This window comes from Mytilus galloprovincialis, chromosome 1 (assembly GCF_965363235.1).
Source record: "Mytilus galloprovincialis chromosome 1, xbMytGall1.hap1.1, whole genome shotgun sequence".
Classification (NCBI taxonomy): domain Eukaryota; kingdom Metazoa; phylum Mollusca; class Bivalvia; order Mytilida; family Mytilidae; genus Mytilus; species Mytilus galloprovincialis.
Window position 1 is genome coordinate 32229781 of NC_134838.1, and position 140573 is coordinate 32370353.

Consider the following 140573-nt stretch of genomic DNA (forward strand, 5'->3'; position numbering starts at 1 on the left):
CTGAAGAACATTTAAAGTTTCTGGTTATTCTAATGTGTTTAACATTCAAAGATAAAGACAGAGTTAATGTATTTTCTGGTCAGTTTTAAGGTTGTTGCTCGATGTGAAAAGTTGGATACATGTTTGCAATATATAAATATTGTATAAGAACTCGATGTTGTCTTTTTAATTCATATTGAGGTGTAACATAAATGGTGGCAGCGGTAATGGTGGCAGCGGAAATGGGATTAATTAATTTAAGTTATTAATTATTCTGTGGTGGGATTATAAGCGTAATTTTCCTAAAAGATATATGTGCTATCGTAGGACTATTGCTTATGTAGCTAATGTGATTAGTCAGTGTTTTATTTTTTGCCATTAACCTGGCGTATATCCAGCTCTGTGTTCAGCGATTAATTGGATAAAGTATATCCAGCTGTGTGATTCATCGATTGATTGGATATAGTTACTTTATTGGACATGTGTATTTGTGACATGTCCGGCTGTTGATTCAGCGTTGACTTTTGAACTATCGAGCGTAGCCTTAAACTCACTTTTGTTATATTTTCGTTAATCATAAGATTAATTGCATTTTGTGTTGAGGTCCGTAATGGCAGTTGGAAGATGTACAATGTCTCCATTCAGACAGCAGTCGAATGGGAGATATGAGCGATTTAATGATACTTTAAAGTCCATGCTCAAGAAGTTGTGCGCTGAATCTGTCAATGAATGGGAATTGGTTCCTTGTGCCGTATTCGCTTATTGTGAAGTTCTGCATGACGAAACAGTCTTTTCGTCGTTTGAGATGTTGTATGGTAGGCCTGTGAGAGGTCTGATGGTCATACTTCGTGGATTATTGACTGCAGAGGATGAGAAACACAGTTCCGTTATTGGACATGTTACAACTATACGTAATCGTTTGGCAGCTATGCCAGAAATGGTTAAAGAAAAAAGCATGGCTTGGTACGACAAGTGTTTGAGGTTCAGAGAATTTGAACCCGGGGGTGAAGTGAAATTACTGTTACCGTTCGAGTCATCAAATAACAATGCCAATGCTTTATCAAGAATATAACAAAGATTGACTGTAAGCTTTATGTTTTACTGTTTTTATTACATCTATGTAAATTGGAGCAACGCCTTTTATTTTATTTTAAAGTGAATTTTCGAAAACAGTGTTTTCTCTTGAAAAGGGAGATGTTAAAAGGCTAATTTTAGTATTATTTGTGTAATAGACAATACAAGAACTTTAACTGTGACACCTGTTAACCGTTAAATAGTAATATTTTCTTAGCATCTGAATGAACTCTCTAGAACTGTCACAATTAATTAGTGCTATTTATCTATGGTCATAAAGTTGCCCCTGAAGAACATTTAAAGTTTCTGGTTATTCTACTGTGTTTAACATTCAAAGATAAAGACAGAGTTAATGTATTTTCTGGTCAGTTTTAAGGTTGTTGCTCGATGTGAAAAGTTGGTTACATGTTTGCAATATATAAATATTGTATAAGAACTCGATGTTGTCTTTTTAATTCATATTGAGGTGTAACAGACACTTTATTTTAGTTTGGTACCATTGATTGATTGATTGTTTGATGCTTAACGTCCAGTGGCAAACGTTTCATGCATGTTCAGGACGAATTTTTGTACCGTGATAGAAGGTTATTAAGGGACGACTTCAAAATATCAATGTAGGATATAAAACTTAATTCACATAGTTTTTTCACTGAACCCCCCCCCCCCCCTGTCCATTGTATCTCCCACGTACTGAGTGCCACAGGTGTTTTATGATAATACATTGATTGAGTACTGGGCTGGTGATAATCTTGGGGACTTTTAAAATCCACATGATATGGACAAAGTGTAAATAATTTAATAACGATGACTGTTTTACTGAACAAAAGGCGCATGTCTTTTCGTTGATTTTCGAGGCCAAAATATTCAAAATAAAAAAATAAGTACTATCGTTGAAGAGCTTATTAAACTTGAAAAATATCAAAGCAAGGTTAAACCCCGACAAGGAGTTATAGTTATGCACGAGGGAGATACATTCATTGAGTTAATTTCTGAATGTTCATGTCAGTACGGAAGTATTGGATTCTGGTCTAAGGGTTGTTTAGACAGTTCTCTTGAAAAAATCTTTTGGTGTGGCTTGGTATTTATATATCCCGCCATCGGGTTATTATACTATGGTCATTTTTTGTAATCTTGTTTTTCGATGATTTTGCTTAATATGTGCTTTGTCTATCGAGTGTCTCTATGCCGTTTTGTTTTTCTATGCTGAAATAGTTGTTTGTTTTGATACTAAATAAGATTATAACACATTGTTGACTGCTGTACCCCAATTTTTTTATAGTTTTACTTATTATGTCTGTTTGTGTTGCTCACATATATTGTTGTCAATATAATAGAACTATATGATATGCAACTGTCCTAAAAGTGATAGGTTCGCTAGCGATACAACTAGGTTTAGTCGACCATTTTCTACACGAGGTAATGTCTGAAAAAAGTCAGGAATATGACAGTTTTTTTTTTCAATCGATTGATGTGTTTGCATTTTAAGCTTATTTTGTCATTTGAAAAAATAAAGAATTTTCCGTTCTGTATTTCCCTTGAAGTTCGGTATTTTTGCCGTTTCCTTTTTTATGATACCCTGAGGGACTAACAGAGTATTAATCTTGTGGTATTAAAAACGGTAAGAGTACTAAATAATTTCTGAATTTTATAACAGTAAATCTAAACAAAAATAAAACAATATCCACCAAGAGAGGTATTAATCTAGTGGTAGTAATTACACAAACGGTACCGTTTTAACAACATCAGATGTAAATATTTCGTATAGTATAGCATATAAGGGTATCCAATCGGGCTTCATTAATGGCACATTAGCTGTCAAATTAATGTTCAAGCATTTGACTCAAATTCTCATATTTGATTTATAACATATGTAGACATACATCCAAATTACAATAAGTATAAATAGTTATCAAAAGTACCAGGATTATAATTTAATACGCCAGACGCGCGTTTCGTCTACATAAGACTCATCAGTGACGCTTATATCAAAACAGTTAAAAGGCCAAACATATACAAATACAATGATATGCTATGTAGTATTTATTGTTTAATTGCTGCATCATTACTATTAGTATACTAGTTGTATGGGCCGTTGCCAATTATTGTAATTGAGTTTGTGCCAATAAAATATTTGTATTTGTATTTGTACAAAGTTGAAGAGCATTGAGGACCCAAAATTCTAAAATGTTGTGCCAAATACGGCTAAGGTAATCTAATCCTGGGGTAAGGCAATCCTTAGTTTTTCGGGACGAAACGTCCACCAGCAGTGGCATCGACCCAGTGGTGTAAATAGTTATCAAAAGTATAAAATATACAATGATCAACTAATTGAATCTGTAATATGTATCAGCACTTCGTGAGTATTTTAGTCTTAACCATATGATTTAAAAAGAGGGACGAAAGATACCAGAGGGACAGTCAAACTCATAAATCGAAAATAAACTGACAACGCCATGGCTAAAAATGAAAAAGACAAACAGACAAACAATAGTACACATGACACATCATAGAAACTAAATAATAAGCAACACGAACCCCGCCGAAAACTAGGGGTGATCTCATGTGCTCCGGAAGGGTAAGCAGATCCTGCTCCACATGTGGCACCCGTCGTGTTGCTTATGTGATAACAAATCCGGTAAATAGTCTAATTCGGTAGGTTACATTCATGAAAGGGAAGGGGATTGTAGTTACGACGTAAGGAACATATCCGATATCATTAACCGTCGAAAGACCCCTGATGACTTTGTAATATAACCAGATAGAAACATGCATATACATAAAATTGAGAATGGAAATGGGGAATGTGTCAAAGAGACAACAACCCGCCCAAATAAAAAACAACAGCAGAGGGTCACCAACAGGTCTTCAATGTAGCGAGAAATATACATTAAATAGACATCGAACACTTGCAATTGGATTTTTCATGGCTGTTTTATTTGATATTCTTGTAAAAGGTTAAACATCAGTTTAATATAGTGTTTAGCTAAAGGAAGATATGGTATGAGTGTCAATGAGACAACTCTCCATCCAAGTCACAATTTGTAAAAGTCAATCATTATAAGTCAAATACGGTCTTCAACAATAAGCCTTGACTCACACCGAACAGCAAGCTTTAAAGGGTCCCAAAAATGACTACTGTAAAACCATATAAAACAGGAAAACCAAAGGTCAAATCTATATAAAAACGATTAGAAACGAGAAACGAGAAGCACTTATGAACCATATCAACAAACGACAACTACTGAACATCAGATGCCTGACTTAAGACTAAAGACTTGACCTATATGAGAATGATTTCTTTTGTGGGTCGAATCAGTCAACCGATAGGTTTAACTTGATTTTACTTTCAATGTTGGCAAGATGTGCCTTTTAAAAATGAACACGACTTTTATATGCGTAACCCAACCCTAGAGAAGGCTTTAAATCTTTTAAATTGAAGGTTACATAAATACGAATTCAACGCAATTAAGTTATTGACTTGCAAGTAAATAAAACATGAGCAATGGTTTTCAGCTTATTTTGACAAATTGAATGCTTAATACTAATTATGGTTTAAAAATGCAGCTTATATAAATATTTGAAACAAAAAGAATTGTATTTAAATGTTTTTCTAATTCGTATACATATATATATATAGTTGTATTTACATAATGTACACAGCCATGTATCACCATCATTGCTGGTGATCTGATGGATAAATCTGTTGTAGAGTTGTCACTGACTCAGACGTACTTATATATATATATATATATATATATATATATATATATATATATATATATATATATATATATATATATATATATATATATATATATATATATATATATATATATAGCGTATGCATGCCCTTATAACAGACTTTAAACTGATGTTGCTTTTTAGTAAAATTCACACCTTAGTTCTAGTTTCTTATGAATGATTATATTTTAAGCAACTGTATTACCAAAAATAGAAGACAAACATTCATTACAATACTTGCATGCAACTTTACAATTGACACCAGTACCAACATCAAAGTAACATCTTTGTCCAGCTGCACAGTTGTGATCAACGCACTCTCCATACAATTTCTTTAATGGACAAGACAAGATGTTAGTAACAAGTTATTAAATCAAGCTTTAATTTTAATGTATGCTTGCAATTGCTATTAATAGCTTATATAAATATGGTTTCTTTGAAACATGGGTATACTAGTAATTCTTATAACTTGTCGCTAACTTTTTTTAAATTTTACCATACCATTATTAAACCAAAGATGGTAATTTCTTTGTACAATCGGAAATAACAATGCCGATACACTTGTTTTGACATCGAATTTGAAATATGTACATAAAATTGCATGCAAGGAAGACTATGATATGGGCTACCTAAGAGCCCTACATATGAAATACATAACTACCTCTTCGAAACTACTTATAGCTTGAATGACTCAAGGGAAAATCGTGAACAATCCTGTTTGCAATCCATTTATATAATCCATTAATATTGTGCATGGAAAAGGATACAGTTGTACTTCAAACTTTTGACTGCCTTTATAATTATTTGTCCTTTAGCTTACAATCATAGTATTTAAAATGTTGCTGTTTCATTGATTATCGTAAATCTAATGGAACATAAAAATGGGAAAATCACCAATAACAAACATTTTAAACTAATACAGGAGATCAATTCATTGAAACATTATATAATCTTTACCTTTGGCCATGTTGATATGTTACTATGAATACACCCTTCGCCATGAAGAAAATTATTACAGTTAGACTCTCCATTCTGATGCCGTTCTAGCAATTCACACACATGCCAATTATGTCTGTAATTTAACGAAAAACATCCAGTTGTAAGAAAACATTCCTTTGCACATTCCAAAAGACTGATACTCACAATCCTTCGCAGCACTCCTAGAGAACAACAACGACCCCATAGCAGGTTACCAAGACCACGAATACTAGGTCTAAGACACCTTTTGTCTTCAGGGTGACATACGTCTTCAAATGTGGAACACAACGTCGAAGCAATGGTAAAGTTGATAACGAATAGTTTACTGATAAATGTTAAATCCATCTCATGTTAATAGCGATAACATGTACTTTTTTCTTCAATTTTGTTAAAAGGTAGTTTAATTGATATGTTTAAAAATGTATTTTTATATATTGTTTTTTAATCACTATAAGGTGTGCAGCATTCACTATATTGAAATAATGCAAAAAAAGTTCACAGCGAATCCATCGTATTTATAGCGATTAGAAGTTGAATATTTCATTTTTTTGTTAACAAATAGAAAAACAAATCAATTTGTTAAGTGATATTTTATTGACAGCTTTCAAATCTATAATTTTATAAATGTTTAATATAAAAGCTATATATTAGATTGGATTCTTGAAATAATATTGTTTCATAAATTGCTGTATAGCATAGCGACGTCGTCATCGTCTACCGAAGGCATACCAGTATTGTGTTCAGATAATAACTTTAGTATACATGTATGGATCTATATGAAATTGTACCACAAGGTTCCATACCACAGAAAAAACTTGTGAAAAAAATAGGGCTCACGGCCCAAACCGTTCCATTATTTTTTTCCAAAAAAGGGACCAAAACAAATTAAAAAAAATAATGAAAATAACATCCAAACCACAGTGGGAAATCTAGTGACTAAATATTACCTCTCCTGTAAACACAGAAAACTAGATCTTTTCAATGTCTGTCCCATCTAAATAAGGACGCTATCATTTATAAGTTCGCGGGAAAAGGTTCTGGTAAACAGGCTGGGCTCAAGTCAGGAAAAGTGGGGTATTTCCTGTTTTCAGGGTACATCCCATTTTTCGGGTGTTAAAAAAACAGAATAGAGGGACTTCTTTTTTCCTATTCAATTTATTGGATGAAATCTATAAAAGCTCACCTTCTACAATGTTTTATGACATTTGATTTTTTTTTATAATTGTTCCAAATTTAGTGATACTCTTGAAACTTCTTAGAAACGTCACAAATCATAAAAATACAATGTATGTACCGTTGATATCTTAAAGTTTCAAAATGTCAGGGAACAACTGCTATGGTTTTCAATTAAAAAACCCAGAACGAAAGTTGCAGTTATATTCCTGTTCCTTCGTTTCTCGATGAATATTCTTCTAGGTAACAAGAACACACAAAGACGCCGCACAGTCGTGATGGCAATGAACGGGAAAGGACACATTTGTTATATAAAATCCAATCCATTGGATCGAGAGAAACTTCCAATTCATGTGGAATAAAACCGCCCTCAGAAATAATAGAAAATAAGATCGTCTGTAATATTCCAATGGAAAAACAGCAATTTTTTTATTAGAACTTTTAATTTTTCATAAACAGTTCAGGATTTTTAGGGAAGTTACTCTAGGAGATGATCTCACTAAATATTTGACCTATACAGAAAAATGTTTTTGGAATATGGGTAAGAGGAGTATTTATAGTTTTTATAATGTACCTGTTATGTTATTGATAAAATGGATTATGTTACATTTTTTGTCATTGGATATATCATTAAAACCAAGAAATAATTATCCTTATCTTTAATAAGAAAAAATGATAAACTCATCTCATTGACGGATTCAAGAACCGTTGATTCTAGAAATAGAAACCACGGTAAATGAATAGGCTGACGTCACAGCGGTGATTTACTCACTTATATTAAACTTTAAATTTTGTTATCATACTGATTTTTCTATAATAATTTTAGACCAACACATTTTACAAAATTATTGTACGCAGTAAATATTAATCTTACAGGGATTTATTTGACCTTTACTACACTTTCCTGGACCATAAAATCAATAACAATAAAGTATGTATGATACCCTCAGAAAGAACTTGATACGAAGTCTTTCAATATAAAATTCAAAATCACTAAAGCAGGAAAGACATTTATTTTTTTTCATTTCTAATATTTACCAACGTTGATAAGTATTTAAGATGACGATAAATTGTCACTTCTGTTCTCGTACTATGAACAACAATATTTATTTTGTAAAAGTATTTCCGTACTCCTAGAAACAGATGTTCCTGTGTAATTTATTTATTTAATGTCATTTTGTCCCAGGTTATAGTTGTCTTTTTGACATTGTTGTATATTCATTTGTTTTATTTTTATTACTATTGTATTGCTATAACGGGGCGCCGAATGGGACTCTTGTGGTTTTGTACTCGAAATTCAATTTTGTACGGACAAAAGTGAGTTTTGTTCAACAAAAATGAGTTCAGTTTAACAAAATTTGTAGCATACTACAAATTTAAAATTTTGTCATACAAAATTGTCTTTCAGTGGACAAAAGTTTTTTTGTAACACATACTTCAGTTTTGTTAGCTAATTTGAAAATTGGGCGACAAAAGTCAATTTTGTATGCAAATTAGTTTAGTTTGGATTCTGTGAACTAATTTGCATACAAAACTGAGATTTTGTCACAAAATTCAATGTGTGTTTATTTTTTGTGTAGACAAAATTGAGTTTTGTTAAGCAGAAGTGAAAATTTAACACAAAAGTCAATTTTGTCTACACAAAAATAAACACAAAATTGAATTTTGTAATGACAAAATGACAAAGTTCAATTTTGTGTTAATGTTTGTTTTGACAAAATTGACTTTTGTGACAAAAAATTGAATTTTGTAATGACAAAATTTAATTTTGTGGTTTTTTTTACTTCTGTCTAACAAAACTCAATTTTGTCTACCCAAAAAATAATTTTAATAACAAAATTACAGGATGCTAATTTAATCAACATGTTTATTGCGTACACATTCAATTTTGTCTCACAAAATTGACTTTTGTGTTTAAATTTCCATATCAGGTAACAAAAGTCAATTTTGTATGCAAATAAGTTTATATTTGCATATTTCTCATGGTTTTGTCTACAAAAATGAATTTTGTCATGATTAACATAATTTTGTCTACAAAAATGAATTTTGTCTACAAAAATGAATTTTGTCTACAAAAATGAATTTTGTCTACAAAAATGAATTTTGTCTACAAAAATGAATTTTGTCTACAAAAATGAATTTTGTCTACAAAAATGAATTTTGTCATCACAAAATTGAACTTCTCATAAAAAAGTCTGTATCACATAGTTTTGTAAGACAAAAATGATTTTGTTATGACAAAATTCATTTTTGTAACACATACTTCACTTTTGTTAGCTAATTTGAAAATTGGGCGACAAAAGTCAATTTTGTATGCAAATTAGTTTAATTTGGATTCTGTGAACTAATTTGCTTACAAAACTGAGATTTTGTCACAAAATTCAATTTGTGTTTATTTTTTGTGTAGACAAAATTGAGTTTTGTTAACCAGAAGTGAAAATTTAACACAAAGTAAATTTTGTCTACACAAAAATAAACACAAAATTGAATTTTGTAATGACAAAATGAAAAAGTTCAATTTTGTGTTAATTTTTGTGTTGACAAAATTGACTTTTGTGACAAAAAATTGAATTTTGTCATGACAAAATTCAGTTTTGTCATGACAAAATTCAATTTTGATTTTTTTTTACTACAAAAAATGAATTTTGTCTAACAAAAAATGAATTTTGTCATCACAAAATTGAACTTCTCATAAAAAAAAGTTTGTTTTGTAAGACAAAAAGGATTTTGTTATGACAGAATTGAATTTTGTGTACACAATAATTATCAAAGGTACCAGGATTACAATTCAGTACGCCAGACAAATTGATTTTGATTTCAAAAAGTTCAAGTCCCATTCGGCGCCCCGTACGTAAGACCTAGGGTGTTCTTTGAGATGTGAAGTTTGCTACCCACTTGCGTTATTTTTTTCTCATATCGTGTAAGTCCCATTTCCAATTAGCAACGGTTGCAGGACTTTATCAAAAGCCTTAGAAAAATCAAGGAAAAAAGGTCCATTGCTCACCATTTTTAATTGCTAGTTCCTTGATCGCTATATTATTACACATATTTGTTTAGGGGAAAATTGGGCGACAAAAGTCAATTTTGTATGCAAATTTGTTTAGTTTGGATTCTGTGAACTGATTTGTATACAAAATTTACTTTTGTGAGACAAAATTGACTTTTGTGAGACAAAATTGACTTTTGTGAGACAAAATTGACAAAATTGAATTTTGTCTCACACAATTGAATTTTGTCTCACAAAATTGAGTTTTGTCTCACAAAATTGAGTTTTTTCTTACAAAAGTAAATTTTGTCTCACAAATGTCAATTTTGTCGTCATAAAATTGAAGTTTTCATAAAACAAGTCTGTATCACATAGTTTTGTAAGACAAAAATGATTTTGTTATGACAGAATTGAATTTTGCACAAAACCACAAGAGTCCCATTCGGCGCCCCGTAGCTATTGTGTCGTAGATCAATTTCAAATACACTGAACGAATAAATTTGATCTATGACCTACTATGAGCTACACGACGGGTGCCACATGTGAAGCAGTATTTGCTTAACTCTTCTTGAGCATTTGAGATCACCCCCAGTTTTTGATGGGGTTCGTGTTGCTCAGTCTTTAGTTTTCTATGTGGTTTTTTTGGTACTATTATTTGTCTGTTTGTCTTTTTCGTTTTGAGCCATGACGTTGTCAGTTTAATTTCGAATTATGACTGTCCATCTGGTATCTTTCGCCCCTCATCCATGCTTGCAATTACAAATCTAATCATGTCAACCACAACGGTAGTCGGTGAAATATTGCTTTTCCTTTGTTTCTCGGTTAATATTCTTCTGATTGACAAGTTCACCCAAGATGCAATACAATCGAAATGACAATGAACGGGAAACGGGTAAAGAGTCTTTACTAAAGTCAGGATTTGGATAATCGAGAAAAGCTTTCGATCCATAGGTTGAACAGCAAAAACTCTCAGAGATAAAGGAAAAATATGGTCTGATAGTTTCCAATTGAAAACAACCTTTTTTCAGAGCATTTCAATTTATTTAAACCGTTCATATTTTTTTCACTAGAAGATGATCTCACAAGATAGAAAAATGTTGTTGGAATATGGGTAGGAGCAGTATATATAGTTGTATTTATCACACCTCATATATTATTGATAAATTGGATTTTGTTACATTTTTTTTAATTTGCTATAGTATTAATAACAAAAAAAACAATTATCTTTATCATTAATAAGGGAAAAAAATGATGACCTATTGCTTTGCCGGCGAATACAAGAATCGTTGATTTTAGAAATTAAAACCACGGTACCGTCAGTGAATAGGCAGACGTCACAGCTTTGAATTAATTACTATTAGTAAACGTTAAGTTTTGATATCATATTGTTTTATTGTGCATTGTCTATAATAATGTAAGACTAACACATTTTATAAAATGATTGCAAGAAGCAAATATTCATCTGACCATGATTACACTTTCATAGCTCATTATATATAATTATAGTATTATTTGTGATACCCTCAGAAAGAACTTGACCTCAAAGACTCTCGCCATGAGGCATAAGGCAGGCAAGCATTTTCACTTTTGTATAGTTGTAGAATTGATTGTTTTCTGTAGATAGTGTTCGAATTTATGTCTGATTTTCTAACAGGTGTTGACCTTGACTACAATGTATCGTAGATTGCCAGTCAACACAAAAAAGCAGTTGTTAGAAAGAGTTGGTATTGCTTTGTTTCATAAAAAGGGCAACTTAGAGGCGAGTATTTTGTCCCAAAGAGGAATAACGCCTACTTTGTAAAAAAAAAAAAACACTCTGATGCAAACAAAAAATTCTCTGAAACTGACATTATCAAGATACTTAATTTCTTGATTGACAACATATGTGTTACGTTTGGAGGACGTATTTTTGAAGTTTTAACAAACTATTGACATTCCCATGGGAACTAACTGTTCCACTCTTCTTGTCGGATTGTTCCTTTGTTCTTATAAGGATGACTTTATACGGAGTTTCTAAAGAAGAAAGACAAGAAGTAAGCAGTATTTACTTTACTTTCCGCTATAAAGATGATGTTCTCTCACTAAATAATTTAAAATTTGGTAACTATGTTGAACTTTTCATTTCTATGTAACAACATGGACAGTAATGGAATATCCGTTTCACAGATGATAGCAGATATGTTCCTTATGTCGTAACTATAATACCGTTCACTTTTCAAGAATGTGAACCTACCGTATTAGACTTATAACCGGGTTTGTACTAACATGAGCAACACGACGGTGCCACATGTGCGGCAGGATTTGCTTACCCTTTTGGAGCACCTGAAATCACCCCCAGTTCTTGGTGGGATTCGTGTTGCTTAGTTTTTATTTTCATATGTTGCGTTTTGTATACTTTTGGTTTGTCTGTTTGTCTTTTCATTTTTAGTCAGGGCATTGTCAGTTGCGTTTGAATATCACTCTGGTATCTTTCGCCCCTCTTGTTAGTTTTCCAATGGTGTTGGCGAACGTTGTGAAAAGGAGAGCAAGGTGAAGAGGGAAATTATGGGTACTCATAATTTAACATATTATGATTAGCGCAAGTGTCAGTTTAATGTCTGGTTGAATATGCATGCAGGTATTTCAGTGAACAAATCCTCCAGAAAAACGAGTGATATATATTTTTTTTATTTACTACAATTGAGCTAAACAGACAACACTCTCAAGCTGGACAGGGCAAAAACAATGAACGTTGAACTTCGTTTATTTAAATGATGATTTTTTTTCTAGAATGAATCCTCTGTTTTACAATAGAACCACAATGGAAATAAGTATTTAAGTTTGAAAATGTATGTATCAGCGCTCTTTTATGATGTCATAATTAGCCTAAATCTTAAAGGTGCACAAGCTGTCAAAATCATGTTCACCGATTTGAATTAAATTCTCATTTTTTATTTGTGACATACTTGAACACATGCATATCCAAATTACAATAAGTTTGAAATAAACAGTTAAGAATGCATATATTAGATAATATATATCAGAATTTCGTGTGTATTTTAGTCTAGAAGCAATGTGATTTGTGCGGAGTTCATCTCAAGGTAAGGGGTTAAATTAAAGGTCACGTAAATACGGATTAAACGAGTTTGAATTATTCACTTGCAAGTGAAAAATAATTAATTAGCTATGTTTCTTAGTTTATTTTGGCAAAATTGAACCATACTTGCTGCTAAAAGTGAATTGTCATTTCACTATTTCAATTCCATTAATGGTAGCTAGTGCCCCTATAAGAATATTTTTCCATTGGGTTTTTTTCAAGACATTTATGTTATTGAGCAATTCCATTTTTAGCTCACCTGGCCCACAGGGCCAAGTGAGATTTTCTCATCACTTGGCGTCCGTCGTCCGTCGTCGTTCGTCGTCGTTAACTTTTGCAACAATCTTCTCCTCTGAAACTACTGGGCCAAATTTATAATATTGTTCGTTTCTCTTTGTGTTGCATTTTAACGTTGAGTCGTTTGTGTTTTCTCTTATTTTTGAGATATTGAGATAAGACGTGGCACGGTACTTGTCTATCCCAAATTCATGTATTTGGTTTTCATGTTACATTTGTTATTCTCGTGGTGTTTTGTCTGATGATTGGTCTGTTTCTGTGTGTGTTGCGTTTCGGTGTTGTGTCGTTGTTCTCCTCTTATATTTAATGCGTTTCGCTCGGTTTTGGTTTGTTACCCCGATTTTGTTTTTTGTCCATGGATTTATGAGTTTTGAACAGCGGTATACTACTGTTGCCTTTATTTATTAACCAAACTTGGCCACCATCATTACTAGGGTATCTAGTTTAAAAAATGTGTCCGGTGACCCGGCCAACCCACCAAAATGGCCGCCATGGCTAAAAATAGAACATAGGGGTAAAATGTAGATTTTGGCATATATCTCTGAAACCAAAGTATTTAGATCAAATCTGACATGTGATAAAATTTGTTTATCAGGTCAAGATCTAACTGCCCTCAAATTTTCAGACAAATCAGCCGTTTTTTGTTATTATCTTGAATATTATTATAGATAGAGATAAACTGTAAAAAGCAATAATGTTCAACAAAGTAAGATCTACAAATAGGTCAACATGACCTAAATTGTCAGTTGACCCCTTAAGGAGTTATTGCCCTTTATAGTCATTTTTTAACCATTTTTCTCTGAAACTACTGGGCCAAATTTAACCAAACTTGGCCATAATCATCATTTGGGTATCTAGTTAAAAAAAAGTGTCCGATGACCCCGCCCATGAACCAAGATGGCCGCCATGACTTAAAATAGAACATAGGGTAAAATGCAGTTTTTGGTTCTTATCTCCGGAACCAAAGTATTTAGAGCAAATCTGCTGTGTATTGTTTATTAGGGCAATTTCTATCTGCCCTGAAATTTCAGACCAATCGGACAACATTTTGTTGGGTTGCTGCCCCTGAATTGGTAATTTTAAGAAAATTTTGCAGCTTTTGGTTAATATCTTGAATATTATTATAGATAAAGATTAACTGTAAACAGCAATAATATACAGCAAAGTTAGAACTACAGATAAGCCAACATGACCAAAATGGTCTATAGACCCCTTAAGGAGTTATTGCCCTTTATAGTCATTTTTTAACAATTTTCAAAAATTTTCTTAATTTTTGTAAATTTTTACAAATTATTTTCAACTGTCACTTCTGGTCAAATTAATTATAGATATAGATAATTGTAAGCAGGAAGAATGTCCAGTAAAGTAAGATCTACAAACACATCACAAACACCAAAACACAATTTTGTCATGTGTTCTTTGTTTAAAAGAGGGACGAAAGATACCAAAGGGACAGTCAAACTCATAAATCTAAAACAAACTGACAACGCCATGGCTAAAAATGAAAAGACAAACAAACAACAGCACACACGACACAACATAGAAAACTAAAGAATAAACAACACGAACCCCACCAAAAAACTAGGGGTGATCTCAGGTGCTCCGGAAGGGTAAGCAGATCCTGCTCCACATGCGGCACCCGTCGTGTTGCTTATGTGATAACTCACATTCATGAAAGGGAAGGGGATTGTAGTTACGATGTAAGGAACATATCCGATATCATTTGTGAAACGGTTATTCCATAACGGTCAACCAACTCGTGATGGCGTCCGTAAAATAGCTTCCTTGTGAGCAGCAATCCTCTATCAAGAAAATCATGATAGAAAATGCAAGCACGGGAATATCGTATCAACTGGGAGATATATACCCCGTCTGCAGGTGGAATGTTGCTACTTAGAAATGGAAAGTTCACAATTGGAAAGCTGAAATCATCTCTTTTGTCGTAAAGTTTTGTTTTCAACCGACCCTCATTGTCAATTTCTAGATGTAAGTCAAGATATGAGGCCGACGTAACTGTATCTGTAGTATCCTTTATCTCTAGTTCGATTGGATAGATGCGTTCCACATAGTCACCAAATTTTGAATTATTTAGTGAAAAAACATCATCTATATAGCGAATAGTAGAGTTAAAGGATATTGCTAACTTCTTATCTTTCTTCCTAAGAAGTTCCTGCATGAAGTCAGCCTCATAATAATAAAGAAACAAGTCGGCAAGTAGAGGGGCACAGTTTGTTCCCATTGGAATGCCGACAGTCTGTTGAAAAACACGTCCCCCGAACGTTACAAATATGTTGTCAATCAAGAAATCAAGCATCTTGATAATATCAGTTTCAGAGAATTTTTTGTTCGAATCAGAGTGATCCTTTACAAAGTAGGATTTATCCCTGCCCAAGACAAGATACTTGTATCTACGTTGGCCATTCTTTTTTACGAAGCAAAGCAATACCAACTCTTTCAATTTGTCTTTTAGGTTGGAATGTGGAATACTAGTGTACAGTGTAGAAAAGTCAAATGTTTTAATACTGTTACAAGATGAAAGAGAGTTAGATTGTATGTACTCTAAAAGATCTTTGGAATTTTTAAGTATCCACATCTGATTCACGCCCCCTCTAGAATAGGCAGTTTCACAATAACTCTGAAGCCCGTCTTTGATTGCTGATAAAATAGATGTTAATAATTTAGAAAGAGGTTTCGTGGAGCACTTGGAAGACCCAGCAATATACCGTTGTTTGTAAGGACACTTATGTAGTTTAGATATCCAATACAGTGATGGCAGATCCAGTTCTTCATCTTTGGTTGAAATTCCAAAGGAACACAGGACAGACCTATGATTATCCAGGATTTCCTCTTTGGTAAGTGTCGTGAGGGTATATGTTGAGTTTCCAATTGAATTGTCAATACCTAATTCGTTTATCAAGCAGTTAATGTAATGAGTTTTACATACAAAAACGATGTTGTTTGCAAATTGGGGCTTTATCTGCGGGGACAACAACATATTTGTCATGGAGGTAGGATAGGTGTTTTGCAACATTTGGGTCTTTAAAGATTGACGTAGCATGGGCATTGATAGACCCATTCAGTTTTTTAATTCTGATTTGTATTAACGACCTCACTGCCTTAATCCATTCGGAAAGAGTGTGTACGTCTTCCTTCTCGCGCTTAGCCCATTGCCTGGCATAATCCTCAACTGAATCCATCAAAATTTTAAAGTTGTATTTCCAATTGATGGATTTAGGCTCACGATATTTCGAACCTTTCAATAACACATTTCGTAGAGAAGTGTTATTAACAATGTTGAGGTCACCGGTAATAACGTGGCCAGCAGGATTATATTTGAATTGGGAACTACCACAAGTGCAATCAATATCGAGATCCTGCAAAACGTGTTTGTAATTGAAAATTTTAGTTGCAATAGGTTTGGTATAGGTATAAGAAATGATTGGTACAGACTGGTCTTTGAAATAAGGAGGTATTTTCGATTGAACTAATTTATGATGAAGGATATTGCCTAAGTTGACGCCATCGATACCTTTGTTGGTAAAGGAAAGATTAAGGAAAGATCTTTTCTCTTTTTCATCTTTTCCAATGCGGACTGGCTTGAAAAGTCTGTGACTTGCCATATCCGAAATTATAGCTGTAATTGTGTATTGGTTTGAATGAGGGTTTGTAACAGTGGATTCCAAACATAAATTGAACAGAGAATGAAGTTTTGAAAGGGGTAATGAATAAAGTTTCGTGCGAATGTGATGAATACCTAACGGCTTTTGTATAAATGGCAGCAAGTCATTAATAGATACATCATGCAGAGAAGGTGATGTATAATGACGATGACCATGACTGCGTCTACGTCGAGGAGTCGATTTGAAAATATTCATCACATTCACCGAGTTACACGAAGGACTAGATAGAATACCTATACCATCAATTTTGTCATTGCAACCATAAGGTGTCGCAGTTCCCAATTGTCTAATCCAGTAGTTCTCTTTTTGTCTACGGAGAGTTGTTGAAAGATAAGGATTTAATATGCACAAAGACCAAGGCGAGCGACACAGGCTCTTTAGAGCCTCTTGTTTATTGTTTTGACAACCAAAAAAATTAAATTAGCTAAATCGAAAATAAGCCCGATGCATTTGTTTGACCTGTCCTTGAACAGGAACCGTTCGTTGGTTGTCGTTCTCAAGTTGATGCGGTTCATAAATGATTCTCGTTTCTCTCTTTTTTTCATGTAGATTACATCGTATTCCTGTTTGAATGGTTTTACACGAGCCATTTTTTGGGGCCCTTTATATGTTCGGTGTGAGCCATGGCTCCGTGTTGAATACCGTACTTTGACCTATAATGGTTTACTTTTACAAACTGTGAGTTGGACGAAAAGTTTTCACATTGACAATCGTACCATATCTTCTTATATCGATAGACGTAAAATATATACACTATGTACCATTATCGATGCCAAGTGGGAAATGTGACAATATATTACCTCCCCTCTAAACACTAATATGCATTCTAATATGATGTCCTAATAACGTTTTGTAAATAAAGCCGTGTTCTAAGGAGCACAAATTATGTTTGACACATGGGCACAAGTTTACTGTTTATATTAAAGTTATTTCCATCGTTATCCTATAAAATATATACATTCAAGTAGCTTACCTAAACTTTTATAATATATGTTATATCGAACAACATATATTTACCCTGCTCGTATTTTTTAAACTGATCAAATGTGAAATGTAATGCATGACATGAAGGAATTATTTCTTAAGCAAAGATTTGTTTTGAAATTAAGTTCCTAATTAAGCAAATTCAAACGTACCATATCCTGATGGCCGATGTAACATTAATAGTGAATAGATCGAGAAGACCTCAAATACATGTGACCTTTTCTTAGAATTATGTAAAAATTATTAAAAAGATGCCTACATTATAAGAATAGTTATCTTTATTTTTTTTAACCTTCACAGATAGACTTTTATAATGTTATATTCATGAAAAGACAATATTTCTATATTTAATTATATGTGCCAAGAGCAGACCGGTGTTCTCAATAACTTAGAACTTGAAAATAAGTATATTTTGGGAAATTGTAACATTATTATGACTTTGTGGAACACTCAAAGTCTATACATAATCTCCTTTTTTTTATATTTCCCTCCTGGACTGCAATACATTAATGCTTTGTTTATTGTCGATACAGATAAAGTATGTGAAAAGCAATGTATTTTATAAAGAAAAAAGTCTGCTTTATTCATTTATTTCATATATAAATAACTAAAAGGATGGTATAAACATATATACTACAAAAGTATAACTTATTATGACTCGGCAAATAAAAAAAAATCACATATAATGTTGATAATTGTAAAACACAGCTAAAACATTGCGGTGTAACACAGAAAAACGAGGAAATAACACACTACATTGTCATGTAAATCAACAAACCTTCGGTAAAGACAATATACTGATTTTGCAAGGTCAATTCATATTTTTACATAAACAATTAGGAAGGGATATTTTGGATGTGTAATATGAGCGGTGTAGGAAGACAAATGATATACTATATATATTCTCATCTTACACTAATCCTGCCTGATTAGGATGTGTATTTCTAACTTCTGGAAAATCAAACCAAATCAATTTTCTATTCTACATGTATATATGTTTTCCTTTTTCACAACAGGAAATAAACTTCATTCTATCAATTATTCATGAAATATGCCAATGTGTTTGTTTTTTCATAGCCCAGCATAGTCTTATAACATATGACATCAGGGGCATTATTTTCTATATTTTCTATTTATTTCTATAAAAAAAAAAATATTTTGCTATTTCTTTTTTTTTTTTTTTTTTCTTTTTTTTACTATCAATGTGCCACAAAATAAAATGAAAATATCAGTATATAAACGTTGAAAATCGATTAATACTGTTAAAGGGCTAAGTCTAGCAGGGACAAAAACTACTTATAAATACATGTATGTGTCATATATGTCATAGATTCATTTATAAACACGTCTGAATAAAAAATGTATAAATAATTATCACATAGGCAAAATAAACATCCTCTTTCAATAACCATAGCCAGCAAGGCCACTTTGTCTATTGGCTTGTTCATATGAAGGAGGAGGCGGCTCGTTCTGTGGTGCTGAAGCAGTATTGCTACTACTCTGGTATCCCGTGAAACCTTGGGTAGATGATGGGTGCAAAGAGTAAGGTAGGTTCTGTGGTGGAATAATTGAACCATTCGCACTGTCGCCCATAGTATGGGACGACATAAGTACGGAAGTGTTAGCATCCGTCACTACTGTACTGTAATTGTTACTTTGCTTGCCACATGCCGGGTGGCTTTCGGAGGCCACGTCTCCACTCATATCTTCACATCCACCACATGAGAAAACTGCCAACACTAAGACTACGAGGAAGGCAAGACAAACAGCACCCAATATAATTAAATTTACTCCATTTGAGTCACTTAAATTCGATACATCGTTGTCTGAAATGGGAATGAAAATGTCATTATATCATCAGTTTTTTTGACGTAGGCCTTTTTAAAAAAAAAATTTAAATATTTTTTTTCATTTATAATTAGAACTTCGAAATAACGCTAGAATAGCATATTTGCAAATTAAAATAAAATGTTAGGTCTTTCCATAGTGTAGATGTGAGTACCCTCTGGCTCAATACTTATGTGTCGAGTGTTGAAATGATATATTGCTATAACTATTTCCCCTTTATTCATTTTTTTTTTATTTCATTCATATCTCGAGGCAAAACAAATAAACAAAAGACCATATAAACTATACACTTTTAGCAGTATTTTTTTTTTATTCTGCCAGAGAATGGTACTTACCTTGCACTAAACCACATGATACAAACGTTATACTATATAAGGTTATAAACAGTCTTCTAATACCAACATTATAATGGCACATACCTTGCACTAATCCACATGATACAAACGTTATACTATATAAGGTTATAAACAGTCTTCTGATCTCAACATTATACATCTGCAAAAAAGTAAAGAACCATGTAGATCAATATAAATCTTAAATAACGGAATAGCGATTGCTTGAAGTTAATCCTTAAACCGAAATGAAAATCTGTAACTTTACAGAGGCGGATTGGAGGGAACGGCAATGGGCTATTTTTCACTCCATAGTGTTCGTTATAAGAGAAAGCTCAGGCCATTGTTTTTTTTCCAAGTGGGAATAGGAGGAAGACACTGTTGTGCATTGTGTGAAGTGAAAAAAACAGTGGTTTGCGTTGATGTAAGAAAATACATAATATTCTGTATTTCGGAAGACGACTTCATAGTCCAGGAAGATAGTGGTAAGCTAGTGGTGCTGACATATATCTTTGAGTATAGTCAGTTGTGTATATACTAGTTCGCTCTTGGATGGATATAAACTGCGTACCAGTGGATACATTGCACTGTCAACCATTGCGTGAAATGTGTAAAGTTTGAAAAATAGGCTCGGACAGGAGTAAAAGCTACCTTTACCATACTATAGTTTATGATATCTTCTGTCACTGATGTGTTAGATTCATTTGAGTACTGAAGATTAAAGCAGATTCGTCTGAGCAAGAAAGGGTCACCTTTAGTAGAACGTGCCCAAATACCCTCTATGTTGATTTCATGAATGTTTTTTTTTGTGTTTCAGTTGTACATGTAAATCTTGCAAGATGTGTTTTTGAAAGTTTGTTTTAAAATTATTTAATCTTTCATCAATTTATGTGTTGAAGTTCGGATGACATTTTTTACAAATTCAATGATTTTTAATCTCATATATTCCAGGACTAAATTTTGTAAATACCGCCAGACGCGCGTTTCGTCTACAAAAGACTCATCAGTGACGCTGGAATCCAAAAAAGTTAAAAAAGTTAAAAAGGCCAAATAGAGTACGAGGTTGAAGAGATTGAGGACCAAAATTCCTAAAAGTTGATGAAATAGTTGACACAGAATAGGTAGGTCGAACCCTGAACAGTTGGGGCAAGTATGGACATAGCATTCAAGCTTGATACAGCTCTAAATTTGGATTGTGATTAAATAGTTTACACAAAAAGGTTTCTGACAGAGAATGAATGTGGTCTAAGAACTTAAATTTTTTTTTGGACATTTACCTATTATGGTCCAATATCCAAAACCTAAATACATGGTTAGATTCAGCATTTCAAAGAATCCCAAGAATTAAATTTTTGATGAAATCAAATAAAGTTCGATTTTTGACCGTTAAGCAAAGGCACTTGTCTCAGAAAAAAAAGTTATATTAAGGTATATAGGTAATTTTTTTTTCTGAGACAAGTGCCTGTGCCGTTAAAAACTCGATGTGGACCAATTTGATAAAGGGGCCCAAATATCAAAAATCTAAATACATGGTTAGATTCAGCATATCAAAGAACCCCAAATATTCAATTTTTGTTGAAATCAAACAAACGGTTTAATTTTGGACCCCGATTTGGACCAACTTGAAAACTGGACCCATAATCAAAATTCTAAGTACACACTTAGATTCAGCATATCAAAGAACCCCAAGAACTAATTTTGTGTTAAAATCAAACTAAGCTGAACTTTGGACCCTTTGGACCTTAATGTAGACCAATTTAAAAACGGGACCAATCTAAATACACGGTTAGATTCGGCATCTCAAAGAACCCCAATAATTCAATTTTTGATGAAATCAAACAGAGTTTAATTTTGGACGCTTTTGACTCCTAAACTGGTTGGAACCAAAACTCCCAAAATCAATCCATGACGCAGACGATGACGACGACGATGTGATACCAATATATGACCCAAACATTTTTAGTTTTTGCGGTCTTATAAAAACATTTATAGACAACATATTAATCTGCTAATCAGAGTCGAGTTCCTATGCAAAAAAAAACATCGCCTTGCTCATGCAGCTAGTACAAAACCGGTGATCAGTCTTATTCAGGAATGTCACAATTGTTACGACACATGGAACTTACATATGTGTGGTCATCTGTGACCCAGATATTCCATTAGCAGTCAACTAAATCATGGTGGTGCCCGTGAGACTTAACAAGAGGCTCTCAAGAGCCTGTGTCGCTCAACTGACTCTTCTTCAAGTGAGTACTTGGGTTTTTGAAATCATAAAGATAACCAGATGTTCCGCAGGGCACAGCTTTGTACGACCAGAGAGGTCGAACCCTGAACAGTTGGGGCAAGTATGGACACAACATTCAAGCTTGATACAGCTCTGAATTTGGATTGTGATTAAATAGTTAATACAGCTTTAATAGGTTCGACACAGAATGAATGTGGTCTAATGAACTTAAAAAAAAATTAAATTTACCTATTATGGTCCAATATCCAAAATCTAAATACATGGCCATGGATTGATTCAGCATTACAAAGAATCCCAAGAAATCAAGTTTTGATGAAATCAAACAAAGTTTAATTTTGGACCCTTTTGACCTCAATGTGGACTAATTTGATAACAGGGCCCAAAAACCAAAAATATAGTTACTTGGTTTGATTTGTATACAAAAGAACCCCATACAATCAATTTTTGTTAAAATCAAACAAAGTTAAATTTTGGACCCCAATTTAGACCAACTTGAAAACTGGGCCCATAATCAAAAATCTAAATACATGTTTAGATTCAGCATATCAATCAACCCCAAGAATTAATTTTTTGTTAATATAAAACTAAGTTTTATTTTGGACTCTTTGAACCATTATGTAGACCAATTTGAAAACTGGACCTAAAATTACAAATCTAAATGCACGGTTAGACATATCAAAGAACCTCAATAATTCAAATTTTGATGAAATGAAACAAAGTTTAATTTTGGACACTTGAACCTCATTTTGACCTATTTAAAAACGAGGACCAAATTCCAAAAACCTAATACACGGATAGATTCAGCATATTTAAGAACCCCAAGAATTCAAGAATAAAACCCCATTGAAATTGGTCAAGAAATAAGCAATTTAAACAAAGTATTTGAAAAGTATTGTTTTCTGCCCCTTTTTTGGCCCCTAATTCCTAAACAGTTTGGGCCATAACCCACAAAATCAATCCCAACCTTCCTTTTTTTAAATGAAAACTTATGGTACAATTTCAGAAAGATCCATACACTTAAACACAAGTTATTGTCTCGACACTAGAAAAATACTTATTTTGACCCCTTTTGGGCCCCTTGTTCCTAAACTATTGGGACCAACACCCCAAAAATCTATCCCAACCTCCCTTTAGTGGTTATAAATGTTAAAATTTTATTGATTTCTATTCACTTATACTAAAGTTATTATCCGGAACCATCCGTCTTCGCACGACGACGAACACGAAGTGATACCAATATACGACCAAAAAAAATTAGTTTTTGCGGTCGTATAAAAATCATAACAGATACTTAACAAAATAATGAGGCCAAATTTTGTTTAATATTGGTACCATAATTTAATAATAAATCCTGGTGGCCATCTTGAACAGTAAATCAGCAACAAAGTAGCAACACTTTATCAGCACTTCATAAGGAACATTTACTAGTATCACATGTTTAGTTTTATTCCAAGCAGTGGTTCTCTAAAAGAATACATTTGTATGTATTTCCCATAGGGTACTATTTTAACTAAGTCCCCCGCTGGCGGCCATCTTGGATGATGGATCGACTACAAAGTAACAACACTTGGTTACAACCTCATAAGGAACAGTTATACTATGTTTGGTTTCATTCCATTCAGTGGTTCTCTAAAAGAAGACATTTGTATTTACTAGTATTACTATTTCCCATAGGGTCCTATGTTAAAAGCTAATTCCCCCGCTGGCGTCCATCTTGGATGATGGATGGACTACAAAGTAACACTTCATCAGTACTTCATAAGGAAAATTTATGACATGTTTAGTTTCATTCCAAGCAGTGTTTCTCTGAAAGAAGACATTTGTATGTATTTTTCGTAGAGTCCAATGTTAAACTAAGTCCCCAGTTGGCTGCCATCTTGGATGGTGGATCGACTACAAAGTACCAACACTTGGTAACCACCTCATAATGAACATTTATGCTATATTTGGTTTCATTCCATGCAGTGGTTCTCTTAAGGAAGACATTTGTATGTATTTCCTATAGGGTCCTATATTAAACTCAGTTCCCTGCGGGTGGCCATCTTGGATGACGGATTGGCTTCAAAGTAACAGCACATGGTCAACCCATCATAAAGTACATTCATGCTATGTTTGGTTTCATTCCAAGCAGTGGTTCTCTAAATGAAGACATTTGTATGTATTTCCAATAGGGTCCTCTGTTAAGCTAAGACCCCCACTTGTGGCCATCTTGGATGTTGGATTGGCTTCAAAGTAACAACACTTGGTCAGCACCTAATAAGAAACATTCATGCTATGTCTGGTTTCATTCCAAGCAGTGGTTCTCTAAAAGAAGACATTTGTGTGTATTTCCCATAGGGTCCTATATTAAACTGAGTCCTCTGCCGTTGGCCATCTTGGGTGATGGATCAGCTACAAAGTAACAATAGTTGGTCAGCACCTCTTAAGAAACATTCAGGCCATGTTTGGTTCCATTCCATTCAGTGGTTCTCTAGAAGAAGTTCAAAATGTAAAAAGTTAACGACAACGGACAACAAGTGATGAGAATAGCTCACTTGGCCCTTTGTCTTCTTCTTCTTCTTTAGGTACAGAAAACAATCAACATTTTGAAGATTAATTTCCGGCACATGCCTGATTGAGGTTGCTTTTAAAGTTAATTTCAATTTTTCTTTAATATTCCAATCTTTGATTGTTTGGCTGAAGAATGAGAATTTAAAACTGTCTTTGTTGCATTGGAGTTGTCTGTATGTTTGTTAATGGGTAGATCTTGTTTTGGACTGGCATTTTTATGAGAATCTTCTGAGATGGTATTGCAATTTCGTTATTTATTACTTTGTGGAACATTTGTAGTCTGGTTTTAAGCCTTCGTTCTTGTAGAGTTTGCAAGTTTAGGTTTTGAAGCATTTCAGATACACTGCAGCCCTGGTGATGTGAAATCTGTTGCAAGTATATAGTGCAGCTCTTCTTTGCACTTGTTCCAGTCTGTATATATTTTCTGAAGTGTGAATCCCAAACTGTACAGCAGTATTCAAGTTTTTGTCTTACTAATTAGGCAGCAACCATTTGATTTTCTGGGGAGGGCTATGGTTTTTTTTTCTGGACAAATTTTTTTTTTCGCCTGCGGCGAAAAAACAATCCATTTTTTTCGCGACAAGTCGAAAACAATTTTTTTCTTTCAATTTTAGCATTACATATAGTGGCAGCTGAGGGTGAAACAAACAATTTTTTTTTCTCAGAATCAAAAACAAATTATTTTTTTCTCCAAAAACTGGAAACAAACTTTTTTTTCCAAAAAAAAACCATAAAGCCCCCTCCCCCCCCCCCCCGAAAATCAAATGGTTGCTGCCTTAGCTGTTAGAGAAACCATTTTAAAACCTTAATCACCGGTTATAGAAGCCTTTGGAGTTTCCTTTTAAGAAATAACAATTTAATAAGGAAGTCATGATAGTATTTAGTGTAATGACAATGTAACTGTGCATAAAGTATAAAACTATGAGATGGACTATTACACTTAGTTTTATATAACAGTCAGGACAGTCTTAGCTTTAACTAACAATTAACTAATACTGTTTTCCCTTCGTTACGATTAGGAAAGACGGTTAAGGGACTGTATGACAAACCTAACTTATTTAAAGCTATTGATAATACCTAGCTGAGACTAGTAGTCTCAGATAACATAAAAAAATACAAATAGACACAAAAATTACAATAAGGTCAAACAATTCCTTGGGTCAATATACGGTCTCAGAACAGTTAAAAAGTCTGTAGTGTTTAAACCACAAATGTACTGAGCTCAATAGACATACATGTCAATAGGGGTGGGCACCCTGCCCCTAAATCACACTCTGTAAAATGTACATTAGGACAAGCACTTTATCATGTATATATCATGTATACAAAGGACTAGATTCTTATAGATATGTACATAAATTTAACATAAACTGAAAAGATTGTCAGATCTGCCAACTGCCGATTAATACCAAATCCTCTCAACCAATTTTGGTAACATTTCATTGTATATAAAAAAAAATAAGAACAGTCAGATATAAGCTATAAATTATTGCACATAGGATAGACTAATTAAGAGCACAACATTCCTGGCACACATGATTGCCCAGCATTTAGCCAAAGTGACATGCATAATCATTACATATTTATATAATAATTAAGTTTAAGAATACCAATAGCTTGTTGTATCGTTTTATGATCTTTTATATCTCACTTTACTTGTAAGCTTAGAATCGGTGGAGCCTTGACATACAAATTATCCAAAGGGTCCCGGGCACGATAAAATTTGCCTTTGGTAATGCCTATCAGTTTATTACGACATGCCGGGAAATGATCATAACTGATATATAACGTTTACCAGCATTGACTTATCACTCTTACAATCGTATATATACTGGATAAAAAAGCACATGATAACTTACCATTTCATTTGCATTTCAAACCAAATTACGTTGTTTTTATGATATATTTCGAAATTTAACGAATGACCGAAGTAAACAAATCATTTGAAAGCTATCGGATTTTACCATAAACAATAATCCGAATACTCTAAGTAAAAAAAGCGGTAAATATAAACACTTACATAATACCCGAGAAATAGATCTACCTACATCTATACTTTTCGTGGATGTGTTGTAGACGCTGGTTCGCAATTTTTAGATTTCGTTGTTTTTTCCATTGTCTAAAGCTCGTAACGGTATGTAATAAAAGTATATATGTTGACACTCAGTATGTGCTTGTATTGCTTATAGCTAATACAAGTGTACTTAGTGTGTTTGTCGCATAGTACGCCCTATTCGCCCTCTTTTGTCCCTTTGACGGTTCGTGCGTCAGAAAATAGGCGAAAGATACCATTTACGAAACACGTCCAACTCGGGTTTGTAGAGTCTGTCGAGGATACTCGACTGACAACCGAACACCCTGAGTTTGATCTTTTGAACCTACCCGAGTTAACTCTACATCAACCCTGGGTCGGGGCAGGTTTAGTCGAGTTTCAAGATGGCGTCAAATAAATGCAACAACAAAAAATGATACAAAATAACTCATAACTGGTTTTTGACTAAATACAGCTGGAGAAAAGGGTTGACAAGGGAACTTATGTTTGTCTGCATTATGGAATCAATAAATATAGTTCAAAAAGAGGGACGAAAGATACCAGATGTTCTGGAAGGGTAAGCAGATCCTGCTCCAGACATGGCACCAATCGTGTGGCTTATGTTATTACAAACTTTGTAATATATGTGTAAATCTAATTCGGTTGATCATCACATTCGGGAAAAGGGGGAAAGGGGTTACGACTATTGGAACATATCTGCAGTCATATGTGAAACGGATATTCCATAACAGCTCAATCAGATGATTATGGCGTCTGTAAAATTTACGGAGGGATGATTTCAACTTCACCACTTAGAACTCCTGGTTTAAAGTGGATCATCGGTATATATTTCCTCAGGTAGAATGTTCTTATACTGAGCCAAATGAGCCGGGATTTTACCCTGCTTTTTCAAAAATATAATAAAAAGTATGGGCCATCTTTTCAAGTTAAGCTACAAGACGAGGAAAATAGTATAGATTCAATGTTCAAAAATACATTTGTGTGTCTTAAAAGAAATCTATGAGAATTTTAAAATAAAATATGAGATTATAGGTTCTGTTATAAATATGCTTTAGGAAAATATAAAGAAAAAAGAGTGTCACCTTACAAGCATATTTTTTTCATTTTACTATCATTCCAGTTTTACAACTTTTACTATAAGAGTTATCCACCTTTACCTGGCTAAGTTGAAAAATAATTCTAAATACACAAATATTTGACATTTATTTAAATATTTTGTATTATACGAGAAATGACTTTTTTTTTAATATCACAATAAATATTCTTTCACATAAAGTGCAAATATGTTTCAAAATTTGCAGATTTAGGCAAAGTACTAGACCGATTGTGTATTGCTATTGTCCTATCCAAGATGGCGGTATACAGTTAATGATATAGGGTTATTGCATGAATATTGGGGAATATTGTCCCGAGTAGAATTTTATATTCAATAATTGCACGAGCTTGCGAGTGCACTATATGTTCTACGAGAGACAATATTTCCCAATATTCTACAATAACCCTTTTATTGTATAGCAATATAATATTTGAAAGTAAAAATTGGTTTAAACTAAGATTTTTTCGTTGATGACGTCATTAATTTATAAGATTTATTGCACTAGTGCAATATTGGAATTTATTGCACGCTAACTTTTGGTTACTTTCTGTGGGAAATATTATATTGCTATGCAATAATATACCTTATTAGCTTTTATTGTGATTAACAATCCTCGATCAAGAAAATCATGATAGGATATACAAGCCATGGAATAGTGTATCAACTGGGAGATATATATGCAGGCGATGCTGGAATGTTGCTTCACATTTGGGAATCGGAAATCATCTTCTTTTTTTAACAGACCCTTTATAATGTCAATTCCTATATATATGTAAGTCAGAATATACCTTGGTCAGGCGGAACGCAAAACCCAATGTATGTGAAGTTAGCAGCCGGTTCGTTATTCGTTATTCGATATTCAATATCCAACCAGCTGCTAGCACCCGGTTTGATATTCAAAATCTGGTGAAAAATTATACGAAAATTAAATACTTGATAACATATAAAGCATGATTTTCATAGTTAAAAGGACTGATAAGATATGTAGAAAAATCGTTAAATGACTTATTTGAGCTGTCGTAATTTCTCGTTGTCCTCGCATGTAAACCCTTTTCCATGTTAAATATTTTGACTTTATGTGATATAGAGTTTTGTCAATAAAACGACTTCAAAGATGTACTTTTGTGTATAATGTCTCTAAAGACAAAAAGAAAAACCCATAACTCTAGAAATATTGATAACTATAAATAGAAATATATATGGAAAGCCAAAAATAAAAAAAATTCAGTCAAAAGTTGTCAAAATTTTAGGACAAAGGGCACAGGGTTATGGTGAGAGCCCCCTGATCTCTCAATCCTTCTAATATTTTACAGACATTTAGTCAATAGGTAGATACAAACGTGACTAAAAGGAATTTGTGTACACTTCATGTCTTCTATGTTTACGGTACGCCAAAAGTGCCAGTTGGATATTCAAATTTTATATCAAAAATCGACCCGAGACCGCTTAAATGAGGTTGAGACCCCCCCTGGTCTTTCAATGTCCATAAAATTCAACCAAATCATTGACTCTGTATATATAAAGATTGTATTAGATGGATTTTTGCGAATAACGTCATCTTCAATATCTACGGAGTGCTTAGATTGTCACTTTTCAGTCAAAAAATCTCAAAACTTTAGGACAAAGGGCACAAGGTAATAGTGAGAGCCTCCCTGATCTCTCAATCTGTCTAATATTTTACAGACATTTAGTCAATAGGTAGATACAAACGTGACTAAAAGGAATTTGGGTACACTTTATGTCTTCTATGTTTACGGTACGCCCAAAGTGCCAGTTGGATATTCAAATTTTATATAAAAAATCGACCCGAGACCGCTTAAATGAGGTTGAGACCCCCTGGTCATTCAATATCCCTAAAATTCAACCAAATCATTGACTCTGTATATATAAAGGTTGTATTAGATGAATTTTGAGAATAACGTCATCTTAAGTATCTACGGAGTGCTTAGATTGTCACTTTTCAGTCAAAAAATCTCAAAACTTTAGGACAAAGGGCACAAGGTAATAGTGAGAGCCTCCCTGATCTCTCAATCTGTCTAATATTTTACAGACATTTAGTCAATAGGTAGATACAAACGTGACTAAAAGGAATTTGGGTACACTTTATGTCTTCTATGTTTACGGTACGCCCAAAGTGCCAGTTGGATATTCAAATTTTATATAAAAAATCGACCCGAGACCGCTTAAATGAGGTTGAGACCCCCTGGTCATTCAATATCCCTAAAATTCAACCAAATCATTGACTCTGTATATATAAAGGTTGTATTAGATGAATTTTTGAGAATAACGTCATCTTAAGTATCTACGGAGTGCTTAGATTGTCACTTTTCAGTAAAAAAATGTCAAAACTTTAGGACAAAGGGCACAAGGTAATGGTGAGAGCCCCCTGATCTCTCAATCTTTCTAATATTTTACAGACATTTAGTCAATAGGTAGATACAAACTTGACTAAAAGGAATTTGGGTACACTTCATGTCTTCTATGTTTACGGTACGCCCAAAGTGCCAGTTGGATATTCAAATTTTATACCAAAAATCGACCCGAGACCGCTTAAATGAGGTTTAGACCCCCATGGTCTTTCAATGTCCATAATATTCAACCAAATCATTGACTCTGTATATATAAAGGTTGTATTAGATGGATTTTTGAGAATAACGTCATCTTCAATATCTACGGAGTGCTTAGATTGTCACTTTTCAGTCAAAAAATGCTAAAACTTTAGGACAAAGGGCACAAGGTAATGGTGAGAGCCCCCTGATCTCTCAATCTTTCTAATATTTTACAGACATTTAGTCAATAGGTAGATACAAACGTGACTAAAAGGAATTTGGGTAAACTTCATGTCTTCTATGTTTACGGTACGCCAAAAATGCCAGTTGGATATTCAATTTTTTTTATAAAAAATCGACCCGAGACCGCTTAATTGAGATTGAGACCCCCCTGGTCTGTCAATGTCCATAAAATTCAACCAAATCATTGACTCTGTATATATAAAGGTTGTATTGGATGGATTTTTAGAGAATAACGTCATCTTAAGTATCTACGGAGTGCTTAGATTGTCACTTTTCAGTCAAAAAATGTCAAAACTTTAGGACAAAGGGCACAAGGTAATGGTGAGAGCCCCCTGATCTCTCAATCTTTCTAATATTTTACAGACATTTAGTCAATAGGTAGATACAAACGTGACTAAAAGGAATTTGGGTAAACTTCATGTCTTCTATGTTTACGGTACGCCCAAAGTGCCAGTTGGATATTCAAATTTTATATCAAAAACCTACCCGAGACCTCTTAAATGAGATTGAGACCCCCCTGGTCTTTTAATGTCCATCAAAGTCAAGCAAATCATTGACTCTGTATATATAAAGGTTGTATTAGATGGATGTTTGAGAATAACGGCTTCTTCAATATCCAATGAGGGCTAAGATTGTCACTTTTCAGTCAAAAAATGTCAAAATTTTAGGACAAAGAGCACAGGGTAATGGTGAGAGCCCCCTGATATCTCAATATTTCGAATATTTTACAGACATTTAGTCAATAGGTAGATACAAACTTGACTAAAAGGAATTTGGGTACACTTTATGTCTTCTATGTTTACGGTACGCCCAAAGTGCCAGTTGGATATTCAAATTTTATATCAAAAATCGACCCGAGACCGCTTAAATGAGGTTGAGACCCCCCTGGTCTGTCAATGTCCATAAAATTCAACCAAATCATTGACTCTGTATATATAAAGGTTGTATTAGATGCATTTTTGAGAATAACGTCATCTTAAGTATCTACGGAGTGCTTAGATTGTCACTTTTCAGTCAAAAAATGTCAAAACTTTAGGACAAAGGGTACAAGGTAATGGTGAGAGCCCCCTGATCTCTCAATCTTTCTAATATTTTACAGACATTTAGTCAATAGGTAGTTACAAACGTGACTTAAAGGAATTTGGGTAAACTTTATGTGTTCTTTGTTTACGGTACGCCCAAAGTGCCAGTTGGATATTCAAATTTTATATCAAAAATCGACCCGAGACCGCTTAAATGAGGTTGAGACCCCCCTGGTCTTTCAATGTCTATAAAATTCAACCAAATCATTGACTCTGTATATTTAAAGGTTGTATTAGATGGATTTTTGAGTGTAACGTCATCTTCAATATCTACGGAGTGCTTAGATTGTCACTTTTCAGTCAAAAAATGCTAGAACTTTAGGACAAAGGACACAAGGTAATGGTGAGAGCCCCCTTATCTCTCAATCTTTCTAATATTTTACAGACATTTAGTCAATAGGCAGATACGAACGTGACTAAAAGGAATTGGGATAAACTTCATGTCTTCTATGTTTACGGTACGCCCAAAGTGCCAGTTGGATATTGAAATTTTATATCAAAAATCGACCAGAGACCGCTTAAATGAGGTTGAGACCCCCCTGGTCTTACAATGTCCATAACATTCAACCAAATTATTGACTCTGTATATATAAAGGTTGTATTAGATGAATTTTTGAGAATAACGTCATCTTCAATATCTACGGAGTGCTTAGATTGTCACTTTTCAGTCAAAAAATGTCAAAACTTTAGGACAAAGGGCACAAGGTAATGACGAGAGCCCCCTGATCTCTTAATCTTTCTAATATTTTACAGACATTTAGTCAATAGGTAGATACAAATGTTACTTAAAGCAATTTTGGTACACTTTCTTTCTTTTATGTTTACGGTGCGCCCAAAGTGCCTGTTGGAAATTCAAATTATTTAGCGAAAGCCTACCCGAATCCGCTTAAATCAGGTTGAGACCCACCTAGTTTTTCAATGTCCATTAAATTCAATTAAATCATAGATTCTATATATATATAAATATTGTATGAAAAGGGGAATGCTGTTGAACGGACTGTTCGCTTCTAGGACCAAACCAGAACCCTAGTAGAACCGAGGACCTTGTTTCAAGTACAAACGGGGATGATTTACAGACCTTTACAACGCACCTTCGCACAGCTCACACAAGCACCCCTTTTGATGTAAATTCCAGGTCCAAATGCATTGCTGACGGCTATTTCAACCAGGCAACTTAGGGCTCCAACACCTCATGCTGCCAGAATTGTGTTCGCCAACATAGACTTGCATTGCCCTTCCCGCTTAAATGGGTAGGAATCCACTTTCTTTTTGAATGTTTTTCTTCAATTGTGTAGTGCTTATTTCCATAGTCGTACCACTAGAAACGTTTCTTAGGAGCTTGGTGATATTTTTTAATCTGTTGCTGGGTAAGCACATCTTGTATTTACCTTGCAGGTTTGTGTGGGATAAACGAATGGTGAACAGGCAACCTTTTTTTGCTGCTCCGTGTTATTTATTAGCTTGACCCCTTATCAAATTCAACCCGTATTTTGATAGACTATTTTCTCATACCTCTCGAAGATGAAAACGGATGGTGATATATTTACTGCGGAGATTGATAGGATCACCGTCTTGGTCGGTTAAGTATGTCTGCATGCGATTGAAAAGCTGTAAATATTGGACTGTTGGGTGGAGTTTACGTAGCTTACATTGATGATGCCACTGTTCACCAAGATGCTGTTGATACTGCTGATGCTAACAATGTAATCAATCTCTTCGTAACCGTTTGTTGCCTGATCAAATGTGTAGAGCTGTCGCTAAAATCCCAATACGGTGTTCGATTCCTTAAATTGTAGGGGTGAACCGGGTAAAATGCGGCTATCGTTTCCGGGGACAAGGATGGAAAACCCTTGCTTTTAGTCTGTGTGGTCGACGATTTGCTGCAACAGTGTGGTGTCCATTTACTAGTACATGTATTCATTAAATAACGACGTTCATCTTCTGACCATCCGATTCGAACTGGAGGACTCCTTCGGAGATTGCAAGTACAAATGCTTCGGTGTTGGCGGGAACATTACGCTCGAATTCCGCTCGAATCTGGAAGTCCACTCGGGCGAATGACTTACTTCGATCACAAACAGCGGCTATAGGTAAATAAAATCAGAGGGGTTGACACCACCGTTACTGAGAAGGTTTTCAATGTCGTAGAATTTCTTTCTGAAGTCTACAGCCTCCTTGAACACTCTGGCAACCTTGTTTTGTAAAAACCAGGCATCAAAGTCGACGGCTGAGTCGCGTTCAGCTTTGAGGGTGGCACAGACACTTTGCGAAAGAGGATCCAAGAGATCTTATACAGGATTATTTTTGCCACGTTATTGACGGCGGCAGCCCTCGTAATGGCATTGGCATCTGAATAGCGAACGAGTGGAAGTTCGTGCCTGAACCCGTACACTATTTTATAGTAATAATCCCATAATATGTTTCAGGGGAATGGCAAACGAGTACGATCCTTTGTTGTTGGGCTTAGTGATAATGTATTCATGCCACGCTGTAAATCCAGTATTCTCAGTCTCGGCATCGGTAGAAGAATCCTTATACAACAGTCGGTTGAGACCCTACGTTTTGAAGAAGTCGCCGAGGAAGGTTTACATTCCAAGCATAGTGGTGGCGATGCCGGGGTCGTTAATGTGTTCAATCTGCTGACCGGAGAGTCGATATCATATAGTTTTGAAGAGATACATGATACCATTGTGAATGAGATCAACGTCTGCATATGCAGTGCCGTCGTAATTTTGAAGTCTTCCTTCTACTAAGAAATAACTCTCGATTGTTGAAGGAACAGGTCTTGTGTTTCGATGTTGATTCGGATCTCCGCTTCAGAGTTGGTAAGTAGGGCGCCGGCTTAAGGTACGAATTCGTGAACCTGGTATTAATGTTTTTTAAGATTTCCATCGTAGGTTAATCCTACTATGATTGTAAGGATGTCGGCATTATGGATTTAGTGAAAGCTTTGGACAACATCATGGACGGTAGCGATGCCACGGGAGATGGGATTGTTTAACTGTGTTTGGTTTTGGGGCTTACTGCGTTTAATACTGAGCTGTTAATTGGGCTTGCTGCGCTGGACACTGGGTTTTCGAAGGCGGGTCACTTTTTCAACGACATGGTCGACGACTTTGGCTACCCCCTTTCAACTCCTATCATGGTTGCATTGGTGTAAGCGCTCATAGTCTTACTTTCCAAGGCCTTGGCAGCAGAGGAGGTGAACATGCGACCAGCGATACCGGCGATAGTGTCAAACAAACTACCGCCGTATGCATACTTTCGAACAAAACCTTAAACATTTAGTTAGAGGATACTACGATGGAATTGCTTATTTTCCTTGGTGCTGATGTGTTCACCTTTCTTCATGGCATCGAGGATCGCCACAAGCTCGTTGCGCACACCATTATTTCAAGCACGGTCGACAGCGTTACGCAGATCCAGGCGATATATGGAGGAGCTAGTTAAAGTCAGAGTGTCGAAATACGGTTTGCAGTCCGCTACAATGCTTATCTTGCTTTAGATGTGCGACACAATATTCGTCCACTTGTAACTTTTTCATCGCCTTCGAGTTCTAGAGAGGGTCAATTGCCTTGTCGATTTATGGCACCGAAACTGTTCAGGATCTCTGCATAGTCGACAAGGTTTTAAAGCTTCGGGCTCAAACGATTCTGGTTTCTTTTTCACCATGAGTTCCAAGAGGTCAAGGGTTCCTTTGTACCTCAGAGCATTCCCGAAATATCATCACTGTCAGAAGTAACTGGTTAGCTTCCGATGAAGATACCATCGTTTTCAGATCGCAATCTAAAGGTGTGGTCGGCGGAAGGATTGTTACTGAGCTGCAAATACTGCTGTGCTCGAGGTCCGAGGACGGTGTCTGAAGGTGGTGCAATGGGTAGTGGGTAGGCAAACGTTGGTGGTGGAGGAGGGAGGACTGTCACTGCTGCAGGAAGGTATACAATCGTTTTGGTATTGCTGAAGCTGTCTCTCGCTGAGCCTCAACCACAGGCTTAACACCTTTGAAAGGGCCCGGTTGAGTACAATCTTCTCGAGCGGATGCTGCATGTTACTGGCTTGAATCTTCCGCTTGATCTCTTGCAACTCCCTGGCGAGCGCCTCACACTGTTTAGTGTCTGTAATTTTTATAACGTCATTTATTTATAGCGTTGTCATGACCCCCCTGAGCGATGGTTCGAACACATCTAAGCGTTTGTTTGAACGCTCCTAAGCGTTGGTTTTCTGAAACCATAGGCATACATCTATCAAAAGGTAAAAAAAAATCACATGCATTTCTGCTTGTTTTTTAATAAAATTGAATTGAAAAGATCGATCTTTTTTTAGCTATTGGATCAATGTCTTTATCCTAACAATCCAAGATAAAATCAATTTAGGTCACCCAAAACCACTATCCCCAATTCAATGTTTTTAGACCCTGTTTTTGATCTTACGGTCCCATCGTCAAAAAATATACAATTCATGGTAATCATACCCGGTACGCCTGTTTTTTTTTTCATTCAATAGCTCACAATTTGAAGATCTCAATCGTTCCCTCTCTTTTCCAAATTGGTGGTCAGCGGCTTGTTTAATCTCTCAAAACCCCAAGTGGTGATAGTTGCCCCCTTCCAGAATAAGGTTTTAATTTTTGTCTTCCTATTAACTAAATGTCTGCATAATAAAAGAAAGATTGAGAGCTTGGGGGATTCTTACCATTGCCAAGTGTCCTTTGTCCTACATGTAAAAGTTTGACAATATGTAGCTGAAAAGTGACAATAAAAGGCCTCCATAAATATCAAATATGAATTCTTTCTAGTACAACCTTTATATACACAGCGTCTATAATTTAATTAAATGTTATGGACATTGAACGACCAGGGGGTCTCACACTCATTTGAGCGGTCTCAGGTACGTTTTCACTGTATATTTTGAATATCCAACTGGCACTTTGGGCGTACCGTAAACATAGAAAACAGGAAGTGTACCCAAATTCCTTTTAGCCACGTTTGTATCTACCTATTGACTAAATGTCTGTAAAATATTAGAAAGATTGAGAGATCAGGGGGCTCTCACCATTACTTTGTGCCCTTTGTCCTAAAAATTTGACATTTTTTGACTAAAAAGTGACAATCTTAGCCCTCCGTAGATATTGAAGATGACGTTATTCTCAAAAATCCATCTAATACAACCTTTATATATACAGAGTCAATGATTTGGTTGACTTTTATAGTCATTGAAAGACCAGGGGGGTCTCAACCTCATTTAAGCGGTCTCGGGTCGATTTTTGATATAAAATTTGAATATCCAACTGGCACTTTGAGCGTACCGTAAACATAGAAGACAGGAAGTGTACCCAAATTCCTTTTAGCCACGTTTCTATCTACCTATTGACTAAATGTCTGTAAAATATTAGAAAGATTGAGAGATCAGGGGGCTCTCACCATTACTTTGTGCCCTTTGTCCTAAAAATATGACATTTTTTGACTAAAAAGTGACAATCTTAGCCCTCCGTAGATATTGAAGATGACGTTATTCTCAAAAATCCATCTAATACAACCTTTATATATACAGAGTCAATGATTTGGTTGACTTTTATAGTCATTGAAAGACCAGGGGGGTCTCAACCTCATTTAAGCGGTCTCGGGTCGATTTTTGATATAAAATTTGAATATCCAACTGGCACTTTGGGCGTACCGTAAACATAGAAGACAGGAAGTGTACCCAAATTCCTTTTAGCCACGTTTGTATCTACCTATTGACTAAATGTCTGTAAAATATTAGAAAGATTGAGAGATCAGGGGGCTCTCACCATTACTTTGTGCCCTTTGTCCTAAAAATTTGACATTTTTTGACTAAAAAGTGACAATCTTAGCCCTCCGTAGATATTGAAGATGACGTTATTCTCAAAAATCCATCTAATACAACCTTTATATATACAGAGTCAATGATTTGGTTGACTTTTATAGTCATTGAAAGACCAGGGGGGTCTCAACCTCATTTAAGCGGTCTCGGGTCGATTTTTGATATAAAATTTGAATATCCAACTGGCACTTTGGGCGTACCGTAAACATAGAAGACAGGAAGTGTACCCAAATTCCTTTTAGCCACGTTTGTATCTACCTATTGACTAAATGTCTGTAAAATATTAGAAAGATTGAGAGATCAGGGGGCTCTCACCATTACTTTGTGCCCTTTGTCCTAAAAATTTGACATTTTTTGACTAAAAAGTGACAATCTTAGCCCTCCGTAGATATTGAAGATGACGTTATTCTCAAAAATCCATCTAATACAACCTTTATATATACAGAGTCAATGATTTGGTTGACTTTTATAGTCATTGAAAGACCAGGGGGGTCTCAACCTCATTTAAGCGGTCTCGGGTCGATTTTTGATATAAAATTTGAATATCCAACTGGCACTTTGGGCGTACCGTAAACATAGAAGACAGGAAGTGTACCCAAATTCCTTTTAGCCACGTTTGTATCTACCTATTGACTAAATGTCTGTAAAATATTAGAAAGATTGAGAGATCAGGGGGCTCTCACCATTACTTTGTGCCCTTTGTCCTAAAAATTTGACATTTTTTGACTAAAAAGTGACAATCTTAGCCCTCCGTAGATATTGAAGATGACGTTATTCTCAAAAATCCATCTAATACAACCTTTATATATACAGAGTCAATGATTTGGTTGACTTTTATAGTCATTGAAAGACCAGGGGGGTCTCAACCTCATTTAAGCGGTCTCGGGTCGATTTTTGATATAAAATTTGAATATCCAACTGGCACTTTGGGCGTACCGTAAACATAGAAGACAGGAAGTGTACCCAAATTCCTTTTAGCCACGTTTGTATCTACCTATTGACTAAATGTCTGTAAAATATTAGAAAGATTGAGAGATCAGGGGGCTCTCACCATTACTTTGTGCCCTTTGTCCTAAAAATTTGACATTTTTTGACTAAAAAGTGACAATCTTAGCCCTCCGTAGATATTGAAGATGACGTTATTCTCAAAAATCCATCTAATACAACCTTTATATATACAGAGTCAATGATTTGGTTGACTTTTATAGTCATTGAAAGACCAGGGGGGTCTCAACCTCATTTAAGCGGTCTCGGGTCGATTTTTGATATAAAATTTGAATATCCAACTGGCACTTTGGGCGTACCGTAAACATAGAAGACAGGAAGTGTACCCAAATTCCTTTTAGCCACGTTTGTATCTACCTATTGACTAAATGTCTGTAAAATATTAGAAAGATTGAGAGATCAGGGGGCTCTCACCATTACTTTGTGCCCTTTGTCCTAAAAATTTGACATTTTTTGACTAAAAAGTGACAATCTTAGCCCTCCGTAGATATTGAAGATGACGTTATTCTCAAAAATCCATCTAATACAACCTTTATATATACAGATTCAATGATTTGGTTGACTTTTATAGTCATTGAAAGACCAGGGGGGTCTCAACCTCATTTAAGCGGTCTCGGGTCGATTTTTGATATAAAATTTGAATATCCAACTGGCACTTTGGGCGTACCGTAAACATAGAAGACAGGAAGTGTACCCAAATTCCTTTTAGCCACGTTTGTATCTACCTATTGACTAAATGTCTGTAAAATATTAGAAAGATTGAGAGATCAGGGGGCTCTCACCATTACTTTGTGCCCTTTGTCCTAAAAATTTGACACTTTTTGACTAAAAAGTGACAATCTTAGCCCTCCGTAGATATTGAAGATGACGTTATTCTCAAAAATCCATCTAATACAACCTTTATATATACAGATTCAATGATTTGGTTGACTTTTATAGTCATTGAAAGACCAGGGGGGTCTCAACCTCATTTAAGCGGTCTCGGGTCGATTTTTGATATAAAATTTGAATATCCAACTGGCACTTTGGGCGTACCGTAAACATAGAAGACAGGAAGTGTACCCAAATTCCTTTTAGCCACGTTTGTATCTACCTATTGACTAAATGTCTGTAAAATATTAGAAAGATTGAGAGATCAGGGGGCTCTCACCATTACTTTGTGCCCTTTGTCCTAAAAATTTGACATTTTTTGACTAAAAAGTGACAATCTTAGCCCTCCGTAGATATTGAAGATGACGTTATTCTCAAAAATCCATCTAATACAACCTTTATATATACAGAGTCAATGATTTGGTTGACTTTTATAGTCATTGAAAGACCAGGGGGGTCTCAACCTCATTTAAGCGGTCTCGGGTCGATTTTTGATATAAAATTTGAATATCCAACTGGCACTTTGGGCGTACCGTAAACATAGAAGACAGGAAGTGTACCCAAATTCCTTTTAGCCACGTTTGTATCTACCTATTGACTAAATGTCTGTAAAATATTAGAAAGATTGAGAGATCAGGGGGCTCTCACCATTACTTTGTGCCCTTTGTCCTAAAAATTTGACATTTTTTGACTAAAAAGTGACAATCTTAGCCCTCCGTAGATATTGAAGATGACGTTATTCTCAAAAATCCATCTAATACAACCTTTATATATACAGAGTCAATGATTTGGTTGACTTTTATAGTCATTGAAAGACCAGGGGGTCTCAACCTCATTTAAGCGGTCTCGGGTCGATTTTTGATATAAAATTTGAATATCCAACTGGCACTTTGGGCGTACCGTAAACATAGAAGACAGAAAGTGTACCCAAATTCCTTTTAGCCACGTTTGTATCTACCTATTGACTAAATGTCTGTAAAATATTAGAAAGATTGAGAGATCAGGGGGCTCTCACCATTACTTTGTGCCCTTTGTCCTAAAAATTTGACATTTTTTGACTAAAAAGTGACAATCTTAGCCCTCCGTAGATATTGAAGATGACGTTATTCTCAAAAATCCATCTAATACAACCTTTATATATACAGAGTCAATGATTTGGTTGACTTTTATAGTCATTGAAAGACCAGGGGGGTCTCAACCTCATTTAAGCGGTCTCGGGTCGATTTTTGATATAAAATTTGAATATCCAACTGGCACTTTGGGCGTACCGTAAACATAGAAGACAGGAAGTGTACCCAAATTCCTTTTAGCCACGTTTGTATCTACCTATTGACTAAATGTCTGTAAAATATTAGAAAGATTGAGAGATCAGGGGGCTCTCACCATTACTTTGTGCCCTTTGTCCTAAAAATTTGACATTTTTTGACTAAAAAGTGACAATCTTAGCCCTCCGTAGATATTGAAGATGACGTTATTCTCAAAAATCCATCTAATACAACCTTTATATATACAGAGTCAATGATTTGGTTGACTTTTATAGTCATTGAAAGACCAGGGGGGTCTCAACCTCATTTAAGCGGTCTCGGGTCGGTTTTCACTATATATTTCTTTTTTGGGCGTTCCATAAATATTTCTATTCATATTTCTTAATGTTTTCTAGAGTAAGCGGGTTTTCTTATTGTTTTAAGAATTATCATGTAGAAAATAAATCTTTGCAGTTTTTTTTATTGACACCAATTTATATTATATAAAGACAAATTTGCAACTTAGAAAAGGGTTTATATTCGAGGACAACGAGAACTTACAACAGCTTGAAGAGGTCAATTTGATAAGTTCCTACGTATCTTATCAGTCATCTTAACTATGAAAATCATGTTTTTAATGTTATCAAGTATTTTTTTTTTTATGATTTTCAACAAAATTTTGAATATCCAACCGACTGCTAGCAGCCGGTTGGATATTGAATATCGAATAACGAATAACGAACCGGCTGCTAACTTCACATACATCAAAACCCACATATTTGAATCCCAACGATTTATTTATAAATACAACAAACATAAAAGGCTATATAAACCAAAAGGAACCTGAAAAGTGACCAGGTAAAGCAAAATTTATCATGCTATTAAGGTCAACTCAAGTTATCTATCTACACAATTATCATTCTAGTCATAATAAAAGCATAATGTGCGGTAGAAATGACGTCATTCTAGTATTTCAAACGTCTGAATATCGACACATTATTCAGTATTTTTTTTTTATCTCGGATCGGAAAAGTGAAGTCCTTCTCATCTGAGACTACTATAACCAGAGATATATAATAATAATTGTATTATATGTCTCTGCTATGCTATAACACACTGTGTTAGTAGAGGGGGGGGGCAGGGGGGTTCCAATAACAGTAAAACAGTAAATTGGTTTGGCTTAAAACAGATAACAAGGAATTGAAAAGGGGCAATAACAGATAACAGTAAATGAAATTTTAAAATCAGTCCGGTCCAGCACCAATACAGTACAGTCAGTACATCTTATTATATAACTGGTTGTATGGATTGCTAGGCCTTAACAGAGACATATATATTCACTTATTTTAAGGATATTTTGTCGAGAAATTAAATATTTGAAGCTGTTAAAGACACATCTTTATTTGCAGCAACAGTTTCTGAGCTTCACTTTTCATTATGTGAACCAGTTAAAAAGCTATCGAAAAATTGATAGTCAGGGTTCTCTTTCATGTAAATACAAAGAGGAGGAGTAGCACTTCTAAGTGTGAATGCTAAAGAAAAATATGTCGTGTAATTCCCAAAGGCAACTTTTCATTCACATGCTCAAACAAATGATACATATATTCTATTTTTGTATTTTGTAAATAAGTATAAAAGGAGATGTGGTATGATTGCCAATAAGACAACTCTCCAAAAGAGACAAAAAGACACAGAAATTAACAACTATAGCTCATTATACCACCTTCGACTAGTATGAGCAACAAACCAATACTGCATAGTCAGATATAAAACAATCTAATTAAAAACCGATCTCTCATCGCTCCTGTTTCTGATATGTCGCCCACGCGACATATCAGAAACAGAAGCGCTGAGAGATCGGTTTTTAATTAGATTGGATATAAAAGGCCTTGAAATGACAAACGAAAAAAACCAAAACGAGAAATTTAACAGCTTGATTTATCTAAAAAATAATAAACGAAAACAACCACTGAATTGCAGGCTCCTGACTTGGGACAGACACATACAGAATGTGGCGGGGTTAAACATGTTAGTTGGTGCCTAACCTTGGACAGTGGTGTAATAGTACAACATAACGTTTATTATTTGGTCATTGAATTAAAATTATATATTAAGACAAGACGTAAATATGGATAAGGAAACCAAATGGTGTATCAACTTAAGGGGCTTTTTTTTATAAAAAAAAATCCATATGATAAATTATTGTAAAAGTTATACATTGTTAAAAGTGATTTTTAGTCAAATTTTATAGAATGAAATTCAAAACAGTGTGGCTGTGGCCATTGATTGACACATTAAATTCATTCATTGACTGGGACAATTTAGGTGAACGTTTGTATGTAAAGACCACTGCTCACTATGTACTTTTTAAAGACACTTAAACTATGGGGTCACGAAAGGTTCTCAACACCTTAATAAAGTAATTCGAAAAATTAATCAGAAATAACACGATGTTTTGATTTATATCAATTATATAAATCAAAACATAAAGGTTATTAAATCCTGATTGATTTTTTGAATTATTTTATAATTAAAGGCGTTAAGAAACCTTTGGTGACCCCACAGTTTAAATGTCTATCGCAGGTACGTCGTGAACAGTGGTCGTTAGGAAGCTACCATTTGATTTTTATGGGGGGGGGGGGGCTAGGATGAAAAATTTTGTCCTGCTTTTTTTTTAGCTGTAATCTCTGTCCTGCCTTTTTATTTTTCACTCTAATCGGTCCTGCCTTTTTTTTTTAGTTTATCCTGACTTTTTTTTACCTAAATTGTCGTCCTGACTTTTTTTTTTGCAAGTGTCACATCCTGCCTTTTTTTTTTAACTCAAAACTCCTGTCCTGCCTATTTTTTCAAATTTCATCCTAGCCCCCCCCCCCCCCCCCCCCCATAAAAATCAAATGGTAGCTCCCTTACAGACAAACGTTCACGTAAATTGTCCAGTTAATGGATGAATTTAATGTGTCAATCAATGGCCACAGCCACACTGTTTTGAATTTCATTCTATACAAATTGTCATTTTCACAAATTATAATTTGTACAAAAAATGTGTACAAAGTCAAATTACAAATTAAAGAAAAAACTATAATTTGTACCTATTTTTTGTACAAATTATAATTTGTACAAAATTTTACATCTAAAAACATGTTCACAGACAATGGAATTTATTACAAAAAGTAATAATAATGTATACAGGAATGGTCCTGGACCCGACTGTTTTTAAATATGTTTATGTGATGTTTGTTACTGGAATCCTTCTGCAAATACGTGACCTCCATATCACCAATGGAAAGACCCCAATACTGATAATAAAAAGATGTGATGAGACAACTTTCCATCCAAATCACAATAGATATAGGAAGATGTGGTGTGAGTGCCAATGAGACAACTCCCCATACAAATAACAATTTAAAAAGTAAACCATTATAGGTTAAAGTACGGCCTTCAACACGGAGCCTTAGCTCACACCGAACAACAAGCTATAAAGGGCCCCAAAATTACTAGTGTAAAACCATTCAAACGGGAAAACCAACGGTCTAATCTATATAAACAAAACGAGAAACGAGAAACACGTATATATTACATAAACAAACGACAACTACTGTACATCAGATTCCTGACTTAGGACAGGTGCAAACATTTGCAGCGGGATTAAACGTTTTAATGGATCCAAACCTTCTCCCTTTTTCTGAAACAATAGCATAACATCACAACAAAGAAAAACATACGATAAAATATCAATTGGCAGACTTAACTCAATCAAAAAAGTTCATTTTCTTCAATTTCTACTTAAGATAGGCTGTCAAAATGCTAACATTCAATTTTCAATAACAGTTAACAGCAAAACAATCTCACAATAACAGATAACAACTTAAAAATAATAGTCCTATAACAGATACAAGGAATAAGACAATAACAGCTAACAGTAAATATATTTTCAGAATAACAGATAACAAAGAATTAAATTATCCCATAACAGCATAACAGTTAAACCCCTTGCCCCCCTCTTAGTAGTCTCAGTTCTCATTTTTGAGCATCTTCTTCAGAATCTCGAACACACAAAATATATGGAAAAATTATAATTTCAGAAGATATCCTGCATAGGAAAGAACTGAAGGCTATAAACGCCTTTGGAACTTTCGTTCTTTGTCTTTTTCGGAGAACTCGATCATGCTTCGTAAGTATTAACGTAAATTCGTTTGTTTTAAAAATCTTCAAAATTTACATATTGATTGTTTTGGACTTTGACTTCATTTTTAACGATAACATCAATGACTTCCGAATGTATTAAATGTATTATGTCATGTGATCTTTGTATGTCCAGGAAGATTCTTATTTTGTCCAAATAATTTCGTATACACAATGTTTTCCTTCTTTCAGAGGATATTAGACTGGTTTAAAAGTCTCTTCTGGAAGGAAGAGATGGAATTGACTTTAGTTGGTCTTCAATATTCCGGGAAAACAACGTTTGTAAATGTTATAGCGGTGAGTGACAGTTGACTGTTGAGTCAAATCAGCATTTTTGTTTAAATGACAATTAGTCATGTGTATCGATATGCACATCATATTTGTGAAAATAGTAGTTATGTTTAGATATAAGTTTTGGTGACTAAATGCATCAATTTTAAATAAAATTTAATGAATGTATTTTTTTTATGGGTGTGGGAATAATTTGAAGATAACACATGCATGTCATATCCTCCTATAATTGGTTTTTGTACTATAAAGAATGCATTGTGACAAGTTACGTCCATTGAAAAAGCATGAAACGACTGATAGTACCAATTCATATGATGTGCTAAAACATAATCTGATGATACATTTATATGAACCAATCATTATGAGGCAAGAGTACACATGTACATGTACATTGTGAGCTCCCGACGGCACCTCAAATGACCGAATAACACTGTTAATGTCCGAATAACACTTGTCATGACAAAATAACACTAGGAATTTCAATATTAGCACATATTGGGGACTTTTAAACATCGATTATTAAATAATAGTATATTGTCGATGTATTTTATAACTTATAAATGATTTACAAAAAGCAGATAAGTACATAAAAAACTTTTTAAAATTTAGTGTGTACATCTAACATAGGGGGGGATAGGACCTTTATCGGGACTCCGGGATCGGGTGTTTTTAAGCTCGGGATTTCGGGATTGACCCTTTCGGGATCCGGGAATCCTTTTTTTCGGATTTCGGGATATCGGGATTTGCTTTATTTAAATTCGGGACCTCTGGATTTCGTTTTTTCAAGTCTGGGATTTCGGGATCAAGACCCCTCCTATCCCCCCTCTAACATGGTGACCTCAGAAATCACAATGGCCGCCATGACGATGTACACGCTAAATTTAAAATTATCTTTATGAACTTATCTGCTTTCTGTAAATCATTTTTAAGTTAAAGAAATACATCGATAATATATTATTTTAACATGTTTAAAAGTCACCAACATTATTAAAATTTCAAGTGTTATTCTGTCATTACAAGTGTTATTTGGATAATAATAGTGTTATTCAGCTCCTGAAACCAAGGATATTTTGGCATGTACAAATGTATATTTACGAATTGGTGTGTACATGTATATGTACATATCATTTTAATACCTTTTTGGGTTTGGAGTTTGATAAGATAAAGAAGATGTGTTACATGTATGTCCCAATGAGACAACTCTCCAAAAGAGACCAAATGACACAGAAATTAACAACTAAAGGTCACCCTACGCCTTCAACAATGAGCAAAACCCCGTTCCGCATAGTCAGCTTCAAAAGGCCCCGAAATGACAAATGTAAAACAATTCAAACGAGAAAACTTACGGCCTAATTAAAGAACAAAAAATGACTAAAACCAAAAATGTAACACATCAACAAACGACAACCACTGAACTACAGGCCCCTGACTTGGAACAGGCACATACATACAGAATGTGGTGGGGGTAAACATGTAAGCTGGATCCCAAACCTCCCCTAACCTGGGACAGTTATGTGACAGTACAACATACATGTAAGAATGAACTTTAAAATGTTTAAAAATCAGTTGAAAAAGGCTGAACTCATCAGATGGATACAAATAGAAATACATCTAACAAAAACACACAGTGGACGTGGCCGGGTACTTGTATATTCCAACAACAAAAGGGCACTAAGTTCTGATCTGAGTGACAGCTAGTTCAAAGCCTGTGACTAACAACTTATAAAAAAAATCATGGGACTAAGACTAAATGTATGCTCATGATGCTTGGTCTAATACATTGCAAATCTCGGGTGTATGCATGTTCAGATTCAAAGGGGATAAGAAATAATAATCAAGAGGATCATTAGGTTTTTTCTACATCATTCATGTATGACATTTACACTTTGAACAATGTATGAATGCTTCAGCAAAAATGGTTTAACTTTCAAATACATTTTAAGAAATTTGATCATGCCTTGTTCTTTGTCATTTTGATATGGGTACATATATGTATGCATTATATTTGTCAATATCTTTATACTAAGCTTTTATGAGGTATAAAATGTTACATGTACATGTATATATATTTGTTTTTGTATACCATATACGTCCTGAGCAGTTCGTGATAATATTGTCCGAAAGATCTTATATTTTCTATGTTAAATTTATTTATGACTTTCATGTACATTTTACCTATCTACAGTGTACATGTATAGACAATAGGTAATTGTTCATTGACCATATAAATTACGTTGACCACTAGAATCAATAGATGCATTTTTTGTCACCATGTTGCTGCAGTTATTTCATTGATATACATGTAACATTAACGTTATAAGAGTCCTTTGATTCTTAATTTCCAATTACAATCTACATGTACATCTACATGATCTAAGAGACTGCATCTACACATAATTTTACGAATTTTTTATTTTTCTTTAATACCAATCACACTGCCAATGGTCATGATAGTATACATGTATTTGCCAAATATTTGAAAACCTGTATTAATCATGTTAATAGATGTGTATCTGTTTTGTATTTACAGTCAGGTCAGTTTAGTGAGGACATGATTCCAACAGTAGGGTTTAACATGAGAAAAATTACCAAGGGGAATGTTACAATAAAAGTAAGTAATAGTAGTACACTTTTAGTAGACATAAGAAAACTAGGGATAGGAAAATTTACAACTTGAAATTTTATTAAAAAAAAGTGAAACATTTTGTACACTTGTACATGTTGTAATAAACAAAGTTTCACAAAATACAAAACATAAAAAGTAGAACTTTAATATAATTAATCTAAATACAAGATTTAATCAAACTTGAAAGAGATTTGAAAAAAATATATGTAAAATTGGTTTTTATCATGTTTGTCCGAGACACAATTTAGTGATAAGATTTTATACCAGTGCATGTGTCAGTCCAAATAAATCCAAATGAGACAGACTTATTTCAAGAACTCTGCTGTCTACTTTCCAGCCAAAATGTAATTGATTCAGTTTATACACACCATACTCAACAATCCATCCACATCATCATATACAAATACATGTACCGGTACATGTAATGTATACAAACTTCTGCTTTCTTATTTAACATTATAAGAATCTCATTTTTAGCTCACCTGGCCTAAAAGGCCATGTGAGCTTTTCTCATCACTTGGCGTCCGTCGTCGTCGTCGTCGTCGTCGTCGTCGTCGTCTGTCGTCGTTAACAATTTTTCAAACATCTTCTCCTCTGAAACTACTGAATGGATTTGAATGAAACTTAACATGATTGTTCCTTAGTATATCCTGCACAAAATGTGCGCTTCGATTTTTGATCCGTCAAAAAACATGGCCGCCGTTACTTAAAATAGAACATAGGGGTCAAATGCAGTTTTTGGCTTATATCTCAAAAACGAAAGCATTTAGAGCAAATCTGACATGGGGTAAAAATGTTCATTAGGTCAAGATCTATCAGCCCTGAAATTTTCAGATGAATCAAACAAACCATTGTTGGGTTGCTGCCACTTAATTGGTAATTTTAAGGAAATTTTGCAGTTTTTGGTCATTATCTTGAATATTATTATAGATAAAGATAAACTGTAAACAGCAAAAAAGATCAGCAAAGTAAGATCTACAAATAAGTTAATATGACCAAAATTGTCAATTGACCCCTTAAGGGGTTATTGTCCTTTAATGACAATTTTTCACAATTTGTTCATCATATTTGCCAACTTTAAAAAATCTTCTCCTCTGAAACTACTGAATGGATTTGGTTAAAACTTTGCATGATTGTTCCTTAGATTATCCTGCACAAAGTGTGTGCTTTGATTTTTGATCCGTCAAAAAACATGGCCGCCGTTACTTAAAATAGAACATAGGGGTCAAATGCAGTTTTTGGCTTATATCTCAAAAACAAAAGCATTTAGAGCAAATCTGACATGGAGTAAAAATGTTCATTAGGTCAAGATCTATCAGCCCTGAAATTTTCAGATGAATCAAACAAACCATTGTTGGGTTGCTGCCACTTAATTGGTAATTTTAAGGAAATTTTGCAGTTTTTGGTCATTATCTTGAATATTATTATAGATAAAGATAAACTGTAAACAGCAAAAAAGATCAGCAAAGTAAGATCTACAAATAAGTCAATTTGACCAAAATTGTCAATTGACCCCTGAAGGGGTTATTGTCCTTTAATAACAATTTTTCACAATTTGTTCATCATATTTGCTAACTTTAAAAAATCTTCTCCTCTGAAACTACTGAATGGATTTGGTTAAAACTTAGCATGGTTGTTCCTTAGATTATCCTGCACAAAGTGTGTGCTTTGATTTTTGATCCGTCAAAAAACATGGCCGCCGTTACTTAAAATAGAACATAGGGGTCAAATGCAGTTTTTGGCTTATATCTCAAAAACGAAAGCATTAAGAGCAAATCTGACATGGAGTAAAAATGTTCATTAGGTCAATATCTATCAGCCGTGAAATTTTCAGATGAATCAAACATCCAATTGTTGGGTTGCTGCCACTTAATTGGTAATTTTAAGGAAATTTTGCAGTTTTTGGTCATTATCTTGAATATTATTATAGATAAAGATAAACTGTTAACAGCAAATATGATCAGCAAAGTAAGATCTACAAATAAGTCAATTTGACCAAAATTGTCAATTGACCTCTTTAGGAGTTATTGCCCTTTAAAGACTTTTTTCACAATTTGTTCACCGTGTTGACTTACTTTAAAAAATCTTCTCTTATGAAACTGCTGTATCAATTTCAGCCAAACTTAGGCTAAATGAGTTTCAGAGTTTCAGAGTATCTAGTATAAATTTTATATTTCATTTCCTTGTATGTCAAGAAACATAGCTCCTATGGCTAAAATAGAACATAGGAGAAAATGATTTTTTTTTGCTTTTGAAGAAAATAGGACGATTCAAAGAACATTTAAATAAATTGAAAAGCCAAAATAATCATTGATGAGAGATTAAACCAAAAAAATTCAGGTGAGCGATTCAGGCTCTTGAGAGCCTCTTGTTAACATTAAGAGATTACTTATCTTCAGTGCAAACTATGTTCACAGCATATGAATACTGCAATGTTTCACAATTTTTGGTTAATTTACAGGTATATCATATATATGGTGTCATATTGCTATATTAATATATATAGCTATGACAATTGATCTCATTTCTATTTTCAGTTATGGGATATTGGTGGTCAGCCAAGGTTCAGAACAATGTGGGAGAGATATTGTCGAGGGGTTAATGCAATAGTGTATGTATTTAATAGTAGTTATCTATTATAATTATATTACAATATTGAAGAAGATTTAAATATATGAGGAACTCTATAGAGAATGATTCAGATGCAAGTCTCCTGATTTGACCCTATAGCTACTGCCTACATGTATTATTTCTCATTCTAATCCAAGCAACACGGTATTGAAATTAAACAAATTGAGAATTAAAAGAATAGTTCAATGCTTTCATTTCTTTACACTGATTTCTCATGTATTTTTCTCAAATAAACTGTAAATGGAATTTCCCATAATTCATTGAAATAACCTGAATTGAAAAGTGCTACATGTATATGATGTGAATTCAGTATGATTTATCAAATAAGTTATGCCATTATGAGCTGAATGCCAGTTTAGGGACCAATACACCATCAGCAAAACTATAAATAAACTCATCCTTTATACCAGGATTAAAAAAAATAAAAGAGACCAACAAAAGAAATCAGTACTGTTTCTCTATTCTGTGTTTTGTCAAGGGACTTGTGTCCAGAATAAATGACCCCTTCTTTTCTATTTTACACTCCTCCTCATGTAGATGGGGTATATTGTATTCACCTTGTCCATCTATTCATACAATAGATATTTCTGTCACACTTTTCTATGGTAGAGAGGGGATATGACCTTTGTCAGGACTCCAGGATTGGGTCTTTTTAAGCTCGGGTTTTTGGGATTGACCCTTTCGGGATCCGGGAATTCTTTTTTCGAATTTCAGGATGTCAGGATTTTAATTTATTTAAATTTGGGACCTCAGGATTTTACGTTTTTTAAGCCTGGGATTTCGGGATCAGGACCCCTCCTATCCCCCATGGTACTTATCAACAGAATGACTTAATAAATATTTGATTATCAGCTTGACAGTGGTTAATAGTATAACATATTGTACACCTACTTACTATTTTCCAATGATTTTAATTTTTACATGTAATGGTATGGTATGCTAAGCATGAAAATGTGTGAATTTTTGTATTAATTTTAATAGCTAATGTAATTTTAGATATATGGTAGATGCTGCTGACCCAGATAAGATAGAACCATCACGGAATGAATTACACCATTTATTAGACAAACCACAGCTTCAAGGCATTCCCGTCTTAGTTCTAGGCAATAAGAGAGATTTAGCTGGGGCATTAGATGAAAGACAGCTCATAGAAAGAATGTAAGTTTGAAAACAGTAATGTGTCTTATTTTTATTTAGTATTCAGTTGTACCAGTATACATGATGTTCAAGACTTACATGTACATGTTATATGAAATTTTCATTGTTTGCAAAAACATATTTGGTTTGGAGGGATTTAAAAATAATTGCTTTTGTCTAAAGGTTAATACCTTTGGAATCAATATTTATAGATATGTACTACAAAATGTAGGTACTAAATAATAAGGATAGATAGAGGGAGCAACAGAATTCTTAAAGATTGGTACCCATACACAGCAATAATTTCTCAGTATTTTATGGATACTTACATTTGTAATTTAATTAAAATATATTGTTTTGATTTTTTTTTCTGAACCTATTGGTATATACTAGAAAATTGTGGTAATAAAATGTACTATAATAATATCATCAATAAATTAGATAAATGTGATTTTTTTTTTAGGTAAAAAATAATTTTACAACAGGAAAATTGTTTCCTGAGAAGGAAATAAAATACATTGTACATCATGTACATAAGGCCAATTTCTGTGGTTCTCAAATTCTACCATGTGACCACATGTACCAGCAAAATGGACTATGTTTATTGATGATAAGATAAATTTACAGGTTCTCAAATTCTACCATGTGACCACATGTACCAGCAAAATGGACTATGTTTATTGATGATAAGATAAATTTACAGTCTCAATATCCAGACAGTATTTAGTTTGTTAATATCAACAGTAGTCATGGTAACATAGTTCTTATAACAATTACTTGATTAGAATATGTTTTTACTGTGTTTACCAAAGAGGTTTTGTCCATTCATAATCATCAACCATCTTCCTGCTATTGGTGCAAAATACACATAAATAATTAGAACATGTTTTAGAGATAATATGTTTAGAGCTAAATGTATGAAAAAGTGTACTTTATAAAAAAAAGAATATCGTTTCAGGAACCTCTCAGCGATTCAAGACAGAGAAATATGTTGTTATTCAATATCATGTAAAGAAAAAGAAAATATTGGTAAGTTGACAAAGATACTGTATCTAATACATGTACCACCCTCTAAAGAGGCTAACAAATAAGTTATTGTTTTCTTATGCCTCTGTTGCAGTGGAGAGGACATTGAGTGTTACTCCTGTCTGTCTGTTTGTTCATCAGTATGTCCCAAATTGGTTTCTGTTCTCCATCTTTAGCTTGCCTCAACCAAATGTTTTGAAACTTATACACTGCTTATTACCAAAAAACACAGATCAAGTTCTACTGTATGTGTGTCACTTTTACTTTTCTCAAGTTATGCCCCTTCACAAATTTATATGAAAGCAAGGGCATCATCTGTGTCCCATGGATACATTCTCCATTTATTTTAAAATGATTGACTTACATTGTTAGACAGGATTTATGTCAAGCATTACAGTCTCTATATAAGTGATCAACAAAAGAATATAAGCCAGGGTGAGAGAAGCTTCCTTTATGCATATTATTGATGCCTCAAGAATGAATACTTACTGTACACTTTCATTTCTTTTCAGATATTACATTACAGTGGTTGATACAGCACTCTAAGTCTGGAAGGTAGACATATATGGGTCTAATTTAGTCGGGACTGTGAAGAGTGGATGAATGTTTCGTATGAGGAACAAATGTGATATATATATGAAATAGCACTAACTTTTATGATAAAGTGGAGGTTGCAAAGAAAGATTTTTATTGTATATTTATCAGACGAAATAGTTGACAATGCAAACACATATATGTTGTATTGTATTAAATTTTGTTAATTTTTTTTGAAACTTTGAAAATGTTTTATTTTGTTTATTGAATGAAAGAGAAAAGATTTGTTGGTTGACTGCAGTTTAAGGAATTAGAAATTGACACCATTGTTAAATATCACAGCAGCAAACCATCATTGTACCAGTGAATAAACATTCCAAAAGGAATTACACATATTACAAGGTCAGGTCAAGGTTAAAGAAGGATAAGTCTTGTAGTCAGTCTAATCATCTTTACTTACATATAAGTTAAATAACTTTATAATTATAATTACATGTATATGAATATGTGGTAATGGAAAAAATGTGCTGAAATTAAATTTAAACCATAAACATGTGTAACCGTTATGTTTACATTTTTTTTACAATACATGCAAATTCACAAACCATCATTAATTCAATTTAAGACATGATTTGTACATATGCTTAAGATAAGTTTCTTATAAACTCAATTAACTTTCCATTTAGTAAATTCAAATTTGCACTGGTAAAATTTGTAAATAACATAAATTTAATTCCTATCTTAATATCTTTTTGAAAGAACTTTTTGCTATAATGAATTTAAAAACAAGCTTTCTTATAGCACATCTTCAACCTTTTCACTAGTGTAAAAAACTTTATTTAATCATCTAAAATTTGAGTGCTGAAGTGGAATGTTTGGGCTACTGTAAATACGAAAACATAATTTTGGATGAGTTATACTAATATTGTACAATAAGCGAAAGCATGATTTGTGATGTTTAGAATGAGTTACATGTAGTACTGGCCAAAACTTTTCTTCAATAGTTTTATATATTTCTATATTTTGATTATTTTAATGAGTTATTTGGTGCATAATTATCGACAGCTATTTATTACTTAAAATACCCTTAGATGTAGTGTATACACATATATTATATTTATTTAAATGTGCTGTTTTCATAGGCGACATTTTATGTATGTATGTAAGTGTGGTAAATCATTGTCCTTTGTACCGGTAATGTCAGAAGTAACATTACTCTCTTAGGCCATGTAAATTAACTGGTCTTCATATTCTTTTGAATCAGAATTATCAAGATTAATTTTTTTGGGCAATTTATTTTGTAAGACCATAATTTAAAGAAATAATAAGTCTTATCCCTGCCACCCTCATTATTATTAGAGCCATTTTGTTTAAATTTTGCTTACTGGTTTATTTTTCTTTCATTTTAGTTGAACATCACAAAAAAAAAATATAGAATTTGCTTGCCAACCCTTATTAAAAAAAACTATGAGTATCAGGATTTTTTTTTTATTATTATGGCCTACCAGATATACTTTATAATTACTCTTAAGTGAAGTAGGGGCACCTGTATCAATTTTGAGCAAATTAGCTATTTGTATATGATATACTCGTATTACGCCATATATATGTCAACTATTCTGATATTAATTTTGATTGGCATTAAATATCTATGTTAATGTTAAATGTTCAGCCCCCTAGTTACTATGCTTGTGACCTAATAGCTTTTATGTGACATCAGGGGCGGATCCAGCCATTTTAAAAAAGGGGGGGTTCCTAACCCAGGACAAAGGGGGGGTTCCAATTACATATCCCCATTCAAATGCATTGATCGTCCAAAAAAAAGGGGGGTTTCCAACCCCCGGAACCCCCCCTCTGGATCCGCGCCTGGACATAACATCTTTATAAACCATCTAGGGCATTAGAAAGATGTGTCTTTAAAAACATTTATGTTAAGTGTAAACATATTTAAACATACAAATAGGTAAAATTTTGTTTACAGAATGTTATTAAATATTTAGCTGGTCTCAACCTAAATAATGAGTCAAAATTATAAATATCATAGAGTTCTCATTTAAAAAAAAATATCATCAAAAATAATCTTTATTGATTTATTTATTAACTGATATAATGAAAATAAAATTTAATTGAATATTCTTAATATTTGAAAGACCTCAAAAGTTGCACTTTTAAAACATATATTTATATATCATTTTAATGAAAAATTCAAGTGATTGTGTATGACTTCATTTTGTAGGCTTATTAATGACCTTATTACACCTACTCATCTTAATAAAATAAGTACTTAAAATACATAATATAATTAAAATTTGGATGAGTTAAGATTTCATCAGTATACAGGACAGAGTACTTAAAGCTGTGAATAGTAAAAGTACTAGTCCTTGAACTTAAGCCTCAAATCATTTCTATATATCCAGTCCAATTACATTACCTCATTTTATGTCCGATTGTAAACTTTGACTTTTAGAAAGTGACAGAAAATGTATGTAAGCCACAACTTTTCTGTTATTTAAAAAATATAAACATCTAACTACCAAAACATTATCTATGACAGGAAAGGACAAAAACATGCCTTGTTCCCTATCATAGGAAACACATGTGAATAACCTATTACCAAAAAAACAAAACAAATGACAACAAAGGACAACTTACCTTTTCAAACATACTTTTTTTTTTTTAACAGATAGCACATGCTTTCTATTAATTAAGAGATATGTTATACTATTTAATTTAAGTACTATTATTTTATGTTAATACTCAAACTTACAGCTTGAATTGTGTTATGTATGTCTGATTGATTGTCATGTTGTGTGTCATGTGGTGTGTCATGTGATGTCAGAATGGATCAACATTTTGAAACTTCTCCATATTTGGGTAAACATATGATCAAAGTTAGTCTTGATGTAGATTTCTATCAATTATAAATGTTGTCAATATCAGGGGAGATAATCATTGCTGCTTCATTCTTCCCACCACATTATTTTAGTACAACAATTGAAATAAAGTGTAATGAATGAACTTAATCTTTTTTTATGCCCCACCTACGAAAGTAGAGGGGCATTATGTTTTCTGGTATGTGCCTCCGTTCGTCCGTCCGTCTGTGCGTCTGTTCGCTTCAGGTTAAAGTTTTTGGTCAAGGTAGTTTTTGAAGAAGTTGAAGTCTAATCAACTTGAAACTTAAGTACACATGTTCCCTATGATATGATTTTTCTAATTTTCATTCCAAATTAAACTTTTGACCCTAATTTCACGGTCCACTGAACATAGAAAATGATAGTGCAAGTGGGGCATCCGTGTACTTGGGACACATTCTTGTTTTAAACTGCCATGACTGTGTTTTGTATATTTCTGCGACAATAAGCTAAGACAGAGAAAAACCAAACGACAAACCAGTAAACACATGGTCTTTTAAGAATTGACAGGTGCCTTAACAGTATGTCAAGCATTAAATCATCCCCTTTCTAAATAAAGTTTGCAATATCTAATAAGATGCAAAATTTCTACATGCAGCAAAATGAGTTCTGGAGATGACAAAAAAAAACATTAATATATAACAAAAGACCCCCACCGACAAGGTTCTCAACCTGTACATGAATTTTTATCGTGGGATTAATATAAAATTAAGAAGATATGGTTTGATTGCCATTGAGAAAACTCCACAAGAAACCAAATGGTACAGAATTTTACAACTACAGGGTACTGTATGGCCTTCAACAATGAATTAAACCCCATTAATTAATTTTTGGAGATCCTACCCCTTTTGAATGTGTAAATTATTCGTCTTTAACAGATTTGATCTTTCGTAAATACTGAATTTACAGGAGACACTGTAACTAATAAAAAGTAATAATTCTTGTATGATTTGCATATTAGGGAATACGTTGATATGATTGGTCGAGAGGACTTCTGGTAGTTGATCTTGACGTTGGTTATTTTTCGATAGACGATGTTGAACGAACTTCTTTTGTAACCAATGTTAACAAGATGGCAGCAATAATAACACCAACATTAACAAAATTTATTTCACTGCATGTTTATCGTTAAATAATATAACAAAAACAAAAAGATTCATTTGACTGATAATAAGAGTTTATGTAGCTTATTTTTATCAGATTACAAATTTCATGGAGAACATATTTTTGCGTAACCCAACTAATAAATTCATGCCTATTCAATGACACAAATATACAACCAACGTGGGATAGAGGTTACGAGTGTGGAAACATATTTTCTCTATTTCCAATTTTAAAGAATTGTAAGGATTAAATGGACTTTTATTTGTTTGTGAGTGAATTGGTCGACTTTATACACCAATAAATTCCTTTAAAAAGGCGTTTAATCCTAAAATAATTACACTTAGAAAGGCATACATTTGTATTACTATACCTGTTACACCCTTGAATTCAACAATACAAGTTTCACCATTTCTATTTGACCCAATTACACTTTGCAAATGGTAGAACTGGTCAGCAATTTTAAACTGCTCTGCAAGAGTTATCTTTATTTTTTTTCCAATGTTTTCAAATTTGTAAAAACACAAAACAGACAAGAAAAAAAAAAAAAAAAACTTATGTGTCTGCATCAATGGATGATCAGGTTAATAGTGTCTATGTACAATAAGACTGAGTGTACATTTTTTGTTGCTGCTTATTCTAAAGGAAAGCACAAACTCAGTGCTAAATCGATTCTGGGTGAAAAGCACCTCAACTAATGCTTTTTTTCAAAATCAATTTTTACTCTCCAGTTTTAGCAATTAAAATGCAACATTTCAGATTAATATCATATTGATTAAATTATGAAATGACCCTTACCTTTATAAAATGAGCAACACAATGGTGCCACATGTGGAACAGGATCTGATTATCCTTCAAGAGCACTTGAGATCACCCCTGGCTTTTGGTGGGGTTTGTGTTGTTTAGTCTTTAGTTTTCTATGTTGTGTCTTGTGTACTATTGTATGGCTGTCTTTTTCTGTTTTAGCCATGGCGTTGTCAGTTTATGTTCTTTCTATGATTTTAAATGTCCCTGTGGTATCTTTCGCCCCCTTTTTCGATTGATGGATTAGTCAAGATATGAAACAATAGATCTAGACTTATCAGGATATGAAACAGAATAGATCTAGACTTATATGAAAATTCTCTGTCTTATTTAGAAATTGTTTGAACTAAAGGTAGAAAAACTTAACTTTTACACTAATGCAGAAGAGGAACTTGGATTTTGCATGTATTGGTAATCTAACTGATACTTGGAATTTTTAAAATCCACACCAGATTCCTTCTAACCATCTTGGAGGCTATGAAGTCTGGAGTTATGATTACTGGTAAAATAGAGATAAGGAACAGTGGCCAATCCAGAAATTATCATAAATGTGGGCTCGCTGACTGGCTAAGAGGATACTGCTGCAGACATCCTTCTGTGATTCCCTATATAAACAACCAATTTTTTTCAACAAATTAGGTAGGAGGCGCTAGTCCGCCTCTGAGTAATTGAAGAAGTAATCAGCTTGTTAAAATGGTTGTTGATTATATTGCTTAATAAAATGGTCACCAAGGCCAAACTAAATTTTCAAATTCTTACTGCGACTCACTCTTATGTGGTGGTCAACAATCAACTCAGTAGCATCATTTCTTACTAAGTGGTTTAAAATTTATATTTCTAGAATTACGGTGTATCATTCTGTTAGGACTAGTTATCTACAACTGAATATTACAGCTGAATTCAATGAATGCAATTATTTCTATTGATGGTGAAAACAAACAACTCTCTGCAACGTCCCCCACTTATGGACATATTTTATTTGAACAAGGGTAATAGCTCCAATATATATTTTTTTATTCAACATTTTGATAAAATATCCTACAAGAAATGTTTGTGTGTGACTGCTCAAACTGCAATTTTTTTATATAATTTTTATTACCAAGGGACAAGGGTCATGACTATAACTTACTGGTGGTGTTTAATGACCTTGACTGGCTGCTGAGCACATGCACGGTCCAATTATCTATCTTATCCAAGACAAAAATTCATAATATGACAGAATGTATGATCATGATGGAGAGCGCTTACAATATAATTTTCCAACAAATTTAAAAATTTCTAAGGGACACAACTCAAAAGAGGGACGAAAGATACCAGAGGGGCAGTCAAACTCATAAATGGAAAATAAACTGACAACACCTGGCTTAAAATGAAAGAAGACAAACAGACAAACAAAAGAACACATGACACAACATGGAAAACTAAAGAATATTAGCAACACGAACCGCACCAAAAACTTGGGGTGACAACAATTGAAATAAATGTAAACAAGAATGTGTCCATAGTACACGGATGCCCCACTCGCATTATCATTTTCTATGTTCAGTAGACCGTGAAATTGGGGTCAAAACTATAATTTGGCAATTAAATTAGAAAGATCATATCATAGGTAACATGTGTACTAAGTTTGAAGTTGATTGGACTTCAACTTCATCAAAAACTACCTTGACCAAAAATTTAACCTGAAACTTGCACTATTCAGTGGAACGTGAAATTAGGGTCAAAAGTCTAATTTGGCAAATAAATTAGAAAGATCATATCATAGGGAACATGTGTACTTAGTTTGAAGTTGATTGGACTTCAACTTCATCAAAAACTACCTTGACCAAAAACTTTAACCTGAAACTTGCACTATTATTTTCTATGTTCAGTGGACTATGAAATTGGGGTAAAAACTCTAATTTGGCAATTAAATTAGAAAGATCATATATCATAGTGAACATGTGTACTAAATTTGAAGTTGATTGGACTTCAACTTCATCAAAAACTACCTTGACCAAAAACTTTAACCTGAACGAACGGACGGACAGATGGAAGGACGGACGGATGCACAGACCAGAAAACATAATGCCCCTCTACTATCATAGGTGGGGCATAAAAATGAACTTAATCAAACTCGTCTTATATTATTGGCATAAACTTTGGATATAATTTCAAAAAGATCCTACAAGAAAAGTAGGATTCATTGAGGGGGTTAACAATACAATTACAATGTGTTATTTTTCCAAGGGCATTACTCCTGGTGAAACAATTGATCAGCACTTGTTTTCGACTCTCCAAGACATTGCTAATATAAAACCCTAAATACAATTTTATAAAAATCTGGAAAGAAATTTTGTATGCATGAGATTAACTTAAAGGTCAGACGAAAGCGTTTCTATGTCCACCGCACCACTTGGCAAACTTGAAAAAAATTGAGTTATTGAGCCCATCCACAACTGGTCTTGAGGAGAACAATGCTGTATACCGATGTTTAGATGTGATTTCCTTATATGTGTCCTTGACATGCTGTATCATTGATGCATACCAAACTTCTCATTTTATTCATATCCTATAGCTTAAAAATCTCATGTTAAATTTTCAAATATTAAGTTAAACTGTAACAAAACTACTTTGTAACAATCAAACATTCATTTTATAGTTAACTTACAGAACCTGTAGTATTCATGAAAGTTTACACATAGATATAGGGAGATGTGGTATGAGTGCTAATGAGATAACTCTCCATCCAAGTCACAATTCATAAAAGTAAATCTTTATAGGTTAAAGTATGGTCTTCAAAACGTAGCTTTTGCTCACACTGAACAGCAAGCTATAAAGGCCCCCAAAAATTACTAGTGTCAAACCATTCAAATGGGAAAACCAACGGTCTAACCTATATAAAAACGAGGTACGAGAAACTCTTATGAACCACATAAACAGACGAAAACCACTGAACATCAGATTCTTGACTTAGGACAGGTGCAAACGATTGCAGTGGGATTAAACGTTTTAATGGTACCAAACCTTCTCCCTTTTAAAGATAAGGGATTGACACCAAGTAGGCCATTAGATGTTTAATATACAAATTAAAAGACAAAGTAGTGAAAATGCTGTTTAATATCTATTTAATACAAATGAATGTCCATCATTTATTTTTAAATGTATATTTTCTTGTGCATTCATACTGGATACACATATCATGATTAAAACGTATCATCTAAATATCTAGCACAAAAAAAATCACAAATTTATAACATCTTTAATTTTTAAAGAATTCATAACAACTACTTTATGTTGAATATGGAATGTTATATTCTTACCAGATGATATTTCATCATTTAACTATAGCTATTTGCTGTAAAACAATACCTTAATTTTATTAATTGTTGGTTTGATTGTTGTATTGTATTGTAAAATGGAAAAAAAGTTGTATGCAAAATGCTAACTTTTCAGATCTAACAACATACTATGCAAATAAAAGTAAATTCTAAAAGGACATGCACTTATGCATTTAAAGTCAAAACTCAACAAATTCAAATTTATATCCAAAACATTAACAACCACTTCTTTTAGTATAGATATAACATGTACTTAAAGCACTGACAATGTACTGGGTATAGTAAATTATCATTTGATCCGAACACAGGATCAGTGTATAAAATCTATTATCTTCAAATGTTATAAAATCATTAATTCAAATGTATAAAAAAATAGAAAAACAAACATGGCACAGACATTTGCACAATAACCTAAAATAGGCATTTTGGGGACTATGTCATTGTTAATGAGACTGTTGTAAATAATACATGGTATGATGTATATCAAGAAAAGTTTTTATTTGGAATTCTGAAAAATATTCAGATTATCTGAACACATACCCTTTCTGCTTGCAATACCAAGTTTAAAAAGTTAAATCCAGCCCTAGTCTTTCTATTTGACTTTGCGTGACCAAAATAACTTTTTACTAATAAAATAATTGGCAAGATAATAGATATTCATAGAAAAGACATAATAGGCTATATATTACAATCCCTTACTCTGAAGAATTTATCATGTATAATAATATAATGTTAGAAAAAACACATCAATAAAACATAAAAAAATCACATAATAAAATGTTTCTAGAATACTAAGGAATTCGTGTGTTACTTATTTTCGATGGTTTCAAGTATATCATTAGTTGTAAACTACAAATTTAAGTTTACAACAAATACAAATCTCATATTGGCTTCTATGCTGATTTTGAAAAAAGCAGATATTCAAGCATCAGAGAAAATAAAATTTTCCTTAAACATGTGTTAACTATTACCCTTTATAATCAGGTTACCCACAACAAAACTTTGATCTGTTATTCATCTTAACATACTGCATTGAAAAATTAAAAAAAAAAACACTTTTCCCAAATTCTTTGTTCCATATTGGCTAAACATTTAGAGGTTGGAGTACACCATTTAACACATTTCTCCCAACACCTTTAAAACTTTACCTACATTATATTTTGAAATAGCACTATCATTACATAAACACTTATTCAATCTACATTGTGTTCATGATACATCAATGTTCACTACGCACTGTAAAATCTATTTGAAGGCCGCAGACTTGTTGTTGATTGGTCGTTTCATGAACTTGTCAGACGACATGTATTTCTTTATGGCGGGAAGTGCTTCAAATCTTGCAACAAAGGCAGACAACTTTGGATATGAATCTAGAATTCCTGGCTTCATTATTTTGTGCTGGTCTAACAATTCATACATTGGAAAGTCACATACTGTAACCTATAATATGCATAACAGAAAAGTTATTAGGTGTATAAATTGAGAGAAAAACTTCCAACTTTGTCCACAATCATAGTGTTATCACCTAACATATGAAAGGGTATTAAAGTCAATTCTTTTCTATAGAAACAATAAACATAGACAAAATAAAAAAAATATTATTAAACTGAAACATATTTCAATAAAAGTATTTAGCAGGAATATGTTTCAAAAGACGTCATACCTTGTCACACTATTCATGCTAAGTGAACCTTGAAATGTAGGTCAGAACCCTACTTTGGCATATGTTATATATAGATTCCTACACTGCAACAAGTGTATTACGATATTTCTCCACTCGAGACAGTTAAATTTTATTATTTAAAGCGTGAGGCTTGCCGAGCTCTTTAAATAACTAAAATTTAACTGTCGAGAGTGGAGAAATATCGTAATACACGAGTTATAGTGTAGGAATCTGTTTCTCTAATGATTTTTATCCTTCTTTTTCAAAGATTTTCAGAAATTTGTGTTCTTTATATGCGACGTCATCAGGCATGGTCGCCTTTTTTCATGACATCACAATAGGAAAATTCAGAAGAAAACAAAACATTTAGACGTCATAATCAAATTTCGACTAATCATTTGCCAAGAACAGATTTTTCACTAGTGAGGAGAAATATTTTTCTCACACCGGTCAGGAAATGTGAAAATAGCACAAAAATTAGAGAAAAATGATTTATATCATAATGAGCATGTGAAATACATTTGAAGATGATGCAATGTCAAAATAATACAGGACATACATACACACACACAACATATCTTAAGATGGGAGTAAAATTGAGTTACAGATGAGATGGTTACCTATCAAAATTAAGTAAATTATACAAATGTTCATAACAAAGGAAGATAACTTAACTTGTTTATACTTACATTAGCTCCAGTAAAAAAGTTCTTATCTTTATCACAAAGGGAAATAACTTAAGTTGTGTATCACACTTAAATTTGTTTATTAACGTCTCCTGGGAGACGTTATTAAGAATTGAACGATAGACAGTGTGTGGATGAATGCTTCTTATCACCTAGTTGGAAGATATTATGAGACGTGAATAAGTTCTTTGATTGGTTAGGACAATCCAAACCTAGTAAATGTCTTTCAATCCCGTACAGTATCGGATTTGTCCACTCTATTTTAGCAATTAGATTTTGCCTGGTCATTAATCAAGCATATTGGTACACAGGTAACTTTATCTATAAATAGCCGAATCTTCACAAGTTTTGTAAACACACACAAGGTTAAAAGATATACTACTTCATAACGTGTGACCTCATGTGTGTGGTAAAATTTGTTGATTGATATGCAAGGCTATTCTGAATGAATTAATCAACAAAGCGAGAACCCTTTCTATTTTCATCAGCTAAGAGACGGCTAGCCTTTTTTGAAAAGCTATTACTTGTACTTACATTGGCTCCAGTTAAAAAGTTCTGTTTATCACAAAGGGAGATAACTTAAGTTTTTTTTTTATCACACAGGGAGATAACTTAAGTTGTTTCTCACAAAGGGAGATAACTGAAGATTTTTATACTTACATTAGCTCCAGTAAAAAAGTTTTTATCTGCAAGAAATTCTTCAAATTTAGCAAGCATTGGCTGCAAATTTTTAAAGTAGTCTTCTTTCAATTTTTCCTGTAATTAAAATGCAATGATACACATTTTTGTTTTATATGAACTTTAAATAACATAGCAAGCAAATACTCATGTTTAACATGTAAGAGTACATGAAACTTAAAAAACACTTAATGTTTCGAGTTTTCTCACTTAAAAAGTAAATTTGCATACAATTAATGTTTTTATACATGTATTTAGAAATAATCCCATCTAATTAAAAAAAAAGTATATTAAGTTCAAGCAAAGACATACTCAAGATGTACTTGTTTTAATAATTTTATTTTTCAAAACAATGAAATTCCGAGCAGTATTATACATGTACCTTAAAGCTAACTTAAGTATAATAACAGGCAAAATTTTTATCAATAAGAGAGATATAATACAGCCCAAGATCAAAACCTGAGGGCTGATATTGACTGAATGGTTGGTAATATGCTACAAACTATTTTATTTTTTTGTTAGATGGTATATTTAAGCATGCAAATTGGATAGGTATCGCAAACACAGGTGTGATACATAGAGAATAATACATGGCAAAATCACATAAAGGCCCTCTGGCTGATATTGATATCTCGGGATGATATGGCATGTGATACGGATTTTGCCATGTTTTATGTGCTTTATCATATATTTTTATAGGAAAGTACATATGAACTGCTCTCTGATCCCTAGCACCTGGGTTTCCTTCAGTTCTTCTTTTGTCTTGTTTTAAAAGCTTTAAAATAACTTCTCAATTAAGCATCTGAAGCACCTGGGTTACCTTACAATTTGCGTGCTGTTGTTTAAAAAAATATTTTGTTAATTATTTTTTTGTGTGTTGTGTACATGGTATTTCATTGAGTTCTTTTTTATAATTGCATTTAGTGTGTCACAAATATGAAAATTCGACGTTTGTGATGTCACATTCCAAACAATGATGTCATTTAATAAATTGCATCACGCCAAAATTTTTTTGGGGAAAAAAATCTGAAGAATCTTGCATAAAAAAAACTGAGTTGATGAAAAAAAAAAGAAAAAAAGAGGTGTGATAAAGGGTGCAATAAAGGGTATGATAAAGGGTGCGCATCATCAAAGTTGTGCACTACAGATTAAACAGCAGGCTATTTATCATATATTCAAAACTAGTGTATCTACTACTAAATGTATGATAAAGGATATTAACAGCAGGCCCTGTGATAAAACTTTCAGATAAGTAATTATGTCTGCTATCTAAACAGCCTTTTTCAACAACCAAATTAATGATCAATACAGTGAAACCTGTGTTTTCCAAATTCTGAATAAATTGAAATCCTATATAAATTGAACCCAGGCAAAACCGACAACTAGCCTAAACAGAAACAGACTTCACTGTCTAAAAAGAACCTTGGCTAAATTAGAAGCCAGCCTAAAAGCAGACCGAAGGTTCAGTTTGTAAGGGGGTTTAGCAGGGACATATTTCACTGTAATTTTACTTACATAGTCACCATTGTAAGCCAATCTAACGGTACCATTTCTGAAGTCCATGGCATTCTCTAACATCACATCACAATCTACTATTTCTTGAGTTGTCTTTCCCACTGTAATTCACAAACATACATGTAATACATAAACCATAATGATTCTAAATTTAAAAAAATATGAAATTTAGTTCACTTTCTAATGGACACCTACACTTTCAAACCATATACATTATATAATCAGGTCATTAATCAAAATTTCATCAACCTGAATAAATAGTCAATTTTAATTGAAGCGGATGACATCAAAAGTTCAATGTAGGATAAAAAACTTAATTCACATAGTTTTTTCTCATTATAAGATTATAACATAAATGTATAGATATAAAGGAATTATTGATAAAGTATTTGTTTGTTTTATGCGTTTAATCTTTTGTGCAAATTGTTTACCAAGATTTTTATAAATCTTTATTCTCATCACCAAATACATAGGTACAGAGAAGTCTTATCTAAAAATGTATTCATAAGACATATTTTTCTCAATATATTTTGCTTAGGTAATATATCAATAATTGGTTACCACATAGATATGTCTTGCTTTTGGGTAGTTTTTATAATTAAATGCAAATGTTGAAACTACAATGGCAAATTTTAATCAATTCAACTATGAAAACATTCAAAGTCAATGAACTATAACTGAAGGTGCAGGGTAAATACACCTCCATGGAAATGAGAAATGAGATACCATTTAGGACTTTCCCTTGGAAAATCGGGTTAAATATGCTACACATGCCAACATTTGTCCACAAGAAGCACAGAGCATTACATGAAAATGGTTCTTTTGTAATACCATTCCTTAAAACATGGATGAAAATTCCTACATGATTTACAGCATGAAGAATATTTCATACTTAAAGTATTTAATCTTACACAAGTCATGTTTCTTGGCAATGTATCTTAGAATTGAGTTACTCTGTGTGATTTTGATGTCCCCATCTATGTAATATGGTAGCTGAAAAATACATTGTTATAGACATATACAATTATTACATTGTTTGCAATGAAATAATAATTTCCAGGTCAAAACAACACCAATATGCATATACCGGTAATTAAAATCACTTTGCATTTTGATCAATGGATTGATTGAAAAACACTTTCAACACTTTTGTGCTATTTCTGACATGGTGGTCAGTTTTTATTTGGGGAGGAATTTCCACTTTGATATTATGATCTAAAACAATGTGATCCTAATCTAATAAGAATATCAAAAAAGTGTTAAAAAATATTTTTTTCATAATTTTCCATGTCTAATTAAGAAAAATCAAATGATTTCCTTTGGTGATGTCATTTTTGTGATGTACTTTTAAAATTAATATACAAAACAGGACTCATTGTTGATAAGTATATATACTTACATTTGGGAAAGGTAATCCTAATGTGTTCTTGACAGAGGTCCAGCACTCTCTGCTGAATCCTGGACCTAAAGAGTAATTAATAGAACTAATAAAGACAGTCAATCGGTTTTAATGAGCACATGCAATATTTTTCTTTACTTTGAAATATATTTTACCATTCAGTTTTTTTATATGGGGCATCAACATGTACTATTATGGTATCCTTTACATCCTTGACAACCCATGTGGATCTGGCATGGTCGGTCATAAGATGTTTTACAGCCTATAGCTAGATCTTACATGGTCAGTCATAGAACACCTGTCAACTTGAGAGGATGGGTAGGGTTAAGATATTACCACTTTATGTGCCATATCATCAAATGTTATTTGTAATACATGTTTTATAGTAGCATGGATGCAAATTATACATTTTATTTTGAACTTATAAATTCATATGAAACTTCAGATTAACAAAAATGATGCATATGTTTTTTTTTATAACTAAATTGATATTTTTTATTATAAAACTTGGTGTACATATACTTTTTTCTCAAGAAAATTCTATTATTTGTCCAAATTTAGAAGCAATTAACTTTTTTGTAATTGATAGCTTCCAGTTAACAATTCGCCAATATATATTCTGTATGCAGTGAACTCAATGTGACCTTTCTCTTAAAAATCGGATGCTCCCAATAAGCATTGATGTAAACACTGAAATAAACTATTATGATACTATTGTACATGTTTAACATGCTCTTTTTTGGCAAATAGAAGGAGATTCCCGATTTTGTAGAGAAAAAAATATGTATCATGCATCATATAAAAAAGATGTACAACAAATGTAGTATGATTGCCAATGAGACAACTGTCCACAAGAGACCAAAATGACACAGACATTAACAACTAGAGGTCACTGTACGGCCTTCAACAATGAGCAAAGCCCATACCGCATTTTCAGCCAATATGCATGATAAAGAAATTGAATAGGCATGATAAAAAACATACTCTTGAGAATTGTAATATGAAATCATAAGATTATATCATATTAACCATGTTAATATACAATAAGATTGGGCCCAAAAAAATAACTCATATTTTATTGCTAACACTACCTACCCTAATTGTTAATGATTACCATACCACTTTTTATGCCATTTTGAAACAATAACTTTTAAAGTCAGACTGATTCCCTACATTGTAGTAGTAACCAGCTCAAAAATGTTTGTAAAATAAAATTATATTGCCTGCCCTACTGCCTACCCTTTTATTTTACACCACATTAGCAAATACACACGTATTATTTGTTTTGTCCTTACCATCTCCTTGTTCATATTGGACATCTTCAAAGTCTTCTCCAACATAGTTCTGTAATAACCTCACTGGCTGTGCTAGCTGAAATGGTTGAAGCAATGCATATTGTACATGTAATTGGAATGTCATGAATATAATGATAAACAAAAGAATCATTTTTTTTAAATATTTTTTCAGAAGCAAACCTCTTTAACTCTGCCCTCCACTGAGGAGAATCAAATGTATCCTGCAACAGGGTTAGGAAATAGAATGACACTTTTTATATCCTCTCATTTAATTTTACTGCATAAGCTAAAAACATCATCGAAATCTTAAAAACAGTTTGATTACAGTGGTCTCTTTAGTTTATAATCATGATAATAGACAAGAGGAGTGTTACACATGTTATACCTAATTTCTTTTGGAATTCTGAGTTTGGAGCAATTTACTAAATTGGCCATGTCAAGCCAAATCAGAAACACACGGACCATAATCAATATCCAAAATAAAAAGGAATTATATCATGCCCTTCTGCCTTCACATCATGCAGTCACTGTCATTATATGTTAATAGCTACAAACAGCAAGGGAAACATTCTACTTCTACCAGATAATGCCACACAATCAACAAATTGATTATTCTGCAATGACTTTGACGGGCATGGGTACCCCTCCCCTCCCCAAAAATGTTTGATTTGTGTTTACTTTTCTGCATTGGCTAGAGGTATAGGGCAGGCCTCGACAATAACGCTTGTTCGATTGTCCGGTACCAGAGGAAAAAAAGGTTGGACAAGTAAAAGCTGTCCCAAGCTTGTCCGTCGGGACATGTTCAATTATTCTGCAGAAAATAGATTTTAATAATCCAACTTTGATGATCAAAGTAATTATAAACAAAAAACAAGAAAACAAATAATAATTTGACATGTTTCTGCATTGTGTTTATTAAAAATGCAAAATCATTTTCTTCAACATGTTTGCCAACTTGCAATCGATAATTGTCGAGCCTGAAGCTCGACATAGGGATAGTGATCCGGCGGCGGGGGCGTTAGCTCACTTCTTAAAAGCTTTATATTTTAGAAGGTGGAAGACCTGGATGCTTCATACTTTGTACATATATAGATGCTTCATGTTACAAAGTTTCCGTCAGTCACATGCCCAATGTTCTTGACCTCATTTTCATGGTTCAGTGACCACTTGAAAAAAAAAGTTCAAATTTTTTGTAATGTTGAATTCTCTCTTATTTGATATTTATATATAAGTAATAGGATAACTATATTTGATATGTGCGTACCTTGCAAGGTCTTCATGTCTGTCAGACAGTTTTCACTTGACCTCGACCTCATTTCATGGATCAGTTAACAAGGTTAAGTTTGGTGGTCAAGTCCATATCTCAGATACTATAAGCAATAGGGCTAGTATATTCGGTGTATGTAAGGACTGTAAGGTGTACATGTCCAACTGGCAGGTGTCATCTGACCTTGACCTCATTTTCATGGTTCAGTGGTTATTGTTCAATTTTTGTATTTTGGTCTTTTTCTCTCATACTATATGCAATAGGTCCATTATATTTGTTGTATGGAATGATTGTGAGGTGTACATGTCTAGCGGGCAGATGTCATGTGACCTTGACCTCATTTTCATGGTTCAGTGGTCAAAGTTAAGTTTTTGAGTTTTGGTCTTTTTATCTAATACTATATGCCATAGGTCAACTATATTTGGTGTATGGAAATATTTTATGATCTTCATGTCAGTTGCGCAGGTTTTATTTGACCATGACCTCATTTTCACGGTTCATTGCACAATGTTAAGTTTTTGAGTTTTGGTCTATTTTTCTATAAGTAATGGGTCAACTATATAATATGTTGTATAGAAGCATTGTTAGCTGTACATGTCTGCCTGGCATGGTTCATCTGACCTTGACCTCATTTTCAAGGTTCATTGGTCTTTGTTTAGTTTCTTGGTTAATGTTAAGTTTATGTCACAGTTGTAATAAAGCTTAGCTTATACTTAGGACTATCAACATAATATCAATGATTAGTTTAGAAGGCGAGACATTTCAGCGTGTGCACTCTTGTTTTTAACTGGTTCTTTGTCAGGTATATTTTCAAAGGTAAAGGTATACTATTCTTGGAAACCAGTCTTACTGATCCGAATCAATAATGCGCTTTGTAGATAAGGTAACTTTACAGGACAGTTCGCCACCTCCACAGGTTTTACTTTAGCTCCAAGTTTAATAGACAGTTTGGCACCGTAGGAGACATATTTAGTAGAAATGATTGATAGCCAGTTTGGCAAGATAGGAGACATGGCAGATCAAGACAAATCAGTACCTCATTTTGCTACCTTAATCTTTTCCTTAAAATACAAACCATATGATACCGGTAATTTTTTTCACAAAAATACTTTTTTTTTATTTACCATAAAACTCACAAAATCATATTTGATCATAAGTAGAAAAAACAATACGCGCAATATAGTGACCTCTAGTTGTAAATTTCTGTGTCATTTGGTCTCTTGCAGAGAGTTTTATCATTGGCAATCAGACCTTATCTTCTTTTTATTGATTGGATTTGAATAAACTTTTTTCAACTTAAAAAAAAAACAGGATACAAATCCAATGAGTGTACAGGCCTATCAGATGGTGCCTCATGTGCAGAGTCTGATGAGACTTGCATTGATGAAAACTAGAAGTCCTGTGACATGACTAGATTCAGTTGTACTTGACTCATATTTTTGCAAAGTATTTCAAAAGAAATACATCAAATGCTGTTCTATTGTTTAAAATCATTTTGTTCCTTTAATCAACTTAAGGTGTAAAAAGGTTATTTTTGATAAAAAAAAAAAATTGGACAAGTAACAATTTTATTCGGACAAGTAAGTTTTGGAATGTACTTGTCCTACTGGACAAGTTGGAAAAACAGTTATTATAGAGGCCTGTAGGGGGAGGGTTGAGATCTCACAAACATGTTTAACCCTGCCGCATTTTTGCGCCTGTCCCAAGTTTAGTATGGTGTTCATTATCACTGAACCAGTATATATTTGTTTAGGGGCCAGCTGAAGGACGCCTCTGGGTGCGAAAATTTCTTGTTGCATTGAAGACCTGTTGGTGACCTTCTGCTGTTGTCTGCTCTATGGTAGTGTTGTTGTCTCTTTGGCACATTCCCCATTTCCATTCTCAATTTTATTGAATTGTGTTCAGCTTTGTTGCCCAGACAAATTTTGAATGCTTACATCTTCAGATGTATGTCAAGCATGTTTCTTGATAGTCCGAGATTACTCTGGCGTCCAACGGCTGTTTTGCCAGACAAGCTGGGGCCACAGCCGTTGGACGTCAGAGTAATCTCGGACTAGTTTCTTGACAGTCACTTGGGTGGCATCAGATGACTGTCCTTTCATATTTCTCCATTTTAAAAACATGGTAAGGCTTGCATGTGTTCTTATTTTTCGTTCATTTATAATTGATATCGATGTCCAGTGGCAAATATTTCATACTGGTTGTTCAGGGCTAAACTATGATTAAAAAACACAATAAAATAATTACTGTAACAGAATTGTAAGTAAAACTATTAGTAAAATTTAGCTAAAATTAAGTTCGAATGCGTTATGACTTCATTTTTTCACTGAGAGCAATTATGATTTTCACTTTCAGAGGTGGACAGGTACGTGTTGTTCTAGATTTTACCCTTATATCCTCCAGACATGCATGGATTTGTATTGTTCCTAAATTATTGTAACTACTTACGCCTCTTATTTTCCAGTACCCTAGAGTAGGCATCCTTTTAATTGTCACTTAAATTCAACTAAGTTATAGATTGAGATGGAAAAGGTGTCTTCTTCGAGTGCTCTTCGCCGGGTTTTATAAAACTCGTACTGCAGACGGAAAATTATCCGGATGACGTGGTCACAAGAAAATTTGTGTCTCGATTGGCCAATGACATTTTAGATTTTTTCCGAGGACCTTCCCTTTTCTTGAAAACGGATTTGCAGGAAAAGCGGTTGATGTGTCTAGGTTGGATTACAAGAGGCCTCACCCTGTTTTAACTTGATCAATTTCTTATATATACATATACGAACTATTTTTTTTTAACTACAACGGCATGCATGTTCCCCCCCCCCCCCCTCTCGGGGGTGCCACTTCAAACTTTTTTTGGTAGGGGTGAGCAGCTGAGACATCAAGTACCCCACCCTTTTCATATATTTTGTTTATCAAAAATATATACCTTGTCATATATCAATTAACAAAAAACAGACCTATTGATATATTTAAATATTTTTCATCTTCTGGTACATTATTATAGATTTTTTTCCCGCTCATCATCACGTTCTTGTTAAGAAGCAAAGTAGTCGCAATAATATCACCTTTTTTTCCAATAAATTCGTCAGATCTTGAAAACCTTTTTCTTATTGCCCCTTTTATATCTTTCATTATGAAGATATTTCAATTCCAAAATACAATACATATAAAAGACGTTTGGTCTGATCATACAAACACCTTCACTGATTTAAATATTAATTAAAAACTGATAAAAAGTTTAATTGCCGTTCCCTCTTAAGGTAGCACTACAGTCAAAATTTTCTGACTCCAATCAACAGTCTTTAAAGATTAGTTTCTACAAAACTACTCAATGGATTTTTAAAATCTTTAACTCATTTTAAAGCTGAAATATAACTCTTTCTTAATCTCTATATAAATTTATTTTTTGTTTGATTAATTTCAAAATATAGCTCATTAATTGCCCAAAAAGTGGTCTTCCAACTTGGATGAAAATGGCACATTCATGTCAAATGGTAGTAAAAATCTGTTTTCATCCCTTTAATCAACCATATACAATCAACAAAACCGTGTCTTAGATTTTTGATATATTCCTCCAGTAAGAAGATATATTGATTTAACTGCTGGGTTCCAAACCTCATTTCACCTTTCATCTTTGAAGATCTATAAATTCATTTAGAAACAAATTATCCAAAAACTGGGACACGGTATTGTAGAAAATACATCCTTTAATCATATATATCAAAGTCAGGCCAAAGGGGGTAATCATTAAGTTTCTATTTTCATTTTTTCCTTACAATTCTCATGAAAAATTGTTCTGAGAAATGACCTAAAAACTGAATTTCCCCCTTAGAACCCCTATAAAGACAATATAAATACAAAAATTCCACTGGGAACACCCCAGGAGTGTTCTGATACCATTACTATATCAATAGAACCACACACTTTGTGTCTTTGATGCTCTAATGCTGTAAATTTTGCATTATATGTGAACTGTCCAACACTAACTTGGCATTTGGCGGGAGTTTGACGTCACAGATTTGACCAACATCTGTGATGTAGTAATTAAATATAGACAAAGATCCGCCTCTTTCCAGACAGTCTAAGATAAGAGAATAACCTCATTGACCAGCTGTATATAATCAATGTTTAACATCATTATTCTGTATATATAAAGAATAACTTTCATTTGAATTTAAAAAAAGAAATAAACTGTCTGAAATAAGCTAGAACATTAAAAGTGTGCATAAAAAAACATGTTCATAAAAAGATCAAGAGTTAGACCTTCTTGAAAATCCACTTTCCACATGTTTTTTTTTTTTAATTTAATGGAACTGACAAATTACACATAAACTGAAAATTAGTTAAAATGCATAAAACTGTATTTAAATGAATAAGACCAAAGAGAAGATATTTATACAGACAGTCAGAGGCTTTCAAAAATACTTTCCCATTCTTTACCATATTAATTTTATTTCATTTTTTGTAGATTTTTTCCTCTTAGATTTTTTCTTTTTCTTTGTTCACTTCCATGTTATATAAACAATTTTTGTTGCAAAACAATAAGATAAGACTACAATTTTTATCTTGTGGTCAGGGATTAACAGCTGGACACTGTTATCCACAGATGATTGACATATTAGCCCCTCCCAAATGCCTATATACTTAGATTAATTACCATGTGCTTTTATTTACATAAGTTCAATATCAATTTTCTCCCTGTTGTGATATGATAATGACTTTGGGATTTTTACAAACTGCCCAGAATAATTCTTACTTCAAAATTATGTGATAAAAAAAATATCTTCAAAAAATCATCGTTAGACTGTAGTGCTACCTTAAAGGACGCAGTCACAATGGAATTTCTTTAAATAGTTGTTATCATGTACAAACCCTCAGTTGAATGTTAATTAGGTGCAAATGTCAATTTGGTCGGATTTATTGCATCAATCACTGGCATCAATGGAAATACCACATCAGAATAAATAGAGTTTAATTGGTTTGACAAATAACTGATGCATTTACGACTGTGATTTAACAGCATCAAAAATAAATACGGACATCTGATTAGTTTCAGATACTTATGATATAATCAAGCAAGTGATAATATGAACCTATTGATATATTTAATCTGAATTTCTCACCCTTTTCATATATCATAAAGCATGAAAAAGTTACCTATTCCAGCGGCTCATCCCTACCACTAATTATATAGTAAGTGCCCCTCTCCCCCCCCCCCCGAGGCATGTACAATGAAAATTTGTGTTTTTCTTGTTGTTTCAGTTTAATTAGTTTTCAAAAGGATCAAACTTTTATGTTCTTCATTCAGACCCTATTTTCATAGAAATATTTTGAAAAAACTTAGCTTTTCATAAAATATTTTTTAATCATTCGAGAACTTCCCTAATTTTATCTTTCTTTTTAATACCCAACGAACCCGGATACGTGACAAACTGCAGACCAACAAAAATCTGTTTATTTTAAGCAATATGTTTATCGATTTTATGTATTTGCTTTAACTGATTTACCGAGTGCATGTGTATAGTTTATCTGTCATTCATGATTCATGATGCAGTTTCATTTGATATTCTATAGTACCCATTGAGTTGTATTAACACTGGCATGACTATTTTAAAAAGGCATTAAGTGTAAACAATATGTTATACACTGAAATACGTTTCAATAAGCAACGGGAAAAGCTATCGGCATAAGCCCTCTATAAACAACAATGTAGCCTAAAATATATGTCTTTTAAACCGTGGCATTACAACACACAAACACACAACTATGTTTAAGATAACAAAGTGACTAACAAAAATATTCATGTTCCAAAACTATTTGACAGTTGGCTAGAAGTATGCTATAATATACAAATAACTTTTCATAAGCGATAAACGAGCATACATAAAGGAAATAGTATGACTAGGGAATAAAATGATTAATTACAGAAAATGTATAAGGTCTAAATTTAACTGATAACAAACAAACCTAAAATATAAAAGCGTTCCTGTACACGTAGTGATTTTTTCAGTCCGAAAATAACATCTGGAAGTATATTTTATAAGTATAGGGGCTCGCTTCGTTTATGCTTCAGTTTTTCCTTATATAATCAACGAAATTTTTCCAGAAAAGGGGGGGGGGGATGGCGGCCTCCGGGCCTCCCCTTAATCCGCCTCTGTGAGGCATATGGCGTGTCAAACGTTGCAATATTCACAATAAATCAAAATATTGGTCATAAAGTTAAATAACTGTTCGTAAAAGACGATATATGTTAATTAAAACGAAATATTTTCAAAAAATCAAAATTTGTGTTCATAAAATAAAATATAGATGCATATATATATACAATATTTAATTAGATAAATTTTTTTACGCGGCCTATTTATGTGCCGAGCATTTTCCCCGTTTCGGGCCGAATCCTTATATCGTTGATATGTCAAGTCAATGCACTATTATTGTCTTTATACTGCAATCTAAAAAAAAACATTTACAATTGTTGTTTAGTGTGTTCATGTTATTTATTTGATTTAAATATTGGGGAAAATCCCCCTTTAAAAAGGCCTCATATCACACAGGCGGAGAAATATACAACACGATGAAATGTACATCATTACCTTTTGAAAACCGCAATCAATGGTGAACGAATTCGTTTGTTTACAGACTAAAATATCAACAATAAACATAAAACATAACGATTTATAGGTTGCAAACAAAAAATATTAATAAGTGAAATATGTTTTCCCAAAATTTGTAAAAGAAACAAGTTTGAGTCGTTAAACGCATCGTTGTTTACATTGGAAACAAGACTGTGACAGGTTGAAGAGGTCGTATGAATAATAAAATATAATTTGGACAATTTCTATTTAAATATTCATGAGGAAAAGTGATATCAGGTCAGTGACTGTATATGACATAGAAATATACGGTCAACGCATTTTGACTGCTCAAATAGAACGAGTGCAGTATAAATATAAATATAACACTGGCATGCAGTATGCTTAAAAGACATTGAAATTCTTTCCAATATACTAGTAGTACAACCCATCCGTTATGCCGCATAATATCTGTGTACAGAAAACAACAGAAATAAAGTGCATACTAGTAACACAGACATGATATATGCTACAGGCAGGTAGGCCTAGACACAATAGACATATATCTCCAATATATACATTGTGTAGTACAGCAACTAATGATTTAGAACACTTCATACTTTCTTGTAGTAAACATAAGCATACAGTCACATGAAATTAACCTCCACAAATAAAATCATACATGGAAAGCATTGGCTCTATTAGAACTTGGTTGACTGTGTCATGGTTAAACAAATTACGTTAGTCTATACTCGCAAAACCATCAACTATGGGGAAAACACTAGATAGAGCAAAAACACTAGAACACCTCGCAAGGCTAACTTTAGGTTATTGAACCCCGTGACCGAATTAGTGACGTTGCGCGCAGTTGAGGCTGAATTTGAACGCAATACATCCCATGAACCAGAAGCCCACATGGGAATGACATCCAGATTTTACTTGCACACCATTGCCGTCTGGTGTTATTGCTTCTAGGGATTTAAATTTTGTGATAGAAGGTGTGATTATGATCAAAAAGAATCATCATAATATGGGTAAATCTAGGACCACCAACCTATGTGCACTTTGGTGTGTAGAGTTTGTTCACGCCATCTTCCTACTTATTTATGCATTCAGTCATGCAAACACACTTCAGTTTATGATTTTATCACTGAAGTTAAGTACTTTTTAGTTCAGTCTTAGACTCAGATTTCCCTTGACTGATTTTATTTCAATTCAAAGTCGCCACAAAACAGCTTCTCCACATTCAAATAAACAGTGCTGAATCTAGGGCAATACATTCATGATCGAACATGCAATGACTACTGGAACGAACACGGAATAACGAATGAAACGATTATACAATGGCTGCTGAAATAGTCCTACGCATAACAATACCCATTGGAAATATTATGCAATAACGGCTTGAACGATCATGCAATAACACTTGAACGATCACGTAATGACTGCTGACATGATCTTATTGCCATATGGAACGATCATACATTGACTACTGTAACGAACCTGGAATAACGAGGAACAATAACACCAGACGGCAAATTGTGTGCAAGTAAAATCTTGATGCTATTTCCATGTGGGCTTCTGGTCCATGGGATGTACTGCGTTCAAAATAAGCTTTAACAAATGCGCGCAACGTCAATAATTCGGTGGGTTTGATAACCTATATCTAACTATGTTGTTGAGTCTAAGATTGAACTAAAAACTACTAAACTTCAATGATAAAATCATCAACTGAAATGTGTTTGACTGAATGCATAAATAAGTAGGAAGATGGCGTGACTTGGCTGGAGATTTGTATCCTTGGCACTCATACCACATCTAATTCTTATATCTAATAACACTTTGGATGATCATGCCGTATCATTTGAACGATCATGCATTGACTTCTGACATGATCATTCAATGACTACTGACGCGATCATGCAAAGACTGCTGAAACGATCATACAATAACCAATGGAACTATTATATGTATTATGACCACTTGAAAATGCAATGAGTGCTGAAACGTGAAAACCGTGAATTTTGGATGTTTACTGATCGATAATTTAGTCTTATTAGATGCATGACTTTTTTTTATATTAGTTGTTTTTGGCTTTGGATTACTCTAAGATCTGTACTTGTACGGTGACCTATAATAGCTTTTAATTTCTGTGTTATTTGGTCTCATGTGGAGAGTTGTCTGATTGGCAATCATACCACATCTTCTTTCGTATATTATGATATAATTCGATTTCATTCGCAACGTAAAAGGGGACATTACCTATTTATGATTTCGAATCTGAATCATTTCAATTATCGCTTAACATTGTATTCGTACAGTGATCGAAAGGGGATTAGAGTTTTTTCCACATGTAATTACACAGCTTTTTTTATATTTAGATAAAATAGAAATATTTAGATAAAATAGAAATATTTAGATAAAATAGAAATAGAGTCCTGATGAGGGTTGTCTGTAGTAAGCTTCCAAAAATTAGTTAAACATGCCTTAAAAATCACACAACTATTTCCAATTCGTCCATTTCAGGAAAATCTTTTAATCTTTTATTATTGATTGTACTTTAAAGAAGTCTATTCTTAGATCTTCTTAGGACGTGAATGCGAAACTTCTGATTGTGTATCTAAAATGGTTGGTAAAATTCTTCTAAAATTCGGATTATGAAAAAAACATTTTTTCTGGTAAATATTCAAATTCAACCTTGTCCATAACATCAGTATGTTACGATTGCTATTTCATAATTGGAATACATTTGCTAACTAAAAAATGGCAGCTACAATATTTCTGTATTGCAGGAGCAAAGTACGTAAAACCACTTTCCGTTTAGAACACAATTAAGTTACAGATACAACAGTTCAGTTTCCAATAAACCCTGCCCATTTGTTGTTAATTGGACGCGCTAGAAATTTATCAGAACTCATGTATTGTTTAATGGTTGGCAAAGCTTCAAATCTGGCAGTAAATGCTGATAAATTAGGATATTTGTCCAACATTCCTGGGAACATGACTTTATGTACATCAAGTAGTTCATATGTTGGAAAATCACAAACTGTTATCTGAAAATAAAATAATAAAAACCATGTGAAAAATTAGCGTTAGTATAATTTTTCAATATTTGCCAATTTTTTTCGAGACCAAAGTGTGAGAATTTTCTACTATAATGCACATGTGTTGTATGAGAGAAAACGAAGAAAGAACGACAGAGATTAGGATGATGAGGATAATGATGATGATGACATAAGTAAAACGCACATCATCATCATTATCATCACCATCATTATCTCTGTCGTTCTTTCTTCATTCTTTTACCTTTTTCAGTAATATTTATGTGGTTTATATAATATAATGCCTGCTCGCGTTCAATTTGTATTGTTATATATATTGTATTGTGGAGAAGACTTTATAAGTATGTTTAACTTGTGTCTGATACTTTTTGCTTTGAGCGAATTAAATGCGTTTAAACTAAAAAAAACATGTTTCGTTTTACGAAATTCTGTCTCTTATTTTTGGTGAAACGCGTGAAAATACATGTAAACATTAACATTCATGTACCTTTAATTATAACTTTTCAAAAACTAACATTTAAATATAATCATTTATTTATTTGAATTTCAATAATTTCAGTATTTGTTTATAGAAAATTTAAGACATATATTTTATTGTAATTTTACCCATTTAAAGACAATTCACATCGTGTTCTCTTGCAAGCCAACATCTCAAGTTATTAGCCAGACAAGAAAGGACGGATACAGTTAAGAGATGCATACTTGTTTCACCACACTCAAAACTCTCTTAAAATATGTTGTTGAATTGTTCACGTGGACTTCTGAGGTTCAAAAGCGCTATTGTTTTTTCTATTAATTTATCAGAATTAAACTTTCACGTATGAAGTCCAATCTTTAGTTGTGATTTGTAAGCGCGGAAAGTATTTTATTTTCTATTTTTTTGTATATTCAATTTTTCCAGTGTAATTGCCTTTTATATATTGTATATTTATCCCTCTCTTGAAGTGAATGGTTTTAATTAAACACACCGATTACCATCCTTAGATATCATATTCTTTCCTGTCGTTTTGGATTTAAAATGCTGTCATTTACTTTTTTATCACTTCTTTATATTCTTATTACTTCCGCGATGCCTTTATTTACTCCTATACCCCATTCTGATCGCGCTTAATAGACAGCATTCAGTTTCATTACAATATTTTAATAGATCTTTAAAAAAATGTTCATTCCTGTATATAATTTCTTACACTGTTCCCTGCAAACCAAGATTTATCACCGAGAAAATTCTCAAACCTCTCCAACTTTGGCTGTAAGTTTTCCAAGTATTTATCTTTCAGTTTTTCCTGTCAACAAAGTATTTTAATTAGTTAAAAACAATGTGCATGGACAAAGATTAGATACCAAGAGTTTTATATTAGTTTTATATTATATAGTATATTGCATTCCAAGGCTGTGTGTATCAACTGAGATATGAAACCAGTTTGCTGTGGGTAGATGTCATGCTATTACTAAGGAATGAGAAATTCACAATAGGCTACTGAAAACATAATGATGGTCATAGATCGTAATTTTCTAGTTGTCAATCAGCACCAGTTAGAGAACATATGCAACAGATGAAATCTTTCCTGTTCAATCCACGAATTTGAGATCTCAGGGAGATACGGTATGCAAAAAAGTAGAAGGGAGAAGGAAATCATCAATTTATATCTTGGAGTGAAATTAAAGGATAAGTAAGATTTTTTTTATCATTCTGTTTTATATGTATAAGTTTTTGTATAAATAAAGGCAAAAATAGTATACCGCTATTCAAAAGTTGTAGCAAAAATCGATTGAGAGAAAACAAATTCGGGTTACAATCGTTGTCCATTTTATTTCTACATGAGGATGAATTGATTTTTCAGAACATAAATTTTGTTTGTTTGGTGAAAAAAGGAAATTACTAAAAATAACTAACGTAACAGTTATGAATTCATAATGGGGAAAGTAATCTTAACTGTGTGCTCTGACTGTCATTAAGAACAAATATGATTATGTTTTGAAACGCTAAATGTTTGATTGAAATGACTTTTCAAAGATTTTATGACGACCTTTTTTGTTGCATTCACTGTTCATTTTACTGATTAATATTCCAAAAATAGTTACACATATACATGAATATCCATATAAACTGTTAATTTTACTAAAATATACCCATAGTACTTACATAATCAGGGTGATATGCAACTTCTGTGGTAGCGTTTCTAAAGTCGACTGCATTTTCAAACATAACCTCACAGTCTGCTACCTCTTGTGTTGTTCTACCTACTGCAAAATTACATTTAAAAGTTACTTGACGCTAAATTCAAGATTCACAATTCAACATATTCCATGAACCAAACATAAGACAGATGTTTTCATTCGTTCCATTGGTTGATATAGTCGGGCAGTTTTTTCTGTCAGGTTTTATTGATTTCATTCATCAATGTTTAAATCTACCTTGGAGTTTGGTACTTTTGTTTATATTTGTTTATACACATAACTTCAAATGCCACTGACTGAAAGACAAGGCTGCCTAACCAATTGATTTTGTAACTGTTCTCATCTTTCGCCTTTGGCTAATGGATATATTTATCTCATTACCAAGTCTCCATATACTTACATCTCCGAGGTTTTAATGTTAATTGTATCTTTAATTTGAGGTAATTAAACAGTTTTAACTTTTCCTTCCTAGCATTTCTAATCATAGTTATTAACCTCTATAAATTTCATAGAAGCATGGACTTTAATTTATTTGGCTTTGTACTTTATTTGGCTTTTTTTTTAACTTTTTTGGGATTCGAGCGTCACTGATGAGTCTTTTGTAGACGAAACGCGCGTCTGGCGTATATATAGAATTTAGTCCTGGTATCTATGATGAGTTTATTAGTAAGTCCGATGACACTCACAAGTATCAAAATCACCAATGGTTTCGATATTGAGGTTCATTGAAAACAATAGATTCATTGAAGATTTTGCGAAAGTTATGTTTTCGCAGTCTTAGATTAAAAGATATCAGAAAAGTTATATTATCTGCGAATGTATCGATTGTGTCTTAATTCACGAGTCGTGTAAAGAAATGGACGCTTGTTCTGACGACATGTTGAACTAATGCGAATTTCTCGTTCTGTTTATTTATCTTGGTTCTGTATAATCCAAATGGTTTTACAATTTTGAACATCGAAACTGAAAATGTTACTTCCTTTTTAATACTATATGTGGCTTCACATGAAATACAGATCAGGTAAGTTCGATCTTTGACAATTGAAATCTATGAAATTCTATACTTTGTCACCATTCATCTTTTGAATGAGTATGAATACACACTTTACAATACTGTTTAGTCTCGAAAGCAAAATGGATGCTTTAATTTTGAATGTAAAATGCCTTATACAAGACTTAGCAGGCCCGTAGCCAGGAATTTCCAAAGGGGGGTTCGTTGGCCTCAAAAACTCGACTTTAACAGTCACAATTCGAACAGAACATTGACTTTAACAGTCATTATTCGTTTTCAAGGGGGGGGGGGGGGGGGGGGGTCGTCCGAACCACCCTGGCTACGGGTATGGACTTAGTGGTATAGATAAGAAAAAAAGATGACGAAATATTAAGAGGTAGATCATAAATTAAAGAATATAACATATATGTTTTTCCTTTTCTTTTGTTGATAGTCCTCTACCAATAAAGCAGAGGACACATTTAATACAAATAGCTTCACCTGACGTTTCTATAACACTGTATCAACTTACACAAATCGTACTTTCTAGCTATATATCTGAGGATGGCATTGCTCTGTGTCAGTTTTACTTCATCATCTATATAATAAGGTAGCTGGAAATAAACACTATAGTTTAGAAAGTCCCTGATATACATTAGATACATTTCGATAAAATGGAAACAATGTCAATTCTATATATTCAGTGTAAATACTAAATAACATTCATTTCCAAAAGTGTATAAGCTGATAGTTTTAAATTGAATTCAGTAAAGAAAAAAAAGTTATGCCATGTACACACATACACACACATTTACAAGAAGACTGTGAATGTCACCACGTTTTTTGTTCTATTTGGTATTTGAATTACAACAGTTTATTTTGACAGAATGGTAAGAAGTCTGTTGATTCCTATAGTTTTCAAAGTAAAAAAACACATTATTCTTTATATTTGACCATCCACCAGCTAACTGCGACCGACGACAGGACGGTTTTGGTTATCCAGTCTGTATTCAATGTTGTTTGTTTGAATATATTTCTTTTTTTCTGAGATTATTAATCGTATTGACCTTTCGATCTATAACATTTCTGTAAGCCAATTTTTGTGCATTACATGAGATGTCATATAAATAAAGGCAACAGTAGTATACCGCTGTTCGAAATTCATAAATCGATTGAGAAAAAACAAATCCGGGTTACAAACTAAAACTGAGGGAAACACAAACATAGATATAAAAAATATATTCAAAAGAATCACCTTTTTAATTTTCAAAATATAAAATATAAAATACAAACACAAATGAGGCAAAATCCGAACACACAATCCAAAAGACATATTAAGGTTTGCATTTGTCTTTATACAATATATATGTCAATCTCTAAATGACACAGTGTTTAAAGGGACACTAGGTACGAGATATATAAAAAATCGAAAGTTTGATTTTTTTCTGTTCAATCAATAATGAAAGTGAAATAGTGAAATAACAATTCACTTTTTGCAGCCAAAAAAGGTCAATTTTGTCAAATTACGCTAAGAAACATTGATAATTAGTAATTCACTTGCAAGTGAATTAGTCGACCTCTTTAAATCCGTATTCATGTGAACTTCAAGTTAACCCCTAGCTAGAGACTGACAACGCATGCATTGTACGTGTACTGGTTATTTAAAGAAAAAGAATGTCAACAATGAAAATGAAACTACGGTAAATCATTTGATTACTAAGTCGATGCACATAAAATCATTCTTATACGGTTGAAAACAATGAGAAACATCTATTTTTAATTTATAAAATCAAATCAAACAGACCTATAAAAATCCAATTGCACGTGTTGGTTTAATCATTCATATCCTTATTTATGTTTACATCGCTTATATGGTCATCTGAGGTCAAATCAATAGTTAATTTGATGGCGTCTGGACTAAAATACACACGAAACGAACCTAAATATTATCTACACCATGCTCTGTAAGGCAGCAACCATTTGATTTTCGGGGGGGGGGGGGGGGGGGCTATGGATTTTGTTTTAGGACAAACTTTTTTCTTTGATAGTTTGGATAAATGTTTTACATTGTTATAAATCAAATATGAGAATTTGAGTCAAATCGGTGATCATGAATTTGACAGCTAGTGCCCCTTTAAAGAAGTATTGAATGATTTTAATAAACAATGAACAAAATGTGTCATAAACACTAAATGCCCTCAAATGAACAATCGAAATAATACTCACATCAGGGAAAGAGAGACCAAATGTGTGTTTCACAGATAACCAGGCGTCTTTGCAGAACTCAGGACCTAAAATATTACGTAAATACTAATAAATAGAAAATGAAGTGTAATAAATATGCAAAGAAACACCTTTTTTATGTCTATAAATATATACATTGGAACACAAATTTTCCTATCAGACAGTTAACGGACTGTCCAACAAGACTTTTTTTTAGTTATTATGCTTTAATTCCTATGTTTAACATATGTGATATCTATGGCAAGCCGTTTGCTATTTATTCTTACTTCAAGATATCTCATTAACTTTATAAAATATCTTATATAGTTTATTAGATATCTAATATACTTTATAAGATATCTTATACAGTTTATAAGATATCCCATATAATTTATCAGATATCTAATATAATTGTCTTTATAAAATATCTCATAAACTATATAAGATATCTTATAAACTATATGAGATATCTTATAAACTATATAAGATATCTTATAAACTATATAAGATATCTTATAAACTATATAAGATATCTTATATAAAAATTGTTTATAATATATCTTATATCAAAAAGGTTTATAAGATATCTCATATACTTTTTAAGATATCTTATAAACTTTAGAAGATATCTTATAAAGAATATAAGATATCATACAAACGGTATGAGATATCTCATATAACATTAAAGATATCTTGTATAACATAAAAGATACCTTGTATAACATTAAAGATATCTCATATAACATTACAGATATCTTATATAATATACGAGATATCTTATAAAAATGAAATTATATCAGATATCTAACTTTTTTGGATTCGAGAGTCACTGATGAGTCTTTTGTAGACGAAATACGCGTCTGGCGTATATACAAAATTTAGTCCTGGTATCTATGATGAGTTTATTTACAACCACTGGGTCGATGCCACTGCTGGTGGATATTTATTTCCCCGAGGGTATCACCAGCCCAGTAGTCAGCACTTTTTGTGCTGACATGAATTATCATTGATATGGTTATATTTATAAATTAACTGTTTACAAAAATTTGAATTTTTGAAAAACTAAGGCTTTTCAACCTCAGGTATAGATTACCTTACCTGTATTTGGCATAACTTTTAAGAATTTTGGTCCTTAATGCTCTTCAACTTCGTACTTTATTTGGCCTTTTTAACTTTTTTGGATTCGAGCGTCACTGATGAGTCTTTTGTAGACGAAACGCGCGTCTGGCGTATATACAAAATTTAGTCCTGGTATCTATGATGAGTTTGATTATATATTAAAGGAGATATCTTATATATTGTAGGAGATATCTTGAAATTCGAATAAATGGTAAAACGGCTTGCCATAGATATCTTCTGTTTTTCCTGTGCGTTTTATTATTAGTTTGCCCCTTTCTTACGGTTCGTCGTCAGCATATCGGACAATAAGGGAGCTACCATTTGATTTTTATGGGGGTTGGGGGGGGGGGGGGCTAGGATGAAAATGTTTGTCCTACATTTTTTTTTAGCTGTAATCTCTGACCTGCCTTTTTATTTTTCACTCTGTTCGGTCCTGCCTTTTTTTTTTTTAGTTTATCCTGACTTTATTTTACCTAAATTGTCGTCCTGACTTTTTTTTTGCAAGCGTCTCATCCTGCCTTTTTTTTTTACTCAAAACTCCTGTCCTGCCTATTTTTTTCAAATTTCATTCCGATATAGAAGAAACTCATACTGTCATTTAAGCGTTTTTAAACTGCAATCTTTGATGAAACTACTAGGTTGTTGCCAGTGTGAATGGATATACGTCCCTATGTGCATCAACAGCTTAGTAATCAGTAATACTGTGCTGCCATGTAATATCATTTGTTATGCATTAACTGCCAATACAATGTTTATAAAGCATGCAACACACTTTGGGGTTTGTACTTCAGACAAAGATGACCATAGCCAAATTTAACACAACTTTTATTTGAGGTGTGTTTGGTTTTCTTTTGAGTCTTGTGTTAAGCCTGATTTATTTGATGTGTTTTTATACTATGATTTTCTCATCATTAGTTTTTATCTAAATAGATGCACATTACCATCTCCCATTACGTAATACACGTCTTCAAATTGTTCTCCAACATAATTCAGTAATAGTCGGATTGGTTGTGCAAGCTGAAATGTATTAATAAGATACTGCAATTAAATATGAAATGAATGTGACAATATGTTTATGGAAGAGAGAGAGAGAGAGATTCAAAGCCAGGATCCAACACAGCTACATGTATATGCAATTATAGCCATGCGTAAAATAATTTTTATTTTAGGGTTGTATTTACAAATACAAATATTTTATTGGCACAAACACAATTTGATAACTATTTAAACCATTGGGTCGATGCCACTGCTGGTGGACGTTTCGTCCCCGAGGGTATCACCAGCACAGTGGTCAACATTTCGGTGTTGACATGAATATCAATAATGTGGTCATTTTTATAAATTTCCTGTGTACAAAACTTTAAATATTTTGAAAAACTAAGGATTTTCTTATTCCAGGCATAGATTACTTTGGCCGTATTTAACACAACTTTTTGGAATTTTGGATCCTCAATGCTCTTCAACTTTGTACTTGTTTGGCGTTATAAATATTTTTATATGAGCGGCACTGATGAGTCTTATGTAGACGAAACGCGCGTCTGGCGTACTAAATTATAATCCTGGTACCTTTGATAACTATTTAAACCACTTGTTCGATGCCACTGCTGGTGGACGTTTCGTCCTCAAGGGTACTATCAGCCCAGTAGTCAACATTTCGCCGTTGACATGAATATCAATCATGTGGTCATTTTTATAAATTTCCTGTGTACAAAACTTTAAATTTTTTGAAAAACTAAGGATTTTCTTATTCCAGGCACAGATTACTGTAGCCGTATTTGACACAATTTTTTGGATTTTTGGATCCTCAATGCTCTTCAACTTTGTACTTGTTTGGCTTTATTAATATTTCGATATGAGCGTCACCGATGAGTCTTATGTAGACGAAACGCGCGTCTGGCGTACTAAATTATAATCCTAGTACCTTTGATAACTATTACAATAATTGGCAAGTGCCCATATTTCAGTACATTATAACAATGAATACAGCATAGTTTAATATGTTATAGTTCAGAAGCTAAAATCGGGTCACTTTTAGGACTTTTAAATAATTACTATTAATGCAACTTTTAATATTTAGCTGATTTTCACTACAACATGAAAGAAGTATAATATTTTTAAAGTTTATTCTGTAGTTTTTCATCTTCTACCTCACCCGATTTAGGGACTACATCAAAAGTTCAATGTAGGATAAAAAACTTAATTCACATAGTTTTTTTAATGACCCCCCTACCCCCCTCTTAACTTAATTTGGGAAAAATTGATTGACCCATATGGATATATGTAAAATCGATGTAGGATAATCAAAACTTGCAGCAAGTTTAACCCCCCACCCCCAAACTATTTGAATTAAGGTTTTTATCCTTCATTGATCTTTTGATGTCGTCCCTTAGTTACATTAAAAACTCGTTCATCGGTGGGTAAACCTAAATATCGCCCTTTTCAATAGGAAGATTGTGTGCACTCAATCTTATTTTACACAGAGATGGCCTTTCTAATTTTATATATAACTTAATGTATTTATTAACTATCGATAGCACATGGGTTTGTTGTTAAATTTGGAAATTATTTTAGCATAACAATAAGTCATCTTAACAATTTTAAGAGTTTAAAGTTCTTTGTATGATAGCACGGACTGGTCATTCGCGGTAAAAATTTACATTGAAAATACATTTTCATAGCTTGACCATTCGAAGCTCAGCCTTAGTGCAGTAAAGTTCCCCCTTCCCCCGGTGAACATGTTTTGTATAAGTTTATATTTGTAAATGCATCACGTTTTTCTGCAGATCTTATAAAGAACATTATGTAAATATTATTTTGTGATATGAAAGATTCTATTAGATATGTTTGTAAGACATGTATGCTGCAGCGGTCTTAGTGTCCTGGCAAAGTGATTTGAGGACAGTTGTATAATAGGATAATAAAACTTTGCTGCACTCGTCTAGGCGAGCTGTTTCCTGTAGATATGTGTTTGAGTTTTGTTCATAAATACTTTATTTGCGTTTGAGGCCACGAATAAGATATTAATATACTTTTTTGTTTTATTTTATTGACGAATATAATCTCTGATAGTAATTAGTAGTTTTCCCTTCACTGAAATCCCTAATGCTGAATTATGAAAACCCAAATGTATGACGCAAATGTTAGACGTATTAAACGTTCTATTTCTTTACAGAAATCCACTACAAATAACTTTGAACCTTTGAGGACTATATTTTGGCATACGATTTGTCAATTCACAAAGGGCGTTTTCAATGAAAAACCTGAATATACAGAAGAAATATTAATCCTACCACTCTTGTTTTCCAGTATCCAAGAACAGGCATGTTGTTGTTTTGAATTAGAAAGTTGTATAAATTACATATCTATGCAATGTAAACAAGATGCAAAGTTATTTAGGAAACCGGTGATAACACACATAACTTTTGTAAAAATAGTCCAGGTATACTATTTTATTTACCTGGATAAAAGCAAGACGTTGGCTTGCACCTCTTGTCGTCATAAGCCTTGTCCCATTCAGTATATAAGTATTGGACAACTTGTCTGCCAGATCTCATTCTGAATAGCGTGTGCAAGTTACAAGTTATCACTGCCAAGCCTAAGATCAAACGATATGAAGTCATTATGTTTTGTGTAGTGAAGATTTGTTTTGTAGTAGTGAAGATTTGTACACAAAATCATGTTTAAATTATTTAACATATTGAAAATTCAAAGTATCGACAATAGGAAGAAAGTCTGAGACACTAATGAAGTGTTTAGGCATAACAACTCAATACTGTTTTAGTAGATTACCAAATATGAATGAATTATTTTCGGTTGTGCACAATAATCGATAGAGCACTAAAATATGTTGGATGAAGAGCAGCTTCGGTATAACGAATCATTTTTATTTCTCTAGTTCGTTTCGCTGTATAGAAGTTTCTGTAGTGGGGATAAAATCAAATTAAGGCAAACAAATAAAGTAGTCTATGGACATCACAATACAAAATTCATTAAAAATACCACTTTAGATCTGGCGTGAGCGGGATGACAAAACCCCTGTATTTCGAGTGATTTTAGACTCAATGCGTTACCACTACCGGTTGAATACTAGTCCACGTGTATCGTTAGCTTAGAATGTGAAGAGAGAAGGACGATACCTAATAATATTCAAAATCCGACGATAAATCATTGACACCATGTTGTCTGTCTAACGTCTTCCCCAATGAGGCTTAAAAATGACCAACTCCGTGCTCATGTTGATTTTCGGTACAGTCCTGGTATATTATATACCTTTCTTATATGGGCGTTTTTCAATAAAAGTGTGAATTTCAGGTTAAAAAAATGGAAAATCAACTTATCTAAAATTTTATTTCAAGAGTTATTTTGAACACCTCTATTATAGACCTGTTTGTAAATAAAAAGTGCAATCTTAAATACTCTTCAAACAAGAGGCTCTCAAGAGCCTGAATCGCTCACCTGAATTTTTTTGGTTTAATCTCTCATCAATGATTATTTTGGCTTTCCAATTTATTTAAATGTTCTTTGAATCGTCCTATTTTCTTCAAAAGCAAAAAAAAAAATCATTTTCTCCTATGTTCTATTTTAGCCATAGGAGCTATGTTTCTTGACATACAAGGAAATGAAATATAAAATTTATACTAGATACTCTGAAACTCTGAAACTCATTTAGCCTAAGTTTGGCTGAAATTGATACAGCAGTTTCATAAGAGAAGATTTTTTAAAGTAAGTCAACATGATGAACAAATTGTGAAAAAAGTCTTTAAAGGGCAATAACTCCTAAAGAGGTCAATTGACAATTTTGGTCAAATTGACTTATTTGTAGATCTTACTTTGCTGATCATATTTGCTGTTTACAGTTTATCTTTATCTATAATAATATTCAAGATAATGACCAAAAACTGCAAAATTTCCTTAAAATTACCAATTAAGTGGCAGCAACCCAACAATTGGATGTTTGATTCATCTGAAAATTTCAGGGCTGATAGATCTTGACCTAATGAACATTTTTACTCCGTCAGATTTGCTCTTAATGCTTTCGTTTTTGAGATATAAGCCAAAAACTGCATTTGACCCCTATGTTCTATTTTAAGTAACGGCGGCCATGTTTTTTGACGGATCAAAAATCAAAGCACACACTTTGTGCAGGATAATCTAAGGAACAACCATGCTAAGTTTTAACCAAATCCATTCAGTAGTTTCAGAGGAGAAGATTTTTTAAAGTTAGCAAATATGATGAACAAATTGTGAAAAATTGTCATTAAAGGACAATAACCCCTTGAGGGGTCAATTGACAATTTTTGTCATATTAACTTATTTGTAGATCTTACTTTGCTGATCTTTTTTGCTGTTTACAGTTTATCTTTATCTATAATAATATTCAAGATAATGACCAAAAACTGCAAAATTTCCTTAAAATTACCAATTAAGTGGCAGCAACCCAACAATGGTTTGTTTGATTCATCTGAAAATTTCAGGGCTGATAGATCTTGACCTAATGAACATTTTTACTCCATGTCAGACTTGCTCTAAATGCTTTCGTTTTTGAGATATAAGCCAAAAACTGCATTTGACCCCTATGTTCTATTTTAAGTAACGGCGGCCATGTTTTTTGACGGATCAAAAATCAAAGCACACACTTTGTGCAGGATAATCTAAGGAACAATCATGCTAAGTTTTAACCAAATCCATTCAGTAGTTTCAGAGGAGAAGATTTTTTAAAGTTAGCAAATATGATGAACAAATTGTGAAAAATTGTCATTAAAGGACAATAACCCCTTAAGGGGTCAATTGACAATTTTGGTCATATTAACTTATTTGTAGATCTTACTTTGCTGATCTTTTTTGCTGTTTACAGTTTATCTTTATCTATAATAATATTCAAGATAATGACCAAAAACTGCAAAATTTCCTTAAAATTACCAATTAAGTGGCAGCAACCCAACAATGGTTTGTTTGATTCATCTGAAAATTTCAGGGCTGATAGATCTTGACCTAATGAACATTTTTACCCCATGTCAGATTTGCTCTAAATGCTTTCGTTTTTGAGATATAAGCCAAAAACTGCATTTGACCCCTATGTTCTATTTTAAGTAACGGCGGCCATGTTTTTTGACGGATCAAAAATCGAAGCGCACATTTTGTGCAGGATATACTAAGGAACAATCATGTTAAGTTTCATTCAAATCCATTCAGTAGTTTCAGAGGAGAAGATGTTTGAAAAATTGTTAACGACGACAGACGACGACGACGACGACGACGTCGACGACGACGACGACGGACGCCAAGTGATGAGAAAAGCTCACATGGCCTTTTAGGCCAGGTGAGCTAAAAAGGGACGAAAGATACCAGATGGAGAGTCAAAAACTCATATATAGAAAATAAACTGACAACGCCATGGCTAAAAATAAAAAGACAAACAGACAAATAATAGTACAGAAGACGCAACATAGAAAACTAAAGACTAAGCAACACGAATCCCACCAAAATCTGTGGGTGATCTCAGGTGCTCCGGAAGGGTAGGCAGATCCTGCTCCATATAATATTTCATAATTTATGTACTGTTTCGTAGGGGACATTTGCAAACTACGAAACTGCTTCTAAACGCACATATTATGACATTTTAATGTTTCCTATTGATATTCCAGTTTGTTTTACTTTATATACCACAAAAATCTCATTTTTTTCTGAATTGGAGAACCATTTTTATATAGATAAGGATAAGACAGTACTTCACATATGAAGGAACAACTCATGTTTTTGTCAAACCACTATGATTCCAACCAAGTATAGTTCAATTGTAGATTTTATGGCATTTGTAATTACAACAGCTTACTAATTCATATAAGAAAGGCACCAAGGGTCAAATGCCCCTTTGATTCTGTTAGAGTTAAATAAGCCTTGTATTTTATTCTCCAACATTTTAAAGCTCATTACTAAGTAACCCAATATCTTATGGTTAGTCGTCATGTAAAGCTCCTTTTCTCCATTCTCATATAATATGTCTAAACTAAGAATTGTAAAGCATAATAGTCCATATCTTTAATAACAATGAAAAATTAAATTCACCATAATTCATAATATAGGTGAAATCCAGATATATAAATAGAAGTACTTCGAAATCATGAGCTGATGATGAATTACTGCAAAAACCTATCTACAATTCATGAACTCTATACTTAGTGAGCTTGTAACAATGGCATGCATGTAATGAGTTCTTGACTAATAATAGAAGACATGCAAATAAATTACAGTTCCCTACTAAATATTGGATATTATATTAAGAACATTTAGATGTTCATTCATTTTGTACTAGCAGAACATATCATTAAAAATCATAAGAAAATTTAAACAAAAATACCAAACTCAAAGGTAACATCCAAAACAGGGAAGTCATAAAAAAACAGACAAACCGAACGTTATCAACGATCGGAACTAAGTAAAAACAACTATCATATTTCTGTCGTGGTTCACAAATTTTCCGAAGAAAATGATGGATTAAACATGATTTTTGGGGTAGCTACTCTCCACTTGAAACATAGTTGTTTATAGTTCCGTTATAGTGAACAACCAAAATAGACATAATAGGCTCATGAGACAAGAAAATGGGATTGAGCAGCTCAAACTGTGCAAACATACATCACATACATATAAGTAAATCGACAAAGACGCTGATAAAAAGTGTTTTGTAGTTGATATCACATACACTGTTTATAGAATATACTTCCTCGATATATTACAAATTAGGTCAAATCTACAAGGATAAACAAGAGGAACGAAAGATATCAGAGGGACAGTCAAACTCATAAATCGAAAATAAACTGACAATGCAAAAATGGAAGCAAAACTGTAAAATCATCTTGCGTCCTAATCACAGATCAGGAACCATCTGCACAGGTTCCACTCTCTTCTTCAATAGTACGCTGTACTTTCATTTTCATTAAACATTAAACGAATGTCACAAATGCATGGCTTTTTTCAGTTGGAAGAACCGAAGTGCATTCTGGTCTAAATGTATACTCATATGATATGAAGAAGACAACACATTCAGCTTGTTTATACCAAACAAAGTTGCATCTTTATCCTCATGTTCTATCTCTTAAGTGTAAAGGTTCATCAAAGTCAATTTTTGGGTGTTTTTGATGACAGGATGAAGAGATATGATTACAATATACTTTCACAAAATATATTAAACTTAGAATACAAAAGATGCATTCCATAAATTTATATTTATAATCTGGTATTCAACAAAAAAGAGCTCTAAAATCATTATAATAACAAAACTAAAACACTGAAAGACATAATAGCAATTTGAATACACAATAAGCTCTGTTCGTACCATTACATAATGATTTTATATATTCCAAATCACAGAGTTGCTTTCTTACACTATGTAGGAATTGGAATTATATTGATTCATACAGATAATTTTATTTCCCATAAAGAGGACAATATCAGTCAACATCATCATCATGTAAAGCACCTGAACATGTTAATTCACATCTTACGTTCTGGTTGTAATGCAATTTGAGAGCATAACTATCTTTTCTGGTCGTTCCTTTTCTTAGATGACTTGACAGTGATACTAGTTCAAATGAGGTCAAACTGTTTTTGGTTGAGCTTTGGAGTGATGTGACATTAAAGCTAGTTTTTGATGATTCCATTGATGTGGTGTCCTTATCTGATGCACATGTTCCTTTTTCATTTGTCATGATATTTCCTGAATTGTGAGCTTTCTGAAATATTTCATCCTTTAAAATTGCCTTTTCTGTCTTATTTTGGTCTGAAAAAAATCATAGTTTAATCATTTTGTGCTAAAAAGTATCAAATTTTAATTTCAATCTCTCCATGACAACAATTTGTTTATAGGCAGAGTTTTCATATTTGTAAATAAAATATGCATTTCAAAAACATTATCTATTTAGAACTTTTAGACCCTTACACATACATAGTTGAAAGCTTAATTCTTTATTTCAATATTGATTTCAAATTTTGCTTTGCTATCAATTCTATTGATATTCATTTGTATTTTGATGAGATTTTTCAAAGTTTCATCTATAAGAAGAAATTTCTTCTTGGTGTGAAGCTAAAATATTGATTTCTCTGTCATAAACCAACAGGAATGAATTCTGTCTTATAGACCTTAAAATCAAAATATGTGTTGCTTCAAACATGTAATTAGAAAAGATTAACAACAGACTACAAAACAGTACATGGCAAACAAGGACTGGGCTACATAAACCCAAACAAAACAGGTGGTTAAAGGTGATACTAAAGAATAACTTCAACTTTCCCACAAGGTATCCGTTTTAACGAGATTAGCATGTATTGGTTCTGCTTGTACATAATTATTCGATTTTGGGGCAAATACATTCAATATGCATAAAGGCAGCACAATGTGTTTTATTATAATCAAAACAATGAATTATCTGCGAACAAAATATGTATTTTTTGGGGACAATACCAAGTGACATAGTTGTTCAATCTTAAATAATTTTCATTTTACCTCTCTTTAAAATGGTTCAATGTTTTGTATTATTTAATACTACATTATGTTACACATATATGTCAAACCTGTAAAACTGGAAGACAAATTTTGGTTTAAATCCGCACCATTACCAAACATTTCTGCTGAATCTAAACCTTTTCCTTCGGGTGGAATGTTGCTGTTATCTTCATCACTATTGTTGTCTGAAGATTCATATTCGACCTTCTGAAAAAAGTAAAATACATGAATTATATTTATATAATAGTGAATAAATTCATCACATATACCAGGATTACATTTTTTTACATCAGAGACGCGTTTCGTCTTCTAAAGACTTATCAGTGATGTTCAAATAAAAAAACAAACTTAAAAGCAAAATGAAACATTTGTGAAACCAACCCAAAACATTTGATAAAGTGAATTATAAATGTGTGCAAATCAATTTAAGTACAGGATAAAGACCAGGGTCTGAATGATATTAATTGTTCCTAAAACCACTTGTACACAGACATAGAACACAATGAATATAAAAAAAAATGCCACAAAGTATTCATTTACATTATCTAAAAAGTTGAAATATTCACAAGGATTAAGGTACAGTTGCTTTATTTATTTTTCATACATACAATTTATGTGTTTGTGGTTTTTTTTATGCATAGTGATTTAGTTTATACATGTATATTTGTACCTTTTAAGGATCAATGATTTTTTTATCATATTCGGTCTGACCCTCATAAACCCTTCAGTTTTCAAAAACATTTGCGAATACTTAAATAAACTCATCATAGATACAAGGACTAAATTTAGTATATACGCCAATTTAGAAATTTAGAAAAAAAAATCCCAAGAAGTTAAGAAATTAACTTGTTATTAATATACCTTCACAGGATCTTTGCTTGGGCTCAACATATTAAGGGCACCTTCTGGCTGACCTCCATGAACTATTGGTTCTTCCATAATAATGCCTGCAGATTCAGGCGATCCATCACCCCTTTGACTATCTGGTGATTCAGGAGACCAATCATCTCTTTGTTCATTTTCATTATTTCTTGGATCGTTATCATTCATCCTGTTATAAAATATATCTACACATATCATATCATAATAGGGCTCTTCACGGTTAGTTCGGCCATATTGGATAGGGGGCAAATTTTTTGGAAGGAGGTGGAAATGGTATGAAAGTGTGGGAAATCCTATGTGTGTTTCCAAGCAACAGCTCTGTTTTAATGATGTTTTCCCGTATTTTTCACACCATTTTTACCTCTATTATGAAAATCTGCCCCCTATCCAATATGGCCGAACTAACCGTGAAGAGCCCTATTACAAAGCCAACATACATTCCAATCATCATATCAATCAAACGAAGGTTGAATGACACAAATATAGGCTGCATTTGACTATTACTGTATTCGTTTAAATTAAGATTTTTGAAAAGATTGATAATTCGGACAGACATCGAGAATATGTTTGGTAATTGACACAAAAATGATGCTAGAAATGAACTTAAAATAAGCAGCAGTGTTCGTATTGGTAAACAAAGAGTTAAATGTATTACCGATTGTTGTTTGTTGCTTCTACGGTCTGGTCACCCTTGACCACGTTTGCATCACCAATCTGCACTGTGGCACATCCTTGAATGTTGAATATTGGACCAGAGTTAACCCTGTTTGGTGATGATAATCTTCTCCTAACGGACGCCGGAGGTCTTCGACTTTCTGGTTGGTGACGAAAAGTCCCTGGTCCCTGGTCTACATCCACATCCAATCCTTGTACTTGGTCGGGATAATGATAATGGTAGTGGATGCTCTGTGGTGGAGGATAACCGGTCAAATTTGGTGCTCTGTAGGTAGTTTGATTGCTTGTGCCTATTTTTCAATAAATTAGGAAACAATTACATTCTAAAATAGTGTCACTTTCTCTTACATATTTAATTATTCATAATGCATGTAATGGTAAAGGTTATTTTGAAGGAGGTCCCCAAGATAAGTGATGTATTCATTTGGCGTTTCGTCCATACACTTACAATAAAATTCCTGCACATTATGTTTAATTTGTGGAAAGTAAAATAACAAAAATACAGAACTCCAAGGAAAACTCAAATCGCTAAGTCCCTTATCAAATGGCAAAATCAAAAGCTAAAACACATTTAACTAATGGAAGAACTACTGTCATATTTCTGACTTGGTACAGGAGTGAAGGTTGGCACATAAATACCTCTTATCAATAACCTTTACGACTTATATAAAAAACGCACGGATACTTATGACTAGATAAAAATGGCATCATATATAACATTATGGTTTATAACAAAATGATAAAAATTTAATGCAAAATAGAATTGTATTTGCCACCATATATGAAATGAATAAAGTGCTGTTTTCGTATTTTACATCACATGGTGGACTATTATCTACTTCAGTACGGACATGATTTTATTTTTTGCCATATAATTATATCATATCAACTGTTTGGGTTCTATTACACCTTGAATTTCAAATATTTTGTTTCGAGCATTCCTGATTAAGGCAAATCAGAACCAGATGCTCCGCAGGGCGCAGCTTTATACGACCGCATAGGTTGAACCCTGAACGGTTGGGGCAAGTATGGACACAACATTCAAGCTGGATTCAGCTCTAAATTTGGACTGTGATTAAATAGTTGACACAGCATAGGTTTTGGACACAGAATGAATGTGGTCTAATGAACTTAAAATATTTTTTTTGTCTTTGAGCAATCACTATGCTGTTGAATATTAATCCTCTCAAAAAAATGTTTGAAGAAATTTTCTTTTTATTTATGAAATCTGAAATGAGAAAAATTAACCCCCCCCCCCACCATTTTTTTTCACATCCCCCTTTCCCTTTTTTCAAAACTGATCTGAATTCAAATTTCTAATGGAGTTTGCAACAATAACTACTCATTTAAATACATCATAAAATATTAAAATGTAACACAAAGTGCTTGTTATCACTGAATGGTAAAGAGTGTTTTAATTTATCAGTTGGTAGTAAAAGTGAATATACATTGTACATTGTATAAAACAATGATTTAAGTTGATTCAACTACTATTCTGGACAAAGAAAGATAACTCCAATCAATTGAAAATGTCTTGCTATTGCACAATATTGTGCAATTAGATATTTCTTGCTATTGCTCAATACTGTGCAATTGAAAATATTTGCTATTGCACAATACTGTGCAATTGAAGATTTCTTGCTATTGCACAATACTGTGCAATTGAACATTTTTTGCTATTGCACAATACTGTGCAATTGAAGATTTTTTGCTATTGCTGAATACTGTGCAATTGAACATTTCTTGCTATTGCACAATACTTAATATAATAATTTTGGATCCTGATTTGAACCAACTTGAAAACTGGGCCCATAATCAAAAATCTAAGTACATGATTAAATTCAGCATATCAAAACAGCCAAAGAATTCATTTTTTATTAAAATCAAACTTAATTTAATTTTGGACCCTTTGGTATTTAATGTAGACCATTTTGAAAACGGGACTAAAAATTAAGAATCTACATACACAGTTAGATTTGGCATATCAAAGAACCCCAATTATTCAATTTTTGTTGATATCAAACAAAGGTTAATTTTGGACCCCGATTTGGACCAACTTAAAAACTGGGCCCATATTCAAAAATCTAAGTACATGTTAAGATTCAGCAAATCAAAGAACTCCAAGAATTCAATTTTCGTTGAAATAAAACTTAGTTTAATTTTGGACCCTTTAGCCCTTAATGTAGACCAATTTGAAAACGGGACCAAAAATTAAGAAACTACATACACAGTTAGATTTGGCATATCAAAGAACCCCAATTATTCAATTTTTGATGAAATCAAACAAAGTTTAACTTTGGCCCTTTGGGCCCCTAATTCCTAAACTATTGGGACAAAAACTCCCAAAATCTATCCCAACCTTCCTTTTGTGGTCATAAACCTTGTCTTTAAATTTCATAGATTAATATTCACTTAAACTAAAGTTAAAGTGCGAAAACCAATGCGTCTTCGGACGACGACGACGACATCGGCGACGCCAACGTCATACCAATATACGACCGAAAAAAAAATTTGCGGTCGTATAACAAATCAGGGTTGACATTAAAAGGACCACATATCTTGAACATGTTACGACGAATTTGATGATTCAAAACCTAGTTCAGACACTTAAGAGTGAATATCAGGAAGCATTAAGCATTAGGTGGAAATTGAAGATTTTTTTTCTAAATCAGAACTTGAATGTTTAGGTTTATCATAAATGAATCATGTTTCAGTTCAGAAAATGAGAAAATATATTAATTTTATACAGTACGGAAATATCTTCAATATTTGTTTTGAAATCCTTAAGGTTAATATGTGCTCATACACGAGTTCTCGTTCATTTAAATAAAAATCAAAACTAACCAAGTCCAGCACTATCATCTATTGCATGACTACTGCCTGATCTTCTCCCATTAGGGGTTCCCACCAAGTACTCATCATAGCCAGGATTAGCTCCAGTACGTATTCCCGATCTTCCAGAAGGACCACTATATGACACCTTGCTTTCTCTAACATCATCTGATCCATCTAAATTCATGAGCTTCATTTTGGCTTGAATAACATCTTGTTGTTTATATCCCAGATGTGATTTAGGTGGGAACTTATCCTGCTTTTCTTTAATATCATCTGATACCAAACTATCACTCATCAAAGACGGCATACTTTTTAAACCATCAGATGTTTTTGGAAGGATCGAATCTGCAGATGTATCTTCTTCCTCATCTCCGTGTTCTAGAGAGGACTCGCCATCTTTCTCCACTGAAGATATGTTAACAGGATCAAAGCTTTCTGCGGTATTTGGTATATGAAGTGAAAGCTTAGGTGAATCACGCTTAATTGGGTTGTTGTCTTGGACTGTTTTACTTGAAGGCACATTGTTCTGAGCATTTTGTGCCGGCAGCGAGACCTCTTTACCCATACGAACGTGTTCACAAGAAAGATGCGACACGTAACCAGAGGTTATACAAGATGACTCAACGATTGGTTTTGTATTACTCCCTTTAATAAGTTCAACTTTCTGTTTCGACGGGCAAACAACAGTAGAATTTTCTAGAGGAATTGATCTTGCTGATGTCCCTGTCCCATTTGATGTCATGATTGGCATTTCTCTAATAGAATGTTGTTGCTTCGATTCTGTTGATCTGAATGTATTATTTATTAAGCTTTCATCCTTATTAGTTTTATCAGTCGTGTCAAATTCTGTCTGATTTATTTCTAGATACTGATTTGCTCTGTGCTTTTCTGTTATTTGTGAAATACATGTATTATCAAGTGCTTGGTGCCGTCTAAGTTCGTTCGTATGGTAAAGTCGATCCTCTCTGGCCTTTTTCAGAAATGATAAAGCAATATCATCTTCATACTTCTGGTTTTTGTTGTTATCGAAAAATTCAAATGGCCGTAAAACTGATAATCCGACAGGTGTTTTGTAATATCGGTCTTTCTTAGAAACAGTATGCACTGGTCTAATGCAATTTTTTTTCCTGTTCATTATTGTTGTTGCAAACAGAGACATTTGCTCCTGAGGTGGTATTTCTTGTAATCTTGTCAGTCCTATGGTTTCTTCTTTAATAAAATTTAGATTAACTTCGGTGGCAAAGTTTCCTGACAACAACATGAGAACGCGCATTGATCTGTTAACTACTTCTTCTACAACTTTAACATCATTATTTGGGAAATCCTCACTTGTGTATAACACAATTGTTATATCTGGCATACGACCTTTTTCGGCAATTTTTTCTAGATATTCTTTATATCTTGACGCTTGATCATAGTCCGACTTGGCATACACAATAACAACTTCCATCAATTGGTCTCCAGTTAAAGGCTGGTCACAATGGTCTCTAGGTCTTAAAATATCGTTTTCAAAACATCGCATTTCATCTGTTTTCTGGTACATTTTAAGTGTTCCGCCTTCAGCTCCATTTTGTGGATATTCAATCTTTCTGTTCTGTGTTGGATGTGGTGTCATTGGTCTAGCATCGATTTCTGTATCATTTGATTTCTTGTTAGGTGTATTAGGTAATTCCGTACTTTCTGGTTGTAAACGTAGCTGTTGGTTCCTGTTTTGGTCATCTTTATGGCTATTTCTGCTGTTCCTATTTGAACTAACTTTGACCGCGTCATCCGGCATCCTAATGTTAACATTACTGTGTGATGTTATTTTAGATCTCAAAAGTTGTAGATCTTTATTTGGAGTCTCATGACTCGATGCCTGGATGTTTTTCAGCACTGAACTTGTTTTAATATGTGGAGACTGAGATGTGGTATTTGAATGGTGTTGGGTACCGTTTATTTCCTGCAAACAGAAAATAAATATTTTCTCTTAGAAATGTTAGATGCATACATGGTAACTCGAGCTTGAAGTCGATTTATATTAATTCGACCAGTTCCTTTCCCTATATCCATCCCAAGGAAACATGTGAGGATCACTTAATAGACACTTCTAAAACATTTATTCTGTAAAGTTTGGATTAGTATTCAATGGTCGCTTAACCAGAGGTCTAACCAGAGACCAGAAACAAATTTGAGATGAATGAACTCTGATGACATTATCTCGCGGAATGTCACAATCGTTGATAAGATACAATCATGTAAAGTTTTTGATGTATCATCTAACCAGATGCTCCGCAGGGCGCAGCTTTATACCACCGCAGAGGTTGAACCCTGAACGGTTGGGGCAAGTATGGACACAACATCCAAACTGGATTCAGCTCTAAATTTGGATTGTGATTAAAAAGTTGACACAGCATAGGTTTCTGACACAGAATGAATGTGGTCTAATGAACTTAAAATATTTATTTTGCCTTAGAGCAATTCACTATGCTGTTGAATATTAATCCTCTCAAAAAAATGTTTGAAGAAATTTTCTTTTTATTTATAAAATCTGAAATGAGAAAAATTTAACCCCCCCTCGCCCCCATTTTTTTTTCACATCCCCCTTTCCCTTTTTCCAAAACTGATCTCAATTCAAATTTCTAATGGAGTTTGCAACAATAACTACTCATTTAATAAATACATCATAAAATATTAAAATGTAACAAAAGGTGCTTGTTATCACTGAATGGTAAAGATTGTTTTAATTTATCAGTTGGTAGTAAAAGTGAATATACATTGTATATTGTATAAAACAATGATTTATGTTGATTCAACTACTATTCTGGACAAAGAAAGATAACTCCAATCAATTGAAAATTTCTTGCTAATGCACAATATTGTGCAATAATATATTTCTTGCTATTGCGCAATACTGTGCAATTGAAAATATTTGCTATTGCATAAAACTGTGAAATTGAAGATGTCTTGCTATTGCACAATACTGTGCAATTGAAAATTTCTTGCTAATGCACAATACTGTGCAATTGAAGATTTCTTGCTATTGCTGAATACTGTGCAATTGAAAATTTCTTGCTATTGCACAATACTTAATATAATAATTTTGGATCCTGATTTGAACCAACTTGAAAACTGGGCCCATAATTAAAATTCTAAGTGCATGCTTAGATTCAGCATATAAAAAAAGCCCAAAAATTCAATTTTTGTTAAAGTTTAATTTTGGACCCATTGGACTTTAATGTAGACCAATTTGAAAACTATACCAAAAATTAAGAATCTACATACACAGTTAGATTTGGCATATCAAAGAACCCCAATTATTCAATTTTTGATGAAATCAAACAAAGTTTAATTTTGGACCCCGATTTGGACCAGCTTGAAAACTGGGCCAATAATCAAAAATCTAAGTACATTTTTAAATTCAGCATATCAAAGAACCCCAAGGATTCAATTTTTGTTAAAATCAAACTAAGTTTAATATTGGACCCTTTGGACCTTAATGTAGACCAATTTGAAAACGGGACCAATAATTAAGAATCTACATACATAGTTAGATTCGGCATATCAAAGAACCCCAATTATTCAATTTTTTATGAAATCACACAAAGTTCAATTTTGGACCCTTTGGGCCCCTTATTCCTAAACTGTTGGGACCAAAACTCCCAAAATCAAACCCAACCTTCCTTTTATGGTCATAACCCTTGTGTTTAAATTTCATAGATTTCTATTTACTTATACTAAAATTATGGTGCAAAAACCAAGAATAATGCTTATTTGGCCCCTTTTTGGCCCCTAATTCATAAACTGTTGTGACCTCAACTCCAAAAATCAATCCCAACCTTTCTTTTGTGGTCATAAACCTTGTGTTTAAATTTCATTGATTTCTATTTACTTATACTAAAGTTATTGTGCGAAAACCAAGAATAATGCTTATTTGGGCCCTTTTTAGCCCTTAATTCCTAAACTGTAGGAACCAAAACTCCCAAAATCAATCCCATCCGTCCTTTTGTGGTCATAAACCTTGTATCAAAATTTCATAGATTTCTATTCACTTAATCTAAAGTTATAGTGCGAAAACCAAGAAAATGCTTATTTGGGCCCTTTTTGACCCCTAATTCCTAAAATGTTGGGACCAAAACTCCCAAAATCAATCCCAACCTTCCTTTTGTGGTCATAAACCTTGTGTTAAAATTTCATAGATTTCTATTCACTTTTACTAATGTTAGAGTGCGAAAACTAAAAGTATTCGGACGACGACGACGACGACGCAAGACGCAAGACGACGCAGGACGACGACGCCAACGTGATAGCAATATACGACCAAAAAATTAAAATTTTTGCGGTCGTATAAAAACACAAATTGATGTAAATGATGGAACACAAACCTTTCTTTTTTGTTGCTCTTCATTGAATGGATCTTCTGAAGAGTTATCATTCTGAATATTCGACACATCCTTGTCGTCATCACCCGTGAGATAACACTCAACAATGCTGCCCAACTGATTTTCTTCCATATTAAGCTGTATTCTGAAACAGAGAGACACTATAAAATGTTTAAAAGTACAAAATCGTTGTGCAAGGGAAATAGATAACATTGGACAACGAAAAGTACTGTTTATTGTTTGTCTTGTTTACTAGTAAATCATGTCTCTTTTTACTTTAGACAAACTCCGATATCAAATATTTACAAAGTTTCAAGTTGAAGAGTCCTCAACAGCTTAATAAACTACTTCGACCAAATATTTAAACCTGGAATGGATAGACGAACGGGCGGACACAAGTATCAGTAAACATAAACCCTCCCCTACTGCTGGAGGCGGCTCATAAAACAGCTTGTGAATGTTAAATAAATACAGTTATCTAATTAATAAAAAAAAAATGTGCATTGATGAAACCTAAGGTTACAATTTCATCGGGAAACTTAAGACATTATGAGGGGTTGAGCTGTTGTGTATAAGTCTGTTTAGTTTTGATCCCCCGACTTTAACATATGCGATCATATGTGTGCCCTTCTTAATCTTGGTCCACATTCCATATGATGATAATATCAGGAACAAATGTGAAATGTAGTATATTCGGTCTTGTGCATCATGTTTGTCAGTTAATTAGTGTGAGTGTTCTCATGTTACCAGTAAGACAACTATTCGAATGGTGTTGATTTAAACCACTATGGGTTACCGTAGGTAGCAATGGGCAAACTCAAAACCGTGTCATCTTTAAAAAGGTCCCGAAAGGACAAAATGTGAAACAATTCAAGCGAAAATAAACAAACAGCCATCATGGGTTATGACCAAACAATCATCGGACAATCAAATATGACAAAGAGCAACCAACGGAAATTAAGCTTGGACAATAAGAAATGCCTGGCCTCATCGGATTAATATAAAATTCTGCAAACATTTTACCAAAAGTAAATGGTGAATGTGTCAATGGGACACAGATGATGCCCCCGCTGTGGTAAATTTTTGTATTATTTTCTTTAATTTTTGCTTAAGTGCTTTGTCTAGATGCCTTTTAGTGCTTCTTTGATACATATTTGTTTGTTTTTATTGTGTTTAAGATTCATAACATTTTGTTGGAGGCATACTAAAGTTAGAGAACAGAAACGAAAAATTCAGCAATTTTTCAATTTGTAAAGGGGCAAAACTCTAGAACGGTAAACATGACACTACCAAATTTCATACTTGATCTGTGTTTTGAGATAAAAACGCATTGTGTATAAGATTCATAACATTCGGTGGAGGCAAACTCAAGTAAAGACAGTGGAAACCAATTATGGGACGCACGGACAAGGGTTGAACTTTTAATGCCTCCTCCGCCATGGCGGGGGCATCAAAATGTGGTAGTATTGCCAACTAGACAAACTATCCACCAGATTTAAAAAAAAAGTTGATGTGTACCTATTTAAAGGTTATCAGCATATTGAAATTGTAAAATCTCTGCTACATGTCCTAATATCAAGTTTTTTGTGATGTGAGCGCAGCGAACGAGTTGAAAAAGGGCTTCATATTGTGACGAGCAGTTAATATTTTACAATATAGATATGATGAAAATCGTCTTTGAATTGAGTGTCTTCAATTATTTTCCGAGTGTATACGTTTAAGTTTTAATTCTTGCCACTAAAACAACTTAGTCCCAAAGATTACCATCTAGTGGTCATGGACCGTCATGTTCGGCATTGGTTTAACTTTAACATTTTACTTAATTATTGGCTGATAAATTGTGTACCTTTAAACAAGAATAATGTTGCAATTGATTATATTATGTTTTTGACGAATCTATTCAGGTTCATCTTTGTACGAATAAATACATCATTGAACGTCAAACGTCAGAGCAATCTCGGACTAACCAGACAACTACTAGTATTGAAGGCTCATTGATTGCACCAAATTCGGCTAGTTCAATTTGTCTAACAATCAAAAACAAATATTGGCCTCCATTTTGTCACAAGAAACAGCATATTAAAATTTGAAAAGGATTGGATCATCAAGTGTTCTCAAATTCCCGCTTGGAATCCCCATATAAGGCAATTTTTCAATCAGTTTCGGACCATAAATATTGATTGTCAACAGTGAACGCCGTCAATATCGAACTTAAAAGCAAGGTTGTCCCCAGTAACAATATATCAAAATTCGAAAGCGCGTTGGTAAAACGCGCCTTTAGTCTTTAAATATAAGAACATGTGGTATGAGTGCCAATGAGACAACTCTCCGTCCAAGTAACAATTTATAAAAGTAACCCATTATAGGTCAAATTACGGTCTTCTATACGGAGCTTATTTGCTGAATGTGGAAACCCGCCAGCCGTAAAACCCACGAACCAAAAATTGATATTAAACATAGGTTTCCGTCGGAAAAGCCGTTCAACCCGTTTAACTAGATGCATCATAGAATTTGTACCTTTTATATATATACAACTCGTCTAAACATCAACCCAACAATGTTAGATCTGTAAATTTGCTTTCGCAAATTTTTGGTTCTTCCCTCGCCGGGATTCGAACCCATGCTACTGTGATATCGTGACACCAAATCGCCTGCACTGCAGCCGTCCCGCTAGACATATATATATATATATATATATATATATATATATACATAGTTATGACTACGTTCCTGTAAGATGTTCAATCAGAATTTAGAACTGCTTTAACGACCAAGTTAATTTTTCCAAACATAGGAACCACATGAAGATCATTTGTAAAAAAAAATTCGGAACATCATACAAGACGGCCTAGTCATGCTAGTGTTGTAAGAGAAGAAATTGTCAAGACAAACACGACTTCCCATCACTGGCAGGGACACGGTTAGCAGATTAAACTTTGTTAATCAATGTTTTTTTTTTAATATTTATTAGTAATTCCTGTCTATTTGTACTACTTTATTAACGTATAACGTCAAATACGTTAATAAAGAAATACAAATGGACAGGAAATGCTAATAAAAATTAAAAAAAACATTGATAAGCAAAATTGTAATCTGCAAACCGTGTCCCTGTGCTTCCCAAAAGATTGTAATATAAATCTCGCTATGATGTTTGCAACCTGATAAACGTTAAACAATGATCATTTGTAGAGCTAGGGTTTCCCAATCATCAAAATATTAGTTTCAAAAGAATGAGATCTTCTTCTTTAAGTTTTCCAGTTTTCCATCTGAATAAAGATGATTAATAACTGGTGCATACGTGGCCTATTGTTGAAAACTATCCAATCAGAACTAATTTTGACTCTGGTCGCCATGTTTTTCGATCTATCAGAATCAAACGATAATCAATTGTAAAAAAACTTAAATTGTCTATATCAAGGGTGACATGCTAAAATATACATTTCCAATGTAGCCATGGTTGACATTCATTTACATTACATCTGATAGGACAATTTGTAAAGCCTACGGGTCAGCAATCCTGCAAAGTTTAAAATTTTGTATTTTTAGAGAAGATTGTTTTGGTAAGTATCTAATCTGAATCAAAGATTGCATTTGCACATGTATGTGGTCACCTTTTTGTCCATCTAAAAAACTTCAAAAAGAAACTTCAGAGATCCTTTCGTATGCTATTCCTGCAAAGTTAAGTCTAAAAACAAAGACAAAAATGTGAAAGTAAATGGACGACAAACGGATTGATGGATGAATTAATGTTTTACTTTCACTGACTAGTGATAAATATAAAATGCATACCAGGCAAAAACATGTTTATAACTGCTATAAGAATAAGAATAAGAATACTTTATTAATCCAATTATGGACCCTTGCGGGTTTTAAATTTCAAACAATGATTACAATGATTTGTGTTATAACAATGAAATAATAAAAATGAAATACATCACAATAGAACACTGAACAGTTATTGCATGCACATGGAAGAGAAAGTAATATGGGAGACAATCAATTTCTGTACTGAGCCCTGTACTTTTATTATATTAAAGGGAAATTCCGCAATGTTTTACTTATCATCTATTTATGTTCATCTTAACATAAAAAACACATTTGCAAAATTTTAAATTTATATTCCTTCTAATAACGGAAAAAATCAAGTATTTGTAACTTTTTTGCTTGACCTTCTCGAGTGGGGTGTGACGTTTTAGCCCGATGTGTTGAATTCTGGTAAAAAATAAAATCTGTTTAACTCTTATAGCTTATCGACAATAAACGTAATTAAAAGCGCACAGCTGACGAATGGTCGTAGTTATTAACCACAATATAAGAATGAACAAAAATGAATATGCGTATACCGTTTTGTATTGATTGAATTAAAATGCTATAAAATTATCTCTAGTAAATATTTTCGAATAAATTTCATTAATTATTGTTGAGATTTTTTCATAAAATATCTATTAAACATTTTTGCTGATATTGAACTGAAAATATTTCCGTTCTATTTACCGTTATTATTTTGATAATCATTTCAATGCAACTTATGTGTGAGCAGAGTGTGTATATTATTTTGTAAAGGTCTCTGTATATTTCTCGGCTTGAGGTCAATTCGTTTACCGTGTAACTATTTAGCCGCAGGTGTGAGTTGAAGCGTACACAGGTATGAATGTTGTTATTTGGAAAGGATAAACAGAAAGGATCAGAAAGAGTATGCCGTATTTAATACAATAAGATTTAATACACGATGAGAATAAAGATGCAATAACTCAAAAAGATTATAGAGGATAATTGTGAAATCAATTAAAAACCATTTAAAAATTATTACTTACAGGTGCTATCTAAACAAGCTTGTAATCTAGTAAACGTAAGAGAAAGTCAACAGACTAAATACCTAAAAAAACACAATACTGGTACAATACTGGAATACAATACTGGTACAATTTTTTTATACCAGTATTGCGATCACCAACTACAGGAGATCCAATTTATATTCCTTCTAATAACGGAAAAAATCAAATTGTGTAAATTAATTGCAAATAAAATTCAGATCGTAATTCCGAAAGTGTATAAAAATAAAAGGAAACAATTTTTGATTACTTTCTTAGCGGCAATTGGCGTAAAGATTCAAATATGAAGTAAAAAAAGGTACTTTTAATCTTTAATAAAAACTAAATGCAATATTACCCAATTTGTAATAGTAAAAGTTCAATGATAAGTTAATATTGATATTTTTGTGAGGAGGTCTTTTAATGTCAATATGAACTTAATCATTGAACTTTAACTTTTACTGACTTACACACCGTCAAAAATATAAGAAAAGTACATAAAAAGCACTTGCAGAAACCTAATTCCCCTGAACTGGACGAGTCTAAATTTTTTAACTCAAATGATAGTTAAACAGTACTCAGACTGATATATACAATCAACAGTCACCAAATTGAAATGAAAACGGGCCGATTTAATGGCATTACATCATATAATTATTAATTTATGATAAAAAAAAAATAGCATCTATTCTAAATAACACCAAATGATAGTTTTACAAAATTAGGGGTTAAATTTATATTTTTTTTAGCCTACTTTTCAAAATAACGATTTCTTATTTAATAAATCAGGCAATCAAAACCCCCATACAGACCTCATTTATAACTGACCAATGAATAGTATGCCCAACAACTTCATGCTATATATACTTAATGTTTTTGATCTGTCAGTAATCATGAAATGGATTCGTAAAGATCAGACCTTAGAAAACAGTAAGTAATTAAAACTCTTCCAACAATTAGCTTTTTAAACAGCTTGTTTAAGAACATCTAATCGGACAGTCCTATATAGATGCATAAGGTCCTTCACAATATTCATCGGGGAAGTGTTCCTTTTGTTTCTGATTTGGTAATGTTCCTACATTAAGATACATGCGAATGTAAAATAATTAGTTTTGTCTATTCAGTCCAATTAATTAATAGATTTTGCTTTATTTGTGTTTTTTTTTAAATAAGAACTATGCATGTAAACTTTAATGAAAAAACCGTGATAAACTAGGTTTCACTGTCCTGATCAAAACGCGTTGGGTGAGATATATTCGCAAGTTCAATATATTATATGAAAACAAACACTTTAATTTAGTCGTCCGTTATTCCCTTTTCATGTCTAAATGAAGCAAAAACACCTGAAAAAACTTTTATCTTTCTTAGTTCAAGTTATCCTTGCCTGACAAAAAAAAATCATATGTTATAAATCGTATTTAAACAGTAGATAAGAACAATAGTAAAAAAATGTTTAAAACTTTTGAATAAGCAGTCAGTTATGTGATAAACTGAAGAGACCCCCCCCCCCCCCCCCCAAAAAAAAAAAAACCAACATAAAAATTTAAATGGAAATTGTAAATTATAGCATTTTACAAGATCTTGTCTTTGTGTGCTAAGTACTAGTACTGCAACATGAAAGCTTGAAATTGCAGCGTAATTTTTTTTCGCACTCGGTGACCTTTGACCTTGACTGCATATTGAAGGTCACATGCATTAAAGACTATTGGTGAAGTTCCCAAGTCTCTACGACTTCCGGTTCTCGAAATAGATTTTGTCTAAAATTGTGTACAATTTTTCAAGGGGAATAACTCCTTATAAGGGTTCATAACAAAATGATTGTATATGTTCATTAACATTGCCATCTGTTCCTGTACATGTTGCCGTTTTCAAATCGATTCTATCTCTAATACTTTTTGAGAAAAATGCAAAGGAAAGAAATTGTTTCAAGGGGATATAACTCTCATAGGGGACGATGAAATTGTATTCAGCCTCATATGGTAATACATTATAATGAGATGTACCTATCGTCCAAATAAAGTAATGATATCTTCAAAAACAACGGGAGAGAACCATTTTGAAAAAAATCAATTAAAGGGAGATAACTTCTAAACGGGATGATGAAATCCTTAACAAGGTCATAGGGTAATACTTCATGGCCAGGTTTATCGATGGTCTACATTTGGTCTTGATAACTTCAAAAGAAATGTGGGGAGGTCATTCCAAAAAAATGTTGGAAGAAAAAAAAGAAAAAGAAAAAGAAAAAAAAACATTAGAAAAACAATAAGGTCTTTCCTCACGTAGGGGAAAGACCTTAATTAGAAAAACAATAAGGTCTTTCCTCACGGAGAGGAAAGACCTTAAAAAAACAAAACAATTAAGCACTCGCACATTTGACTATGAGGTATACTGCAAATAACAAGTATATTTAATAAAGGATATTTAATATGAATTATCTGCAGAAAGCACCAAGAGTCTGTGCTTAAAGGGAAGTCCCTACTTGTACTTAATGCAGATGAGTCAAATTCCTAAATTATTAAAATATATTTTAAAAACATATCTTAGGATTATAGATTCTGTGTCCAGCCAGCAAGGATCATCAAGGGACAGTGCCAGAGAATTTGAAATTCTTCTTATGATCTGTGCAGGCTTAACAGGGTATTCAAATTCATATTAAAGAGTTATAATGAATTAGTTATTGCAGATTAAGTTGTCCTTCAATTCTTAGTATCTTCTATATATTTATAAAATGTATGTCTCTTGTATGTATATAACTGTCTTAAACTTCTGTTATTCACAATACATACTAGATTAAATCTCAGTACATATTATCAAAACTATCAAAATAAACGATACAGATGTTATAATGGCAACAGTTTTATGTTTTTTTCTTTTATCCCGAAGAAAATATGCATAGCAGCATACCATAGTACAGTACACATTACCTGATTATTGTCATTTGGAAAGTCAAAAAGGATCAACATATGAAGTATACGATCTTATGGTTTTGTTGAAATTCTAAATGATACACAACGAAATAAAAATGTATATTATACTCACAGAATCACAGAATAATATGATGTTTACTACACACTTTCGATATCCATAATGGACGTCTGGAAATTCCCAATGTCTATTTTAAAATAAATCGTCACTTCCGCATTATCAATCGGGAGCGGCAAATTTAAAATAGATAATTAAAAGATTTTAAAAGCCCAAGCTGAGGCGGATTTAGGGGAGGGCAGGGGGCCCGCCCTCCCTTTTCTGGGAAAAATTTGGTTGCTTATATAGGAATCACTGAAGCATGACCGGAGCGGGCCCCCTCTTAGGCAGTCAACGGGCCCCTACTTATGAAAATTTTGGGATTAGCGGGCACACATATTCAAAGTCCTTCAAATTCCTTCATTTATTTAATGTTGACAGAAAACCAATAAGGACAAGTATTTATTCTTTGTTTGGGGTAAACCAGAGACATATGTGTATATATGTCTCTGGGTAAACTAATTGATTATCCGTTTTACTTTATTTATGTTGTTTTTTAAATAATTAATAGATTATTTTTATAGAACTTTTAGTTACGACCTAACAATTAGCTGTACCGTTAGAGGTTTTAGCAGATGTCGAAGGTCGTACAGTCTCCTATAGATGTTTACATTCTTTGGTCTTCGGTGGGTATATATAGTCTCATACGCATGCAAGCGGCAGAATACAGATTCAGATTCAAGATTCATTATTTTATTAAAGACTATAACCACTTGTAATACATTATTACATACATTCCAATATCTGTGTAAAACATTGCGTTTAACATAAATTATTGGAAAACATATATGAAACATATTGTATATTAAAACCAACAGTTGAGTAAAATATCATTAATTTAGCTTTATAAATACTAAAACATATACAAGCGCCATTATATTAAGAATTATGAGAGACTATTATTAATAAATGATTATTTATATCAAAGACATATATACGTCTCTGGTTATATACAATATTTTACATAATTTTAAAACTATATATATGTTGTGTACAAGTTATCATTTTGTACAAATTATAATTTGTACAAAAATATTGTACAAATTATAATTTGTATTTTGACATTGTACAAATTGTAATTTGTACAAGTGCTTGTACAAATCATAATTTGTACAAAATTTGACTAAATTCACTTATAACTTGTACAATAATTTATTGTATGGATCTTGTTATATATAAGCATTAATACACACCAAAGAAGTTGTATTCCATGACCACACAATAATAACCTTATTAACAAAATACAGAAAATATTTCTTTATCATTTGTTTGAGTATGTGAGTGAATTATGGCAATGGGAATAACACAGAATCATTTGCTTTTCACATTCGTATATGCCCCCAAAATAAAAATAAAATCCTTTCCTGCTTTTATAGCGAATATGGAAGTGCACAAATGTTGCTGTGAAAAAAATTCCTACAGCAGTTCAAATACTGTACCAAAATTCTCCAGATGCAATTATTATGCCCGCGTCACACTGTCCCGATTTTTATATACGATGGACACCCGAATGCGAAAATTGTAAGTTCGTACGAAGTTGGTCCCGATCTCCTTAAAATACCAAAAAGTGATCGAATCAAGTACGATGAATAACGAAGTCTATACGATGGCGCCGAAATTATATACGATAGCAAAAGTTGGACATGCGAAGGTTAACCGAAGACGGGTATTTAAGCTTCATATCTCAGCCGAAGCCTACACGACATATCACGAAGGGTACACGATGGATAACGATGATGGCGCGATGACCATACGATGTCTAAAAGACGTCGTGTACAGCTTACGATGCATTTAAATTATATGCCGAAGGCATCACGCGTTTTAAATTGTTTGATCAATATTGAATATATATTATATTGTACATTTAAACTTAGTTTATTATCATCTCGCCTACTACATGTACATGTAAGTTGCGTGTAGATAAAATTGTTATGGACACTCTAGAACCAAAATGCTCAAAACGTGGTATGGCGTTACTCGTTAAGAATATCTTAAGCGCTATTGACTTTAAAGTTCAAAGGTCAAGGTCACAGTTGCAGTTGTAATACAAGGCAATATCACCCTTGCGGATCAATATGCTTCCAAAGATTTTAATCACATTTGGTATATTGATCCTCCTTGTAACGATCTGGCATTTTTTACGTTCAAGGCCAAAGGTCAAGGTCATGCAGAGGGACTTGTTTTTTTCTCCTTGAAATAGCATAATACACAGGAAATTGGTTGCTCATTTTTTTACCTGCTGGTTCTAAAGACAATATTAAAGGTATTTCCAGTTACTGAATGTTTTGGTTGATATCAAATATTCATATTCAATTTACTATTTTCTGCATGTGTCATATACAAATATAGTGTCCATATTTGTCCCCAATATGTTACATACGAGGGGATGCCACGCTCGGCATTGCCTTGTTTGAACTGTAAAATGTGTGCACTAGTCTGAATAATCACCCATCTTTACCATCTGTAGAATCTGTACCATCTTTACTGATCTATCTTAAAGGTAAGGTAATGGGTTCGTTGATCCCTTTTATTTAAAAAGAGCTCTTTCCAGGAGAATATCATAATAATATAGACAAAAGGAAAGATGTGGGGAAAGCAACAAATGCGGCAAAATATGACATTTAGAAAACAAACTGGAGTAAACATTCGTGTGACACAACTCAGACGATACATAAAAAATCAGAATAATGAAGAAAAAGTTGGTTTCCCTATATACGTGTACCTGCAGTGTTGGTGTGCGATGCGCGTTTATGATTTTCTTTACGTTACTTGATATGAAAAATTGACAAATAAGAATGTGTCCAAAGTACACGAATGCCCCACTCGCACTATCATTTACCATGTTCAATGGACCGTGAAATTGGATAAAAAATATAATTAGGCATTAAAATTAGAATGCCATGATAATATCATAGGGAACATGTGTACTAAGTTTCAAGTTGATTGGACTTCAACTTCATCAAAAACTACCTTGACCAAAAACTTTAACCTGAAACATGCACTTTCATTTTCTATGTTCAGTGGACCGTGAAATTAGGGTCAAAAGTGTAATTTGGCTTTCAAATTAGAAAGATCATATCATAAGGAACATGTGTACTAAGTTTCAAGTTGATTGGACTTCAACATCATCAAAAACTACCTTGACCAAAAACTTTAACCTGAAGCGGGACAGACGGACGAACGAACAGACGGACGAACGCACGCACAGACCAGAAAACATAATGCCCCTCTACTATCGTAGGTGGGGCATAAAAATAATATTTTACTTGTAAAAGTAAATCCTGAGACTGTAATAGCTGCTCTTCTTGTTCCATTTGAATTAATAGAAACAACGCTGTCGCCTTTCTTGTTCTCATAGAATCATATGATATGTGCTCCATGTTTTGTGAACGTCTTTCCTAACTGTCGTATTAGACTGACCAGTGCATATCGCGCATGGCACTTTAAATGTATTTTAGCGCGAAAAATTAACTTGCATTTAGCTGGATTTATTGCCGTCGTAGTTCCATCATGTCGCCTTCGTACTTTTATTCGATGGCAAAACGACGGGATTTCGAGATCTTCACGAAGTCGTGTTGCCATCATAAGACCTTCGGGTAGCTTCGTGATTCATTCGTGTAGACATCGTAATGTCAAAACTGCCCGATGGAAACGATGGAAACACGAAAGCAATACGATGTTCAAAGATGCATTCCCGGTGACATTACGATGGTGAGGATGGTGATACGAACTCAATACGAACCCTCAACATCGGACGCACCTTCGGGGATTTTTTAACATGTTAAATCAAAGTACTGAAGTACTGAACATCGGATGACCGCAGGTTCTTGTGGATGGTCAAAAGCACATGTCACAGAAACAGATCACCTCTCTATACCTGAAACTTGGGTTAATTTACAGATATTTTTTTCTGATACAAGTTCGTGCTTGGATGATGAATAAATGACAGGAAATTCAACCTCACCGTAATAACTATTATATTGTAGTGCAAGAAATCAGTATACCTTGGACTATTATACTTGTATAATAATAGTCGTAGAGAATACACTGGTTTGTTGTTATATATATTATTAATATTGCGATTGCATGTATGTACCGATTATCAGGTTGTCTGCATGTTGATATCGTAAAATATCAGCTGCGAGACATAATATTAAGCTTTTTGTCGAGTAAGCGCAGCGAACGAGATCAAAAAGCCTTCATATTATGTCGAGCAGCTGATATTTTACAATATTAATACGCCGATAACCTGATAATCGATTTATCGGGCTGCATTTGCGTCTTTTGGAAGTATTGTCTTAGTTTCACCAGCAACCGGAAGTTGACTTGATAAGTTTGGGTCAAACTTATCAACGTCGGTTCAAACATTATGACGTCGCTGATATGTCCGGGTCAAAGTTATTAAGGCCAGGTCAACGTATTTGACGTCACAAAGCCGTGATATGGAGTTTTATTAAGAGCTGAGCAGATTGATATAGACAGTTGGACGACCGATAAATATCATTTTCATCTATTTGTATACATGTATATGATAATTCTATTCTACTATTATTATAGTGCAGTGCAAGTGCATGGTGGACACTCTTCTGTAAAAAAATCAAAGCCTTAAAGGCTGTAAAAGCAATTGCTGCCATGTTAATGTTTTGGGACACTTTTATTTTTCATCTACATATATAAGAATTAAACCTGACAGGACATGGTTGTCTAGTGAAAAGCAAGAAGGTTTTGACTTTATATCAATAAAAGACTTAAGCAGGAAATCATTTTTAATATGTTTTATATTTCACAAGGAGACAACAAGTTTACCAGGCTAAAGTTGGGGGTAATTATGGATTATCCCCTGATAGTGTTTGTAACTGGGCATTAATTACTTTTATTTATTTAATTTTAGCAATTTTCATAATTAATTTAAATTAACCATTCATTTAAAACATTTCACCTTTCGAGACGCTAATGTTGAAAAATGGGACAGAAATAAAATAACTTACAAGACATAAACATGTAAAAAATAAATATATATTTCAGCTTACTAAAAATATTTTCATAGTGTTACTTTGACATCATTTCTTAAAACTAAGTCCCACACATAATTGTTCATTTGATATGTGTCATCCTCATGCGGTACAAGAAGTTTTCATGTCGCTAAATAGTCTTCTTGTCGCTTAATTTATTCTTCTTGTCCGTTCTTGACGCTTCTTGTCGCTAAAAGTTCTTCTTGTCGTTATTAGTGAGACCGCTATTTTTAGATTACAGGTGGTCATTTACACTACACGTATAACCTGTGTAGTGATTTTTATTTTACGATAAATTTATGAATGAACGATAATTTTATGAATGAACAAGAGCACCTGACCTCTTTCTGAAACACCAATTAAACATATAAAATCGTATTTATTAAGATATAATTCAGTCAAATTTTCACCACTAAATCAACAACTGAAATGATTCCATATTTTGTTGAAACGTCGTACAACCGGAGAACAGAAATCGCAGGTATGAAAATGCACTTTTTTCACTGGTGTTGAAAACCCAACACTAATTTGACTAGAATTTATGAATGACGGAAATTTAAGCGATAACAATACATCGGAGTGACCTCAAGGTCATCCTCTGTAAAAATTTAGAACCCTTCCCGAAGTTGTCCCCGAAGGCTAGAAAAAGTGGCCGATGGTTAAAGATGGCACTACGAATAGCCCGATCTGGATACGATCAGTCCCGATTTTGAACATTTCCATAATCGTGTTGCCATCGGCGTAAAAATCGGGACAGTGTGACGCGGGCATTAGACAAATATATCGAGGATTAGTTGTGGTACGATCATATATTCAGTTGACATTATACCCAATAGCAAGTTCTTATAATTTCTGTTTCGTTTTCATGGTGATTCGTCTTGGATCTGTTAGGGAGCTACCATTTGATTTTTATGGGGGGAGGGGGGGGCTAGGATGAAAAATGTTGTCCTGCATTTTCTTTTATTTGTAATCTCTGTCCTGCCTTTTTATTTTTCACTCTATCCGGTTCTGCTTTTTTTTTTAGTTTATCCGGATTTTTATTACATAAATTGTCATCCTGACTTTTTTTTTTTTTTTGCAAATGTCTCATCCTGCCTCCTTTTTTTTACTCAAAACTCCTGTCCCGCCTATTTTTTTCAAATTTCATCCTAGCCCCCCCCCCCCCCCCCCCCCATAAAAATCAAATGGTAGCTCCCTTAGTCAGACAGCGCACGCGGTTCCTGGCACATATGATTTGTTTTTCAACGTTAAAGTGTTATCCTAATTGCCTCAATTTCTATGATACTATCAAAATTGTCACTGGGGCAGAAATCAGAATTGTCACTGAGGCCAATTTTTATTATTTTGTCAGAATTATCACAGAGGCCAATTTCTATTATACTATTAGAATTTTTACTGGGGCCAATTTCTATTATACTATCAGAATTTTCTCTGTCAGAGGCCAATTTCAATAATACTATCAGAATTCTGAGTGGGGCCAATTTTTATTATACTATCTGAATTTTCAATGTGGCCAATTTCTATTATACTATCAGAGTTCTTAGCGAGGCCAATTTCTATTATATTATCAGAATTTTCAATGAGGCCAATTTCTATATGTCTATCAGAATTGTCACTGAGGCCATTTTTTATTATTCTATCAGCATTGTCACAGGGGCTAATTTCTATTCGGCTATAATAATTAACTGGCATGCATGTACCAATTACATTTGCTGTCTCTGGGTGTTTTTGCATTTTGTAAATAAGGTTGAAAAGGTTCTATAGTGTGTATCAAATATTTTTTATAACACAATCCATACTATAAATTATTGTACAAGTAATAAGTGAATTTTAGTCGAATTTTGTACAAATTGTAATTTGTACAGGCACTTTTTGTACAAATTACAATTTGTACAAAGTCAAAATAAAAATTATAATTTGTACAATTTTTCTGTACAAATTATAATTTGTACGAAATGATAACTTGTACACAACATATATATCTCAGATTTAAAAATACATCATCAGATATATACAAATAAGAAATTTGTCTTCTACATAAAATATTAAAGCAGGTTTTTATAGAAACTACCTGACATAGTTCTTCATTTCTCAATAAAAGTATAAACTTTTCGTCAAAAGACAAGTTATAAAATTGATCATTATGTTTTACTGCATCACTATAAAAACAATATTTTTCGAAGGTCTGCATTCAAAGGACATTAAGTAAAAACATGTTTTTCATCTTCAATTTCACACAAAAAACAAGATCTTTCATTTATTGGTTTATTCCAGTGGCAGATCCAGAACTTGTCATAAGGGGGCCCGCTGACCGACCAAAAAATAGTGGGCACTTCGGTCATGCTTCGGTGATTCCCCCACATAATCAACCAGATTTTCGCACAAAAAGGGGGGCCGGGCCTCCAAGGCCCCCTGGATCCGCCTATGTATTCTTATATCGTCCTGTTTCTATTTTAAGTGGCCCAACGCCACATCTAAATTTTGCATTTAAGCACTTCTAAATTTAATATATATAACTCTGTACAATATTCTGATTTATATAGTTTATACGTACGAATTAATACATCTCCTTATTGTTATATGGCAAAATTTGATAAATAAAACACACTTGTTAACTTTAAAAGAGGTCTCATCGACGAAAAACAAAACTACCTCGTATTCAAGTTACAATGCACGGGCTTGGTAATAACGCCATCTAATTAACCATTGCAGTGACCCCGAAGACTCAGGGGGGGCTTCATTTAACCGATATAGCTAATTTCGACAAAATTGAACCATACTGGCTGCTTATAGCGAATTATCATTTCACTGTTTACTTTCATTAATGATTGAACCAAACAAATCAATCCTAATTTTTTTTTATATATATATCGTAGCAATTTTCCCTTTACTTAATTTATTTTAAAATGTATTTTTTCACTGTTTGTTTATTTTTATGTTTGCACTATATTTTTGAACTTAAAGGTTTTATATGCCCCATCATGTGTATGGAGACCTTTTGGCAATACAATATAAAAAACCTGGTAGTGGTATCAGAGGAGAAACATGTATCTACTTTCTCTGATGAGACTCTCGTTTGCACGGATGCTTTTTGCTAAATCTGACGTAAAAGTTTGTTTTATATTATCTGTACAATTTTAAGGAAAAGAACACAAGCTCTAAAGATAACAATCAATCATAATATAGGTTTATTTAACACCTTTGATGCAGACAGTTTAATATCACTCAGAAAAGGAAAATTCACTATTAGTTTGAAAACGTAAATCAGCAAATTTACTAAATATATTAGTGTTTAAAAATCATTTATTTATCATATAGTTTCAGGTGTGTGGCCAATAATTTAACAGTCCCGATTGATTCAGTAGTCTCCTTAATTTTTTTGATATTGGAATAGATTTAAGGTAGATCATCCAAAAATTACGTATCAGTTGAAGAAATAAAATCGTTACAAAAATATTAAAAAAAAAAAAACTGCCTGATAACGTATCTGCAACGAATCATTTAAAATCCATTTTTATAAATATTTTCAATCATCTATTACGTACATTTAAGTTACTGTCTTTTTAATCAAATCTAAGTGTAAAAGTAATTTGAATGGATTATAATTCTTTGTTATTGGTTTAAATAAATATTATAAATGATAACATCAACAAATCGAAGAAAAAAATGCAACACCAAAATGAACTTAAAATTGATACTGAAAAAATATTAACCTTCCAATGTTACCTCTGACGTCAGTTGTTATTTATTGGTTGCTGTAACATCTTTGTAAGTTTCAATAGATCGGCCTTAATTAATATCCTTTGACATAAAAGGATGAATACTGTCACTGAAAATCGAAACATTGAAAAATTTGGAATCTTTGTAAAGTTTCAGTTTGAACATATGTTACCATGATAATGATATTGTGTCCGTTTATTATTATAGATTAATGGTGAATTATTTGCAGCACTTAGATTTCATCTGATGGCCTATATAGATATTCATGTATATAATAAACAAGATAAGTAGCTAGGTTCATTCTGTCAACTGTTGTATGAATGATATATCCGAAATGAAGTTGACGGTGTGTTGTTTTCTTCTACTGACTTTTGTGACTTCTTCTATTTCTGTAAACAATTTTGTAAGTTGATTTTCACTATATGACTTTTATTTTCAGTTTTGATTAAACATTTAATGTTTTGATTCAGTAAATAAATGACCATATTTCATTTCGCGATTTTTTTCAATCAATCTACCCCATCCCCAAAATAGTGAATAAAAAAAAGGGATTATAAAATTTACAAATTCGGAATATTTACATTTATCATCTTGATATGAGAATAAAACACTCATGATAGTGAATGTTTTCGTCTGGTAAGTGAAACACAAAAAAAAACTATCATCTGCATAAAAAGATCTTTTAGATTAATCGAGGAAATTCTAGTTTAAAACCCAAATGAAATTTTGAAAATATTGAATTTTCAATTCTTTTCTTCGATTTCCACTTTTACATGAACTTAGTTTTGTGTTTGCAGTTAACATGAAATAAAAAGAAATGTAACAGGTTTTAGATAACAATAACTATGTCAAACCATTATTGAAGTTAATTTGGACAAACGTTTTTGTCGAGCCTTCGACTTTAGTCGAAAAAGCGAGACTAAGCGATCCTACATTCGTCGTCGGCGTCCACAAATATTCACTCTGTGGTTAAAGTTTTTGAAATTTTAATAATTTTCTTTTAAAAACTATACTGGATTTCTACCAAACTTGGACAGAAGCTTGTTTATTATCATAAGAAAGTATCCAGAAGTAAATTTTGTAAAAATAAAATTCTATTTTTTCCGTATTTTACTTATAAATGGACTTAGTTTTTCTGCGAGGAAACATTACATTCACTCTGTGGTTAAAGTTTTTAATAACTTTCATAAACTATCCATGATTTGTACCAAACTTGAACAGCAGCTTGTCTATGATCATAAAATAGTATCAAGAAGAAAATTTTGTAAAAATGAATATCCACTTTTCCGTATTTTACTTATAAATCATGGACTTTGTTTTTTTGCCAGAAACAAAACATTCACTCTGTGGTTTAAGTTTTTAAAATTTTTATAATGTTCTTTTTAAAAACTATCCCGGATTTCTACCAAACTCGGACAAAAGCTTGTTTCTGATCATAAGATATTATTCAGAAGTATATTTTGTAAAAGAAAATTCCACTTCTTCCGTATTTTACTTATAAATGGACTTAGTTTTTCTTCCAGTTAACATTACATACAGCCTGAAGTTAAAGTTTATAAAACATTTATTAGATTCATAAACTATCCTGGATTTTTACTAAACTTGGAAGCTTAACAGCAAAAGTAGGCGAGACACTGGATTCCGCGGAATCCGTACGAATTTTTGTTCTCATTTATCCGAATCCTTAAATATTCGGCTAAAGTGTTTTTAGGCGTCAATAACTATAACAAACCTTCTTACAACTTTAAGACGTTTTGCAGAGATTTTTTTTATAATTATAAGACGGTCAGTCTTCTTGTAAACATAATGCTTGTCAAATGTAGGTCGCCCTTTGGAGATGATGTCTGAACGGCAAAATGTTGAAATAATTATGCTTTTAATTTTCTCTATTTTCTTCAGTTATACATGAGCTTATAATATATGCTGTAGATACTTAGATATTGTCGCATCGACATCAATAAACCTTTTAAACCATTAAACTACTGCAGAAGTTGATTCTATTTTTAAGGGACACAATTTTGAAATGAAATTATTTTCATTTTTTCGGTATTTTTTTTGATGAATGGAGTCAGTTTTTTTGTCGTTAGCATTTATCAAACAGTCTGGGATAAGATTTTCTGAACAATCAATATTTTTTATCAAACCTCTATGAAATATTGTAAATCTTTGACATAAACTTCTTCAAGACCTTCAATCGCATACATGTAGAATTTGAAGAAGAAAAAAATGTTCCCCCTATTTATTACTGACAATATATAGCAATATTCGCCAAAATATTTTATTTTAAATGGTAATATTGCTCATTGTATTGCTTTGTATAAATTTTTCTCTTTTCTCTTTTTCTTTTAACATATCAATACAGTCGAACCTCGTAATGTCGAGGTCGAAAGGACCGGACAAAAGTATTCAACTAAATTTGGAATCCATGAAATACGGTATGGGATTTGTGTTATCAAGATACTTTGAACAGCCTTTTTAATATGACACTTTATGAGCGTGTATCCAATCTCTTTAGTTTTGGTCCCTCATAATAATGAATTAACTTCGAGACATCGGGGTTTACATTTATATTTGTATATCGACGAGGCTATAAAGTTTACTCGACTAAACCGAATATGAATTAACCGAGTTCCACTCATCAGAGGTAGATTTGCATTTATGATACGGGAATTTTACGGGGCTTAGCAATTATTTCGACTCATCCGAGTTTTCGACACAACCGTGTGCGACAAAACAAGTTTCAATTGTAATTCACAATAAACATAATTTTTTGTCTTCTTTCTTCGTTTTCAGTGTCAGGTTACTGACAATGGAAGAATGATGGCTAGTCATACGGGATATAAATGCATTGATCACCAGGAAAGATCTAGTATAATCTCTCCAAAGGTATGATTAGATACTTTTATACATTTTAGGGTACTTACTTACTTACTGCCCATTACGCCCATTGGCGTGTGGGGCAACAACGAAGTTTTTTCACATCTGTCTGTTTTGTGCCATCTTCTTCATGCTCCCCCAAGTATGTTGGAAATTTGCCATCACAGACTCAACTGTGCGCCGCCATGTTATTTTAGTTCATCCTCTGTGTCTCTTTCCCTCAGGGGTCCAGAACATTGCTGTTTTTGTAAGTTCTTCAGGGCTCTTAGTAACGTAAAATAGGGTCAATCCATCTTCTCCTGCTAATGAGTATGCTGATATCTTCCTGTTTGCATTTAATGAGGAGGCTCCATTTTGAGGTACTATTTTTTAAATTGTTTAAGCCAATCGACATTTTCTTAGAAAATGCATTAAAACAAAAATCCTACAACTCTAGATACTTGATATCAATGACCTCGATCGGGATGTATTTCTTACACATTGTATGTAAAACCTTGTTATTAATGGCACGTTGTATATAACATAATCTTTTCTATACAGTTTTATATAAAATGCCAGAATACTTCTTTCAAATCCACCATGCTTATATAGGTAACATCGAGCACGCGGATTTTTCTCTATTTTCTTCAATTTTGAAATGTTACACTTTGTACTAAAAGAAAAACTTCCTTTATTGAAAGAGTACATCGAAAAACAAAGTAAGACCAGCTTACCCTTCCGCAGTATCTGAGATGTCCTAATTTTTTTTCTTGGGGGGGGGGGGGGGGGGGGGAGGTGGTGTTGCTCAGTCTTTAGTTTTTTTTTATATATATGTGTTTGCCGGTGTTATTTCGTCGACTTTTGGCTATGGAACGGTCAGTTTCTCTTTAAATTATGAGATGTGAATGTCCCTTTGGTGTCTTCAGCCTCTGAGAGATTGCTTTAGATCGTATATAATAAAGTTTCAACAGTTTGATAATAAACATTCTAAAAGTCTTTTTCTTATCGTAATTGTATGTCCCTCCGAAGTCACATTAGCCCAGTTCTTTTTGTTTTGTTTATATCTTATTCCAGTACATTGCCACCGTTTTGAGGTGTGCGCATTGGTTTTCTTTTGATAACTAGCTAACACCTTTAATTCAATCGCTACTTTTTTCAAAATCTTAAAAGTAGCGATGTTGTTTATTTGAGAATTATTCGGTTCGATGCAACAAGGAGGATCAAATGAATATTAAAATAAGTGTCCTCTATATCCCACTTACATTGCTTGACCTGTATTAACATTGATATGGTCATAATTATAAATAAATATTGGTAAACTACAATTCTTTCGAAACTCTTAGGATTTTCTTCCCCAGGAATAGATTAATTTACTTTGAATATTGCGTCCTCAATGCTCTTCAACTTTAGTTGGCCTTTTTAACTTTTTTGATTCGAGCGTCACTGATGAGTCTTTTCAGGACGAAACGCGTCTGGTGTATACAATTTTAATCTTGGTATCTATATGAAGAGTTAATTTACATTCTTTTTTAAGCATTCAATATATAAGTTTGAAAATAAAGACTGATTGACTCGACATCATTATATTCCTGCAGGCTTTCACTTAACAAACCATAGGTCTCATTTTCACCTTTCAAAGTTCTTTAAACTGTGTTTCCGTCTTGTTCATGACTTTCTCCAGTCCAAAGTTTCACCATAGCAGTGATATACATGTACGGACTTCTCTCCAAGGAACTATGATCACCTGGACTTCTATCTAAAACAAATCTGAAGACGGGCTTAATTTTGACTGTGCTAGTTTCATTAAGACACAGCCAAGCCTGGTAGGTAATGTGTCGTTTATTTGATAATAGAAAAAAAAATTGTGGGAAATAGTCACGGTAGCCTGCCTTGGTACAGGCACACGGCAATTAAGTTTGGATAAACCAGATTTACGAGCGCACAACCTAACATTTCGCATATTTAGACCATATATATATATATATATTTGAATAAAAACACTCGAAAATAAATCTGCACAGTTCAGATTAAAGAAGGATGACAGTGACGGATCCAAGGGGGGGGGGGGGTCGGAGGTTCCCCCCTCTCCCCCTTTATCCTGGGTTGGCCCGGAACCCTCCTTTTTAAAATGGCTTGATCCGCCCCTGGGTAACCACATTCTTAACTCGAAAGATAAACATCACTTTAGAAAACAGGGTCACAATGTATTCGCTACTTCAGAAATCGTTTCGAGAGTGAGAGTTCAAGCTTACTGTAGGTGAAAAATAGAGGCGGAAGATATCAAAAAGATAACAAAAATTCTCAAGTCGAAGATATGCCGCGAAAACCACGACAAGAATATGCAAACTACGAAAAGACAAACATCAGTTTACGAAACATGACACAGAAATTATATACAAATACTGAGTATCACGAAACCGACCAAAAATATAAACGTGACTATTTTTAGTAGCGTTGTTGTTTATTAATAATTCAAAATTTGGTAACTATGTTGAACGCATCTATCCCATCTAATGATACTACAGATACAGTTAAGTCAGCCTCATATCTTGAATTACATCTAGAAATTGACAATGAGGGTCGGTTGAAAAGAAATCTTTACTACAAAAGAGATGGTTTCATCTTTCCAATTAAGAACTTTCCATTTCTATTAAAGTATCAACATTCCAGCAGCACCTGCATACGGGGTATATATCTCCCAATTGATACGATATTCCCGTGCTTGCATTTCCTATCATGATTTTCTTGATAGAGGGTTGCTGCTCACAAGGAAGCTATTAAACCAAGAGTTCCAAATGGTGAAGTTGAAATCATCTCTTCGTAATTTTACGGACGCCATCACGAGTTGGTTGACCGTTTTGGAATAACCGTTTCACAAATGATATCGGATATGTTTCTTACGTCGTAACTACAATTCCCTTTCATGAATGTGACCTACCGAATTAGACTATTTACCGGATTTGTTATCACATAAGCAACACGACGGGTGCCACATGTGGAGCAGGATCTGCTTACCCTTCCGGAGCACCTGAGATCACCAGTTTTTGGTGGCGTTCGTGTTGCTTAATCTTTAGTTTTCTATGTTGCGTCATATGTACTATTGTTTGTCTGTTTGTCCTTTTCATTTTTAGCCATGGCGTTGTCAGGTTATTTTCGATTTATGAGTTTGACTGTCCCTTTGGTATCTTTCGTCCCTCTTTTATGTTGGAAATTATAATGATAGAAAGTATCTAGGCGATAACAGTTTCAGAAATCTTTTAATTAGAGTCGTTTTAACCAAGTTTGCACTTCCTAGAAAACCTGCTGACATGTTTGATGGTAAAAAATTGTTGGCAAGGATATGGTAAATATGATACAAAAAAACGGATAAATATATTTCGAACCCTAATATTACATTTTTTACACATTTATATGGGGTCCTCACTCGGCAGCCAAACCACCGCCTCGTCTGTTACCGAGGCACAGCCTATACCGTATATATATAAACCGCTAGTTACAAAATATGGGACTATGTCTGCTTTTTGAGTAGTATACATGAACAATTAAGATTATCGGAAAACATTTTCATAGTAATACTGTTCCGAATCTTTAGTTTCAGGTTTGTGACTGTCCTACGGGAAGGCAATGTAATAGTGTAAAAGATGAGCAGCTGAATGATATCTACGAGTGTTCAAAAGAACACAACGAGGGACTAAATTTGGACAAAAAGAAATAAATATTTTCATGGGTTGTTCTTGATTGAGTACGGCTTTTGCTAATGTGGAATAGACATCAATAGACAGAGAAAAAAACAGGGCCTCAGGTTTTACAACTAGAGGAAGCGATAGCTCATCGTGGGCGTGAAAAGCGTACCCCATTGATTGTTAAAAATGAAAAATCTCATGCTTTTTTCGCGTTAAATATAAATTTTCAGTACAAATAGTTGAGAAAAAAAATCACCTCAATATGCTTGTTTACCCCAAAACAATAGATGAACAGAAAATTACCACAAAAGGTGGAAACAGTATTTGCATTTCCATCAGATAGATGTATACCCAATTCGAAAAATCATGATTTTATTGGTTCTTCATGGTCTGTTTTATAATTGTTTTAAAGAAAAATATTCTCACTTCGTATATTTTTATAAGATGCAAATCCTGTTTCCATGCACCTTTCGCCGAAAATACTTCGATTGATATACACAGGATCTGTACAATAACACTAGCTAGCCTTCTTTTAGCATTAGTTTTGATGATTCAACAAGTTCCAAGTGTTGTCTATGTTAACAAATTTGATAGGTCGTATATCAAAAATAAGTACAAGGAAAACAAATCAATAAGAAAACATACGAAACATATGTCGCAAAGTTCGTTTTCGGAAGAAGAAAAAAAGAAAAGAAGTGTTACATAACTTCCTTATACAGATTATTATTGCGTACAGAAAGGTCTCCCACCACCTTGGTATTGTGCAATAGATCTATATTGGTCTTAGATAGTACACATTAAGGACGTGATGTAACAGTTGTATGTTTGATCTTTACAATGAATATATATTAATAGGACTTTCAATGCAATAAAGAATAGGTATCACCATACATATATAAAACGAGTCTTCCATGAGGTGCAAGTTATAATTGTAACAAATCACACTTCACATCATCTTACAAAATAAATCAAATCAATACGGTTGTATAACAAAGTAATCTTCACATGAAAACTTACAATCCTGCATGGTTAATATGAAAGTGGTAGGACAAACTTCTTACATTGTCATTGTGCTACCGACAGATGAAAAGATAAATAAAGCTCTCAATTTCAGCAAAAAATAAAGTGGCATAAGCTGCAGTAATATAACACTCCTGCAATATTGTGAAATCAAAATGACAATAATACAAATTAACAAACAAAGTATTTATATTTATATTTCAGTCGGGAGCGTCTGAGAGGAGCAGCGACCATGTATAAGGTTTTAACGTCACGCACGCTGTTCCTACAACCCCTATGATTTAAAACAGAATCTTCGAAATTTCCTCCGCAAAACAAAATAAAATGTTAATAAACACTAACCACTATAAAAACTAATTCAGTATATGTTTTCCTTTATTTTCATATAGCTCTTGGTCATATGCTTAGTAATATCTATTATATTTGAGGATTAATACAACAAAGCTTTGTGAAAAAAACGGATGTCCAACGTTACATTTTTGAACAACTGTTTTATCTCTTATGTATAGTGAACCTATTTCTTATTCTCTGATCTTCCCGAAACTTGGCAGAAGCAACGAAGTGTGTCAGTTCTCGGTTAAATTAAAGCCGTTCTTTTGTCGAATTTCGTTTGACTCGGAGGCTGCATATTAAACTGGAATTAGAAATATGTCCAATGACGTTTTTTGTTGACTGAACGGCTGAAAGGTAGTTTTATAAGTAGACATAGCTAAAAAATGTCTACAAAATGTGAGATAATTATAACATCTACCGGAAGAACAAACATTTGCCTCATTGTTCGTGAGTTCAAAAATTGTAGATTCTATAAAACCATCTCTACACAGTCGTTTTTCAAGCGGTAGCAATTTTGTCCAAGTTGATATTTCATTTGTCCAAGCAATTAATGCGGGTTTTTTACCTGATATTTCAATAAGTAATTTATAATTTACCAAAACAAAAGTTAGATACACGAAAAGTACATAAAGTCTAGATTCTTTTTTTATTAACTGCATGTTTGGGTCTTACAGGAATAAAATGTTACGAAACATTACAAAACGGTAGCCATTTTGTCCAAACGTCGGAAAACGTCGAAAAATCCAAACAAACCCTTTTTTTTCGACGTTACATGTGCAAAATTTGTTCCAATGTATATTCTTGATACTTAAAACGAATCGCGTGGTGAAAAAAAATGCTGGTTGTCGAAAAAAAACCCACGGTGCATGTTGTGCATGAAACGGAGGTAACTGAAAGACTTATCGGAAACAGCGACAAAAACAGTTTCATTGAATTAATGCAACCTCGTATTATACGGGCGATTCAGGAGAAGATTAGTACATTTTAAAAGCAAGCAACTTCAAATGACTGGGAAAATAATTTTCAAGATCGGGTTAAAGTAATTTTATTTAATGGTTGTATTTCGACAATTCAATTCAAATTAATCAAGGGTAAATATGTTTTCATTTACTTGCAGAGTGTCGGATATATTTGTATTAGTGTTGAATCAAGATATGAAAAATTTACAATGACAGATGATATGCACCATGCAATTTTAGCAGCCTGCGGTTAAAGTTTTTTGTTATAATTCATTTATTGAAACCGTATACTTCTGTCCCATTTTTCCTTCCTTCAAGTTCATTAAAAATTTACGATAATAAAACATTTTAAGGTGAATTAAGGGTAAAAATTATTTAATCGATTTCCACAACTTGAGTTTAATAAATTCATGGTAAATAGACATCACAAAATTAATAGAGACAGATTTAGAATCAACCAACTACATAAAAAAAGCAAATGAAACTTACAAATTGAAGAAATGTACGTCAAAAGTATCAGGAAACTCTCTTTGACATCGACGTGGTGGTGTAACGTCGTGTGGTAGGAACATCGTGCGCAACGTGTTTACGAACGGACTGACGCTTACAATAAAATATCTCTCCGTCTCGGTGCACTGAGTGTGAAACTTCGGAAAGTGTGGACAAAAAAATGCGGAAACGTCTGAATTCATAAAATTTAAAGACGACTTTGCGACCCCAGTTACCCCCTCTATTTTCCCTCTCTCTCACTACCACCACCATCATAACAAAAAAACATAACAAACCGTCATCATAAAACAGTGGTCAATATTGCATTTTAAAGAGCTATTGACTACAATTTAAAAGTGAATATTTGAATTGTATGATGTTTTTAATTTTGTTTTATCATTTCAAAAATTTGGGCCATAGTGGTTTAAATAATATATCAATATATATCTTTATTACAAAAGTCGATAAAATCTATACGGCCTTCAACAATGTGCAAATCCCATACCGCATAGTCAGCTATAAAAGGCCCCGAAATGACAATGGAAAAAAATCAAACGAGAAAACTAACGGCCTCATTTATGTACAAAAAATGAACGAAAAACAAATATTTAACACATAAACAAACGACAACCACTGAATTACAGGCTCCTGACTTGGGACAGGCACATACATACATAATGTGGCGGGGTTAAACATGTTAGCAGGATCCAGGGTTTGATTCTCAGCTAGGCCAAACCAAAGACTTCAAAAATTTGTATGTGGACCTTATTCGCCAAGCACGGTGCATTAGGAGTAAGAGCAAAAACTGGTCGGCTAGGAGACAGAATAATGTGTCTAGCAAGGATTGGTCCAGTACAACGTAGTGTCGATATTTATACCGCTTTATAAAGATGTTCATTTATATTTTATTTCTAATAGGACATTATCCTGAAACCCTTTTTGTACATTTGATTTATAATTTTGATCATCTTGTATGTATATACGTTTTCTTGTTATCAAAGCCATATGTTTTTATTGTTTATTTTTTACCTGTGAACTCTGGAAAAATAACATATCGTTTTAACTAAAACGAAAGACCTATTTTGAATTCTTAAAAAAAATTTTTTTTAACGGAACACAACTCTCATTCCTAAAAAAAAATGGCAATAGAAATCAATCCTTTTTTTATTGTTTTTGTTTACCATAAATCTACTAACTTGTATTTAAATTATTTTTTTTTTTAAAGTTTTCCCTCATTACCGGTGAAAACGGTGATTAATCATAATTAACAATTCAATCACGTGACATGAAGTTTTATTTGACATGCTGATTACCCCAAGCCGACATTAAAGAGTTCAGTATGCAGTCTTCGACAAAAGTTGGTCTCTATATGTCACTTGACACATCAAAACTCAAAATGTCAAAAATACAGGTGACTTTTGTAAATATATAAGTTCCAAATAGTAGATATTTCAAAACTATTCAATTTCAACAGTCGACTACTCACGCTTTTATAATATCAATATGGCTTTATTTACTAGTACTCCCAAGTCTAAGCTTGGAGAAAAGGTTTTGTTGCTGAACCTTGACGACAGCGATGATGATGTTTCATCTGGATATGATTCTCCTGTTTATGTCTCCGACGAAAACCAAGAAAAGAAGAAAGCAGTTACAGCTCAAATGGTTGATGATTTATCAGACGATTCAGATTTCTCATCTCATGAAGCAGACGATGATTCGTCAGACGACGATAGTGACGATTTAGATGATATGGATGACATACAGTCAACCGATGATTCGATGAAAGTTACAAAGATACAAGCTGTGGTTGATAATATTCGCTATATTCTGTCCATGCCGGACTTATGTGACGTCATGTTTCTTGTTGGACCACAGAGAATTCCAGTGTATGGATTAAAGTCGATTCTTGGAATAAGAAGTAGAGTTTTTTGTGACATGTTTGTAAAGATGTCGCAGGAATGCATGAATATAAAGAAAAAGTTGAAGAAATCAAAAGATGAGAAGAAAACCGAGAGTAGCCCAAAGACTACCTTAATAATTGACAGTTACGACATCGAAGTGTTCCGTTTATTTTTGCTGTTTTTGCACTGTGGATCAGTTACCATGGATGCTTCTATTGTTGTTGGACTTCTTTGTTGTGCTATTGAATTCGACATTGCTGATTTGAAGAGAGCATGCTGGGAATTTGTAGGTACATGTTTGTCGTCTGCAAGTACCGAAATCGTTTTAAAAGAAACATTCCGTTATGAAGACCATAGTGCTGCACAGGAACTCAGACATATTGTCTTAGGTCAACAGAAAAAGACTAAACTCCAAAACAGACAAAGTTCTCAGTTGCGTCAGTCTCCAATTGGAAAAGAAACTGAAGTTTAGAAGATTGTTTATTTTTTTTAATCTGTAGTGCTATCCTGAATATACATACTTTTTGAACAAATATAAACAAATGATTTTTTAATATATCTATCAGTACATTGTATACACAAAGTGCAAATGACTTGTCATTTTTTATTTTATAGTGCTTTATTAAAGTATATAGAAAAAACGTTTTTCTTTTATTGTTTTTATTACATTTGTTTAACTTACATCCTAAAAAGGTAATGGGGGTCGGTTGAAAAAAAGCTTTACGATCAAAGTGAACATTTCAACTTCCGAATTGTGAACTTTCCCTTTCTATGAAGCAACTTACCAGAAGCGCCTGCATGCATTTGGAGTATATATATATTTCCCAGTTGATACGATATTCCAGGGCTTGTATTTTCTATCATGATTTCCTTGATAGAGCGTTGATGCTCACAGGGAAGCTATTTATCCAAGGGTTCCAACTGGTGAAGTTAAAATCATCCCTTCTTAAATTTTACGGACACCATCACGAGTAAGTTGATCTTTATGGGATATCTGTTTCCCAGATGACGACATACAATGTATATGTTCCAATTGTTGCTATCATAACCCCGTCCTCTTTTTGCCCTGAATGTTACCTATCGAATTAGACTTATCACCGGGTTTGTACTAAAATGAGCAGCAAGATGCATAGGTGCCGCACAAGTGGAGTAGGATCTGCTTACCCTTCCGGAGCCACCAAAAATACTTAAGGTATTTTGGGGGGTTCGTGTTGCTCATTCTTTAGTTTTTTATGTTGTGTTGTGTGTACTGTTGTTTGCCATGTCATTATCAATTAATTTAGTTTCGACTTCGCTTTTCTTTTAACATTGTATTGATTCAGGCAGGACAATAATGTATTGCACGGAAGGAACTGACACATTTATGTTTCCATCAAAATGTTCATATATATAAAGCTATAGCACAAACAAGCCAAGTCGTGACTAAACAGATTACAAAGCAGACGGAATGAATAAAACAAACTGTGACAAGTTAAGTACTTCAAGCTGCATTGAAATCTCAACATAACAATTCAATAATTAAGATCTGCAGAAGCCACATCTGCATGAGTTGAAAATATGTTTGTTTATCATACTTTTAGTCCGTATTTGTTAATGCTGTATTATATTAAGAAGCGTCTGATAGCTGACTATGCGGTATGGGCTTTGCTCATTGTTTAAGGCCGTACGGTGACCTATAATTCGTCGTGTGAATATTATAATGTTTTATGTCCCCTTTTTCTAAAACTGAGAAAATGGCATTTAAAGTTGGACAGTCTGATATCCAGTCATATAAAACAAGAGCTATGCAAAAAGTATGCGTAATACTAGTTCCAACACATCTGATTAAATTGTCCTTTTCAGAAATCTGATCAAGTATATATTATTTCGGCAATTTCATATTTCAAGTTTGGAGATAGTACATTTTAATCTTGTGATAAGTAAAGTTGAAAGAATTAAAATGATATTGGACATAAAACATTATAATATTATTACTGGGCAATGTATATGCCATTAAAATTGAATAAAATCGGCAGTAGAAACAAAGGCCATACACAATCTTGTTGGTTAAAATAGTGTCTTATGTTTTCTTTGAACTATATAGCTATGCCTGCAAGGCAAACTGGACGTATAGTTCTTCTGTCTATGCGTCTGTCCTTGCAAGGTTAAGGTACACGTTGACTTTGTCTTTCTTAATATAATTTCAATGTTAAAAAACCAGGTTAAGTTTCAGGTTTAAGTTTTTGATATAAGAGTTATGATATCATCAAGCAGCTTTGTACATAGATAGCTTATGATGTGGACTGTTTGATGCAAAGTTGATGCTTGGGTCGTAATAAGTCAAGACTTATTGACTTTGTCTTTTGTAATAAAAAGTCAATGCTAAAGACCCAAAGTTAGGGTAAGGCCAGATCAAGTTAATTGATAGATTCTCATCCACCTAAATTGAAAATATTGGGTTGAGTTGGACTCCTATATTTTATTTTTACGTATTTTTATTACAGATTCCAAAGAACTTTGTAAAAATACATAAAAAACCTAATTGGTTGGAACGGATGGGGATAAGAATGTAAAAATTAATTTGATATGATCTTAAGGTTAAGTCTGTAATGGGTCTGTGTCTGAACAAACTGTTAGTCATTTTAAATACAGATCATTGGCGGGCATGTAGTGTCATTGGACATTCTTTTTCTAAAAGGACAGTAATAAAATGACACACAATAATTAGACAATGACTTTATGAATATAAAACTAAAGAATTACAAAAATGGCACCTTTACTCCTTATAGGATGCTGATTTATAAACAAATCATAATTAGCACATCATCATAACAGTTGGACATTAAGTTCATGACATGATATGAAAGGGAACTGTATATGTTTCAGCTAAACAAAATGTATATTTTTTGCTATTATTCATTAAAAAGCTGTCACTTGGACCATTTGAAAATTTCTATATTTTGTCAATAATATTAACAACATGTAAAGACTATATTTATGTATGAAAGTGCCATAAAGTCCTATTAAATTATAATGCCCTCATTTCATACTATCTCCATTGGTAAACTTTTGTCATGTGACCCAGAATCCGTCAATTTCATTGGTTTGTACTTAGATCACTATAATTCTGAATACAACATTGTATTTGGAGATATATCATTTTAATACTACTGTTTTAGGCAAATTTGAAGATAATTAAGCCTGGTTAAATATATAGGGAGATAAAACATTGCAGCACGAACCTATTGACACCCATAACTCATTTCCACTGTAAAATGGACTTATAACATTATAATATTCACACGACGAATTGTTAATGTATGTGTCATTTTGGTCTCTTGTGGACAGTTGTCTCATTGGCAATCATACCACATCTTCTTTTTTTTATTTTAAACTGGCTGAGGTTCGTCTATGTACGAATCGCGTCAGGCAACCGTAATTTAATAATACAGCTCCAGCATGATACCATAATGAAAGAAGACTAAACTGTTTTGTTCTCACATGTGGTACTTCAACAGTTTGTTGCTTTCTCAAAGAGTAAGATGCATTTTTAAACTGATTAATGATATCTTGGAAATACTCTGGTGTGTAAGATTTTAAGAGTTCCTATATCCATCATTCTTAGACGTCGTTTTATTTAAAGATGCTAAACTTAACTTCATTCGTAGACGTCATTTTTTTTATTTAAAGAAAGTAAACCAGACTTTAAGAAAACAGTTTCGTAGTCACTACTTTAATCTTCATAGATGAACCCTAGACACGTTCTTGTATTCCTCTCCCATTTTTTTCAGTAATACCCTCCATAGAACAATGCCCACAAACCGCAGGAACAGTTAAGGTTGCTAGGTGTGTAATCCTCCTTCGATTTGGAAAAAGCAGATAGCAATCGGTATAGATTTTTAATGAACTCTGTACTGATATATCGAGAGTAGCCTATATAATTCATGTGGAAGAATTTGCGTATAAATACAGAAAATTATGTGTTTTATCATACTTGAGGCTGTATTAAAAAAAATAAGTTTTTTGTTTTATTCTTTATTTTTAAACTTTGCCATTTAAGGGGAGGTAAGTAGAATATAAGGGGAGATAGCACAAATATGGTAATTTTAAATGTGTTGTGAATTTACATATATTATTGTGTAGCAATAAAATGAGTACGATGAACCCATTTTTTCTTTTTCTTATCAGAAAGAATATTATTAGGGTATTAGGGGTATCTTCTCAGATCTTCTAATATTTTATCTTTATATACCGTATGGTGGAGTTGTCTTTTTATCACACAAAATTGGGTTTTCCATGGATAATCTATACAAAATCTAACAATTTTGCGTTCAACCAGTCATGAGCATGAAACAAAAAGACCGGTGACTCATACCTTTTTGATAGATTTACAAAAGTATGATATAAACTACATTTTTACAAATTATCTAAAGAACCTATGGATTACAATTTAGACCCCCTCCACCATCTACTTATAAACAGTTGAAATTAAACAAATATTCCGGGCTGATTTCAATATCCCAATTCTATTTAGTACTTTTATTATAAACGCAAAACATATAATACATAATATAATAAAATATACTATATATGTATCTGATTTTTAAACTGCCTTTTCACAGTGATCTGACTTCAAATGCAAATTCAAGTATTATAACTACAAGGGGCAACCATTAAGGTGGTATGCCGGAGTGTCTTTAATTCGCCATCTTGGATTTTAAAAATACAGATAACCTAAGACGGTCCAGATTTTCAATCCAGTTAGCAAAATTCAGTGATGCAGGACGCAGATAACTATGTGAATTTTCATTTAAAGAAAACAATCATAAATTAAGATTCTAACTTATCTTTATATTTTTACAAAGGTAGATTATATTTTTTTGGTTGATTTTTTTAGATTGGCATTTTAAGGGGAGATACCTCTGAACTAAGACTACTATAACGTGTTATAGTAGTTTCAGCTCTGAAAAAGTGCATTTTCTGAAGGAATCTACATGGAATTTTCCTATTATGTATTTTAACTGGGGGAAAACACGGTGACCTTATCATTTCTTTTGATACTCAAAGCATTTTCATATCCAGAAATCAACGCCACTTTGCTTATTTGAATATTATTATAAACAAAAGAAATTGGATACGAGTCACGGAAATTATATTAAAATGATAGGGAATTTTGAAAAAAATGTCTGTTTTAATTTTAATTTAAGTGATACTGATAGACAGGTTGCCGAGACAGAGTGATTTTAAATAATTAAGGACTCTGTGACGGACAACTTATATTCTAATGCAATTTGGATGCCGGTAACAATTTTTTTTCATTGGCTAAAAGTTGCCGTCAAATCCACAGTTGACCAGGCGTAACTAAGGAGGGACCCGCCATTTTGAATTGATGAATCAACAAATGTTCGATTACTACTATATAATCGAAAATAAAACAACACCTTCCTCGAATTCGCCGTTTTTATGTAATTTTATCCGAATTTGAAGCGTACAGGTAACGTAATAACCTCCAGTTTGTCAGTTTTCATTTGTATGACGTCACGTTTAGCCATGACGTCTTCGTGCCAAAATCATCAGTCATGATGTGACAGAATATAAGTTCCTCCATAATATTTGTTCCAAAGGACTTTTAGCATATAACAAAAGTTCCATTGGGAACTTTCCTTATATAATATTTTATCCAATGCTATAAGAAAATTTCTTTCAAAAAGGATAAAATATTGCATAAGGAAAGTTCCCAATGGAACTTTTGTTATATACTAAAAGTTCTTTGGAATAAATATCATGGACCAATGTTTTATATAATAAAAGTTCCAGGAATATTTGTTATATCATAAAAGTTCCCGGAAAATTTGTTATATTATAAAAAGTTCCAGGAATATTTGTTATATTATAAAAGTTCTAGGAATATTTGTTGTATTATAAAAGTTCCAGGCATATTGGAATAATGGCTATATTACAAATGTTGCAGGAATTGTTATCATGGTTATTAAATAATTAAAGTTCCAGAAATATTTATTATATGATCACAGTGCAGCATGCAGTAATAAAATATTAAAAATATGTACAGGTAAATGTCATGTGAGGTGAACATTAATTAAGAGGTAAGCAGGTGTAAAAAATCAAATGACACTTTTTCTTTAAAGGAACAAATATTATGAAACCATATGACATTTTAGTTCCAGGTAAATATCTTATGAAGGTGGAAATAATATTATGAAATGTTTGATCCCAAGAACTTTTATTATCCATAGTTTTGTTCCGGAGGGAACAAGTATTATGCGGAACAAATATATGTTCACAATGAAGTTTCGCCGATTTTTTTTAATTTGACAAATTAGACATTTTTTCAAGTTTTGTCGTATTTTTTCTTTTTGTAATGCATTAGAATTGGAATAACAGTACTGTAGTTGAAGAGTTGCCACCGTCAATTTTGATTTGACGGTCGCAAATCTCCGTTTTACTGTCTCCGCTACGCGTCGCCAGTAAAACTGTCACAGTGTAGATACTATTCTGTACGCTATCCGGAAGTCGCGATTTTCGAAGCGAGGATTTCAAACTGGCTAACAGAACGGTTTTGTTTTGGTGCTTTTTTTCATCATTTGTTTACTCCTATATCTATTAAGTGCTTTGCACATCTTAAAAGTATGTATAGCATCATAAATATAACCAATGTAAATTAAGTGGTTTATGAGGAGATGCGCTTACAAAACCGGCGAAACATGTTGTACCGGTCCAACGGACGAACGGAAAGACGGACTTCATTACCACTATACCACCGCTTTACAAAGTGGTGTACAATTGAGTGTGAAAGAGACAGATCTACATCCAAAACAAAGTGAAAGAACTGTGATCAATTATAGGCTACAGTACGGCCTCGATTGTTTGTAAATACATGCATTTTTATATAACAATTGAATAAAAATACAATTTTAAGTATAACGGAGGACATTTTTGAATTTTATATAAACGAAAAAACCTTTCTCTTATTTCAGCAACATTCAAACATCCTTATACTTAATGTAGTAAGTCGAGTACACGCTATCAAGCTAAAACATGTTTGATAAGTTTTCAGGATGTGAATTTATTAAAATATATTTGTGTTATTTAGAAAAATGCCATCTTCTAATGTATCGTAAATAACTTTGAAATCACCACTAGAATACAGTGAAATAAAGACTGATCATACAGTTTCAAAATATACAAGCGAGACTGATCGTACAATGAGAAATTCAAACAAGTGTAATTTTCTTATTTCTGGCTTCAAAGATCTGGCTGAATCTTTTACCACAACTTTAAATATACTTTATTTAGTAAATTAAGTCTGGTTCTTACGTTAATTTGTACAGTAAGGGTGCAAAAAGATTGTTTTTAGGTTCACCGACTGATTTTTCTTAGTGATGCACTTGAAAATCTCTTGATTAAGGCAAAGATACGAATAATGAATGTGCTAAATTTAATTTTAAACCATTTGTGAATATAGATGTCAGCTGAATTAATCATTAAGCAATGTACAGATGAACATTTTACCGTTTAATATAGCATATCAAACAAATTTAAAATGTGATCCAAAAAGTTCTCGCTTCGAAAATCTCGACTTCCGGATAGCGTACAGAATAGTATCTACACTGTGACTGTGCGACCGTCAAATCTACAATTGACGGTGGCAACTCTTCAACTACAGTACTGTTATTCCTTAAATATCCGTGTTTTAAAGATTTTAATGATATCAAGTCTATCAAGCCAGTCCAGTTCTAACTATTATCACGTGGTACAATTCTCATTTACATATTATGAATATTAATTGTTTTGTCAAATTGATTTCAGATCATTTCATGGATAAATATTATTATCCTTACATCGTATATTTTATGATTTGGATTATATTTTTTTGTTGAGAAAGGTTTCTGCAGATATTTTCAGGTTTGTTTGAGTCATGTACAGTCAGATGGGATCCATTAGTAGTTTCCATGTGGGAAACTATCAGACCAATCTATTTGATGTCTGAGGGTTTTAGCTGTTCCCCTGATGGATCGGTAGTTTCTTTCCGAGATCCTTTATCATAGGATTTTCGGCTTTCCTCTACCAGGAATACAGCTGGGCATTTAGCGGTATCGGTTTGGATTCCAAGTATGTCCTCTCCGGTTTCCCGTTCGTTGTCTAGGCATTTGTGCGGCATCCGGGGTGACCTTATCCCTTATTTTGTATATATATATAATGTTTTTTTATATTATGCATTTTTTATATTTTTGAGGATGAGCGAGTCAGGTGAGTGCATGGGTGTGTTCGTATGCTTTATTACATTGTACTTATTGTTTTGGGGAAGGTTAACTTTCTGGTGGTAAGACCCGTCACGGCCAGGCTGGGAGACTGGATAGGCAAATGCTCACATTAAATCT

General features: G+C 33.2%; 4 protein-coding genes and 1 long non-coding RNA gene across 5 annotated transcripts; 2 read left to right on the forward strand and 3 right to left on the reverse strand.

The window, feature by feature from the left end:
- Positions 1-45204: 45204 nt before the first annotated feature.
- On the forward strand, positions 45205-53975 carry LOC143071636 (ADP-ribosylation factor-like protein 8A). The gene is made up of 6 exons (XM_076246083.1): positions 45205-45402; positions 47927-48007; positions 50560-50633; positions 51650-51811; positions 52749-52819; positions 53329-53975. The coding sequence occupies exons 1-6, from the start codon at positions 45280-45282 to the stop codon at positions 53373-53375; spliced, it is 558 nt and encodes a 185-aa protein (XP_076102198.1). The 5' UTR covers positions 45205-45279; the 3' UTR covers positions 53376-53975.
- Positions 53976-62114: 8139 nt separating this feature from the next.
- Positions 62115-72597, reverse strand: LOC143071639 (glutathione S-transferase Mu 4-like). Its single transcript, XM_076246099.1, has 7 exons — positions 72439-72597; positions 68724-68799; positions 67429-67493; positions 66941-67022; positions 66030-66130; positions 64497-64592; positions 62115-62927 (listed from the first exon to the last, which is right to left on the reverse strand). Exons 1-7 carry the CDS (start codon positions 72469-72471, stop codon positions 62733-62735), a joined length of 648 nt encoding a protein of 215 aa, XP_076102214.1. The 5' UTR covers positions 72472-72597; the 3' UTR covers positions 62115-62732.
- A 6477-nt stretch (positions 72598-79074) lies between these two features.
- Positions 79075-89564, reverse strand: LOC143074816 (glutathione S-transferase Mu 4-like). Its single transcript, XM_076250090.1, has 7 exons — positions 89426-89564; positions 87077-87152; positions 85020-85084; positions 83326-83407; positions 81768-81868; positions 80812-80907; positions 79075-79615 (listed from the first exon to the last, which is right to left on the reverse strand). The coding sequence occupies exons 1-7, from the start codon at positions 89456-89458 to the stop codon at positions 79415-79417; spliced, it is 654 nt and encodes a 217-aa protein (XP_076106205.1). The 5' UTR covers positions 89459-89564; the 3' UTR covers positions 79075-79414.
- A 3584-nt stretch (positions 89565-93148) lies between these two features.
- Positions 93149-112308, reverse strand: LOC143071633 (uncharacterized). The gene is made up of 7 exons (XM_076246057.1): positions 112241-112308; positions 104394-104535; positions 100039-101971; positions 97175-97484; positions 96499-96688; positions 95706-95844; positions 93149-94914 (listed from the first exon to the last, which is right to left on the reverse strand). Exons 2-7 carry the CDS (start codon positions 104520-104522, stop codon positions 94586-94588), a joined length of 3030 nt encoding a protein of 1009 aa, XP_076102172.1. The 5' UTR covers positions 104523-104535; positions 112241-112308; the 3' UTR covers positions 93149-94585.
- An 8901-nt stretch (positions 112309-121209) lies between these two features.
- On the forward strand, positions 121210-127539 carry LOC143071634 (uncharacterized). Its single transcript, XR_012976936.1, has 3 exons — positions 121210-121357; positions 123748-123840; positions 127403-127539. It is a non-coding gene; the product is annotated as an uncharacterized LOC143071634 (long non-coding RNA).
- Positions 127540-140573: the final 13034 nt, after the last annotated feature.

Excerpts from the sequence above, each read along its gene's own strand:
- LOC143071636 (XM_076246083.1), top strand. The coding sequence starts at position 45,280 with ATGTTTTCCTTCTTTCAGAGGATATTAGACTGGTTTAAAAGTCTCTTC. Across the intron at positions 48,008-50,559 it reads AGGGGAATGTTACAATAAAA|TTATGGGATATTGGTGGTCA; the intron begins GTAAGTAATAGT and ends TTCTATTTTCAG. Across the intron at positions 52,820-53,328 it reads TAAAGAAAAAGAAAATATTG|ATATTACATTACAGTGGTTG; the intron begins GTAAGTTGACAA and ends ATTTCTTTTCAG.
- LOC143071639 (XM_076246099.1), bottom strand. The coding sequence starts at position 72,471 with ATGCCTACTCTAGGGTACTGGAAAATAAGAGGC. Across the intron at positions 67,494-68,723 it reads CCAATATGAACAAGGAGATG|GTCCAGGATTCAGCAGAGAG; the intron begins GTAAGGACAAAA and ends ATTACTCTTTAG. Across the intron at positions 66,131-66,940 it reads TGCCAAGAAACATGACTTGT|TGGGAAAGACAACTCAAGAA; the intron begins GTAAGATTAAAT and ends TGTGAATTACAG.
- LOC143074816 (XM_076250090.1), bottom strand. The coding sequence starts at position 89,458 with ATGCCTGTTCTTGGATACTGGAAAACAAGAGTG. Across the intron at positions 87,153-89,425 it reads GATACTGGAAAACAAGAGTG|CTTGCACAACCAATCCGACT; the intron begins GTAGGATTAATA and ends AATACATTTCAG. Across the intron at positions 83,408-85,019 it reads TTGGTCTCTCTTTCCCTGAT|CTACCTTATTATATAGATGA; the intron begins GTGAGTATTATT and ends GTTTATTTCCAG.
- LOC143071633 (XM_076246057.1), bottom strand. The coding sequence starts at position 104,522 with ATGGAAGAAAATCAGTTGGGCAGCATTGTTGAGTGTTATCTCACGGGT. Across the intron at positions 96,689-97,174 it reads GAAGCAACAAACAACAATCG|GATGAATGATAACGATCCAA; the intron begins GTAATACATTTA and ends ATTTTATAACAG. Across the intron at positions 95,845-96,498 it reads CAAGCAAAGATCCTGTGAAG|AAGGTCGAATATGAATCTTC; the intron begins GTATATTAATAA and ends TACTTTTTTCAG.